Source organism: Hyaena hyaena, unplaced genomic scaffold (genome assembly GCF_003009895.1).
Source record: "Hyaena hyaena isolate Hyena2069 unplaced genomic scaffold, ASM300989v1 scaffold_153, whole genome shotgun sequence".
NCBI classification, from domain to species: domain Eukaryota; kingdom Metazoa; phylum Chordata; class Mammalia; order Carnivora; family Hyaenidae; genus Hyaena; species Hyaena hyaena.
The window spans coordinates 2,455,876-2,600,054 of NW_024080785.1; the positions used below are offsets into that span (position 1 = coordinate 2,455,876).

Sequence of the window (144,179 nt, forward strand, 5' to 3'; positions counted from 1 at the left end):
ATTACTGGTTCTCTCTAAAGAAGGATAGCTTTCCTGGTCCCTCTTATGTTGGTGACCAGGACATAGGATCTTTTTCATTCCTTACCCAGGATCCCTACTATGAGCCTTTCCAGTGATTGCTGGATGAACTCTGCATTTTTCATCGTGTTTTCAATTTCAACATCTTTTTCCTAAAATAATGGTAGGAAAATAACACTTGACACACGAGTTTAAATTTAATCTACCACTTAGAAGCAAAGTGACCTTAGACAAGTGCCTTAATTTTCTGAGTTACATTTTTCTGCAGTTTAGTAAGATTATACTTGTCCCAAGTGAAGTCATAGAGTACTTGAAATGAACTCACTAAACCTTAAACCCAATCAATAATTTCCAAGTACAGCATCTACCTTGGCCACACATATTTGCCAAAAGGCCATTTTTCATTTTACTCATTCAGTTCCTTCTCTGGTGCCTATAACAATCTTGCATGCATGTGGGATTTGTATATTAAGTGTATGCATTTGATGCGAAGGGTGTGTGTGTGTCTGTGTGTCTGTGTGTAAAAGGGAGTTTATTTGTGAGCAATGGTGAAACAGGACAGAGTTGTCCAGGAAACATCATGCATTGCTGCTGAAGTCCCTGTCCACTACCACATTGCCTCGCCATTGCCACACACCCAAGATTTTTCTCTGGTGCTGGTCGCACACTCTCCTTGGCTGTGGATACTCAAACACTTTGAACCACACATGCTAAATAAAGCCTTGGCAGGTGGGCAGCCACCTCCAAGACAAAGCTTCTCATTTCAAACCTGAAAATGTAATGTGTTGCAGTGTTAACAGTAGAAGCAGGCGACTTTCTAACTGAATTTTAAAATTCAGGCCAAAGCAGGTCTAGCAAGTGTTTCATCTCAAGTGTTTAGCAGGGAAAATGTTTCGGTGTGATCACAGGCAGCCCAGCAATGCTGCAGACTTGCCAGAGACCACAGTTTAAAGGTCTGGCGGATGTGCTTCTTTTTTTTTTTTTTTTTTTAAATGTTTTTTATTTATTTCTAGGAGAGAGGGAGACAGCGTGAACAGGGGAGGGTCAGAGAGAGAGGGAGTCACAGACCGAAACAGGCTCCAGGCTCAGAGCTGGCAGTCAGCACAGAGCCCGACGCGGGGCTCGAACCCACGAACCGCGAGATCATGACCCAAGCGAAAGTCGGACGCCCAACCGACTAAGCCACCCAGGCGCCCCTGGCGGATGTGCTTCTTGACTGAACGACCACTGAGGAGGTCCTGTGACCACACTCTTTTCCTTTAGGGCACTTGCCTTGATTTGTACTTATACATTCATTAGTGTGACTTCATCTGTCTTCCTTCTATACTACAAGCCCCAAGAGGATGGAGACTGTGTCTAGCACAGTGCCCGGCACACACAGACATTCTGCTGTAGAAAGGAAGAAAATGGACATTTGCTCAGTACACATTTCCAGTTAGTGTCAACTGAACACTAAATAGACAAGAAATAAATCATTATTGAATGACAGTGAGAAGAATCAAATGGAAAGAACATTAATATTTGCGTAATTTAAATTTGTAAATTTCATATCATGCCCTAATGAACCGTTCTCCCTTTATTTGGACTTTGAGTTTGTTTGCCCTGTTGCTCCTACAGTCTTGCGTGCATATGAGATGTGTATATCATATGAGAGAACGGGGCTGTGGATTTCAGTATTTTTCAAGACACTGAGGAGAAGCTGCCCTTTTAAAATAAACATATTTAATTATTTTGAAATATCTATTTTCTCAACTGTAGCACAATTAAAGAGTGTTATTTTTATGTAGAAGGAAATGAAAATAAATGAAATATGGGTGTAAGCATGAACTGACCAGGAACCACCCAGAAATCAGAAATCTTCACGTAGGGAACAAAGGATATGATTTGGGAAAGAAAAATCTCTTGAATCCATTGAATCCATGCTGAACTAGAAATCGAATAATGACATGAATAAAACCTCATTGACAAAACATAAGAGCTATTGAGATAGATGGAAAAGGCAGGGTATAAAATCAGATACAATTCACTTGTGGCAATGTTTCATACTGTGGTTAATATAAAATAAGTCATTATTTGAAAAGAAAAAAGAAAAAAGAAAGCTCACCTTATTGCATCACATCAATAATGCATTTTCTAGAAACTCATCATGATTCTTTCTATAAAGGCCAAATGATTCAGAAAAATCATCTTTCATGTCTGCTTCTGCATTCCTGCCTAGGAGGGTTCATTTCATTATTCTGTTTTGGTTCAACCTATAAAAATTCTCAAGAGGTTTCAATGCAGATGAATCCAGGGGCTCTATGTAGCCATCTAAAATAATTCAGGACCAAAAGAAAAAGGAAAAATAAACAATTTATTCCCATTTCTACTCTCAATCTCATCCTTATAACAAGGTGCTTTTCATTTTAGTTATCCAGATAATAAGCTCATAAACTAACTAAATAAATAAAACTAAATTCTTCATTTAGTTTTACCTTTAGAGAAATTACCATAGACTATGCATGTTCTTTTATTCTGTAATTATTAGCATATACTACATGCTGGGGGCTGCTGAGGGCGATCCAAATTCCTAAATTCTTTGGACTTTGATCCCTTTATCTGGAAAAAGGACATGATCATACCTACCTCATGAAATCTTGGTTAGAATTCAGTGAGAGAAAAATAAATGAGATGTGCCTGGCAGCATCTGCTACATGGAGGCTGGTTCCTTTCATTCTCTTATTTCAGTACCTCTTTTGACAGCAATAATTGACCACTCATTAAGGCCTTCCTTATAGGAACTTAGAGGACCTAAGTGAGTGAGGAAAGACAAGAACACAGAAAATGACATGCGATTAATGCAATGATGTAGTTATGCATGAAGCACCAGACCCACCAAGCAGCATGCAAAGGGTGAGGGAGGTTTTTCAGTAAAGGGCTTCTGAGAAGTTTTCAGAAGGGGTATGAGGGCAGGAGAAAATGCCCAGAGGAGAAAGTGAGCTTTTCTGTTTGTAGGGAACTGAAAGTCGTTCTGTCCAGCCTTAGACTGCAGCAGAAGATGTAGTAAGGAAGCTGTCCTGTGGTAAGCAAGGGACAAATCATGAAGAAAATTATACAGCTTTGTAGTACTTTGGATTTGTATTATGAGGGCAACAGAGAGCATCTCAGTGTTCCTTTTTTTTTTTTTTAAATAGTATTTGTTTTTTTCCCCAGATTGCATAAGTTATTCCTGTCCATTAAAGAAACATACAGAAAGGCTTATAAATGAAAATATAAATGAAAGGCCCCCACAGTCCTCTGATTTTAACTACTGTTAATATTTTGGTGTAATATTATTCACAACTGAGATAATACATTTTCTTTCTTTTTGTTGTTGTTACAAACATTGCATATTGATTGTAAAAAAAATTCAGATAAGTAAAAATATAAATAAAACACACCTCAAATCCCTTCCCATAGTTACATTTTACAGCTTAGTGTGCATTCATCTGAGTTGTCTCTGAGTCTCTCCATCTTGTTCTTAGTCTCTGTTTCTCAATTTCTGTTTCATGTATCTTAATCTGTATGTTCTTTTTATTATACCAGAAGAGTATTTGCATACCAAAAAATTTTATTCATAGCATAATTAATAACAATAGAAGAAATTATTTTTGTACAATTTATTTGTTTAACCAAATTTCTATTGTGAACATAAATTTATGCTTGTCCAAATTTTCACTCAAATTACAATACTATGATAAAATTTTCATAGATAAACCTTTCACTAAAAGCTTTAGATTTTCTTCAAAAAATTTTTTAAACATTTATTTATTTTTGAGAGACAGAGAGAGACAAAGCACAAGCATGGAGGGGTAGAGAGAGAGGGATATAAAGAATCTGAAGCAGGCTCCAGGCTCTGAGCTAGCTGTCAGCACAGAGCCCGACGCGGGGCTCAAACCCACGAACCTTGAGATCATGACCTGAGCCAAAACTGGACGCTTAACCAGCTGAGCCACCCAGGCACTCCCAAAACATTAGATCTTATATCCTAAAAATTCCCATGGAATAAAACATTCCCAGAGGCATTTTTGGTATTTAAAGATATTGGGATATATGTTGCTAAACTTCTCACTTTAGAACAATTCCAGGCTTTTTGCTAGTGGGCATTATGTGTCTGTGCCCTATATCACCTCAAACACTGGGGATCATTCAGATTTTTAAACAATTGACAGTTTTATAGGTAAAACAGAGTAACTCACTGTCAATTTGTATTCCTTTGCTTAATAATGAACTTAAGCATATTTTCATGTGTCAATTGATTAATTTTCTCTTTTCTTCCAAATTATATGTTAAAAACTCCTTGGCGTGTATTGTATTCTTTTCTTATCTGATCTCATATCAAAAATATTTACCCTTTGTAGTTTACATTGAAAATATTTTTTGTTTGTTGGTAAATTATATTCATGGGCATTTCGCTGTGTAGAAGCTACAGCAAAAAAGTTTTCCAACATTTTGATAACTGAATCTATCGATCTTTTCCTTGATGGGTTCTGCTTCTGGCACTGGGCTTAGAAAGGCAATCCCAATGCATGATTATATGAATATTACATGATTTATGCTGGAAGTTACATTTTTTTATCCACATGGAATTCATATTTACGTAATATATGAAGTGGAGCTCTAATTGTTTCCTTTCCCCCCAAACACTTAGCCAAATTTCTCAACTCCACTTGCTTTTTTTCTTGTATTGCATTTCTTTAGATAGCTTGATATTCTTTTTGTCAGATTCATGTTGTTTCTCTAGCTATCCAAGTCTTCATTTATGTCCTTCATCGGAGTTGAATCACTTGTTCAAATAAGTCCAAGATAATTTTACTCTTTCTCTATTTAATTTGTATATTTTGTGGTCATTGAATGTGAGGTGTTTTTCCATCTATTTCCTAATAGTTTATTTTTGTTAATATACTTTTTATTCTTTCTTTGCCCATTACCTTATTGAGCATTTTCATGATTTTATAACACTTAGTGGTTGACTTTTTTGTTATTTTCCTGATAACCGGTCGTTATAAACTAATACTATATATTCTTTTCCTTTTTGTATTTGCTTCTGTTACTTCTTTTCTTTCACCAGTACTCTTGTTAGAATTTCCAAGCATTCTTAAATATGTAAATGTGCTTATTTCCTTTTTTTTTCTTTTTTGTCATTTGCTGTTTTAACATCTATCAAAATGATCACCTGGCTTTCCCCCTTTCATCGACTGACATTGTTCAACATCTCTCAACCTGGGCCATAAATCACATTAATTCTAGTATTAAAAAAGGCTTTATGGGGGCACCTGGCTGGCTCAGTCAGTGGAGCATGCAGTTCTAACTTGGGGTTGTGAGTTCAAGCCCCTGTTGGGTGTAAAGATTGCTTAAAAGATAAAAACCTAAAAGAAAGAAAAAAATAAAAAGGTTTTATGTTGAACTAAGTCTGGAAAGAGTGAAAACAATTTCTCCTTCTTGTATATTTAAAAATTTAAGGCTGTGAGGAGACTTCTGGCGAGGAAATTTCTTTGACTTTGTTTAATTCAGCTATACCCTTTTTTATTATTCCATCAGACATTTGAGATATGTTCAACAAATTGAGGGAATTACTAGAAATTCCAATATTAATCATTGAATTTCTGAAATTTATAGTGCTGAATTAAATTTTCTATTTTATCTAGGATTTGTGAATTACCATTTACAAATGAGCATGCAATGCGTTTTGGTTTTTCCCTCTGTGTGTTATTTCTATTAGATTTAGGTATCAGGATTATTCTAGTTTTCTAATATTAATAAGGAAGCTTTATATCTGTTTATAAGATCAAAAGGAATGTAAATAGCAAAGAAATAATCTTTTCTTTAAGATCTGAACAAACATGTCTGAGAAACAGCTCCCTTGAGACCAGCAGCTCTTATGTTTTGACAGCTTCATCTTTTCTTCCATGATTATTGTTCAGTTTGGAATTTTTTCCTCATCTTGCTTTAATTTGGTTTCTTATTTTTCCTAAAAGGTCATCAATACTCAGTTTCTCTGCAAAATACTTATTTCTTGAGTTCAGAAATATGATCAATCACAAGCATGACCAGCTTAAAAAATTTTTTGATGTTTATTTATTTTTGAGAGAGAGACAGACAGAGTGTGAGTGGGGGAGGAGCAGTGAGAGAGGGAGACAGAGTCTGAAGCAGGCTCCATGCTCTGAGCTATCAGCACAGAGCCCAATGCCGGGCTTGAACTCATGAACAGTGAAACCATGACCTGAGCTGAAGTTGGATGCTTAACTAACTAAGTCACCCAGGTGCCCCAAGCATCACCAGCTTTATATCAGCCTCTCAGGAAAAAAAAAAAATCCTATTAAATTAACTCAGAAACTAATTTACTAATTAACAGTGGCATACATTTAAATATACAATTGCAAAGTACTTTCTTTAGAGTCTCAAAGTTTAGTCTGTGCTTCTTTTTTTCTCATTACCAGTCAAAAGGTTCTAATGAAAAATTTTGCCTATGAGCAACTGATTATGTAATATACCATGAACATAATATTCTGTTTTTACAATGCAAGTGCTTGAATTTGAATAATGTATCACATTTAAGTTTAACAGTAAAATTTAAGTAATATCAAATAAAATTAACATTTTTATCTCTACTTCTTGTTTGATTAAAGGATTTGTTTTGCTTTTTTCCTTTAATTGGATAATGTCTAGTGGTTAGTTAAACAGCTTCTACTGAAAGTTAAGTAACTTTTGACAAATAGAAGTTTATTTCCTAAATAAGTAGCCTCTGTGCATGAACAGGTCACTCTAACATATTTGAGTATTGAAATATGGCTGATACATTTGGAGATACCCAATGACCAAAACAAAGATAAAAGAATACATTAATAAATAATATCATAAACCCAAAACTTAGGTTTTCAAAGACTACCAATATTGACAAACCTTTGTCAAGGGTGATAAAGACAAGAAAGAGAGAAGGCGCTCATTCCTAACATCGAGAAAGATAAAAGACCTAAAGGTACTGACAAGGTGATAATACAAAATAATGAACAACTTTACATTAATAAATTTGACCACTTAGATGAAGTGGAAAAACTCCTTGAAAAATAAAACCAAAAGATTTATCTAAAATAGCACAATATTAAGCATAAAAGGTGAATAGTTCCATCTCTCACACAAAAATTAAAAGCCTTTTTTCAGAGAAATATCCAGGTCCTACTGCTTTCAGTGATAAATATTTTAAAAGGAAATAAAACTAATATTATCTAAGCGCTTTCAGAAAACATAGGATGAGGGAACATATCAAAACCTGTTTTACGAGGCCAACATAACCCTGATAATAAAACAGCAGGCATTAAAAGAAAGGAAAACAGTAAAGAAAAACTGGAAAAATGGCAAGAAAAAAAAAGGAAAGGAAAATCCTAGACCAATATCTATTATGTACACAGAAAAATTCTTTTTGATTAAAATGTTTTTAATGTTTATTTATTTTTGAGAGACAGAGAGACAGAGCATGATCAGGGGAAGGGCAGAGAAAGGGGGAGACACAGAATCCGAAGCAAGTTCCAGGCTCTGAGCCGTCAGTACAGAGTCCGATGCGGGGCTCGAACTCATGAACCGTGAGTTCATGACCTGAGCCGAAGTCGGCCGCTTAACTGACTGAGCCACCCAGGTGCTCCCACAGATAGAAAAATTCTTAACAAAATAGTAGGGAATCAAATCAAGAAATATATAAAAAGAATAATACATTATGACCAAATGAGCTTTATCCCAAGAATGCAAAGTTTGTTTAACATTTGAAAATCAATCAATGTAATTCATCATCTTAATAAAGAAAAAAACCATACAATCATCTCAATACATTAAACATCCATTTATGACAATACCTCTCAGCAAATTAGAAACAGAAGGAAGCTTTTTAAACTGATCAAGGATATTTACAAAAAAATTGACACCTAACGTACTTGTGAGAGACTGAATGCTTTTCTCCCTAAATTTAGAAATAAGGCAAAGTTGCCCACTCTCACTCCTTCTGTTTAACATTGTAACAGGAGTCCTCACTAGTACAATAAGGCATAAAGATAAAACAAAAGGCATACAGAGAAAAGGAATAATTAGAATTATTTTTATTCGTAGACAATGTGATTATATATGTAGGAAACTCTAAATGAATCTGTAAGAACTGCCGGAACTAATAAGGGAATATAGCAAGTACACAGGATACATATACAAGTCAATATACAAAATTAATTGTATTTCTATGTATTAGCAACAAACAACTGAATAATCAAATTTAAAAACCAGTACCATTGGAGTGTCTGGGGTGACTCAGTCAGTTAAGTGTCTGACTTCGGCTCAGGTCACGATCTCACAGTTCATGAGTTTGAGCCCCATGTCGAGCTCTGTGCTGATAGCTCAGAGCCTGGAGCCTGCTTCACATTCTGTGTCTCCCTCTCTCTCTGACCCTCCCCTGCTCACACTCTGTCTCTCTCTCTTAAAAACAAATAAATATAAAAAAATTAAAAGAAACTAATACTGTTTGCGAGAGAATAAAAAATTGAATATATTTAGAAACAACATATAAGACCTTTATACTAAAAACAGCAAACTGTTGCAAAGAAAAACTCAACATAACTTGTACCATGGACATATTTCTATTCCTATGTCAATAGCATGCTTTAACATAACAATTTTACAATAAGATTTAGTATCATATAATTAAAGATTTCTAACTTTTTTTTCTTCAATTGTCTTTCAAGATTGGACTATTCTAGGTCCTTTGTATTTTCTTAAAAAAAAATTTTTTTAATGTTTTACTTATTTCTGAGAGAGAGAGAGAGAGCATGAGCAGGGGAGCGTCAGAGAGAGAGGGAGACACAGAATCCAAAACAGGCTCCAGGCTCTGAGCTAGCTGTCAGCACAGGGCCCAACTCGGGGCTTGAACCCACGAAGCGTGAGATCATGACCTGAGCCAAAGTCAGACGCTTAACCGACGGAGCCACCCAGGCGCCCCCCTTTGTATTTTCTTATAAAGATTAAAAATAAATTTGTTAATTCTTACCAAAATGTTGGAATTTCAAATGGGACTGTACTGAATCTATTAGTCACTTTGGGAAAGATTCACATTTAAACAATAATGAATTCTGCAATACAGAATTAGGTTAGGTTCTGATACCTAACATGGGGTCATCATCACCTAAAACACACACACACACACACACACACACACACACACACACACACACACCCTCCAGACCCTACCTGGACGCTGATGACCTGTGTAGGTCCTTGCATCTCTAAGCCTTCCTCTCCTACTCAGTCTTAGCCCTTGCCACACTGTCTTCACACAGGGACACTCCACTAAATGGCTTTAGTAGCTAATTGTTCTGGAAATGGAGGAAAAGGAAGAGAAGAGAAAGGACAAGATGGACTTTTTAATAAATCTATCTATTGGGGTAATTAGACAGCCATTTAGAAAAGGACAACATTGATATATCCTTCAATTGTGTACTAGCATAAATTCTAAGTTAATTAGAAATTTACATTTGAAAAGTGAGATTACATATACATTAGGAGAAAACATGAATGAATTCCTCTATAGACTAGGAGTGTGGAATATGTTCCTATTTATGACTCAAAATCCAGAAGCCACTTTCACATATGTAAAGTAAAAAAAGACAAAGGGTCAACTGGGAAAAAAAAAAATACCACTGCTCCTATTACCTCATGTATAAAGAGCTTCTATAAATAGAGAAGAAAACTACCAGTAAAACTTTGCAGAAATGGCTGATTCCAGGTCTGTGGCAGGAAACCTACAACATAAACCTTGACACCTCAGTCTTGAAAGTCAGGAAGTTACTGACAATCATTGGGGTCATATCAAAAGGACTCTAGAGCTGACTTTAATTGGCTTCCACTCGTCTCAAAAATGGGATAACTGAACCACTGATAAGGATAATAACTGCAATGAATTGAATCCTATCAAACATGCTTAACTTCATGAGTTCATAGTGCTATTCTGAAAAGGAAACCAAACTCGTGATCACCATTAGAAAATGCATTTGACCCCATTCAACCTAAAAACTGGCAAACAAAGAAAAAGTATTTATCCAGCATTTGTGTACAGACTGTTAAGAATATATATGTATACACACATATTAATATTCCATTGATGAAAGAATGTTCTTTATATAAGAGAATTCTAGGTGACAAATGCAGAAGGAATGATAGAATTAGGAGTATCAACATTTCAGAACCCCTGATGAAAACTAGATCCAGGCAAAGAGCATCAAAGACTATGAAAATCATTTCGTGAAAAGCTAACAAAAAAATTCATAATGGACAGCTCAGGTTGACCACACTTGAATCTATTTTAACATAGCAAAAGAGAGGCAATAAGATATTATGTACCTCATGATATGATGTGAAAGGAAATACAAAATGCCAGCTATGAGATATTCTTGCCAAACATTGAACTTGAACCTATCCAGCCTCTCAGTACAACTGTATAGGAAACACAAGGGACAGAAAAGCATGTTAAACACTACCCTGTTAACATATCAGTGAGGTCCAGTGAGTGGAAGACTCTACAGAACAAATGACCCACTTTCTTCAAAAGATAAATTGCAAATAAAAATACAAAGGAGGATTAAGGTTTGACACAGGGGATATATCAACGAATGCACAATGGGGACCCTGTTTGGATTTTGATCCCCAATATCCAACTATGAGAATAAACCAAACAAAAAACAACCAACCAACAAACAATAAAAGCATCTATGTGACATACTAGGAGATCTGAGCACTGATTGATTAAGATACTAAAGTAAGATACTAAGGAATTATTCATCATTCTTTTTTTTTTTTCAGGTATAACAATGGTATTACAATTATATTAAAAGGAAGAATCCTTATCTTTTAGGATTAATACATTCATAGATGAAAAGTTATAATACCAGTGATTTGTTTCAAAGTACTCCTAGTATTTGGGAGAGAAATGGTAGAGGTACAGATGAGAGAAGATTTTCCAGGTATTCAAAATGATTGAAGTTTGAGCCAAAAACATCTTGAGGGCTTGCTTATGTTGAGGCCAAACAGATACCTTAGGGGATATATTTTGGGGTAGGTGCCACATAACCAGCATCCTGTATTCATACCTATTAAAGTTTGGCTATCTTAGCCTTTCACAGTTAGCTAAGAATCTCTCTTAAGTGATTAACACACATTCTTTTTTTAAAAAAACAAAAAACAAATCCCAAAGTTTATTTTTAGAGAGAGGGAGAAAAAGTGCATGTGTGAGTAGGGGGAAGGACCAGGAGGGGTCGGGGGGAGAGAGAGAGAGAGAGAGAGAGAGAGAGAGAGAGAGAGAGAATCCTATGCAGTCTTCGGACTGTCAGCACAGAGCCCAACTCGGTGCTCAATCCTATGAACTGTGAGATCATGACCTGAGCTGAAACCAAGAGTCAGACACTCAACCAACTGAGCCACCCAGGAGCCTTAATAACACACACAATCTTTTTTTTTCTTTTATTTTTTTTACATTAATTTATTTGTGAGAAACAGAGAGAGGCAGAGCATAAGTGGGGGAGGGGGCAGAGAGAATGAGACACAGAATTCGAAGCAGGCTCCAGGCTCTGAGCTGTCAGCACAGAGCCCGACGCAGGCTCGAACCCACGAATTGTGAGATCATGACCTGAGTCAAAGTCAGATCCTTAACTGACTGAACCACCCAGGCGCCCCAATAACACACACTCTTAATTGCCTTTATGTCAACACTTTCTACTATAGCACTAAGCAAACACATTTTTTTTTTTAATTTTCAGAATTTTATCCCAGCTACGGTTCTCTTTCCCAAATCACAGAAGTTAAAAACATGTCCTCATGAGACACAATTGTTTTAGTTTGTCTACAGTTGCCTACACATCATAGGGTCTCTCTTTTCATCACTGAAATTTCTTTGACAAGCATTACTAAATACAATGCCTGCTACATGCCCAAGAATCACAGAGGTGCCTTAGGGAATGTGGAATAAACAGAATTACAGTCCTTCCCTTCTGAAATGGTGTAGGCGAAGTTCTTGGCACATCACAGGAGAACGACAGGGGTTGATGCCCTTCCCTTTCTGAGTGCCTGTTGTTGTTCAGAAGGGCAGGGTACACAGTCGTGGAACATAGAGAGCAGCTCATTTTCTCCTAGGTTTTGTATACATGCTGCCACCATACACAGTATGTGAAGTAAGGATCAACCATGACATACCTGAAAAGCATCCTTGATTTTTCCCAAGACTCTGGCTGTTCTACTCAGTGTTTCAGTGAATATCACTTCTAAGGGGACATTTCAGCATCATCCTAGGTGGAGCTGAGGCTTTGGAATATTCATGCGGTCATTTCCAACACTGTATTCATTCAACAAACACATGTGTGCCTACCATGTGCCCAGCACTGTACTTGGTACAGTGATATAACAGAGATAAAACCAACACCATCTTCACTGTTCTATCGCTTATGGTACTGTGGTCAAGACAGATGTTTGTCAGATAACCACATACACACACATGTATAATCACAACCTACAACAACTGCTTTGAAATGTAAGTTTCATTTTATTTTGTTTCTAGAATGTATAATAAAAGAATCCAGTTTTCCTAAGCAGCTGGCTGGGTTCTGAAGGCTTCACAAGACTTAAAGAGGTGGAATTGCACGGGGGGCTGTGGGGTCCCTGGGGGTTGCTGGTGGTGTTGCAGGGCTGGGACTGAAGAACCTGAGACAGAAAGGATAGTCTGTGTGAAGACACTGAGGCAGAGAACAAGGAGGAGATGGACTGGAGACGCTATTTCATGCATTAAAACAGGAAATAAACTCTGCCCCTAGCACAAAGAATAACCAACTCAGCTCAGCTATTAAATATCCACGGGGATGAGGGAATGTCATGGGCTGATGAGCACATAAGGTTGCAGCAGAACAAGAGTTTTAAGAGAGCAGCACATATTCAGGGAAATGCTTTTTCACTTCTGTATTTTCCCTTTCGTGTCTGTGACTCAAAAGGCAAGGTACCCAACCTCTGAAACCCTCCGATTTCAGCTGTTTATTGTTTTGAGGAGAAGCCAGTTGCTGAGAGCTGACAGAAACATCTAAGTCATAAATCTTATAGGAGAAGAGAGGAGATGATGCTTTCTTTAAACCACAAAAATAAATTTTAAATTCAGAGCGAAATAGAAAAAGGGATTTCAGAGCTATCCCAAGCATCTGTACCAAAATCAGATTGAGGTAGGGGAAGAGGGAAGAACAAAAAGAACTCAGGAAACCAGTACTTATTGTGTGTTTGAATGGATGAATGGATCAGTCAGTGCATGAATACTGTGCTAAGTATGTTCTATGTATATAGTATATTATATACATTTCTATGTATCTTACATTACATACGTATATACCACACACACACACATACACACACACAGAATTTGTTCAGAATTTCCCAACAACCTATCCTGTAAGGTGGTCATTGTAGTTGCTATTATTTTTATAATCATTTTACTGACCATGAAAGGTAACTGCTCAGGTTATCTGATGAAGTATGTGCTATTTTCACTAAACCTCATAGGAACAAAGACAGTGTAAGCTTCCTCAGCTGTTTCATCTTTGTCAGTACTGGCCATTTGGCTCAGTAAAAGGGGCTGGCCCTGCTTTGCCCCTGTAACAGCTAACAGTGCACAATACCCAGTTTCATGGTAATAAGAAACGTTCTTCTCTGCCAAGGCCACTTGGGAAGCAGGTCTTTGCGTTCTCACAGTAGATATACTTCTCCAGAGTGCAGAAGAGACTGCATTGTCTGTAGATCCTGCCTTGCAAAGCATTTTGGTTCTCCCCGTGGGAAATGTGTGTGCAGGCCAGGCCCTGCTTATGAGTCTGCTTTAACATCTTTGGAGAGTGTTTAGATTACAAGGTGAAAAACTGATTTTTTAAAGCTGAAGTTAAGCCAGCATATTATCCCCTCAAAGGTGTCTTTTATTAGAAACAAAACACACACACACACACACACACACACACACACACTATACATAGAGGGAAAAAAAACCCACCCTGCTAAGACCCATCATGGTCTTGCTGTATATTAGAAGACAGGCACTATTTCTAACAGGCAGTAGCCTCCTGGTCTCCTTGGAGACCACCAACAGGAGACAAGCAATGTGAAAGTCAGGAAGCTTGATGGGCAGTAGAATAACAAAGCCTGACTATAGCCTCTTCAGGTGTGGAGCATTTCAGAGAAACAGCATGATTCAGATCCAGGAGCTATAATTTTGACTTTACCACTGACCAGCTAAGGGGAACTTGCAAGTCCCTGAATCTTTTGTGGTTCAGTTGCCTCATCTAATAGTTGAGGGGGGGAAAGATATTGCTCCTTGATTCCTATGCATTTATTATTAAAATTTTTAGAGTAAAGATGTCCTATTTTCAAAGTGATTGAATTTGGAAGGTCACCAAAGGAGACCAAGAATTTGGTGGTCATAAAACTATTTAATATTTGGCTTTTCTGAGCCTCATATGTGAAATAATACCTAACTCAGATGAGATCATGTATTTGGACACAACATATAATCAAAGAGTAAACACATTGGCACCCAGTAAACATCTCCTATCTAGTTGTTAATATAATAAGACAGAGAATAATTTAATGATTTTTAAAAAGCACATGATTGGGAAACAGACAAGCCTGGGTTGGATTTCTACCCTGCCTCCAATTAACATTGATACAATAATAAACCTTGCTGTTTGCACGCTTTTACATGGGGAAAATAGTTCTATTGTGAGGAGTAATTATGCAAAGCATTTGATACCATGTATGATTCATGGGAAGTACTCAAGAAGGAGAGGCTCTGTCTAGATATCCACTCACCCGCCCATCATGTGTCTGTACTTACAATGTAGCTTATCATGTTCTGAAATACCTGTTTCTCTGAGACCAAATCACATTAGAAATATTGACCCAGTGAATTTATAGGGTTGCATCCAAAGCTTACCCCTTTTCTAAAGAGGACTAGTAAGATGAGAGCATGCAACAAAAATACCTCCTCTCCCCTTTGAAATACTACCAGATTGGAAAAGTAAGTGCTCTGTGCATACACTATGCTATGGGGTGCACAAAGAAGGATTTGTGATAACTGTGAGTACTTATTAACATTTATCATAACTGCTTGACACTACTATCTCAGGTTTTTACTATAATTCTGGATGCATTGTTTTTTTATTTGTGAGAATTTGGCCTGGTATTTTTGGAGTTAACTGTGCTGCTATTATTAATTACAGACAGTATCACTGAGAGAAAACATGTTGGAGTTTTTGGTGTCCTAAATATCTGAAATCAGTTTATGAAGCCAGGACCAAGCCCCATAATCAGCACATAGTATCTGCTAATGTTCTCTCTCCCCTCTAACTTAATTTGGTTGTCAAGGAAAGATATGTGCTATGATTTAAGCCAAAGGACGGTTATCCAAACAGGTGGAGCCTCATCGCAGCCAGTATAATGGTCTGTCACACTTGCTTGGTTATATCTGGAGTCTGCGTAAATGGATATATATTGCTATATAAAATGTACTTGACTTAAAAACATTTCCACAGAGGGTTTCCTGTAAGAACCTTCTCCCTACTTTCCTTAGCTTTATTAATCAAATCTTTTCCTGATTTTTACTTACTGAGAATTAAATTAAATTAAACTAAATTAACTCTTGGAACAAAAATGTTATGTGTTACTAAAGATGACTCATTTTCAGATCCTGAAATTTCTTTCACCATGTCACATGGTTTTACATTTAATACCGTTACAGCAGAAAGGTTAATTATAAAGATACATTACTTTTGATATCAGTATTGAATTCAGCACCTATTTGGCAGAACTATGCATACAAGACAAAATGACGAAGTTCCTTCTAATAACAAAATTAAAACATGAGCTTTGATCTCAGTGAATATAAAATCCTAGAATAAACATAGCTAAAAATTCTAATAATCCATGTCAGCTGTATCTGGTAGTATAGAATTTTTTAAATAATATTTTTATTACTGGCTCAGCAAAGCATTTTCCCTCTAGACTATCTAATTCTGAAAGCACACACAAAGTCAAGTGTTAAAATGATATTTGATAAAATGAGCTTCAAATGAGATCATCGCAAGTACAGAAATAGGGCTAAATAAATTGTAGAAAGAATCAATAGTTAGAATGAAATCCATAAACTAAAAGGACAGATTTTGCTATTGGCACTAAAGCTTAAACCTGAAGTATAGAATCTGAAACTAAAAGTAAAACATACCATTACTTAGTTCAGCGATTAAATAGACAGCAGTAGGTTTAATTCCTTTGATTTAGCAACCGGAAAATGAACTCATGTTTACAAGGAAACCACTACTTAACCTATTTGCCTTTCTCGCTCTCTGTGATAGTATCTTAAAGATGGGAGACAGTATCACTGTATTACATAATTGAAATCTGCTAAGAAAGTAGTCCAATGTTCTTTGGCCCACCCCAATAAGATAAATATGTGAGGTGATGGATGTGTTAATTAACTTGGGGAGAATCCTTTCACAATGTAAACATATATCAAATCACCATGATGCACACTCTAAATGGTTTGCAATTTTATATGTCAATTATAGCTCAATAAAACTGAAATCAGAAACTGAGCTGGGACCCCCATTTACTAAACAGTCAAGTCAATAATGTAATAGCTTTAAATATTTATTCTGAATAAATGACTTTGTATTTTTTATTAGAATTTCTGATCACCTGTGATGTTTTATCTCCCCATTCTCTGCTAAAGACTTTACTTTGGGAAGGAGGTTTCAGAAGATAACAGCAAGACTTACTGTTCCACAATAAAACAATTATACAACAACTTCTGAGAAGTTGCCAAGAACAATCATGAAAGATGCTACTTTTTATGCAGAACACTCACTGAAGAATAGCTCTGCATCTTAGTCAATGAGCAGATTCTCATTATTTATTTAGATTTATCTGGCAGTGATTCTCTAAAGGGCTCATTAGAGTAAATTATTCCAATATCATGTTCATTTACAGACTCATTTTATTTATCCCTAGGTTTATTTTCACATTTTTGCAGATTTTACACACTAAATATATCGTGAATCTAGTCACATGTCTCCATCCCCAGCACCACAAGCATAGCCCAGCCTATCACTTTTCACTTAGATGAATTGAATTGCCTGTAAAGTGGGCTTTCCACCTCCACTCTTGCCTCCTCCCCCATCCTCTACTCCACAGCCTCCACATGAGGTCTTTTCTGCAAAGAAGCCAGCTGAGATTTTGATAAAGATTACATTGAATTGGTAGATCAGTTTGGGGAATATTGTTATCTTAAAAATATCAAGTCTCTGATCCATGAATGTGGATGTCTTTCCATTTGTTTGAGTCTTTTCTAATTTCTTTCACCACATCTTACAGTTTTACCACCACAAGTTTTGTGGTTCATCTATTGATTTGACTCCTCAATATGTTATTCTTTTTGATGCTGTTGTAAGTGGGATTGTTTTCTTAATTTCATTATCAGATTACTTATTGCGGATGAATACAAATACAATCGGTTTTTATAGATTGATCATACTATAATCTTTCTTAACTCAATGTGGATTCCTTAGGATTTTCTATAGAAAATATATTTCTTTGGGTTTTCTATATAAAAGATAGAGTCACTTGAAACTAGACATAGTTTTAGTTCTTTCTTTGTAATCTGGATGTCCTTTACTTCTCTATCTTATCTAATTACTCTGCCTAGAACTTCCAGTGCAATGTTGAATAGAGATGGTGAGAATGGTCACCCTTGTCTTGTTCTTTATCTTAAGGGGTGAAGTCTTCAGCATTTCACCATTAAGTTATGATATTCACTGTGAGATTTCTCCTTTGAGAGAGATACCTTTAATTAGATGTAGGAAATTCCCTTTTATTTCTGGTTTGTTGATTTTTTTTTCCCACGAGAGTGTGTCAAATATTGTCAGATCCTTTTTTCTCTGTCTATTGAGACTGTCATGTAGTTCTTGTCTTTTCCCCTCTACATTTTTCAGGTTACATATACTCTTGATCTCCCTCAGGCATATGCACAGTCTCTTTGGCCTCTTTCCTTGGGGACAGTACAGTTTTAGCCAATTCTCTTTAACTGATCATTAAGCTTCAGGCTGATTATCACACCTAGCTGTTAGCCTCCAAGAAATTGATTGCTAGTTGATTTCTCCATTGTTTTTGACAACACCTTTGGTCATACATTGCTCCACAGTCTGATCCAATTAAAGCTGGGTTTCTTTGCTGGGGTAGCCTTTGAGGCTTGAATTACCTCAGGAGGGCTCTTCTTAGTTATCTTGTCCTCTGGTTTCCTCTGTTGTACTTCTAGCTGCTCAATCATCTTTCTTATTGTTATCAAGGACACTCTTCTTAATTGCTCACCTCATGAGAACTCTACTGCTTTCATCAGTTCACTATCAAGTTCACCTCCTGAGAACTCTACTGCTTCCCCACACTCTGTTACAAATGAAGGGGTGCTTTTCCTGATTTCTTTCTTTAGGCTGACATCACTGTTACTTTCTATTCATTTGCTTGCTTTATTTTTCTTCTCAGCCCTTACACTGACCTCATGTGACATTACATATGTGTTTATTTTATTGTCTATCTCCCCCATTTGAATGTAAGCTCCCTGACAGTAGGTTAATGCCATATGCTTAGTTCCTAGAAGAATCCTTAGCATACAAGAGACATTATAAATAATGGGTGAATATGGGATACAGTGAATAGTGAAGGAATAAATGTCAACAAATACCACTATCTGTCAAAAGGGAAAGGGAAAATTCACAGTGGGAGTCTAGCATTTGTATACAGCTGACTATTCAGAAAACTTTTAAAGCCTATGATAACACAACAGCGTTGAGAAAATGAAAAGTAGAGTGGGATAAGCAGAAATGAAAATGAACTAAAAAATAATAATGATTATAATGCTAATTCCGGTAATAATACAGCTAACACAAACGAATGTGTAACGTGGACCAAACCCTATGCTGTGTTTGGGTCCTTGATTTTATTTAATATTCACAATGACACTTGAGGGAGGTACTATTTTGCAGATGTGCATAGTGAACACAGTAAGGTTAAGGAGTAAGCACGGGGCACAACTAGCAAACGGCAACATTTTGTGCCCAGAATGGGCAATTAGATTTCAGAGCCTATTTTATTAAGTAAGCTGTATTACTGTGCCTAAACATACATGATATTAGGAATGGGGAAAATGACTGAAAGTAAACGAAATAAAATCAGAATCTTCAGAGACTCTAACAGTTGCAGCTAAAGGTGAGGTCATGTTAACATAAATTCTCAAATTATTTTGGCTCATTACATTTTTTGATGGAATATGACTTCAATCTCCTATGAAGTCCACTTTCTGCAGCCCCCCACAAAAGTTGTGAGGGATCCCCCTGATGTATGTCATTTGTCTCACAATAATTCCAAATTTGTCTCAAATAATTCCTGCTTTTCTATACAGGTATCCAGTGGGCTTGTCCCACCTCCTTCTGAGCTTCCTGGTCTTCATGGAGGTCCCATGGCTACTCTGTGATCTCCATCATCAATGCACTAATTCACAGGGCTAGAATCATAATGGTTAATAGGTCTGGAGCAGAAATGAAGACCATGTTCATGACACTCACTCTGTGTTGCATTTTATCTGCAGTCAGGGAAGCCAAGCAATGCTGGTCATGTCCAGTTCTGAGAGTGTTCCTTGTAAACAGATCTTTTGCCCTCCATAGGATTTACAACCCGGACCATGGACTCAATCTTGGCAAGATACCTGAAGTTGCATCGCATCGGCCCATTTTCAGACTTTATGTATCCATATAAACCTGCATGCGCATCCTCCTTTCTCCTCTTAAACCAAAGCAAAATCACTAGCACAGGTGTATCTATGGGAACAGATGTTCGTTAAGTGCTGTTTACTAATCATGATCAGTGTTGGATTTCAACACTGTTGCAGCCTCAGCTTAAACCAAATGCCCCTCTTATCTCCAAAGCTGCTGCTCCTAACATTACATTCTATTTTCACATCTTGTTAATTTTTCATACTTGTATATTATCTTAAGTTTGTGGCACCAGGGAAGCAACTAGAAATTGCAAAATGGACACACGCTGCTTGTCCTCTCTAGGGTTCTAGTTTCTAAACCTCACTGCTGGAGTCTCCTGTTCAGAATTGTTACTGACTATGTGAATGATCACTTGGGAAAATGCCTCAGGCTAGAGAAAGAGATTGCATGAGAATGCAGTTTCCTTACATTGCATAAGGAGAGAGTAGTGTGTTAACTGAAGAATTAGAACAATTGTTTAGCTCTGATGATAGAGTGTGGTAAAAACAATGTAAATTCTGAAATTAGACACACTGGTTTTAGAATCCTGGTTCTTTCATGTCAACTGAATTCAGCAAAGATGCGTTGAGTGCCTACTGTATATGCCAGCTACGACTAGGCACAACTGAGAGGTAAATTAACCATTATCCGAAGTGATAGAGTTCAAAGCCTAGTGGAGGCAAATCACTATAAAATAGAGAAAAATAGACAAAAGGATGTACTAGGTCAAGTGTGGTACAAATTTCCTACTTATTTGAAATTAGATCAAGTTAATTATTTAATTGAAAGTTCTTAAGCCTTCAGTGAATTTCTTCATCCATAAAATTGATGACCATAATATTTTAAAAGATTATTTTAAGGCTTGGAAAAATGTATGTATATATATATGTGTGTGTGTGTATACATATGCATGCATATACACACAGAGGCAGAAGGAGACAGAGAGAGAGTGAGAAAGAGAGAGAGATAAGCAAACCCATATATCTTTACCAAGATTTGCTTTTTGTTAACAAGGTTAAATAACCTCTTGGAACTTCTGTTTTAAGTTGAAGGATGCAGCATTTGCGTCTATCTCCTCTTCTGTTTCAAGTTTCATTGACAGATGTGAAAAATGTATTTTAAAAGAAATAATTCCTAACAATGATGGAAAAATATGAAACTCTGCTATCAGTGAAGCATTGCAATTATAAAGGAATCAGAGCTAAACGAATAATGCAAAATACAGGTTAGAGACAAATGTCTCAGATGGAATCCCTTCCTCCCCGAAGAGAAATTTTAAAGTCAGAGTCTCCGAATGCAGATAAGACAACCAGCAGAGTAGTTCATTAAAGGTCTTCCTTCAAAATAGCTGGGCTGAGTCAGAGTGGCTAAAATGAGCAAATCAGAGAACTCTAGATGCTGGCGAGGATGTGGAGAAACGGGCACCCTCCTACACTGTTGGTGGGAATGTAAACTGGTGCAGCCCCTCTGGAAAACAGTGTGGAGGTTCCTCAGGAAACTAACAATAGAACTCCCTTATGACCCAGCAATAGCACTGCTAGGAATTTACCCAAGGGATACAGAAATGCTGAGGCATAGGAGCACATGTACCCCAATGTTCATAGCAGCACTCTCCACAATAGCTAAAACATGGAAAGAGCCTAAGTGTCCATCAACAGATGAATGGATCAAGAAGATGTGGTTTATCTATACCATGGAATACTACATGGCAATGAGAAACAATGAAATCTGGCCATGTGTAGCAACATGGATGGACCTTGAGGGTGTTATGCTGAGCGAAATAAGTCAGGCAGAGAAGGACAAATATCATATGTTTGCACGTATAGGAGGATTAGGAGGAACTTGACGGAGGACCAAGGGGGAGAAGAAGGGCGGAAAAGGTGGGGGAAAGGGAGAGAGGCAAACCATGAGAGACTCTTGAATGCTGACAAAAACTGAGGACTGATGGATGTGGGAGGGAAGGGGGGATGGGCATGAAGGAGGGCACTTTGGGGATGAGCACTGAGTGTTATGTAGAAACTAATTTGACAATAAACTATTTGTAAAAAAAAAAAAAAAAAAAAATAGCTGGGCTGGTTGGGGCCTGCTGCTTCTCTGCTCACACTGCCCACTGGGGAGAGTCCTGGGGAGACAGTGGGCTGGATCAAGAGGCAGAGCAGAGGTAGAGATAAGGCTGCACCTTTGGGTAACAGCCAGGAATTAAAAATGGAAAAGGAGCCGTAGACACCAGGCTTTACCCATAGATAACAGCCAAGGCATGGGTTTCCGCAGAGACAGTTTTCATACAGAGATCCTCAGAGAAGCATTTGGTTGAAGGAGAAATGAGGAACCCTACTCTACTCCTTTAGCCTTCTGCACACTTTGCCCAGACTCATTCCCAGACATGCCTCTAAACCCACTAGTCCCATAGCCAGGACTTCGAGTTGCAGCAGGGACACAAGAATTCTCCTTTGGAAATGAAAATACATTCCTAATCAGCAGAGCTTTAGGTCTAAATCCTCAACTCAAAATAGGAACATAAAATTTTAAATCTTCAAAAATTTCAAGAAAACTAATAACATGAAACGGAGGCACCGAAATGAAAACACAAGAAATACGCAAGAAAGCAGAGTTAATGGGGGGGAAACAACAAAAAACATTAACAAAAGAAGATTCATTGCTGTTATAAACCAAGACAGAGTTCTTGGAAATTAAAAAGAAAACAGTAGATGAATTAAACTGTGAAGCTGATATGAGTGAAACAAACACTAATTAGTGGTCTAAGAGACGGAAAGAGGAGTCTCCCAGAATTCACTGCAGAGAAGCGTAGGCTGACATGGTTTGCAGAGGACAGCTCTGACCTTATGCAAAAAAAATTGTTATGTGGGACATTGCTACCGTCAGCAAAGCTAGTGTTCACTTTGTGTTTGGGAGGGTGGAGGCCAAGGAGGGGTTTGAGACTCCAGTCAAGGTGGGTTTTAGTACTAATAGGGTTGGCTGTGTATTTAATAGGAATTCATTTTATTTCATGTTGTTTCCTTCTATGTGTTAAGCTTTCATGTCTAAGAGAATGCGAGTATGAATCTGTTTGCCAATGTTAAGGGACCATCAACCTCCACCATTCACTGCTCAAAATGCTTTTCTAAGATCAGTGAGGCAATGCGTGGGATGGATGTGAAAGACCTCCTGATATTAGTCGAGTTATTTCTAAGTATCTTCTGGTGAATGGCTGTAAATATAATCTATATGATCTGGAACCCAGAATAGCCTTCCTGTACCTGGTACCTATTGAGGAAGGGGAGCCAAACTCAACATCTCTGCTGCAGCTGATAACTCACAGTGGATAAAAATTGCAAATGTTGTGTTTTACTAGAGAAATTGTTAATTTTATGATAGCAACTCTGGACTGTTTATACCATGAAAAACTCAGAGTAGTTTGCCACAATTTCATACCTTAGTGATGCCTCTGCAGATGTTATGGGAGCGTTATGTAAGATCATTGAAGCAGAGCTGTTTGGAGTGTGTGTCCCTAGTGAGCTACCTGTCAAAACAGCCAAGTTAGAGACTTGTCTGAACCTATGTCCCCAAGATAGGTCTTCTCTGAAAGAACTTTCTCTGATGTGATAAATATGTGCTTTTTCCCTAGACTTTGCTTATGTAAATAAAGGTGATTTTTTTTATTATGGCAAAGTTTTCTAAAATGACTATGGCACAGACAGTTTCAAAATAGATTTACTATTCAGAGGATCTGTGGGTAGCCAAAATAGGGGTCACTTTATTTGGGGACAATTTGAGGGAAAAGATGGGAAATTGATCAGGCAATAGGTTTTAAAAATCTTTAAAAGTATAAGTTTTTATGAGACCATTTTCCTTCTAATAATTCAGTTAAGGTGGGAATTGTTGACTGGCTTAACGAGATCCTAAACTTTAAAATGAGTGAGGATGAGCTTAAAATTCATTTCAGAACAAAATGTCCTTCAAGATTATAACTGGCTACAGGCACTCATACTTCCAGGCAATCTGCAGTCACTCAGGCAAATTCCTGAGGAGTGTGGGAGATTTTTATGCACTATGGCTGGCAAGAGAACAATCATGAAGCCCACTATGTACCACTTGAATAGATGAGAGTCTGAGTTAAAGAGAAATTTGAGGTGCCTGGGTGGCTCAGTTGGTTGAGCATCAGACTCTTGGTTTCAGCTCAGGTCACATCTCATGGTCCTGGAATCCAGCCCCAAATTGCCTCTATTCCCCATACCTGCACTGGGTGTGGAGCTTGCTTGGGATTCTCTCTCTCTCTCTCTCTCTCTCTCTCTCTCTGACCAGCAAATAAATGAGATATCTATTCTGGAAAAAATTTTAAATTAGAGGCTCTATCCAGTTTATATACTCAAAGACAGTGCAGTGAAAAAAATTTTTTTTTCTCAATCTGGTGAATTTCAGAATATCTGTGCCTATTGTCCCACAAGCTTCCTTGGCAAGACCTAAGAATGTCAGTGCTTTACTGAAATGTCTGAGGCTGCCTAAAGAGTTTAAAAACCGGATCAAAATTCCAAGGATTTGAAATCTTTAGCAGTCTGAACATGGATAAAACTGGATGGTATATTACACTGTCCAGAACTACTTCAACACTTGTTTGCTCTAGAACTCTGTGGCTAACTACAATTGTTGTTAATATCATAAGTTCACAAACTACAGCCCATGGGCCAAATCTGGCTTGCTGCCTGTTTTTATAAATAAAGTATTATTGGAACACAGTCATCGGTATATTTTCTATGACTGCTAACAGCTAATTGAGTAGTGTGGCAGAGCTCATATAGCTTGCAAAAGCCTAAAATATGTACTATGTGTCCATTTACAGAAAAAGTTTGCTGACCCCTACCTAAGCATTCCATAACAGGACACAAGCTTCCTGAAGATGCTCATTCAAACTAGGGGACAAGAGTGCTGAATGACAATGTGCTACAAAATATGCATGAGTGCATCACTGTGGACAAAACTCAAACTAAAGTAGACTCCGTGGTGAGCCTATCCAGGAAAGATCCTAATGCCAGCTGGCATCACTAGTGTATGACCACCATAGACACTGGCCATCTTATGGGGTGTACCCACAGACAGCCCGGTCCATTGGCACCATAGCTACCAGAGGTTTAATTCTTTGTATGTCTCCATGGCTGTGATGCACATTGACTGGTTGCAGACCAGTCTGTGCCACTGAGGAGGTGCCGCCTGGGCTGTGGGAGGCACCGTGATGTAATGGGCATCATTTTTCACCATTCCTACCCAAGCTGAAGAGTGGCCGCCCTTTCAGCAGCATTACCATCAGGATAGAGGCTGAGAAGGACCAAGATATATCACTTAGATTTATATTTTCAAAGAAAGTAGAATATGTAATAAATAGAAAAGAAATGTGATTTATCTACAAAGGACAGAGTTGTCGATTGACAGGTTGTCAATGGAGCTCTAGTTTTGTGTGGAGCTGGTATCAGATCCTAGAGGCTTGTTTTGAAGGGACATGCAGAGTGACTCAACATCCCGGCTTGCTGAATCCTGAGGAGTTTTCTGGAATGTGGGATTTCTATGCTAAACTAGGAAAGTTCTCGACAAAATTAGTTATCCTAGGTCCCTTGCTCTTTAAATTTTTAAATGTTTATTTATTTTTGAGAGGGGGAGGGAGGGGAAGATAGAAGGAGACATAGAATACAAAGCAGGCTCCAGGGTCTGAGCTATCAATGCAGAGCCCAATGTGGGGCTCAAACCCACAGGACGTGAGATCATTACCTGAGCCAAAGTCTAGCGCAACTGAGACACCCAGGCGCCCTAAGGGCCATTGCTCTTTAAAGGAACGTTTTGGAAGAGAGTGAGGTCTTTACCATGGCAGTGTGGGTCATTTCTTTCTTCCCTCCCCTTTGACTTACAACTACCTGGACATCCAGAACCAAACAAAAGTGCCTCTGCACAGTACACCAGTACACCTGAGAGATCCACCCACATGCACATCTCAAGTGGGTGGACAGGACCTCAGATGATGCTGTGTGTCCAAGGAAGTCATGAGTGTGGCCCACCCCCACCTGCTGCTATCCAAGAAAAAGAAACCTGGAGATTACACAACTGGGCACTCATGGGAAATAGAGATTTATGGAGGACCAACCTATCTGATGGGAGAACTTGGCAAGCTTTTGGAGCTAGATACAGACAATTTTGGAGACAGAGAAAAGGGAGGAATGGGTGAGGCAGCCGCAGTCCCAAGAGCTCACACTGCCAGGCACTTGGAATGGGCTGGTGGCAGCGTGGCAGCTGGCAGTGGCCACCATTCCCAGCAGAGGAGGTGGAAAGTGAAAGTGTGTGGTGTGGTCAGCACAAGAGAAACCAAAAACTTGTGCTACAGCACCACCTTCTGGAAATGAAAAGAAAGGAGTTTCCTACTTTACATGTGATAGCACAGGCACATTTCATCCAACACGATGACATATCACAGAAATATGGTATCACAAAAGGAAAGTGACAATTCTCCAGTAATTGAACTCAAGACACGGAATACTGCAATCAAACTGATAAAGAACTCAAAATAGCTGTTATAGAGAAAAAAGACTCTATTAGGAGAGTCAAAAAAAAAAATAAAGCTGTTGCTAGAGGAGAGGGGGGTGGAGATGGGCAAACCAGGTGAAGAGGAATGCAAGATACAGGCTTCTAGTTATGGAATGAATAGGCACAGCACAGGGAATATAGTCAATGGTACTGTAATAGTGTTGTATGGTGACAGAGGGTAGCTACACTTGTAAGCCTAGCACAACTTACAGAGTTGTTGAATCACTGTGTTGTACATTTGAAACTAACATAGTATGTCAACTATACTCAAATAAAAACATTTTAAAGCAAAAAAAAACCCCAAAAAACAAAAATTCCCAAATAGCTGTTCTGAAGAAATTCAATGAACTATAGAGAACTCAGGCAATTCAATAAACCCAGGAATAAAATTAATGAACAGAAGTACTACTTTACCAAAGAGATTGAAATTATAAAGAAAAAGACACACACACACACACACACACACACACACACACACACACACACACCAGAAATTCTGGAGCTTGAGAACTCAACGAATAAGATGAAGAATGCATTAGAAAGCTTTGGTAACTGGGCAGATCAGATGAGTAAAGAGAATAAACCACTGGAGGATAGGGATTCAGCAATTTTTCAGCTGGAAAGGAAGAGAGAACTAAGATTTTTAAAATGTGAAGAAACCCTAACAAGAGCTATCAGACTCTATTAGGAGAGTCAATATAAGAATAAAGAATGATTATACTTGATAATACTGTTTTGCATGTTTGAAAGTTGCTAAAAGAGTAAATTTTTAAAATCCTTATCACAAGAAAAAAAATTTGGAACTGTGTTTGGGGAAGGATGTTAACGACACCTATTGTAGTCATCATTTCACAACACATACAAATACCAAATCATTATGTTAGACACCTGAAACTAATATAATGTTATGTGTCAATTATACCTCAATACAAAATTTAGAAATAAAAAATAAGTAATATTAGGAATAATGATATTAGATGAACCCAATTGATAGTTGGGTTCTTTTATAAAAACACCCCATTAAGCTGGCTATTTAATTACCTGAGTGACATGTAAGAGAAAACAAATATACACAGTTATATATTTATATTCATATATTTAATATATATGTTGAATATCATCAAAGCATATCAAACCTTTGCGGTCCTATGCTAACATCTATCATTAACAGGAGATACATTTAGGCTAATCTAGTTATGACAACTTAGCTATTTGGATCACTGTCTTTCTAGTAATGAGGAACTGGAGGAGCAACTGTAGATATTTACTGATTTTATTTATGTTGGGTAACACTGTTTTCAGGAAAGCAGAAGCAGAGGTTCTTTCTATGCTCCACTTCCTCAGTTAGTCATGGAGAGAGAAGTGTGAGTAAGTGAAAAGATAGCATTTCACACTTCTCCTTTACTTTTATTTTTTTGAGAGAAAGAGAGACTGTGTGTATGAGCGGGGGAAAGGGACAGAGGAAGAAGGAGAGAATCTTAAGCAGGCTCCATGTACAGTGCAGAGCTGGACACGGGGCCTGATCTCAAGACTGTGAGACCATGACTTGAGCTGACATCAGGAGCTGGATACTTACCTAACTGAGCCATCCAGGTGCCCCTTACACGTCTCATTTAAACTGTCATGCACATACAGGACACTTTTGGGTGTGACACTAAAGACTAAATACAATGGACCTAATAGTGTCCCTATCTTACAGGGTTGCCTGAGATTATATAACTTAATGTGAGGAAAATACTTATTGAAGGCATAAGTGTTCAATAGATGCTAGCTAATAGGTTTATTAATCATAATCATTAATGCAACTCTAACAGAATACCAAGTAGTAACAGTATTTTTTTTAACAATACCCTTGGGAAAGCTACCATAGTATTTCTGAGTTTTCTTTCCCATCTATAAAATGAGACTAATGATTCCTCCCCTCGCTGAGGGGATAATATTTAAGAAATTATAAAATTTATATTTATTTCTTTAATTGAGATACAACTGACATATACCGTTATGTTAATTTCAGGTCTACAATATAATGATTTAATATTTGCATATATAGTAAAATTATCACCACACTAATCCTAATTAATATCCATCAAACACATAGTTACAAGGGTTTTTTTCTTATGACAACTTCTAAGATTTTCTCGTCTAGCAACTTTCAAATATACAGTACACTATTAACTATTTTCCTCATGCTGTACAATACATCTCCAGGACTTCTTTATTTTATAAGAAATTCTTTAAAAATTTTTTAAGTTTATTTTTTTCTTGAGAGAGAGAGAGAGAGAGGGAGGAAGGGAGGGAGAGAGTGCAGGATTGAGGCAGAGAGAGAGGTGAAAGGAATCCCAAGCAAGCTCCTCACTGTCAGTGCAGAGCATGATGCAAGACTCGAACTCATGAACCATGAGATCATGACCTGAGCTGAGATTAGAAGTAGGACACTTAACTGAATGAGCCACCCAGGTGCCCCTATTAAAAATTCTTAACATTAGCCTGGTACATACTAAGCATCCACCCATACATCTATCCATCAACCCAACCATCCATCCATCTACCTGCTAAGCAAACATTTATTGAGCATAGCAATGTGTTTTGTGCTATTGGGCTAAGTGTTGGTCAGTCATTGTAGATAAATCATAGTCCCTACTTTCATAGATTTCATCTTCTGTTGAACTATAAACAAAATATGGATATTGGCTTAAATATATGGTTTTATTATAGTAGATAAATTAAGGTTTTTATTTACAAGTTGGGAATGTTAGCAAGTGAGAGACAGTTTGTGAATGGGAAGACTTGTGTACCAAGGCAGAGGAATTCAAAGACAAAGAGATACCATCTAGTAGAGTGCTGGCCAGTGTGATGAGATCTGCGGTGTTGCACAAGCAGTGGACAAGTTCCCCAGCAAAGGTGGAATCAAACCAACAGACAGTTTCTGGAGCTATGATGCTAAGTACATAGTACAATGGTACAATAGGTGATTGCTGAATAAATTAATAAATTCATCCTGCAAGAATAAATGCACCGTAGAGATACACCAAAATAGAGGACTGAAACACAAGTGTTGAATAAACAGGAAAACATGGAATGAATTTTGTTTAACGACAATGAAAATTTGGGGGCAGCTAAAGTGTCCACTATAACTGTCTCTTAAGTTTCTCTGGCAAGAGCTAGCCATTCTCAGGAGAGCTCTCTGTACCTCTCACTTGTGGAGTAAGTGTTAAGTAACCAAGGAAACCATCACTGATGATGAGTTCCGGGCCAGGGCTCAATCAGGTGGGTAGGCTACCTGGAACTAAGAAGTCATAACCACCCTCAACTACAAATAGCAAGCACAAAGTCCAAAACAAAACAGTCAAGAGCTAGGTAAATGTAGAAATGGAAGGTATGCAAGGCATCTTGGTAGTTTGGTCAGTTAAGCGTCTGACTTTGGCTCAGGTCATGATTTTGTGGTTCGTGAGTTTGAGCCCTGAATTGAGCTCTGTGCTGACAGCTCAGTGACTGGAGCCTGCTTCAGATTCTGTGTCTCCCTCTCTCTCTGCCCCTCCCCTGTTCACACTCTGTATCTCTCTTTCTCAAAAATAAATATACATTAAAAAATAGTTTAAAAAGAAATGGAAGATAAGCAAAGAAATTAAGGTTTAGATGAAGAGAAAATGTCTAAGACTATTTCTGTGAACAGGATTGGGATGTTTGAAGGTTATAATTGGGTGCTAGCCTGGCTTAACCTGGAATAAATGTTTTTGTCTGATGATTCAGTTATTAGATATATTTTGTGTGTGTGTGTGTGTAAATTATTGGTCAATAAATACATTGGAAATTGGAATTCTTCCCCCATGTTGTAATACTTCCTAAGTAATAATACCATTAGATATCTTCTCTATGGGAGGGCAGTCTCCCAATGTGGAGGGGCTCCTACTCTGCTTCTAGAGAAACAAGTTCTGCTTTAAAAATCGTACTGTAGGGGCACCTGGGTGGCTCAGTCAGTTAAACATCTGGCTTCAGCTCAGGTCATGATCTCCCTGCATTGGGCTCTGCACTGACAGTGCAGAACCTGCTTGGGGTTTTCTCTCTCTGTCTGCCCATCCATGGCTTTTGCTTTCTCTCTCTCTCTCTCTCTCTCAAATTAAATAAACTTAAGAAAAAAAATAAAGTTAGTACTGTAAAACCTATTTCCTGAGAATTTCATTGGCCTTGAATCTAGTCTTTTGTTGAGAAGAAGTACAGATTTGTGGCGCATTCATATTCACCCCATAAAATTCATTTGTCAACACTAGCAACTACCTAAAATACCTTATAATATCTTGACATGCATATAAATAGGACACCTCATGCTCCTAATGATAGGAGGAAGCGAACTGAGTGACATCAGTTATTCTAGCAACAGAATCATTAGGGTGTGGACTTCAGGGTGTCCGGGGTAAAGCCCCCATTTTTATATCAGCACATCATCATCATCATTATCATCATATCGTCATAGTTGTCATCATCATCGTCATCCATGGTAATGACATTTCTTTAAAGGGGACATTTTTTGTAAATGTCTAAGTACAGTGTCTGGATGCATTAAATGGTGAAAACCTTGGGCCTCTTCACTGATGAGGATGCTTGATGGTCTCTGTTTCAGAACACTCTAAATATGGAGTTTGAAATTCATGGAATACCTTAAAGAGAATGTACTGGTTTAGACAAAGGTCACACAAATCATAAAACAAGCAAAATTTTAAAAATTCTGCAGTAGAGGCATAGGCATTATCCTGTTGTCTTAGTAAAATAAGGCTCAGTGAGTCTGTGTGGTCTAAGGATACTTAGTTTACTAGATAAAAGAGAGGAACTTGAATGCAGATGAACTTCCAAATCTTTGCATTCTACTGTGCAGAGTCCACATTCTAATTCATGTGGCTGGAAAGTGAAGTTGTGACAGTTACATCCTGCACAGGTTACCAGAAGGAAAATGAACAATATTCATTAGATAGAGGTATGTGGTTTTTTCATCCAGGCATTTTGCAAGGTCGCTTTTGGCAATATTGACATTCTGGAAACATAAGCTTTATGATTTGGAGAATAACTTCTTTTGAAGGACACTTGTGAATAGACTGGCGCTCCAAAAGACATTTCTGGATGGGTAGAGACCTTGAACTTCAGTTCTGTTCTGTTGGACATCTTGAATAAAGATGTAGTAGTCAGGTTTAGAATCTAAAATGTTCCTAAAAACCCTGGAGCAAAATAAAATTTAGTAAAGATCAAGGAAAAGGTCTTCTCTTACTTCAAAAGCACAGGATGGTAGGAGATGTGGAGGCAGTTCTGAAAAAAAAAGTAGCACATAAAGAGATATCCTCTCACAGGTCTGAGAACACTGAAGGCATTCAGTGCAGTTCTGGATGAACCCCTAAGAAAGCAGTTAAATTAACTGATGGGGATTGAAAGCAGAGAGGCCAGGAAGGTGGAGAAACTCAAAACCATACCACATGAGTATTCTGTTAACAGATCACAGCCCCAGGCATGGAGAAGAGGAGATTCAACCTGGACAAAGCAAATGTCACCTGGTACTTGCAGGGCTATTGTGTAGAAAAGGGTGAAGCTTTTTCATAGTGGCTATAAAGGGGGAACTGAAGATGTGGGTAGATAGTATGGTAAGACATTTCAACTTGTAAGCAATGAATCACTTTAAATGTCAGCACTGTCACAAGATGAGCAGGCAGAGACTGGATGATTACTTGGGAGGGTGTTTCCAGTAACAGTGTGTATCTTCAAACACTGAGATTCTGAGCTTCACAGATCCCTCCCCTGCTCTTTAAATATTTGACATGCTATCATCTCCAGCCTCATTTTTATATAGGGTCCCAATATTGGAAATCGTTCCTTATATGTACATAAGATGATTCTGAAGATCTACAGCAGAGTTCAAACAGAGTTTACTTTGCATATTGATTTAATAGGTAAGAACAGGAAGCTTACAAATGCCATATGCAAATTTGTTCCAAATGAGCTCTAAAAACAGATTTGGAGCAGCTAATTGTTCAGGCACTCATTTCACTGGGGATGAAGCACTGGCCAAACATTTCAAAATGAGGAAGCGGATATATTACCATCACACCTAGGAAAAGGAGCAGTAGCATGCAAGTGATTTGGGAAAGGAGAATATTCCATCTGAAGCCTTGGGGAGAAAAGAGAATGTTGGCTGAAGTCTTATTTGGAAACAATAGGATTGTGAAAATAATTAGTGTTAAATAACTTATAGTACTGCATTTCCAGTATGGGTCATTTTTAAAAATAAACTTTTATTGTTTCAGCATAATCTATAGACAGAAAAGTGCACAAATTATAAGAGTAAAACCAGATAAATTACCACAAAGCAAGCACATTTGAGTAACTACTGCCCAGATCCAGAGATAGCCAGAAGTCCTTCCAGTAATCACTTCTACTTATGACTTACCCTACATCAGTTTTGCCAGTATTTAAATTTTATATAAATGTAATCACTCAATGCCTTCTTTTGTGGCTGGCTTCTTTATATTAATACAATGTTTGCAAAATCCATCCAAGTTTTTGCGTATAGCATTACTTCATTCATTTTCATGGTGAGAGCAATTCTACCCATTCCACACTTTCATTTTTATAACATATTTTATTTTTTATTGACATCTGGGATGTTCCAGATTGGGACTGTCATACATACTGCTGTTATGAACATTCCTGTAGCTTTTTCGGTACACACACGTATGCATTTTCTGTTGGTTATATATCTAGGAATGCAATTGCTAGTTCATGGACATTTGGATGTTCAGTTGTAAGAATACAGCTTTAGTGTGCCACTTTTCCACTCCCTCTAGCAGTGTATGAAAATTCTACTTATTCCATATCCTCTGCAACACTTGATATTCTGAGGCATTAAACTCTATTCAAATTTAAAATTTTAAATGTGAGGTATTAAATTCTATTTAAATACACCAGCTATCTGGTGTATAGTTAGTGGTATTTCAATGCAGTTTTTATTTGCAGTTTCCAAATCACTAATATGTGTTTATTGGTAAATCTTCTGCAAATTGTCTATTTGTGTATTTTGTATATACTAACTTCATTGTGTTATCTTGTTAAAAAATATTTTTAATGTTTATTTTTGAGAGAGAGAGAAAGAGAGAGCATGAGCCAGGGAGGGGCCGAGAGAGAGGGAGACACAGAATCTGAAGCAGGATCCAGGTTCTGAGCTGTCAGCACAGGAGCCCAATGCAGGGTTTGAACACATGAGAGCTGTGAAATCATGCCCTGAGCTGAAGTCAGAGGCTTAACCGACTAAGCCACACAGGCACCCCATGTATTATCTTGTTCTTACTGACCCATAGTTGATGTGAGTCCTTTGTCAGTTTATGAACTACAATAATCTGTTTCCACTCTACTATTTGTCCTTTTACTCTCTTGATGATGTCTTTGCTGGGCATAAAAATCTTATTTAAGTATAGTTCAGCTTATCAGTATCTCTTTAGTGATTGGTGTCTTTCATATTCTAAAAAAAAAATAATTCTTTCTAATCCCAAAGTCATAAAGATACTTTTCTTTGTTATCTTCAGAAATCTTACTTTCTTACCTTTCACATTTAGATCAACTTTCTCTCTGGAACTGATTTTTATCTATAGTGTGAGGTAAGGAGTCAAGGTTCACTTTTTCTTTCATTTGAATGTCCAACTGACCCAGCCCCATTTATTGAAAAGACCATTATTTCCCTCTGTTCTATATTGCCGCCTTTTTTGTAAATTAAGTGTCCCCATATGTGTGGATTAGTTTGTGGACTCTATACTATTCCATTAATTATTTGTGTATTATTGTGCTAATACTATATTGTGCAAATTATTTTAGATTAAAACAAATCTCAATACCCAGTAATTTAAGTTATTATATTTAATGTTTATTTATTTTTGAGAGAGAGACACTCTGCACATGAGGGGAGGGGTAGAGAGAGGGAAAAAAAAAAAATCCCAAGCAGACTCTAGGCTATTAATGCAGAGCCTGATGCAGGCTCTCTGTCTGGGGCTTGATCTTAACTAATCGTGAGACCATGACCTGAGCTGAAATCAAGACACAGATGCTTAACCCGCTGAACCACGCAGGTGCCCCTCTAGATACTTGGTATTTTAAATCTTTCAAATATGTCCCTTTTTTATCACTGTTTTTGACATTTTAGACCCTTTACATTATCATATAAATATTCAAATCAGCTTGTCAATTTCCACAGAAAGCACTTGTTCAAATTTTGATTAGATATGTATCAAATAGAGACAAACCAAAAACATTATCTTAACTGTAGGAAACAGCTACCAGGAGGGAAGTGGGTGGGGGATAGGGATAAAATTGGTGAAGGGGATTAAGAGTATACTTACTTTGATGAGCACTGAACAATATATGGAACTACTGAATCACTAAATGGTATACCTAAAACTAATATAATATTGTATGCTAATTACACTGGAATTAAAATTTTAAAAAAAGAATGAAATGCATTGAATATAGGTAGTTTGGAGAACGGACATCCACACAATACTGAATCTTTTTATCTGAAAGTAATATATACTCTTCCATTCATTTGAGGTCTTTTTAAAATTTCTCTCAATGTTATACAGTGTCCTACATAGAAGATTTGCTGATATTCTGTTAGATTTATTTTAATATTCTTTGATGCTAATTTAAATGGTATTATTTTAGAGGAGCCTGAGTAGCTCAGTCAACTGAGTATACAACTCTTGATATCAGCTCAGGTCATTATCCCAGGGTCATGGGATTGAGCCCTGCATCAGGCTCTGTGCCAAGCATGGAGCCTGCTTAAAATTCTCTCTCTCTCTTTCTCTCTCCCTCTGTCCCTCTCCCATGGTTGCATACTCTCTCTCTCTCTCTCTCTAGAAAAAAGGAAAGAAAGGAAGGAAGAAAGAAAGAAAGAATAAATGGTATTATTTTAAAAACTGTATTCTCTGCTTGTGTGTTGCAAGTGTGACATATAATTGATTTTTTGCAAATTAATATGTAACCATTTGCCTTGCTAAATTAATTATTCTATTAGCCTGTTTGTACTCTTTGGAATTTTTATATATAAAATCATTCCACTGGCAAATAAAGACAAATTTCTTTCTTTATAATATTTATATCAATGTTTTTAGATTATATTCTTTTTAAAGTAGTCTCTATACTCAGCTTGGGGCTTGAATTTACAACCGCAAGATCAAGAGTCACACAATCAACATACTGAACTGAACCAGCCAGGCACCCCTCCAATATTTATACCTTTATTTGATTGTCTTGCCTCATCACACTGGATTAGGGTACCATGTTGAATTGAAGTAGACAGAAGGTGTCTTTTACTTACACCTAATATCAAGAGGACAGCTTTCAATGTTTCCCAATGAAACATGATGTTTGCTATAGGATTTTGTAAATATCCTACAATTCTTAGTTTGTTAGTTTCCTTTTTAAATCACGGATTGATGTTGAATTTTATTGAAAGATGTGCTTTGGTCTCTATTTGAGATGATCATATGATTGTTCTCCTTTATTTGGCTTATGTGGTAAACTGCATTCATTGATTTTCATGTTAATACTACCTTGCCTTCCTGTAATAATTCTCATCTGGTCATAATATATTATCATTTTTAAAATATCACTGGATTTGCTTTGCTAATGTTTTTTATAGGTTTTGTGTCTGTATTAATCAGAGAGTTGATGTCTCTTAGGTCCTTTATTGTAATGTTCTTACCTGTATTTGCTATCAAAGTTATGATGATCTCAACAAATCACTTTGAAAATTTTTCCTCTTTTTCTGAGCTATGGAATATTATATGTAAGGTCGATTTTATTTCTAAGTATTTGGAGGAATTGACTAGTAAAATTGCCAGGCATGGAAATTTCTTTTGAAGGATTTTAGTTACAGATTCAATTTATTTAGTAATTTATTTTTTATTTATTTATAATCTATTTATTTAGTAATTCAATTTATTTAGATATTAAATAAATTATTTGCATTTCATATTTCTTCGCGTGTCATTTTAACCATTTTGGTAAATTATGGCTTTTTAAAAAAATTTTTAATTATATCTAAGAGAGAGAAAGAGACAGAGTGTAAGTGGGGGAGGGGCAGAGAAAGACTAAGAATCTGAAGCAGGCTCCAGGCTCTGAGCTGTCAGCACAGAACCCAACACAGGTCTTCAACCCACCAACGTGAGATCATGACCTAAGTCAAAGTTGGATGCTTAACTAATTGAGCCACCCAGGCACCCCTAAATTATGGCCTTTTAAATCATTTCTCCATTTCATTGAAATTATTACCTCAAAACTGATATGATACCTTTTTGTTTTTATGTCCTTAACAATGGGGTCTATAGTTAAGATTCTTCATTATAAAAAAAAAATCATTCTCCATATTGGTATTTTGTGTACTTTGTTTTTTTCTTGATCTGTCTTTCCAGGCATTTATGAAATTTATTACTCTTTTAAAATCTAAAAAAATAAAATCTATTAGATTTACTTTCTCTAGCACATTTGTTTTATGTTTTACTGATAACATTTTTAATTTTATTATTTCTTTCTTCTTGCTCTTCCTCCACCTAATTTTTTAACTAGTGGAAATGACTGGTTGATTTATTTTCAGCTTTTTTTTTTTCTTTTTCTGACAGGAAGTAGGATTTATTGGTGGGCAGGAATAGGAGCGGGCAGTGCTGAGGTTCTCATGAGTTCAGAGCCTGCCGTTTGTCCAAGGGGCCACAATTAGGGATGTATTTGATCCCATAGCCATAGCCATAGCCATCTGGGATAAGTCACTTTTCAGCCATCATGTCTTCAAATTCATCCACATTAAACTTAGTAAAGCCTCACTTCTTGGAAATGTGGGTCTTCTGGCAGCCAGGGAACTTGAACTTGGCCATGCATAAGGTCTCAATCATATTCTTCTTGTTCTGTACCTTGGTACTGGTGGACATGATGACTTGACCAGTGTGACCCTGGCTACTGTGCCCTGGGGCTTTCCAAAGGCACCCCCATACCTATCTGGAGCCTGTCAGCTCCAGCACAGTACATCTTGTTGATAAGGATGACGTGGAAGGGATGGAGCCGCACTTGGATGTGAAAACCATCTTTGCCACAGCTTTTCACCATGTACATGTTGGCACATATATGGGCAGCCTCCAGGGCTTCAGAGGAGAGCTGCTCATACTCATCTGGCACCGTGCGGCCACACAGTGGGAATTCCTCCACTGTTGCCTTCTCTCTATGTATATATTTACTGAAACTTGAACAATACATACAAAAATTTTCAGAGTTAATTTACGGGTTTAGATAGTGTTATCATTCTCTAGAATGTTTTTTTTTCTTTTTTGCTCCAGAAATTACTTTTTTTTTAAAGTGTTTTTTATTTATTTATAGAGGGAGAAAGAGAGAATGTGAGCAGGGGAGAGGCAGAGAGGTCAGAGAGAGGGAGAGAAGGAACCCACAGGTTCCATGCTGCCAGTGCAGAACATGATGCAGACTTGAACTCATGAACTGTGAGATCATGACCTGAGATGAAATCAAGAGTGGGAGGCTTAACCGACGGAGACCCCAGGTGTCCCTTCAGAGATTACTTATGCTCGTGGTAAGAGGGAGGCTGTTATGATGATGTGAATCCCTTAATCTATTAACTAATCATCTGTTTACCTAACTAATTTAGTAGATTAGAAATTGGGTTCTCATCTTGTGATGACATAGCATTTCTAGTTCTTGCCTTCTCCAAAGGTGAAGTCCTGCAAAGGTTCTATTTGAAAGCTCGAGTACAAGGGCGGCACCTTGTTGATGGTCCCTGGACTCTATTTTGCCCCTAAACCAGGTGCCCTTCACTTCTGAGCTTCTAGCTACCCCTTTCTGCTCAATTTCTCTGACTCTCAGTGGTCACTTACAAATCAGAAATACCTTGAGTGAAAACTAGAATTAAAAATCTGATTCACTCTTTGTACTTCCCTTTCCTTGGGGATTTTGTTTCTTCAGGTTCTCATTGCCTAGCCAGTTTTCTACAGCCTTCAAACCAATAGGTTTTATATTCTACCAATTTTTTAATTTTAGTTGTTCTTAGAAGGTGGCTGTTTCTGGAATAGTCTTCTCTACCATTAATAAAAACTAAAATTCCTCCAGGATGAGTTATTTTGAAATATATAACATTTTCACTCCTATAACACAAAACGGGTATACCTGTTGTAGCTGAAGACTTTCCAGACAAAAAGGCCTTCCCTTGAAACTAAAAAAACAACAGTGTGGTGCACTAATAATATTATGCTTGCAACGAAAAATGTGAACAATAGGAAACAGGAATTATAAAACACTTGCCTAGAATATTCTGCAGCACGGACAAGAGACCAGAAATCATCAGAAACTACCAAAATCATAATTCTAATTAGGGCCTTTAAAGGAGAGAGAACCCACGAATGATGTGTTTGATGCTCGCTGTTTTTTTTTTAATGCAGGAATGTCATATGAGAGCTAAAAACTGGAGTATATTTAAAATGCTGATGTTTAATAAATTAGCATTTTTAACTCACAGATTTCTATACAACATCATGTAATTTACACAACAGTTATAGTATTTCTAGAATATTACAGTGCTGTATAACAAGATAGGCAAAATAGAACAGTTTGAGGAACTTATTTTTCTTTCAATACTTGCCATTTATTTCTATAACTGTGTGCTTATCTTCTTTTGGAGATAATGTTAAGAGTCTAAAAAGTGACGCTGTGGACAATTGTACTCCCTTATTCTGCCACTCTAATAGTCTCTGCTTGAACTATCCTCTCTCTTCACTCTAATTAAATGAGCCAATTAAAGTGTCTTATCATAGTCAATATTATTTATCAATGACAGAGCTAATCACCAAAATGCATTATAAGATTATAAGATTATAGTAGTTCTAGTTCCCAGTGGGCTATAGAAAAACTCCGTTAATTTTTGAAGGGAAATATTATATATATAATATTTCATTCCAAACATAACATACAGTTCATCTTCCCTTTTTGTTTTAGATAATATCATTTTTTTCCCCTTAATGGATTCTTACAGTAGTCCTAAATCCTTACTATGTCTTGATAGTTGGCCTTGCTGTCATTTTGCAACCTGGACTACTGTTCATCTTTTTAAGAGCCTGGTTTTTCAATGTTAGTGTGTTTGAAACAGTTTTGAGGTTTTGTGGTTCCTGTTGACGCTCGACGGAACTTAGAACACATCGTTTCCTTTTGCTTTAGTGAACTGGCTGCGCCTTTTGAATGCATGCAGTCCATGGAAGTGCCCAAGCAGATTTATTATTAGAAAAGAAACCCATTTGGAATCAAGACAAGTGCCTCATCTCTGTACCTCCCCTGAGAAGTCTGGCTTTTTCAGGTAAGTGCAGAAGACCTGGGGTGGAGGGCTCATGAATGAAGGTTATGCATGAAGAGAACATAGTGAACTTACCAATGAAGTTCTATTTTGGAATCTTCAGTCTTGCTATAAAAAGCAAGCTTATTTACTCTTGACCACAATTCCTCCTTTAGAAAACGAATTGTGCAGTTATTTCCATGTAGTACACACTGCTCTGAAGGTGACACCGTTTTCATAAGTGGTCAAAAATGAACAGAAGTGGTTTCAGAATCTGTCAAAAGAAAAAAGAAAAAAAAAAGAGTCTTGCTAAAACCACCAAAGAGGCCTCTGGGCATTTGATATTGCATTTTACATATTAAAAAGTTTATAGTTTAAGTGTTTTTTTATCATGAAAATCTTTAAGCTCTATTATTGGTAATATTCTCACATATGATTTAAAACTATTCTGGCAGCCTTAATCAATAGAAGAAAACAATCAACAGCAATCAGGTACTTCAAAATTTCTAAAAGAAGTATATTCAAAATAATATGTGTATAATGGTTATTATAATTCTTTTCATCCTACTTTTGCAGTACTACATGACAGGAGGAATCTGAAAACAATTTTAAAATCACGCAATTACAAGAAGTATTACACTTCAAATATGTGAAATAGAATATAATGTAAATTTTAAAAAAGTAAGTCAGTAATGCACAATTTGAGTTTGAGAGTTTAATCTCGCTTCTTTAACAAATTTGTAATATAATTTTAGATGGATCACTTAATTCCTGGATTTCAACTTCCTACACACCTGCATAATTATTAATCTAATAAATTTTATTAACGACTCCACATTTTCAACTCTTTGTTGTTTTTTGTATTGGGTTTAAACCAATCAATCAGTCAATATTTTAACTGATCAAAAGAAGTAATGAGAAGACCAGTAGATGAGGAATCAAATGGTATGAATTCTAGTCTTTTGTTTTCTAGTAATTGGTTGAGTGATTTAGAAAATATTTTCTAACCATTTTAGGCCAGTGCTTGCGAATTTTTTTCTGTAAATCACAGGATAGTAAATAGTTTAGGTTTTGCAGGCCAAGAGGCAAATTTGAAGATAATATGAAACTATTTAATAATGTAAAAACCATCTTTAGCTCATAGGTGATACAAAAATGGGAGATGAGCTATATTTGGCCTCAGGGCCATAATTTTTCAACTCCTGTTGTAAATAATGATTTTCAATAATTATAAGGTGGATGATGTAGGGGTTTGTTGATGATACATAGGGTGATCCACCAATCCCCTAAACTTGTATACAAGAGTCTGAGTACAAGTAAATATGTTATTTTTAAATTGGGGACAAAAGGCCAACATATTTCATCAGATTTTCAAAGGGTCCAAAACCCAATTAAGGTCACAGACTACAGGACTAGCTGATTCCTAAAGATGCTTTCCAAATCTAAAATTCAGTTCAATGCTTATTGGATGTCTACTATGTCTTAAGCCACTGTGCTAATACAATAGATGTTAGCACGTCATAACCAAAATAACACATCAAAAATATATTAAATAATATTGTAATATGCACAAATCAGTGATATCCTTGAAAATAATAGCTTTGAGAAAAATTCTATAATTAGTCAGACATTTTTGAGATATTACTTTGCAAAGTGTCTTCAAATGGTATGAATTATGTCAAAATATTAATCAAATATTCCTATTGTCACATCTTATTTTTGATGACAATGGTGTTTGTCAAGACAACCATAATCAAACTTAACCTAAGCAGAGTTTCTTTCCTAAAAATATGATTTCCACAAGAGGAGGAACTGTGCATTTTTCATCCTTGTATTTGGGAACAATGTTTGTCACATACTAAGTGCTCAACATCTCTGGAATGGATATTTGAATGAATGAATGAATGAATGAATGAAAAGACAATCCAATTATGGCACATAATCATGAACACATTGAAGGGCTAGCACCCAAAATGTTCTAAAAATAATAATCGTTGCTAAGGCCAAATATTGCTTCTCTTTTCAACTTTGGACATAACTGTGATTTCAAAATACTTGGTCAAGTAAAGATTGCAGTTCCTGGGGATTAAGTCATCTTTTTTTTTTTAACAAGAGTGGAGTTTGTGAATTTAATGCACATGTTACAGATGTTCCAGTAACCTAGCTGTGGGAGGGAGGGATGGGAGAGTGTTTTATTAAGGAACAGCAGCATGCTCAGCCCTTCTGGCTAATACCAGGTGGGAGGTTGTACGAGCTGGAGCATTACACATAAATAGGCAATCCAAAACTCAGAGCTCATAGAATTTAGGGTAACACCCTATTCTCTGATAAAGAAGTTCAGCCTGGTTTCCATTGCCTGGCCAATTGATGATGCCAAAATCTGAGCACCATTCACTTGGGATTCCCCACAGCCATACAGGGTAGAGAATGGCTTGCAATCAAAATGTACCTCTCTTCTGTATCTAGGAATAATTTCATTTTCTGAAAGGGAAATTCAATCTACCATAGCTGGCTAGTGATCCATTCACTACTCTAGGAAAATTTAAATCTTAGGATTTAAAAAATTCAAGAAATGTTAATGAAAGCCTACAACTGTCCTGTGTATAGCTGGAGTTACGCCTGAAATGTCTTTATTCAAAAAAGTGCATCCCACCACCTTCCCTGCCTTCACTCCCCCATCACCTCAAACGCTGTTAGGAAAATAGCAACATACTATTCATTTGGGGTTGTAATTATAGAACACGCCTGTGCAGTGTCATTCTGCATTAAGTAACACCATTTGTTCAACTGTTTAGAGGTTGTGCTAAAGTTATATTCCTGGATCTCCTTAGGGATTAAGATTAGTCCTACACATAGTCCAAAATTACAAACCTTTATACATGGGATCTCAAATATATAACCCAATTATATTTAAGGTCCAAGGTTTTGCTTAAGTTATAACAGGAAGCTCAGTCCTCTCCTGAAGGATTTCTGAGACATTCCAGACTGTGCTTCCATGTTCTATAAGCCCAAAGCAGCGGGTGCCTCTCATCTGACTGCTGCTTTGGGCTTATAGAACACAGAAGGACAAATAAACAAAATAAATAATGTTTATTTATTTATTTTGAGAGTGAGCAAGCAGGGGAGGGGCAGAGAAAGAGGGAAAGAGAGAGTCCCAAGCAGGTGCTATGCTGTCAGCATAGTGACCAATGTGGGGCTCGATTTCATGAATCATGAGCTCATGACCTGAGCCAAGAGTTGGATGCTTAACTGACTAGAGCCACCCAGGGTCCCCACCTCTGCACCTTTCTGGCTGGCTTCATTCTAGAAAGTGAACAAGGGACCTCTGGCTCCATCTCAAACACAACTAACTTGAATCTGTAACAAATTTTTCTGTAGACTTTCTCTTGAAGGACTAGATAATAAATATCTTAGTTTCATAGACCATAGACTCTCGTCACAACTTCTCAACTCTTTAAGTGTCAGTGCAAAAGCAGCCACAGATAATAAGTAAACAAGTATTTGTGATGAGAAAAACTTTAGTCCTAAAAATAGGTGGCTGGCCCACAGGCTGTGGTGTGCTGGCCTGTGAACTATATTGAAGGCTTGATGATAACTTAAAAGTTGCAATTTTGTAGAGGGAAATGAAAGCCTTAAAGTTAGGATCATCTGATTTGGGCATCACTACTTCTCTGTGGAGGTATTGAACAGCTATCTCTCATTAACCCTGGGGTATGGCCATGCTATTGAGGCCTACTCATGATTCTGGGGCAGAATGCTCCTCTCCTTACCTTCACATCCACAAATTCAGGTTTATCCCTTCCTATGTAAAGCTCCACTTCGAGTGTATCAGAAATAAGTTTGTCCCATCATCATCTCTAAAGAACAAGGCCCATTGAACAGAAATGTGGTCTATCCACATCTTAAGCATCTTCAATACCTTCTATTTGTACTATAAGAAAGCTCACCAAAAATATCCTTTCTTGACTAAAGCGAGTGTCTGCCCTAAAGACAAGTTATTTCCTGTTTCTTATTTTTGTTTTGCTAAACAATACACAAAATTTGCCATTGTAACCATGTTTAAGTGTACTGTTCAGTAGTATTAAATATATCTACATCATGATGCAACCGTTACCACTATCCATCTCCAGAACTTCTGCATTGCCCCAAACTGAATCTCTGTACCCCTTAAACACTAACTCCCTACTCTCTGTTCACTCCCTGGTAACCACCATTCTACTTTTTGTCTCTTTCTTGTTGACTATTCAAAATCATTCAGATAAATGGAATTATAGTATTTGCTCTTTTCTGTAAAGACAAATTCTTGCTTCTACTGTTAGAATCACATGAAAAAATAAATCACCCATCTATTCTGGTTCCCAGCAATCTCTGGTTTCAAAATATTGGGGTCTAGTTTGAGAACGCCTGACATGAATTATCTCCCACTATTCTCCAACCTGTTCCCCCTGTGTCAATTATTAGAATGGCGGATCTTTCCCCAAATGCATATTATACATTATCTTCTTTGTAAAACTGTGATCCATACCTAGAACACCGCTGCTTCATCTTCTCCCTGGGGACTCCTAGTCATCAGAACCAGCACAGCCACCACGTCTTAGGGCATTTACTTCTACTGACAGATGAAATTGTTCTCTTCTTTCTGTGTCACCTGGTGTATTAGGAAAACCACCTAGTCTTTCCCTTAACTACTTTACTTCCCTTTACTACTAACAGAAAATACCTTAATTCTTACACTTCTGGTTAACAAATGTACAGAGGCTTCTCTTCCCACATCAAATATTTCTCCACAACACCAGTTGGTGGTCTATAATTTAACTCGATCTGACACTGTCTACCTGGAGATAGAGTCCGACCCCACAGGTTGAAGATCCAGTCCCACAAAACTGCTCCCAGCCTGCTTCAGATACCAGTCACAAGTAGTAGGTCCTCATGGTACACATCACTCTGTCAGATTTGGCTGCAAATGATAGTTTTCCACTACTTCCTCCTCAGATTTGATTAGTTTGTAGACTATCATACAGAACTCAGAGAAACACTTAACTTACATTTACCAGTTTATTAAAGGATAATAAAGGGGCAGAGACAAATGTATGTGTTTCTTATTATTTCACACCTATACAATGGCACTCATGTAATTTATTACACAGTGTCTAAGATTACTTTAGTACAAGTCTTATCTTTTCTCTAGGTTGTAATCTCTTTGTACAACAGTGACCATATAGCACAGACTTTATTGCATCCAGGGGCCCAACTTAGAAAAGCTTTAGTTGGGATTTGCACATGATATGCAAGAATTAAATTTAAAAATTTCATCAATTCACTCCCCCCTCAGTCTCTCTCTCTCCATACACCATATTATTTACAATATATCCTAAAAACATCTCTACCAAGAGCAAAATTGTTAAATTGGCCTGTTTCAGATCTTTCTATGAAGCAAATGTCAAATAAAACTTTTTCTTAATTGTTTTCAGAAAAAAAAATTTAATAGTAAAATAGGGATTACTATCTACTTTGCTCTTTGTTGATATAGGTAGAGACATGTAGAAATATTCAAAGCTGTTTATGACCCCTTCTGTCTAGGAGACAATAATATATTTGGAAAGCTACAATTTATAGATATAAAACAACAAATGCAAAGATCATGTCATCATGGGGATCTGTATTTGTCAAAATTTTTATGACTTATAAGCAGGAGAGAGGTATAATAGTCTTTATTTTACTATTAAATTTTAAAAGAAAATTTAATTAAAAGAACTTGAAAGTTTAATGTCAGATTATGTTTACAGAAAAAAACCTAAAACAGGTCAATTCTAAGATGTTGCTCTTGGCAGAGACTTTAACAGAAAAAAAAAGTGGTTAGATATTTTTATTAGATTGCATAAAAAGAGAAATAATGTTGAGTAAAAATCATTAGCCAAATGATGGATAGGTACCTGGTATAGGTAGCTAGTTTTCTATACCAGGTCTTAACACCATTAAGGCTTATTAGAAAAAATTGAAAGCATTTTATCAGGAATGCTAATTGCTTCCCAGAAGAACATAGTGAGTGGATTACACATAAAACTCTGTTCCAGGTGAGGTTTAGATAATTTTTCCTTTACACTGCTAATGACAAAATCAAAGATTAAGGTCACCTGGATACTACTGCAGGTCAGGAAAGTGAATTTTGTTTGAGTTTTCTCCAGCAGCCTTTGTACTCGGGCACAAGTTGCATGATGTGGACTCTCAGAGCTGGGGTAATTTCATGAGTAGGAAGGTCAGTGAAGACAGAGAGGTCAGAAGGGTGGGACTCTCAATGGAGTCTTGATGTATGAAATTTGAAGGATTGACAAGAAATGTGACAGTCCATTACATTAAGGCAGTGATTCTCTAGGTGGGTCTGTCTCAGAAGCACCTGAACAACTTGTTAAGTGCACCAATTTCTAAGTCTCCCCATGGATTCTGATCCAGTGGCCTAGGATGGGGCATCAGTGGTTTGAATGAGCTCCTTGAGTGATTAGGTGGCTGGTTCATTCTCATCCCATATTCCCAACCTTCTATTTTAAGTGCTAATCACATGGACACAACTAACGGCTGCTCTAAGAGCTTATGTCTACAAGGAGGAATATTCAGAGACGATTTGTGCATCCTGGCCCCAGTCCCTGTACTCTGCCATACATACAGGAGAGGCTATCACAGGGAGAGATACAGGCTTTATTCCTTTTAGCTAGGCTTTCTCTAAAAAAAAAAAATCTCAGCCTTGTATACTTCTAATTGACAAACACCTCTGCCATGCCTCAGTCCTTGGTCAACTCCAATAAGCCTCAGCTTTTGTGTCAATAAAAGAGAGATCACATCTAACTCAAATGAGAAGTGTAAGGATCCAAAGTATTGACATATGCAAAATTCCCAGGACACAGTATTATTCAATAATTATCATCCTTCTTCCCCCCTATAGCCACTGTAGAGTTTATAGTTCCTGTAATAAATCTGAAACTATTCTCAGCTTGCTGTCCCATCTGTCAATGACATTCAGTCAAAGACCACAGGGACACCTGTAGTTGAAAAACTCTGGTTTATTACTCACTGCAGAGAGGGAGGACACACACCATGGGGCACCACGGGCTAACTCAATAAGATGGTGTTAGAAACAATCTATCATAGAATTTGGGTTTGGTGGAGTGATTTAGGAGAGGGTCTAAGGCAGTAGGGGTTTGCCCCATACTGGATGTTGCCAGCAAGCAGAGGCAATTTTCTGTTTCAGTGAATAAGTTCCAGTCACTAATTTTAACTAAGAAAGGGGATGTCTGGTACTTCACGTGTGGCCCAGTGACCTTGTTTTTTGTCTGTGCTTCAACAAAATTACACGCAGGCCTTTTATTGTCTCATTTTATCAGAATGACTGTACCTGACTGCTTCCCTTTGCTCTTTTTCACTTCTGAAATGAAACAGAGTATAGGGGAAAAGCTCATATTTATTTTAATATTTGTTTAAATAAAGAGATTGAACATTTATTGACACTTCCTATCTCTGACATCATGCTAAGCTTTAATCCTCTCAATCTCACAGTATGTATTCTATATAAGGTGGGGTTAGAAGCCAGATCTGGCTGATTTCTGACTATAAAAGCTTCCAGTCTTCTATGCTGTCATCTTGTTGGCACCATTGGAACCCATGAATGAATTTCTGCCCATCTAAATAAATTGATTTCAGAGGGCCTGGCTGGCTCAGTCGGTGGAGTGTGTGACTCCTGATCTTAAGGCTGTAGGTTTGAGCCTCACGCTGGGTGTAGAGATTACTTAAAAATATAAAATCTTGGGGCTCCTGGGTGGCTCAGTCAGTTAAGTGTCTGACTCTTGAGTTTGACTCAGGTCATGATCTCAAGGTTTGTGAGATGGAGTCCTGTGTTGGGATTCTCTCTCTCTCCTCTTTCTTTCTGCTGCTCCCCCCATCACCTGCTCACCCGTGCACATGCACTCTTTCCCTCAAATAAATAAACTTTAAAAAAATAATTAATAAAATCTTTATAAATAAATAAATAGCTTTCAACTTTATTTAAAACAGAAAAATAAATCCTTTAATCTATAACCAGATACTAGAGAAAACATTTTCTTTACAGAGGGCTTATCTGTGCTTCCTTTCCTTGCTCTTTGAAGGACAACTAACTCTTGGTAGCTAAACTGAAGCTCAGAGAGGTTGGATACTAGTCCTCAGTTATCCAGATGCCGGTAGAGCTGCTGTTAAGCCTTATTTGTTTCATTCTACCTTATGCCTCAATTGTAGTAAGTTATTGAATTGGTGGCTTAGAGGCATAAAAACATCTTTAAGTTACATTCTGAATCATCAAAGAAAGAGTATATGATCAGAATAAACATAGGGCAGAGGGCATTTTGTTACAGTTTGACCTTTTGAAAAGTTAGGGTTTGGGAGTAAATGTAGAAACTGGAACTCAGTACCAAAGCACTGGAAGAACATAGTATGTCCAGACTCAGCACCCAGTTTCCTTTTTTATAGATTCCTCTCTTAGAGGAAGGCATAATGTTGCAAGGCATAACATTATGTCAGAGCTGAAAGCAAAATCACCTATTACCACTGTATATCAGGTTGTCTCCATCTGCGACTTGAAGATAGAAAGATGGGGTGGGGCATCTTGTGTGAGATGTTTCCACTCTGAACCTCTCCAACTACATGCTATGCCACTGCTCTTGGTTAATTTCAATTAGAAATCTCCCATTCCCCTAATGTGCAGAAAAACAATACAAGTGTGTATGGATAATTGGCACATGAGTATTTGTATGAATTTATGTTTAAAATAGAATATCACACAATTATAATTTTCATGCAAATTAACAGTCATAAAACTTTTACATGAATTTATACCCAGCTCCTACATATTTCTATGGATATAGCTCACTAGATAATATTCTTTTAGAAGAGCCCAGCCTATGTTCTTCCTCTCCCACAAGCTCAGTTTAAAACCCCCCCTTAAATAACAATTAAGAAAATGGTAGGCCATAAACATTTTTTCATACATTTAAATGTGTTCTGGGGCATCTGGGTGGCTCAGTCAGTTGAGTGTCTGACTTCGGCTCAGGTCATGATCTCACGGTTCATGGGTTCGGGCTCTATGCTGACAGCTCAGAGCATGGAGCCTGTTTCGGATTCTGTGTCTCCCTCTCTGTCTGCCCCTCATTACTCACGTGCTCGCTCTCTCTCTCTCTCTGAAATAAATTTAAAAAAACATTTAAAAAAAATGTGTTGTCACTGGAGGAAAGGAGGTGAGTGTTGCTTTGGGACACCTTTGCTAAGCACCCTCAGATCTCAACTCACCTCTGTCTTCCCTTTTATCTTATCTCTTCTTAGAGTTGCCAGATTTAAAAAAACAAAAATAGAGGACTCCTAGTCCTCTGAATTCTGAATTCCAGAATAATGGTAAATAATTTTTTTAGTATAAGTATGTCCCAGATATTGCATAGGAGACTTGTACAAAAATAATTATTTGTTGTCTGTCTGGATTTCAAATCTAACTGGTTATCTTATATTTTATCTGGTAATTTTACATACAAATACTTAAGGCTCAGTTTTCATATGGTGGGTTGTCTGGTTTGACAGAATTGAATTCAATGTCCTGCTCAGCCACAGAGGAGCCCTAGGCAACCTAGTTAACCTGAGTTAACTCTCTTCATGTTGTAGGGAGTTGTCAGAAGGATTCCAAGGAGAGAATGCAAATGAATCGCTCAGGTCAGGGCCAGGAATAGGCAGCTGCTCAAGAAACAATGACCAAATGTTTATTTCCTTTTTTCCTTCATATTCTTTCAACTCTTCCCCTAACCTCTCTGAGAAGAGGTTTTTTTCCCCTTTTCCCTCACAACAGACTGTAACTATTTCTATTACAGCATTCATTATAGAGAACTGCAGGCCTGTTTTGTAGTTGTGATGATATAGACATATCAATTCCTTCCTTCCCTTTTTTTGTTTTGTTTTGTTTTGTTTTGTTTTGTTTTGTTTTGTTTTGTTACTGTTACTCTGATCTAGCTTTTTACTACGTTTTTCTTCCAAACTTTCTAGGTTCTTTTATTTAAGGTGTGTCTGAATAATGGGCTTCTAATGGATTTTTAGACATAAAGTCTGATAATTGTTTTTAACTATAGACTTTGTCTACTTAAATAAATCATTACTGAAATGTGCATCTATTCCTACCCTTCAGTGTTGTTGTTATTTGTGTACCTTTTTGTAGGCTTCATTTTTCTCCTCCTTCCCTCTTTCCTTCCTTCCTTCCTTGTTTTTTTTTTTTTTTTTTTTTTTTTTTTTGAATCAACTAAACTTGCCTCTTCTTCATTTCATTTTTCCTACTTACTGGTTTGGAAGATACACATTCTGTTTTTATACTTTTAGCGCTTTCAAAGAAACATGAACTTCTATATTATTTTCAGAGCCCTAAGTTAAACAATATCTTACTTTCCTCTCAAACACAGATCCTAGAACACATTGACAGAAAACCCCCTCCCAGGTTATATCTTTGCCCAGTGTTTTAGTTTTGTCTTATATTTCACACCAATAAATTAGATATTATTAGTATTGTTTTATACAAAACCTGGTTAGATTTACCCATATATTTACAGTTTCTTTGATGAGCAGTTTTTTTCTCTGTAACTTAGACTGTCTTTCTTGTATAAGTTTCCTTCTTCCTTAAATATACCTTCTACATTTCCTAGTGTAAAGAACTAGGTGTTACACTCTGTCAATTTTTATTAGTATAGACGTCTTTATTTTGTCCACATTCTTGAAAGAATTTTGCAGGGTATACTTTGTGCATCAATAACTATTTTTACTCATTGTTTTTAAGATAATATCCTACTGTGTTCTGTCTTCCACTGCTGCTTATAAGAGGCAACTTGTCTGTGTAAAGGATTTTCTTTTTAGGTGATCTGTCTTCTCTAATGGGCTGCCTTTAACATCAATGGCTCCTTTTCTTTAGTATTCTGCAGTCTCACATTGCTGTGTCTAAGTATGGGTTTATCTTTTTTTTTTTTTTGGTCATTCTTTTTTGAACTTACTGAACCTGATGATAGTTATTTTTCATCAATTCTGGAAAAGTCTCAGACATTGTCTATCAAAAAAAAAACCTGCTTTTACTTTGCTCTGTCTTCTAGAACAAATTTGGCCTCCACATCAACTTCTTTTTTTTAATTTCGATTTTCCTGATGATAACATATCATAGTTGCTGAGTAGCAAAACTGAAGCCAGGCTCTCTGGATCAAATACAATGGCTCTATCTCTTCTTGGGTATAGAAATTTATGCAAGTTATGTAACCTCCCTAAGTCTCAATTTCCTCATCTCTAAGGCAAGGAAGGAATAGTATTTACTTTATGGAATTATTGTGAGGATTATAAGAGAAAGTATATGTAAAGTGCTAAAAAAAGATACAGTGCATTCTTCTTACTATTTTCCTTTCTGTGCTGTCTGCTGAGGAATTTTTTCATATTTAATATACAGGTCCCCAATTTTTACTTTCTTTGTCTAATATGTCCTTTGGGATGCTGGTTCTACTGGCATATTTTTCATTTTCAAAAGTACAATTTTGGTTATTTTTCTAACTGCCTGGTAAATCTTTTTAATAATTCACTTTTAAAATTTACTCTTATTTCTTTACATATTTATATTTGCACTGACATTTGCTTCTCCCACGTTTCTTCTGTGAAGCACCAAGAAACCCTAGGCCACTTTGAAAACTGCTTCTATTGGCCTCATCTCAGTGTGTTAGGAGAACATCTTGAGGGAAGGGATAGAGCGAGTTCTCTCACTTGATAGAGCGGATTTGAAATGACTAAGAAATGTGAGTCTGACAAAAAAGGAAGCCAAAAGCTGAGGTCAGGTGTTCAATTCGAGATTGAGACAGCGGTTTTTATCTCTGGATGCCCAGGAGAAATACTGGGAAAGCATTTTAAAAATATAGGTGCTGAAGCCCCTCTCCAGAAGTGGGAGTGATGTGTCAGGGTTTTTCCAAAGCTTTCCAGGCAATTCTATGGTGCAGTTGGCACAACCAGAGTACCATGAAAAAATACCCTGAAACCATTCCAGGTGTTCCAAACAGGGAAAGACTTCATGTGGAGGGTCAGATGCCACAACACCGGTGGGATGGCTGGGAGAGTAAAGATTAGGGGCAGCTGCTGGTTTTTGTTTTGTTCTGTTTTGTTTTCTGAAAACCTCAGGAAAGATCAGCAGCCTAGGAATAGGAATCTCAGAAAACTGCCATTGAAAACTACAGCTGCTTTTGCTCCAAGGAGGGTGATTCAGGGAAGCCTAAGACCCTCTTCCAGAAGCCCTGGAGCCTGAATGCTGTTTACAAAAAGGAAAGGTGATGGCTTCTCTTTAGTTTCACCTTCAAATTGTCAAGGGGACAACCTTTCTTACTAGTAGCATCTAAGACTAAACTATGGCCAGGGAGTCTAGGAGATATGGGGGGCGGAGGGTGGGGGAGATGGTGAAAATCTGTCACCAGATTGAGAATCACTGGACTGTGATGAGTAAACTTCCAAAACTCAGAGTACAGAGGTGCTTAGGCCTATTAGTAACTCTGGACATCAATATGCTTCCAAAGCATTTTTTCCAGATTCAAGAAGAAGGCTCTACATTAAACTCTCCCAGTGGAGAGAACTTTTCTTGATCCTCCAGATTCCTGTAAGTACCAAGAGGAAGTAGGAATATCCTTTCCCCCTACAATGCCTTAACTTTTCTGGCAGAGCTAAAGATTTCACCAGTGAAGGGCAAAAAAAGGAATCTAAACAACGAATTAAAGGCAACACTTCTAATCTACTATTCAGATCAAGGGCTTAATGATGAGTACCGTGAAAATGCAACTATATTTTAAAAAGGAGAATGCATCTGATACCGAAGCTAATTTTCATTTTTCTTCATGCCATTGCCTTTTTTCTAAGTAAGTGATGGTGTGAATTTTGTAGGGTTCTTTTTTTCTTACTATTTTTCACATGAAGCATGATTGAGCATAGATGCTTGCAAAGAAACTGGGAATGGATGAAGGAAAATAAGAGAGGGCCCTTCTCATGTTGGTGGCTCTCCTCCTGTTCCCTCCATCTGAGAGCGACCACCCACCTGGTGTGCTCCCTACTTCTCTCTCCCTCCTACAGGCTCTCCCTCTTCCTCTTTCTCTCCTATGCTTCCCCAAGCTTCTTCTCATCTTCTTCCTTTTGTCTTCTTCCTGTTAAAGTGTCTGGCAGTAGAGCTGGCAGAAATGCGGTTAAGATATGCGTGGAGTTTCTCAGGGGTGGGGTGACAACAGCTTCTGTGCTCAGGGCAAAAATATCACTTTAGAGGCAGACAGCTGCACCCTGAACCTCTCAGACCTTCTCCTGTCATAATATTGAATGTTAACTGTTTGCCAAGGTGATTGTACTGTGTTTAAATTTTTTTTCTTTAATTTTTTTTTTTTTTTATTTCTGAGAGAGAGAGAGAGAGATAGTGTGAGCAGGGGAGGGTCAGAGAGAGAGGGAGACACAGAATCTGAAGACAGGTTCCAGGCTCTGAGCTAGCTGTCAGCAAAGAGCCCAATACTCGAACCCACCAACCGGGAGATCATGATCTGAGCCGAAGTTGGATGCTTAACTGACTGGGCCACCCAGGTGCCTCCATACTGTGTTTAAATATGGTGCTTAAAACCATGATTTACACATATTTAGTACTTCAGTGCAGTATCATCCCTAAATTTTCACAACACACTTGGCAAAGCATATAATCTTATCATGCCCATTTTATAGATAAGGAAATAAAAGCTTAGAGGAATAAACTAAGTCGCTTGGTTTCAAGTAGCTAACATCCAGATTAAGTGGTACACATCCCACCTAATTCTCAGTTTCCCTGATTACAGCAAGCTTTTTCCTCCAAGCCTGGCATTATAATTTAAGAAGGACTCTGATAGATTAGAGGGTCTCAGTAGTCTGGCCATATGAGGAAGGAAACCATATCATCTTTATCACCCTCATTAATGATGAACATTTGTAGAGTGCCATCTCTATACCTAGTCCTACTGTGTGATTTATGTAGATTATCTACATGCAAGTAAAAACAGTACAACTTTATGAAATATGCCACACTGTAATAATACAATTCATGGATGAGGAAAATGAAGTATGGAGGTATTAATCATGTAACTTGCCCAAGACTGCCCACCTAGTAAATGATAAAGGTACGACTCCAGTGGCAAAGCTTGTAATTCTACATAATGCTGGACACCTTACTTCCTTGCCTGAAGTAAGTACAGAAGGGTACAGAGGTTGACAAGAAAGAGAGAAGATAGGAATATTTCAGTTGATGAAGGAATATTTAGAAAGGAAAAAAAAATTACATTGTGAAGCTCCCAAGAATAGAACTAGAACTATGCTGGGGTTGTTATAGGGAGGTAGACTTTTGTAAAATATAATAAAGAATTTCCCAGCAATTACTTTTGCCCAATAATGCTACAGACTGCCCCACCAAATAAGAGTATGGATTCTCTGGCAGTGGAAGGGTGTGAATGGGAAAGAAATTTCTTAAATTGAAAAGAACACTGGAGAGTATATTACCTCTTAGATAATATGTAACCTCGATGCTTTGGATATAGGAGGCAGATTATTTAAACCATCAGAGCAGCCTAACAGATTTAAGGATGTAATTTTATAAGGGGCCATATTTAAACATGATAAGGAAAAATGGTTGAATCTGAATCTAGTCTCTGATTCTGTCAGCACTTCCTTCAAACTGTCTCCTGACAAATTACCTGGCAAAAAAGCCAGCCAAAAGCAGCCCGTGTTCCAATTAAGCAGGACTTGTTCTTTTAGAATTTATTTTTGTATTAGGAAAACACATTTATTCCTCCACAGTTTAATGGGAGTACTAATGGTGGTGAGAAAAGGAAGTGCCATTTTCAGGGAGTAGTGAAAGCTAACCCTGACCTCATAAGACATGGGAAAATGAGTAGTAATGTCATGTGTGAGAGGAACACTGTGTGTGTGGAAAGTTATGTGTCTCTCACAGCAAAAGGCAGATTACTTGATGAAAATGGTGAGGAGGAAGAAGGAGGCAACTGTAGGGTACTAAACCCATGCAAATGGGGTCCCTTTCCTTGCATAATCATTGGTGTCATTATGCAAGAAGGTTAGAGTAGGAACAAGATGGCAAAGCCCAAAGCCTTTGTTAAAGTACATTTGAATAAGTAATAAAAATGGCTACCATTCTCACAACGTTTCATAGGTTACAATGCATGTTCAAATATAGTACCTCACCTCAGCCTTCCCAACATTTTACATACAAAGGAAACTGAATCTAAAGGCTTATAAGGATTCTTTCTATATAGCATCTCGTTTATCATCCAAGTGACCTTCAGATGGGGTTTTTATCACACTGTATTTTTAACTAAGCCAAGGAAAACTATATTCAATGCACAAGTGATAGCACCTGTTCTGAGTGTATCTATGGCTGTTGTTTTGTTTCTTTTGTCAGTTATTAACATCAGGCAATTAAGAAATATAGGAGGGTGCCTGGGGGCTCAGTCAGTTAAGCATCCAACTTCAGCTCAGGTCATGATCTCACAGTTTGTGAGTTCGAGCTCTGCATCCGGCTCTGTGCTGACAGCTCAGAGCCTGGAGCCTGCTTTGGGTTCTGTGTCTCCCTCTCTCTGCCCTTCCCCTGCTCATGCTCTGTCTCTATATATATCAAAAATTTTAAAAATTAAAAACAAAATTTAAAAAAAATATAAAGAAATTTTTGTGGTGAAGAGATATTAGCACTAATATTTAAAAATTTTTATGATTATGAAAATAGTATCATTACAAAGAATGTTTACAAAAAACACTGAAAAAGTGTACAGAAATAAAATCATCTGTGATACAACTGTTCAATGCAACTACTCTTAAATATTTGATATAGTCATTTTCAATAAATATATATATATTCAGATTATGCAGATATCACTGTATAAACAGTTTTGTCTTCATTAAAGGCACAGATGAAAGATGTATCTGTAAAGGGCAATCTTAAACTAGATGTTTCTTGTCAAAGGTGAAGATCAGATCACAAGTAGCTGCCAGTGGGCACGGTAAATAGCTCAGGGCTAAAGGAGAAGGAGACTTGGGTATTGAACATGAGGACAGGGAGCACAGCAGCAGGGACTCAAGTATATCTGTTGTCTGTCAGTTAGCCTCTCATTCTTCTGCTGGAAGTATTTCTTAGTGAGTGAGCAGTTGTTGAGTGCCTGTGGTATACCGATAAAGCCAGCACTAACACTCTCTGGGCATTTGTTTCATAGCACGGGTCCTCTGCTCACAAAGCCCTCTCTGCAAGGGGTAGAACAAGATTGGCTCCAAATAGACAAAGTGAGGGCACTTGTGGATCTGGAGGGACTCCCCTCCCCACCCACTGGCAATGCTTTCTCTGGAAGCAATGTATTTAACAATTAACCACATTCACTCTTCATAATAGAAAATGGAAGTATATATATCTTTCATGGTTTACACTTTGGAGGAGAAAATGTTTTGTACCCTCATTCTTTTCAGATTACTGATTATAGAAAAATTGAAATACACAGAACAGGAGGGAGCAATGAACCTCCATGCACCCATTACTCAGCGACATCCAGCTACGACTTGGCTCACAACTGCTATGCTTTGATTTCTTCCTCTCCCCAACCCCTACAACTCTATCAATTTGAAGAAAACTCCAGATGTAATATTTTATCCATAAATACTTTGATATATGTCTCTAAAGGATAAGAATTCCTTTTAAAAAATAACTATAATGCCATTATCTTGCTCCAAATAATCCTCTTAGTAATATCAAACAGCCAGTTATTGTTCCCAAATTTTCCTGATCACCTCATACTTTTTCAGTTGGTTTCTTGAGTTGGGCTCCAAACAAGGCCTATACATTGGCTTTGTTGATTTGTTTATTACATCTTTTAAAAATCTAGAATTCTCTCCTCTCCCTCACTTTTCTCCAACAGGCAGCTCTGGCTTCTTCTAGAGGGAAATTATATTTAAAGCCCACAATTTGGGTGACAGAGATCCTTATTGTTATTGTGATGGTCATTATTTCTAGACAGAGCTAGGAAGTAATAAGAAGGTATTTTTGTTTTGCTTACATACTTTTTAAAATTTTTTTAAATGTTTCTTATTTTTGAGAGAGAGAGAGAGACAGAGCACAAGCAGGGAAGGGTCAGAGAGAAAGGAAGACACAGAATCTGAAGCAGGTTTCAGGCTCTGAGCTGTCAGCATAGAGCCTGGTGCAGGGCTCGACCTACAAACTGTGAGGTCGTGACCCGATCTGAAGTTGGACGCTCAACTGACTAAGCCACCTTGGCGCCCCTTACTCAATTTTTAATTGCTATTTACTTATGTATATAACAGGATAACTTTTTTCCTCCTGAGTATCAGAATTCCGTATGTACTTCATCAAATATTCCACATGTTTATTATAACTAGTGGTGTTCTAGTTTCTTTAGGATGAGTGAAGATAGTTTACCACATGATCTCACTCTCAAAATCTTCCTTTGTACTCTGTAACAGCTATGCATCAAAAGGGGGAAAAAAAAGCAGGGGAGAGAAAAACAGAATGACAGAGCTCCAAAGGCTCTAATGACATCCATGTTGACTTCTTCATTTTGTGGACAGATACCTCAAGGACAGAGAGGTAACTTGCTCAAGGTGAATTAAGTCAATAGTTCTCAAATATTAATATGATCTCCAGAGAATCCTCTGGAGAACTTGTTTAAAAATTGATCTCTGAGCCTCAGCCCAGAGATTCTGATTGTCAATCTGGGTAGGGCCCTAGTGAATTTGATGCTATCACTGCACAGACTAACCTTGAGTGGCACCAATCTAGAGGTTTCCTGACAAATGACCAAACTGAGCATCTTCTTGGCCACAGCTCTGTTAAAAGTACAGATGAACTCACCTTGGGCTACATGGAAGAGGACTGTGAGCACATGCTGGAAAAATCAAGTCACAGGGTCCAGAGCAGTAAATTGTGAGTTGGCGAGGTGCCTCCCCAGATCTATTGGGTATCTTCAATTTTTCATCAGAGATTAATTCCTCCTTTAAAACTCTACCTCTGCTGGCAAACTTAAGCCACTGATTTGAGTTTAAGCCTATTTGAAACACCACCAGGAAATTTTATATGAGTCTCCTAACTGTAGGAAATCTTTCTCTTTAAATCTCACAACTTCTGCCTGTATCCCTTTTTGGCTCTGAATACTTTCTGCAGGATATGTTCAGATATTCTTGAATGAGGAATGATCTAGCAAAATAGGTACCCTAGACATGCAAATTTCCAACTCTAGATAAAAGATAAAATTATTTACCTGAATAATAGCCTCAAGGTTTGATTAAATACTGTTGTGAGAGGTCTGGAAATCTAAGTCCTCTGTGTATGGTAAAAAATAGATGATAGAGGGGCACCTGGGTGGCTCAGTAGGTTAAGCATCTGACTCTTGATTTCAGCTCAGGTCATAATCTCACTGGGTTGATCAGTGGGTTAAAAATGCAGCTCTTGATTTTGGCTTAGGTCTTGATCTCTTGGTTTGTGAGACTGAGCCCCGAGTGGATCTCTGCGTTGACAGCACAGAGCCTGCTTAAGATTTTCTCTCTGCTCCTCCCCAGTTCACCACACATGTGTGTGTGTGCATGTGTGCATATGTGCATACACTCTGTCAAAATAAATAAATAAACATTTTTAAAACAATAGATGACAGATACCCCAAAGGCAGGATAAATACCATTACTTCATAACAACTCAGCAATCTTGGAATAACTACCTCATTCTTTAATAAGGCTATCTTTCAAGATTCTGGAGGCTTTGTATCACAAGTTTCCACAGGTTGTGGGAAAGAAGAGAGGAGTGACTGAGTTCCTGCCTGTGGTCCCCTTGGTAACAGTGACTTATTTATCCCCAATTTCCTAGGCTTGCCTAAATAGGTGTATATTGTATGGAGGAGAAGGACCCAAGGGTTAATACTGGTGATGAAGAGAGTCAGAGTACTCACATGTTTACCACTGGGGAGTCAATAAGAGAGGTATCAAAAGTTTAGAAGAAACAAAAACAAAAAGGGTAATATGGTGATTGAGTTTCCATACTTAATATTACTTTTGTTTGGACCATAAAAACTAGACAGCCATTCACTCTTCATACCACCTTTCTCTTGCTTCGCTAGATAATGTATAAGGTCATGAATCAAAGGACTTTTTTTTTTTAAAGCATACAGTGGTTGCCTTTCTGATGCCAATGAATAAGCAGATAGGGACAATACTTTAAAAAACAAGATGCCTTTTAAGAAGAGTGTACTCAGTTAGCTATTGTCAGCAAAATGCTTGCAGTAAGTCATCCTAGGACTCAATAGCATAAAGAAGCAATCGTTTATTTTTATGGACCTATGTATTGGCTAAGGGTCAGACAATTGATCTAGGCTTAGCAGGGTGGCTCTGCAGATCTCATTTCAGCTTGCACACACATCTGGTGTCTGCTGACTGAAGTTGGGCTCTATCGGATGCTTTACTTCCATTCCATGTGTCTTTCATCCTCCTCCTGGGACCAGGGGTGGACCTTGCATGCTCTTCTCATGCTAACAGCAGAAGCACAGGGAATAAGCACAGGAAGAAGCAGAGATATTGCTTCTTAAGGTCTAAGCTCAAGACTGGCACACTCACTTTTACTTTAGCCTGTTTGCCAAAGCAAGTCACCTGGCCAAACATAAAGTCATAGGGGCTAGAAATACAAGCTGGTCCTATAGTGGGAGAGACTGCAAAGTCATGTCAGAGAGTGTGCACATGGGGTGGGAGAGTGAGGAGTTGGGCAAATAATGCCCCTGCCATCTACGTGTGTGTGTGTGTGTATGTGTGAGATCAATTAAGTTAAACATTATTACATTTTTAAAAATTCAAATAAATACCATTGGAATCTCGGAGCACCTGGGTGGCTCAGTCGGTTAAGCATCCGACTTCGGCTCAGCTCATGATCTCATGGTTGGTGGGTTTGGGCCCCGCATCAGGCTCTGTGCTGACAGCCAGCTCGAGCCTGGAGCCTGCTTCGGATTCTGTGTCACCCTATCTCTCTGACCCTCCCCTGCTCATGCTGTCTCTGTCTCTGTCTCAAAAAAAAAAAAAAAAAAAAAACAAGCAAACAAAAAAAACAAACAAAAGAAACACACACACATTAAAAAAATACCATTGGGATCTGATAATAATCTATAAAACTTTTTTTATTGGTAAAATGTTAAAAAACACTTTAGTCAATATATCCAACGAGTATCTGTTAAATCTCTTGTTTAGATTTCTTTTCCTCTTTTGCTGCCTAGATTGTTTTCTTTTCCTGTATTCCTCATGGTGCCAATATTACATTTGTCTGTGTTGAGACTTAGGAGTTAATGAAAGTTCCCAACTCTACAGCTTCAACTGCTCCATCACTTTAAGTATATGCTATCTCCAATATATGCTGTTTTGCTGCTAAAGAACCTCTGATTCATGGCTCAAAGTCCCCATTAGTTATATATTTTCATTACTGAATACTCTGTGTAATTTCAGCTATAATTTGTTAACAAATTCTTAAAGATAGACTCTGGAGTAAGCCTTTTATATCTCTTTGTTGTCTCATTTAATACTTTTGCAATACTGATAGTATAATATTCCATTATATAAATGGTGGAACTGAACCCAGGGAGATTAAATAAATTGCTTAAGATCAAATTAGTAATAGTATCAGAATTCAAATATGGTTGTGTTCAGCTGCAAAGCTAATGATTTTCCTTTTCTTTTCCTTTTTTTAAAGTTTATTTATTTATTTTGAGACAGACAGAGACAGTGCAAGTGGGAGAGGAGCAGAGAGAAGGAGAGGGAAGAGAATCCTAAGCAGGCTCCAGGCTTCCAGCCCAGAGCCTGATATGGGGCTTGAACTTACGCACAGTGAGATCATGACCTGAGTTGAAACCAAGAGTCGGACGCTTAACCAACTGAGCCAACCAGGCATCCTATTTTCTTTTTCTTTTTTTAAGTTTATTTTTATTTATTTTGAGAGAGAGAGAGACAGAGAGAGAGCAAGCAGGGGAGGGATAGAGAGTGAAGGACACAGAATCCCAGGCAAGCTCTGTACTGACAGAACAGAACCTGTTCTGATGCAGGAGTCGAACTCATGAACCATGAGATCATGATCTGACTGAAATTAAGAGTTGAGAACTTAACTGACTGAGCCACCCAGGAGCCCCTTTCCTACTATTTTCTGAATGACTTTTGTTTCATTCCCCCTCCCCCTGCCACCTACCCCCAAACCTGGGTTTCTAGGTACAGCAAAAGTTAGGTTTTATGCCAGGTATTTTGGTAGCAAATATTGTTGGGAATCCTTTTTATTTTCTTGAGAGCCCATGGGTTTCGCAGGGCATGCATTATTATTATTATCCTCTATAAAGCTGAGAAATTTATACAGTTAATAAGTAAAGAGATTTATACAGTTAATAATTCACAGAGCTGGGATCTAGGCTCAGACTGTTTTTCTCTATACACCTAAATGACTACATTTAATCATGCTAATAGAACTAGCCAAGTAACTTGACTCCATAGGACTGTATTTTCCTATAAGGCTCTAGAAGAATTTGGGAATAATAATAGAGTGAGAACTCCTTCCATTGTAATAAAACAATTACAAATATCTTGGTAGAAGACAGTTACTCTGCAGTCTTATCGTCTACTGGGTTCTAGAGTGTTAGACTTATAACAAGATTTTTTAATAACTTGGAACTCTTGGGAACTAATTACTGTCTACATAACTTCTTGAACAATTCAAGTTAAAAAAATAATCCAAAAAGAAACCAAACTTGAATTTATCCAAATAACCATATATAAATCAAACTGAAGTTTCTTTCTTTACATTATTCTCATTTTCCAGTGAACATTTTTTAATGTAAAGATCTGGAATCAAGGAATCAAGAGTTTACTTTTCTTTGTGTTTTGATCTGCTATTTTTGTAGCAAGCATTATTGCACCATGGTTTGTTGCTCTGATGTGTAGAAACAGGATGTAAGCTGTTACCTTATTTGCAATGACAAAGTTTCACAAAACCATATGAGTCCTGATTTGGTTAGTCTTCTTGTAAAAGCTGGAAGATGAAGTTTCTTTCCTGAGGATTATCTAGTTTTTATCTTGAGTTCTTCAAAACATGTTATTACAAGAATTTTTCATTATTGATATATTTCAGTTTTTTGGGTTTGTTTGTTTGTTTTTAAATAATTCTAGATGGGGAGGAAGAGAAAGGGAAATTATTGAGATTTACAGAGTAGCTGTTCAGGGTTTAGCTCCATGCTGGGTGCTTTATATAATTGATCTCATTATTGGTCCCATATTACAGGTGAGGAAATAATGACATTTTTAGTAATACAAACTGAGGAGAACTCTAATTTGACTTTTTCTTTTTGTTATCTGACTTTGGTGGGCTCAAATTTGGGATTTTCCCTCCTGTTCTCTTATCTATTAGAACATCTTTCCTATACCAGATACCTAAGCTTGTCTCGTGCCAAGCAGTATCAGCAACATGAGCTTACTGTATGGTGACTTCTGTTACACCAGTAAAATGACCACAGCACTTCTAAGTCTCAAATATACATACTCTACTCTCTACATACAAACAAGAGAATTTGCCTTTGCCCAGCATTTTCAGAAAGAGTCCTGAAATCTTTCCAACTGGACCATCTTAGGTCATATCCTCATCTTGAATCAATAATTATGATTACGTGTGAGTTGGAGGATGAAATGTTCTGCTCAGTTTACCTTAGCCTAAGGTTAGAGTCCCATGTTTGGAGTTGAGACATGGAGTCAATGTCTTCAGGATGACACAGACCCTGAAATGAAAATGATGAGTTTTTAGTAAGGCAGAACTGGAGTCTGAGGAGGCAGAAAAACAACCATCCACAACATCATCCATTCTTTCAGTGAACCATGCAGACAATAGTCTTGCTAAGAACTTCAGGGGAAACTGAAAAAAAAAAATTAAACATAGTTCCTTCTCTGGGTATCTGTATATTTATTATATAGAGGGAAGAGCTAAGTCAAAAGTGATACTTGCAATGATGTGAATCAAAAGTAGAACTATTAGAGTGGGAAAGATCATTACATTTCTGGAGGAATAATAGAAAATTCTTGAAGGAATTGAAAGAGGGGCGCCTGGATGGCTTAGTCGGTTAAGCGTCTGACTTCGGTTCAGGTCATGATCTCCTGGTTTGTGGGTTCAAGCCCTGCGTTGGGATCTGTGCTGACAACTAACTCAGAGCCTGGAATCTGTTTCAGATTCTGTGTCTCCCTCTCTCTCTGATCTTCCCCTGTTCATGGTGTCTCTCTTTCTCTCTCTCTCAGAAATAAATAAAACATTAAAAAAAAAAAAAGAAAGAATTGAAAGATAACTTAGGACATAAAGGACTAGTTAGGAATTTTTTGGGCCATGTGTGTGATATATTGCTGGGAGAAATCAGGACACAGGAAAAAATCAGCTTGTTAGGGAATGGGATGGACAGAGAAATTAGAAGAATAAGTAATAGCCAGGGCTTTAGTAGTAATGTAGCACCCTAAAGAACAAAAATTACCCTATTTCACTGTTTTATTTGGGATTAATGTTTTTAATAAAGATGGTAAAAAAAAAAAAAGGCATGTGGAGGAAAGTATGATTTCTTGTAGGCCTAAAGTGGTAACTTCTATATTCTTTAGTGAGATAGTTCTTTTGCTCAGAAAGCCAGTACAAATTATTTTTCTTTGTTTAAATGGTTCCTTTCTTAAGAATTCCTCTTTTTTTAAGGTTTATTTATTTATTTTGTGTGTGTGTGTGTGAGAGAGAGAAAGAGAGAGAGGGAGACAGTGTGTGTGTGTGTGTGTGTGTGTGTGTGTGCGCGCGTATGCGTGCATGCATGTGTGGGGGAGAGGCAGAGAGAGAGAGGAGAGAGGAGAGAGGAGAGAGGAGAGAGAGAGAGAGAGAGAGAGAGAGAAAGAGAGAGAGAGAGGATCCCAAATGGGTTTTGCGCTATCGCTATCAGTGTGGAACTTGATGCAGGGCTTGATCTCATGAACCATGAGACCATGAATCAAGAGTCAGATGCTTAACAAAACCGAGCCACCTAGGTGCTCCTTCCCTTCTTAAGAATTTCTATTTAAGGGGTGCCTAGGTGGCTCAGATGGTTAAGCTTCTGACTTTGGCTCAGGTCATGATCTCACAGTTGGTAGGTTCGGGCCCCGCATCAGGCTCTGCTGGCAGCTAGCTCAGAGCCTGAAGCCTGCTTCAGATTCTGTGTCTCCCTCTCTCTCTGCCCCTCCCCCATTTTTCTCTGTCTCTCAGTAATAAATAAAATATTTTAAAAATTTAAAAAAAGAAAGAAAATGTAGAGTACACCAGAAAGCCCAAAAAAATGCCTTTGGCTACTTGGTAACCAGGACCATTACAATGTAGTTCCGTTGTTTGAACTAGAGGTGGAAATCTGGGGGAGCTAAGAGATGGGAGTAAGTCATGACTGCAAAAGGCAGGTCTTTGTTAAATCCCAGGATCTTAAGATTGGCTATCATATTTAACCGTCAGATGCAGTGGTGAGTTTTTACAACAATCTACCAAGAAGCTTTCTGGTCCATATTTAGATATCTGGTGGCTCTTACTTTATCCATCATTAATAACTTCTCTGTTCAAAAATGGATTTTACCTTCTGTTTATTAATAGACAAACTGGCCTTCATCTTCCTGTATAAAGGACCAAAATGATCCTAGCGACGTAGTTCCTCTCCTCAAAAATGTTAAAACTTGGGGTGCCTGGGTGGCTCAGTGGGTTAAGCATCTGACTCTTGATCTTGGCTCAGGTCATGATCTCACAGTTCATGACATTGATTGAGCCCAGCATTTGGCTCTGCACTGGCAGTACAAAACATGCTTGGGATTCTCTCTCTGCCCTTCTCTTTCTCTCTCTCTCAAAATAAATAAATTAAAAAAATCTTTTAAAAAATATTGAAATTTACCCCTTCCCACACATATTTGAGAGTCATGAGTCACTGTTGTAAGAAGGGTCTAAATTGTCTAATCTTAGAGTTCACCTTGGCCATGGTTAGAATGTGCAGTTCAGGGGCAGCTGGGTAGCAAAACAGGAACAAAGAAACTGAGAATTAAATGTGAAACTGAGGAAATTAGTGGCATCTCCTACTCTGGGGATTTCAGCAGGATACTATTTCAGCCCCTGTGGGATAGAAAGTGGTAAGGAAGTAAGAGCATAAGGCAAACCTTGACTCCTTCCTGGGATTCTATTAGAAATAAGTTGAGGATGAAGAGAAGCAGGAACAGTTCTTGGAAACAGGGGCCAGCAGAAATAGAGGAAGTAGGCCCTAAAGAACTTTATAGTCAGGTTGAACCAAGATCCGAAGAGCTGGCTTGTCCGGGGAGTGTCACTGATCTGAAAGCTACAACTAAATTAATGGGGAGAGATGGAGTGAAAGAAAGGAGTGCCATAACATGGAGAAATGGATGAGGCTCAGGGAGGCTCAAGATCTAGGGAGACTGGGAAGTTAATCAGGAACCACTTTCAGATACTAGCTCCTTGTGCCCATCGATGGTTACACAGGGACTTCCCTGGGCTAGATCTGTCTGGGGTTGAGCAGTTTGTCAAGGCCCACCATAACAATCTCTCAGTATGATTTTCAATCTCAAAATGGGTGGGGTGATTAAGGATATAATTCAAACAGTAAAAAGGAATTAAGAACAAGGTTTAGGAGTCTATCTTTAGGACAAACTAAATTTTGGTAACTAAATCTTAATGTACTTTTTTCTATTATATTGCAATCTGATGAACTGCTTCTCAAATATTTATTGACTTTAGAGAATGTTGAGTGGACCTATTTTAATTACTTCTCCAAGTCTTTTGCTAGTATTCGAATTAATTACCCTTAAATACCCCAGTCACAAGACATAAACAAGTGCAGTGGGGAAACAAGGATCAACTGTCTAGAAGATTCCCCAGAGGAGAGCAGGGATGCAGCAGAGATGGAAGGCCCACTTATTTGTCCAGGACTCTGTACTGCTACAACCCAGTGAAGTCACTACATTCAGCATTTGGGCTCTAGTGCTGCCACTTGTTAGCTTAGTGACCTTGGGAAAGTTGCTTAACTTTCTTGAGTCTCAACTTGTGATTTGATACTTGGGATAGAAAATACCCAGACCCTAGACTTCTCCAGAGTATTATAAATAATGTATGTGAAATTTCCAACATGGTGTCAGATGGAGGCAGGGCAGGTGTCATTACAAATACACTTTGTTGAACAGACACACCCATTGTTGATAAGAAAGCATAAATTCAGAGGCACCTGGGACTAAAGAAGGGAGGAGGGTGAACTTTGGCTAATTTCTGGCTAAACTGTATGGCTAATTTCTCAGCAGCTTTGACTTGGGGAAAGTTTTTCTGCTCTGAGTAAGCTTATATTTCTCATTCACCTCGAAACTATGGTGCCTTCCTACCACAGATGTTGGTTAATTCCCAAATGAAATGCCATCTTTCCCTTAATGAAGAGGTGCAACATTCTCTTGGCAATTTTCCTTTCCTGGTCCTCCTAGGTGTTCTGTTGGCCGTTGTATCTTGAGTTGTTGGCAGATTATATTGGGCTGAGATCAAGGATTTCCCAGAGCTCTATTTAGATATGAAGGGAAGCCATGGTTTGAACAGAGGAATACCTCTAGAACTTCTGACAGTTTTCTTTCATTGTTAGCTTTGCTCATTGAGGGCTGAGAGTATAGCGTAGGATCAGAATTCATAGCATATTTTAATACCTATAGACCTATAGATATGTACAAAGCTCTCCCCAGGAATGAAAAGACCTCACAGATTTCTCCTTATTGGGGAGAGCATAGGTGGTAATTAGTGTGCTAAGGTAGCTTATGAAGCAGTGTAACGCTATGTACAAAGCCTCTGAGTTTCAACCTCATGGGGTTCTGACATCAGCTTTCACTTCCCTTATGGGTAACCAGAAGTTGTGAAGTCAGGAACAATGTTTAACAACTCAATTAACTGGAGAAATAATAGCTCTAACCCAGAATGTTATTGTTGGTTGGAATTGATTTTTTTAATTAGTGAGACTACAGATCTAACTTTATTTGACACTGCCTAAGGAAGCATTTCTTTACAATTTTGGTTGAAGAGCCAGAAGACTCCTTTCAAATTTCAGAAATAGAATAGTTAAAGGAGGAGGACTGTGAGAGAAGGCAAACAAACAAAGAAATGCAGGGGGATTTTTCTGTATATTACTTAGGCATACAATTCTCTCAAGTGGATTTCTGTAGACTTGACATTTGTTTTGTTGTTTTCCACACTGCCTCTGGCATTTTCAAACAAAAATTTTCTTAGCTACCCTGAGGTTATCCTTAATGTGGAGCTCTCTTTCCAGAGTCTTTTCTCAAAATATTTTGGATAAAATGCTGCTTGATTTTCCCAGAGCGATTTAAAAAAGAATTTAATGTCCATTTATTTTTGGGGGAGAGAGCGAGCGAGCGAGCAAGCGAGCACGAGTAGGGGAGGAGCAGAGGGAGAGAGACACAGAATCCAAAGCAGGCTCTAGGCTCCAAGCTGCCAGCACAGAGCCCAATGTGGGGCTCGAACTCATGAACTAAGATCTTGACCTGAGCCGAAGTCGGACACCCAATAGACTGAGCCACCCAGGCGCCCCATTCCCAGAGTGATTGAAGTGAATGCTCCTATTTTTTTTTTTTCAATGAAAATACCAAATGTAATTTCTTCCAAGGATATCTCATAGTCAGGGAAGCTGTCTGTCCACCAACAACCTTTTCTCTTCTACCTGGGCAGAACATTCATCCTGGATCCTAAGTGATGTCCTTGAAAAGCAATCCTTGGGGGAGGGCTTCAATCATGGCTCTGCCACTCAGAAGCTGCCTTTCATGTCTCTGGGCCCCTGGAGTCTTTCCATAGTGGTCATGTGTCATGAAAACAGTTCTGGACTAGAACAGGAGACCTGAGGTCAAAATAGTGACTACTTTGTTAGATTAACGAAAGTCCCTGTGTGGGCTGCAGTGTCTTTCTCAGTTTAAAAGTATGTTACACACAGTGATCTTGAGATTTCGTTCTGATGCTAAGATTTTGTGATGTTGTCTTCTAATCCTTGGCACAAGTGTCCCTCTGGCCCTGGGGACACAGTGGTAAATCACACATCTTTTGTGGATACTTCATTTCTGGGGGCAAGGATGGGTATGAAACATGATGAGGAAAAAGTGAGATAATGGTGACAAGTGCTCTGGAGAACATGACTGGAGTAGGGCTTGTTCTCTCATATTGAATAGATCTGCCCACAGGCCCATCTGTTCAGAGTATGGTAGGAGGAAGTGAATCCGGGGACGGAGTGGGAAGCAAGAGGAATGAAGTGTAAGGTCAAAGGGACCTGGGCTATCTGTCTAACCAGGACTCTAAGTTATACTTCTCTTCTCTGATTCCAACAAGAAGGCAATGAGTTGCTTAGCACCATTGATTCTATCATAATTCTTTCTCTTGTCAATGATTCTCACTCTCCTTCTCATTACCAGAGGTTCAGTTCACGTAGTTTCTCTTTCTAAATAATGGCTTTATTGAGATATGATCCGTATACCATAAAATGCACTATTTTAAAGTGTACAATTCAAGGGCACCTGGATCCCTCAGTTGGTTGAGCATCTGACTCTTGGTTTTGGCTCAGGTCACGATTTCACAGTAGTGGGGTAAGCCCCATGTCTGGCTCTGTGCTGAGTGTGGAGCCTGGTTAAAATCACCACCCCCTCAAAATAAATAAAATAAACGTTAAAAAAAAAAAGGTGTACAATTCAGTGGGTTTTAGTATATTCACAGAAATGCATACAATTCTTTTTAGTAAGTAGAGGAAGGAACAATATAGTGATTTCAGATGTGTCTGGACTAATTATCTCCTTTTTAAATTTGTCTACCTACCATGTTTTCTTGTTTTCTGTTTTATTTTTTCCCCTCCTTTCCTTTGCTTGGATTTATTCGCTTCACTGTATTTCATTTTTCCTTCTTATAATTTGTAAGGCATACCAACTTCTACTCACCAAGTGATCATTCTTAAATTTCATCAAAAGTTTAAACTCATAGTTTTGGTTTCTCTGCAGTTAAATACTACCTTTAATCCCCTCCCAAATAAAACAAAAATCTTAACATATAACTTTTCCCTTTTATTTTCACCATCCCCACCATGCTGAAACCATTATTTTAGTATTGTGTGGTCAGTAACATTGTAGATTTCACTGTGTTTCACTTGTATTTTGGCTCACTACTCTATTTTTGGTATCCCATACATTCTTTTTCATTTTTCTGGAATATACATTAAGAACTCAGGAAAGATCTGAGAGGCAAACTTTCTGAGTGTTCCTGTATCAGGAAATGCTTTCCTCTTCTCTCCTGAATGCAGGTTTGTTTGCAAGGAGAATTCTAAATTCAAAATCATCGTTCAAAACTATTCAAATTTTTCCCCCAGCATTTAATATGTCAAAAGTCTAATGCTGGTTCGTTTCTAATTCTTTTATAGATTATCTGTTTTCTTTTCTCTATGGGAACTTTTAGGATGTTTGGTTCCATTCATTCAATAATTATTTATTAATAATCTATTATTATATGCAAAGCACCTGTTCCAGATGCTAGTAAAAAAGTGAACAAAACAGAATTCTTTGTCCTCAAGGACACTGCATTCTAGTGGAGGCAATAAGAAGACAAATAAACAAACAAGCAAAACATATGGTGCATCAGTGATAAATGCTGTGGAGAATAATAAAGTTGAAAAAGGAGATGAGGTGTGCTATGTGAAAGTGGAGTGCTGACATACTAAATATGAAAGTGAGGAAGTGAATTACTGAGATGACCTTTGGCGAGAGACATGAAGGGGGCAAAGGAGAGATCAAGTTGTGCAGATATCTGGGAAAAACACTCCTGAAGAGGAAACTTCGTGTGCAAAGGCCCTGAGGTGAGAACATTCCAGGGAAGTTTGAGAAAAAGCAAGGAGTTATTATGCTTAGTTAGAATATACCAATGAAAGTGATCGTTGTAGGACATAATATCAAAAAGAGTGTGGGGGAGGTGGGCTTAAATTCTGTAGGGACTAATAGTCCATTTTCCAAATTTTGATTTGACTCTGAGTAAAATAAGAAGCCATTAGAAAATTGTGATAAGAATGACATTGAAAGAGCATGCTGTTTGGTGAGTTGAGAATAGACAATAGGGGAGACAAGAGTCAAAGAAGGGAGAATTCGTGGGTTTGTCTAATATTCCTAGGGAAGGGTGATGGCAACTTGAATCACAGTTGTAGCAGTGTAAGTGGTGAAGAGTAGACTTATCTGAGATTTTACTCTTCATAATTTTAACTTAGAAATAATTTTTTTTAGGATTTTATTTTTAAGTAATCTCTATACATAACATGGGTCTTGAACTCACAACTTCCAAGATCAAGAGTTGCATGCTCCACCAACTGAGCCAGCCAGGTGTCCCTAACTTAGAAATAATTTTATTTATAGCTATAAAAGCCTAAGAATGGTACAAAGGATTCCAATATACCCTGCACACAGGTTCCCCAATTGTAATATTTATCACATTTGTTTTTCCACTTTATATATATCTATCTATGCGTGCATGTGTGTATGTATATTTACAAATACATATATATTATTATGATTTTTCGATCTATTTGAGAGTAAGTTGAAGATATGATGCCTTTATGATATACAGTGTATATTTCCTAAGAACATGACATTCTCTTATATAATGACATAGAATAATCAAAGTCGGGACAAAACATTAATGCAATGCCATTATTTAATCTATACACTATTCATGTTTTGCCAATTGTGTCAGTAATGTCCTTTATAGAAAAACATCTGGTCCAGTAGATTATTTTTAAGGAGGAAGGACTAGGGTTGGTTAAGGAGTGTAGGTAAATTTGGGGAGAAAAAGAAGAATCAAGAATGACTCTCAGGTTTTTTACTCAAGCAACTAGAGAATGTAGTTGGTATTACCTGAGCCTGGGAGGGTATTGGGAAGAACACTGTATGTGTGTTTGGGAGATGGGGAGGAAGAGCACAGGAGTTCAGCTTTAGATATATTAAATTTGAGATATTTGTTAGACATCCAAGTGGATATGTTAGTTTGTCTTCGGTGATTTGAAATTCCATCCTGATGTGTCTAAATATGAGTCTTCTTTCTATTAATTCAGCTCAGCACTGGGTAGATCTTCAACATAACGATACCATCTCTTTCACAAGTGAGGAATGTTCTTCAACTATTTACCTGAACATTTCATTCCATTCTGCTATTTCCAGATGATGTTGGAACTTCTAGATTTGCCCTAGGTGTTTCTTAGTTTCTTTTCTTTCTTTTTTCTTTTTCTTTTTTAAGAGAGAGAGAGAGAGAGAGAGAGAGAATGAGTGGAGGAGGGACAGGAGAGAGAGGGAGGGAGGGAGGGAGGGAGGGAGAGAGAAAGAGAGAGAAAGAGAGAGAGAGAGAGATTGAGAGAGAGAGAAGCTGACATAGGCTCTACACACAGCACGGAGCCCAACATGAGGCTAAACATCCGGCCCTGGGATCACAACTCCAGCTGAAATCAAGACTTGGATGCTCAACTGACTGAGCCACCCAGGTACCCCTCTTAGAGTTTCTTTTAAATCTCTTATCTCTTGGCCTTTTTGTTGTTGTTACAGCTGTGGAAATCCTTCTGAACATTCTTAAAAGCTCACTAATTGTGTTGGTTCACTACATCTTTTATTCAATAGCAACTATAATTGAATTTCATATCATTCTCTTCTCTCTGACAGTATCAATTTCATTTAAAGTTACTTTTTGCTCTTTTCTCTTTCAGAAAACTAACTAGACTCTCAGTTCTTTTGCCTGAGGGGCTTAATGTCTTCTTAATGCAGCATTTGTTCTCTTAAAATATTCAGTGACTATTCCTGTCTTTTTATCATTGATTTGATGAAGATGTCACTATTTGCTAGTGGACGTATATGAAGCACACACAGTTTTCTCCAACCCCAGTCTTCAATTCTGTGTGGTTTGGGTGCAAAATAATTCCCCTAGGCAGTAGCAACTTGCACCAATCTTTATGATATTTAAACTTGATCAGCATATTAGGCTGCTAATGGTATCACTCTTTTTGTCTTGCCTCCTCCAATCTTTTCTCCATTCTGTTGCCAAAAACTAGCTTTTGGAATTCAAATAGTAAACCGTTTTATACTTTAAAATTTACATCTCTCATAATTTTCAGGTTAAAAAAGGAAATCCTCAGAGGTGGCAACATGAGGGCAACATGATGGAGCCACATCTACAGACATTTACCTGTATCCTACTGATTCGCCTAAGGTTCTAGGCACATCAAACTATAGGCAACTCTCTGAACATGCATCCATGCTTCTCTCAGACTCTTGTCTACTCCTGGGGTCCTCTACCTCTTCCTCTCTGCATCTAGAACTTCAAGACATCCTTCAAGATGGATCATCTGTTTTACATCTGTGCCCAAGAATTACTCTACTGCCACTGCACTCTGATGCTTTCAGTTTCCACTGGGTTAATTACTCTCCTTTCTGAATTCTTGTGGCATTTAAAAACATACCTAGAGGTGTTATAAATAATTTATGTACCTCTTTCTCCCCTATCAGATAAAAAGAGATTTAAATGCAGAGATGTGTTTTATTTACCACAGAATATTCACTATGTACTATACATAAGATAACATCGATGCAATGCTATTACTTAATCTGTAGACTATGGCAGGGAGCCCTTAAATGAAATGGAAAATCTCAAGTTGATTATAGCTGCCTTTTTCTTTAGAAAGACAAAGATCTTGGACCTGAGGTCTATGTACTCATGAGGATGTGGACTAATTAATGCCATTTTATAGGACTCTAACAATTTTTTTAGGACTCTCACTTTGTAGATTGGTCTCTGATGTTGGCCCTACCATGGATTCCTTATAAAACAGCCATAGAAGCCACTTCTGTGTCTCACTTTTGATATTAAAGTAGTCCCTGGGCCACAGGTAATGACCAATGAGGCCCAAGCAAGTTTGTGGGAAGGGAAATGCCAAGTCACAAGGAAACAGTCTCCAGCCAAACCACAGGGTAAGCCTAGGAGTTCTGCTGTGAGTAGGTTGAGGCCAGAACAGAACAATGAGGAAATCAATCAGGCAGTGCAGGGGAATCTTGGTACTCTAGTGGCAGAGAAGTGAGATACAGAACAATAATAGGCCAGTGGCAGGGATCTAGCATGGCATGCTAAGAAGTTTATATACCTTCCAGAGACAATGAGAGGCCAGGGGAAGTTTTTTAAAAAGTGATATAAAACCATTTATCCTACAATCTAGACTTCAGTTTCAGTGTCCAGCTGTACATTTGAGGTCTGTGGAGAGAAGAAATGACCTAGAGGTTTAAAAGAGAACATTCTAAGAATGGCATGAAGGTCTGTAAGTCCAGGGCACAGGATGAGGAAACGGGGGTAGGGAGAGGGTCACAATAGGAGGTACACCTTGAAACATAAGATTGCAAAAGGCTTATCTGGCATGGTAGGTATCAGACTTCATTCTTTTCACTAAAAGGAATGAAAGAAGAATTTTAAAGAGGGGAATGGAAGAGAGCAGAGGGAGAATGGGTTTGGTGCTAGGATTCTTGCTGAGCATCAGGGGTCAGTCACAGAAAAAGAAGAGACTCCTGCCAAAGCAAGGTGGTTCACGGAGAAACAGGGAGACAATCGTGCTCCCTTAGGAGAGTTTGCTCTGGATTTACTTCTGGGATCTTGACATTTGTTCCTGGATTAGATCCAAATGGTACCATAGGAAGAGTATGTTTAATAAAGTCAAAGCAGTTTTTTACCAATATTTCATTCATTCAATTAACAATCCATGCCTACTATTAAAAAGAATAATGTTACCTTTGAAAGAAATCCAGTGTCAAAAATAGGTACACAAATGACTAAGATAAAGAATTAAAGTAGGAATTAATAAAGCAGTGAAGAAAGGAATGAGGCACCTAAGTAAAGCATTTTGAGAAAGTAGCTGAGAATGTTTAAGGGGCAGGAAGGAGACCTGAAGGTAATGGAATCTGAGTTTAGATCTCAAGGATACACAAAGGGGACTGAATAGGATGGAATATTTTGAGAAGAGGAAAAACAATGAAAATATATGGATGAGATCTGTAAATAGCATCAGCAAAAAAATGTTGTAGATGTTTCCTGACTCCTTGTACTAGTAATGGATTATCTCCACGGAAGTGCCAACTATACCCCTTACCATCTTTCAGGTTTGTTTGTTTGTTTGTTTGTTTTTGGGAGAGAGGGAGAGAATGGTCAGGGCAGGGTAGGGGCAATGAGAGAGGGAAATAGAGAGTCTGAAGCAGGCTCTGCACTGTCAGCACAAAGCCTGATGTGGGGCTTGAACCCATGAATCATGAGATCATGACTTGAAACCAACAGATTGAACCACCCAAATGCTCCATCTTCTTTGTGGCCTTAAAGAGATCAGCTGTACTCATTAGCAACAGTTCATATTATATTAAACAATCAACAGGGTAAGTATAGACATTTAGACATTTGTATAATTTCTAGGTATAAAGACTTTGACACCAGGAAAATAGACATACTCTCTGATCCATTAAATCCACACCTAAGTAAATTTCCAACAGAATAAATACTTATTTTTACAAAAAATATTTATAAGAATGTTCAGAGTAACATTTTTTAGAATAGCCTTATAACTGGAAATAATACTATTATCCACAATATAGCTGTGATATGTTCATGTAACAATCTATCACAAAAAGAATGAACTAAAACTATATACATGAATGAACCTCAAAGCATAATGTTGAGTGAATGAAGCTAGATACACACAAAGGACATTAAACTCATATAAAATTCAAAGTTTATAGACCTAGTCTATGGCATTAGTTGTGAGGAGAGAGATTATCTTTGGTGAGGCTATGTTTACTCTGTTAAAATTCATTGAGCTATATACTTATAGCTGAGTATTCTACTATATCTGCATATTAGTTTTCAATAACAATATTCACATTCATTTTAAAAATTCATTAGTTTCTGTAGATAAAAGGAAAACATGATTCTTCTATGGTTAGTTTTGTTTGGAGGCAGGGAACTGAAAATTATGCCCTATGTCATAAATGCCATAATAGAAGTAAGCATGGTGTATTCTCCATGGGGCCAAAGAGGAATGGCACACAACCTGAATTGAGAATGGAGATTATAAAAGGCTTCCTGAAGGAAACTTTGCTTTAGTGGATTCTTTTTTTTTGTTTGTTTTTAATTTTTAAAAATGTTTTATCTTCTTTTTTTGAAAGACAGAGCATGAGCAGGGGAGGGGCAGAGAGAGAGGAAGACATAGAATCCAAAGCAGGCTCCAGGCTCTGAGCTGTAAGCACAGAGCCCAATGTGAGGCTCGAACCCACGAATGTGAGTGAGACCATGACCTGAGCCAAAGTCTGAAGCTCAACTGCTCAATTAACTGAGCCACTCAGGTGCCCCCTTGCTTCAGTGGATTCTTAAAGGAGAAATAGGAATTAACCAAGTTTGTCAGAGTTGTTAACCGTAGACAACGAAACCCACTTTAGCTGGTGCAAACAAGTGTCTAGGGGCACCTGGGTGGCTCAGTCAGTTAAGCGAATGACTTCAGCTTAGGTCATGATCTCGTAGTTTGTGAGTTTGAGCCCCACATCGGGCACTGTGCTGACAGCTCAGAGCCTGGAGCCTGCTTCAGATTCTGTGTCTCCTTCTCTCTCTGCCCCTCCCCCACTCATGGTCTTTCTCTTTCTCAAAAATAAATGAACATCAAGGGGAAAAAAAAAAGAACAGGTATCTATTCTGTAATACTTTATAAAGTATCTTGTAATGTCTGGGAAGTAGAGAACAGAGATCATAGCAGTTTGTAAATAAGAAAGAAGGAATATTTGAGAGAGATGATATATGACTGATTATACTTTCTTCTTTCAGAAATCAGTCTAGATTCTAGTTCAATAGCTGAAGAAAATGATGGACAGAACTTATGGTGACACATTCACCATGAATTCAGATACAAACAATATTATTAAATGTTTACTTGAAGGAACTACTTTTCAAAGGGAAGAATAAAAGGGAAATACAGAGGTTCCACAGCACATAGAACACATATAACATGAAGCAACCTTTTAAGTGGGTCGCATGGAAATTCTATTCCATGACCACAAAAGCAGAGGTTTCCTGGGGTCAAGTTATTACTATTATTTTCAAAAACTAGCTTTATTGAGGTATAAGTTATATGCCAGGAAATTCATCAACTTTAAGGGTGCAATTTGCTGAGCTTTGGCAAATAACTGGAATTGTAACCAACGTGATATAAAACATTCCATCCCTCCATAAATTCTCCCAGACTTCCTTGAAGTCAATCCTTCCCCTGCTACCTACACGTTGGGCTACACTGACCTTCTGTCTCATTGATTTTGATTTTCTAGGAAAAAATATTATAAAATATGTAGTCTTTTGTGGCTGTCATCTTTAATTTAGTACAGTGTTTAATTTTTAAAATTATCTCCCCATTAAAGAACTTTTTCAGCCATTTGTCCCCTAATTGTTTTTCCCTCTTTATGAAATTTTCATACCATAGATATATTCTTATCTGTGTACATATGGATATTTGTGTTTTATACACAGATTTTTTTCACACCTCAAGAACAGACTTCTGAGAATATATGATTTACATGTACACCAGTAAAATGCTTTTGTAATTCATCAGTGGTTCATTTTAATTGCTGGGTAATTTTGATTGTATGAATAGACATCCGTGAAATGAATAAGAATAACTGCAAATGTGTTACAAAAGTCAGTTACTAAGAGTATAACTCAACTACTGCTCTTTCTCAAATTTGATCCTCAGCCTCCCTGGTGTCAGTAAACAGATTTCTAATCACACAATTGTTCAAGTTAGGAATCTGGGAGTGACTGAGATACCTTTTCCCCTTCATTTCCTCATACACAACCCATTAAATTCTGTCAATGTCACCCTCTAGATTATTTCTTGAATCTGGTCTCAAGGGATCAGATTTTGACATGATCCAGACCATTATATACTTGGAAGTATTTTTTAAAAATATTTATTTATTCTGAGAGAGAGAGGGGAAGGGAGAGGGAGAGAGAGAGAGAGAATGCATGCACAAGCAGAGGGGGTGGTGGCAGAGAAAGAGGGGGAGAATCCCAAGAAGGCTCTACACTGTCAGCACAGAGCCTGATGCAGGGCTCAATCCCATTGCCCTGGGATCATAACCTGAGCCAAAATCAAGAGTTGGTTGCTCAGCTGACTGAGCCATCCAGGAGCCCCAGGATTTTTTTATTCTTAAAGTGGGAAGTCACTGAATGAATTTAAGTAAGAAAATGAAATTACTTGATTAGTGTAACTAATGTTAGTGTAGCTATTAACTCTTTCATTTAATAAATAAGGAATTAGAATATGGATAATGAGTTAGAAGGGACTATTTAGGGAAAGGAACTTTTGAGAGGAAAGATAGTGGTTCTTTACGAATTTGAAGGTGTGGGAATGGGAGAATTGGGAGATATGCTGCATTTTCAGTGGGACCCATGAGAATTTAGCCAAGGCCTCACTGCTAGATTACAACATAACTGTGGTGACAAAAATTACATATACACTCCTATTGCTTACTGCTGCTTTGATGTAGTTAATTTTCCTTAGCCAAACTATTAAGGATCCTAAATGAATTATGAATATTCTTGAATCATTTGTTGATGAGTCGGAAGGAACTAGAAAATTAGAATCATACTTAAAGGAAAAATATTTGTGCACTTAATACATCTACTCAACTTTCTTTCCGTGCTATGATCTTCCCCGACTGGCTGCTGCAGTACCTGTATTCATGTATCACCTTCAGATGGTGTGCAGTCCACTTTTATGCAAATCGTTTTGACTATGTACATACATACATGTCTCTGGGCGCTTGCTTCTCAGTGAGGTCTTTAACCTATTTAGGCTTAAAGAATCAATGACTTAAGTATGTTTTCAGGCTCAAGTATACAGATATGCATATGACATAGTCTCATTCCTAAGGTACATAAAGTTTACATCATCTACACAGATAAATGACAAAGTCATATTGCCAAAGCTAGGAAGGAGATATGAACAAAGCTCTGGAAGTTTTGTCAGTTATACTGGTGTTCTGTCTCTTCTAGGCGACTTCTGAAATATGGCTGACCACAACATTTCTTCCTGCAGTCCTATACTGACACCCCATCTAACCAGCCTCTACTCTATAGTGCTCATTGGAGGACTGGTGGGAGTCATCTCTATTTTGTTCCTGCTGGTGAAAATGAACACGCGGTCTGTGACTACCACAGCAGTCGTTAACCTGGTGGTGGTCCACAGTGTTTTTCTGGTGACAGTGCCTTTTCGCTTGACATATCTCATCAAGCACATCTGGACATTTGGGTTGCCCTTCTGCAAATTTGTGAGTGCCATGCTACACATCCACATGTACCTCACATTCCTGTTCTACGTGGTGATCCTGGTCATCAGGTACCTCATCTTCTTCAAGCACAAGGACAAAGTGGAATTCTACAGAAAACTGCATGCTGTGGCTGCTAGTACCGGCATGTGGCTGCTGGTGATTGTCATTGTGGTACCCCTGGTTGTTTCTCAGTATGGAAATAATGAGATGTATGATGAGAGACACTGTTTTAAATTCCACAAAGAACTTGCTCGTGGCCATGTGCAAGTTATCAACTATATGATAGTCACTATTGTCATAGCCATTGCAGTGATTCTCTTGGTCTTCCAGATCTTCATCATCATGTCAATGGTGCGAAAGCTGCGTCACTCCTTACTGTCCCACCAGGAGTTCTGGGCCCAGCTGAAAAACCTTTTTTTTATAGGAGTCATCCTTGTTTGCTTCCTTCCCTACCAGTTCTTTAGGATCTATTACTTGTATGTGGTGGCACAGTCAAGTGACTGTAATGACACTGTTGCATTTTATAATGAAATCTTCTTGAGTGTAACAGCAATTAGCTGCTTTGATTTGCTGCTCTTTGTTCTTGGGGGAAGCCACTGTAGGCAAAAGATAATTGACCTATGGAATTGCCTTTTGTGCCGCTAGCCACCAACTACAGTATTCAGAATTCCTTTATATTGAGAGTAAAAATGGGCACAGAGAGGCAGGAAGGGTTATTTCATTACCTGATTAAACCATGCCTTGATGCAGCCAAACAAAAAGACTATAAAATGTCAGAGCATTCATTCCAGTTCTTATTTAATCCCTGCCGTCTCTAAATGATGTCTATAGAAATACTAGTGATGTTCAGTTCACTTGGAGCTGCAAAACAGCATTATTTTCCAGTATAAAATGTCTACTTAGCCCATGGAGGCACCATGGATTTAATGGTTTCTGAGTTTCACCAGCTTATTTTGGTTTCATCAGTTTGAAACAAGGTCTTTTTCAGGCTTTGGACAGGATTCAGCCCTCTAGTTCTTTTCATTCCAGTTAACCTTAGGTAAATTAATCCTGGCATGAATCAGCTCCAAAGACACAAACTCTACTTGGCTAATCAGGTAAGATGCCCATTCAACTCCCACCCTGACAAATAACACATAAGGGGGGAAGCGGGGGAGAACAGTAAGACACCTCTCTAGATTCCATAACTTTGGTGGGAAGTCACTTATCTAGCAATCAAGAGAAACACAACTCCTTGAGGTCATCAGCTGTAACAAGGCTATTTAGTTTGTCCTTTGAAAAGTCAAGTTTAAGAACATGGGATCAATTTTCTCAATAAATCCAAAAATCATTTAAAAGCTTACTAAACATATATAAATGAAGATGAAACTATAAGTTAAATAATATTCCTCACCAATATGCTGGTAAACTTTAAATGAGTTCCCAAGAAAGTGATTAAATTTTTCCCTTTCTGTTTTTTGAAAAAAACTCTAGGTGTCTTGGGCCACAGTTAATTTAGATTTTTCTTGGAAACAGATGTTAAACTTTTTAGAGTGTCTTTCTACCCTTAAAGTTACAAGTCTTTAAACAAAAACAATATTCTTAAAAAATAACTTTTGGGAAATCTAAAGAAAAATTAATTCAGGGGGCACCTGGGTGGCTCAGAAGGTTAGGTCAGACACTTCTCTGACTCTTGACTTTGGCTCAGGTCATGATGTCATGGCTCCTGAGTTCAAGTCCAACATCACACTCCATGATCACAGCATAGAACTTACTTGGGATCTTCTCTCTCTCTCTCTCTCTCTCTCTCTCCCTCCCTCCCTCCCTCCCTCCCTCTCCCCAGGTCACACTCTCTCAAAATAAATAAATAAACTTAAAAAAAAAAGGAAAATTAATTTAGACTATAAGATTAGGCTGCTAACTTGATACATAGATTTGTGGGTTTTTTTCCCCTTCTTGCTCACATTTCTACTATTTCCCTCAAAGTTTCATAATTTTGGAACTGATCCAGTTTCATTTCTAATGCTTCAGAAAACTTAAAGTGATTTATGCTAGGAATAGAAGAATAGAATGAATTCAAAAAAGAATAGAAAATTTTTCCCCAGCAAAATAAATGTTCAGAATTTAAAGATTTCCCTTAATTTGTTATACTCTGTGGATCCACAAATTTATCAGATGAATAAGAAATATCCCTGTGAGTTTCTATGATCACTAAAATTACTAAGTCATAGAAAATAATTTTGAGGAAGACACAGCAGCAACATGCTGTATAGATGACTTGTTACCAAAATATTCCTGTTTTAAAATTTCTTTTATCTCTCCTTTTTGTTTAAGGTTATATTTCCTTTATTTCTTATTACCTTCTTCTACCGTTTTTTTCTTAGGTTTTTTTCCTACTAATTTTGACTCATAACAGTTGTAAGAAAATTTCTAAGATCCATAAAAGTTTTAAGGATATCTGTTATACCCATAAAATTTGTAAGAAAATAATTAGTAAAATATAACAAAAATAAACAGCATAGAATACAAATAGTAAAATATTAAAATTCCCAAACAATATTTATGGAAATTACATCAAATTTCTTTTCTTATATATCTTTGTCTTACTATCATAATATCTGTTAGCCTGTAAAATGTATTATAACTTCTTCCAGATTTTTAATATGTTTAAGCTCAGGCATTACACTTTTCCCTATATTGTTATATATTATAACAAAGGCCTAGTTCTGTGGTCCTATATGAAATATTACCCAAAATACAGAAATGCAATATTCCATAATATAAAATAATTTATTCATCAATATTTAGAAAATAAGTGGACATTTTCAATTTGTCTGTTTGTTGTCTATAATTACTATGAAAATGAATCACATACAGGAGTGGGGGCATTACTGGCCTCTCTGGCCATTTCTGAATATCCAAATTATAAGACTGTGCATTTTGTGGCTGGGGTCAGAGACATCTTGCCTTGCACATAACTGCATAATAAATAGTTATCAGGTCTTGCTGTGTATTTGAATGTTCTTTCAGACATTTATGAAGTGAAACATATGCTCATAATAATTAGAATAGTTAGGTTTTATTGCATTTTCATAAACACATAGTATTTTGGTGTTGTTTTAATTTTCTGAATTTTCCAGAAATGTAGCTACCATTATCTGTGAATTTTGCTTTAAAATCATAAAAGTGTTACCAAAAATTTGCAATAAAAAGTAAAGTTTGAGGTCTGCAAGCATTGAGACCAACTGAGCCAGCAGAGAGTCAATTTAAAAGGGAGATTTACCAAACATGGCATTATAAACAGAAAAAATATTCCTGTATTTTGAGAATACTGAAACCTTAGCTTGATTCAATTCTAAATTCTTTCTTCCATTTCTGTAGTGATTAAAAGAGTAAACGTAACTTTTAAGAAAATACACATATGTATTTTTTTGATAAGACAAAGGCATTTCCCTAAGCCTCACAACTCTCAAACTTATAATGGTCAATATCTACCAGATTTTAAACCCAGAGATAATGATAATTTTTGAGGCACAGACAGAAAGATTGTTTCTGGCACCCATTAAAAAGCACTCTACACAGCCTTTGTTTATTTCCTAATTGTTCTCTGAAAGGGTTTTTGATTCCCTTTCCTCTTTAACCTGACATAGATTAGGTAGAAATAAACTATTTTACTTTTAGGCTTTGTGTGGAATGATTCAAGAAGAGGTGAAAATATGTAAATCCTCCTCTAATCCTCCTGAATGGAGCTGCCAGTAACACTGCTTTCCTAAGTTAATAAAGCAGTTGTGAAGGAGGGCAGTGCGCCAAGACATGTTCAGTCATCAACTCTTGAGTAGGTCAGTGAGGTGAAACTGTGAAGTTGCCATTTGTTAAATTACACAGATTTTACCCATTTACCCTCTAATAAGACAAGGCATAGACCAAGGACTCTCACACCTTTTGGGGTTGATAGAAACAAGGAAACTCTCTTTGTAATAGGGGCTGTTTACAGCACTTTGGAAATAGTTGGTAACAAAAGCCCTATGGTAAAGGGGCACAGTGATAGCAGATTTGCTTGGATAATGCCAAAAAAGGAAAACCCTAAAGACCCCCCCAAAAAAACTGTTATAATAAAGGAAATCAGTAAAGTTACAAAATACAAAATCAGTGGTGAAAAATCACTTGCATTTCTATTTGCTATCCACAAGCTATCAGAAAGAGAAATTAAGAAAACAATCACATTTACAATTACATGAAAAAGAATAAAATACTCAGAAATAAATTTAACCAAGAGGTAGAAGAGCTATTCAAAGAAAACTCTAAGATGCATGGAAAGATATTCCATGCTCATGGATTGGAAGAATTATTATTGTTAAAATGTCCATACCACCAAAAGCAATCTACTGATTCAAAGCAAAATCAAAATTCCAGTGGCATTTGTCACAGAAATAGAAAAAAGAAAAACAACCCTAAAATTTGTATGAAACTACAAGAGATTCCCCAAAAGCCAAAGCAATATTTAGAAAGAAGAATCAAGCTGGAGGCATCAATCTTCCTGATTTCAAACTACATTATAAAGCTATAGTAATCAAAACAGTATAATACTGGCTTAAAAATAGATTCATAGATCAGTGGAAAGAATAGAGAGCCCAGAAATAAAACAACGCATATATAATCAGTTACTTTATGGCAAAGGAGCCAAGAATATACAATGGGGAATGGATAGTCTCCAATAAATGGTTGGGAAAACTGGACCACCACATGCAACATAATGAAATGGGACACTTGTCTTATGCCATGTGCAAAAATCAGCTTAAAATGGATTAGACTTAAATTTAAGATATGAAACCAGAAAACTCCAGGAAGAAAACATAGGAAGTAAGCTCCTTCACACTGGTCTTGGCAATGATTTTTTTGGATTTGAATCCAAAAATGCAAAATGCATTTATAATTTTAATATAAATTTATATAAATTTATATTTATATAAATGCAAAAATAAAAAAGTGGGACTATATCAAACCAAAAGGCATCTATACTGTGAAGGAAACCATCAACAAAATGAAACGGTAACCTACCAAATGAAAGAAAATATTTGCAATCAAATAGCCAATAAAGTACTAATATCCAAACTATATAAAGAACATACAACTCAATAGCAAAAAATCCCCCAAAACAATCTGATTAAAAATAGGCAAAGGAATTGAATAGACATTTTTGTAGGTATGACTTACAAGTGGCCAACTGGTACATGAAAAGATGCTCAATGTTACCAATCAGGGAAATGCAAAGCAGAGCCACAAAATGAGATATTACTTCACACTGTCAGAATTGCTGTCACCAAAAACACAAGAGATAACAAATGTTGGTAAGAATGTGGAGAAAAGATAACCTATGTACACTGTTGGTAGAATGTAAATTGGTACAGCCACTATGGAAAATAGTACAAAGTTCCTCAAAAAATTAAAAATAGAACCATCATATGTTCCAGCACCCCAATTTCTGGGTATATATCCAAAGAAATTGAAAACAAGATCTCAAAGAGATATCTGTACTCCCATGTTCACTGCAGCATTATTCACAATAGCCAAGGTATGGAAACAACATAAGTGTCCATCAACAGATAAATGGATAAAGAAGATATATACAGTTGACCCTTGAACAACATGAGTTTGAGCTGGGTATGTCCACTTATGCACGGATTTTTTTCAATAAATACAGTACAGTTTCATAAATGTATTTTCTTCTCCTTATGATTTTCTTAACATTTTTTTCTCTAGCTTACTTTTTTCGGAATAGATAAAACATGTAACATACAAAATATGTTAATCAAATTTTTGTTATTGATGAGGGTTTTATAGTGATGGGGGTCCAGAGCTGATGGCCAAGAAAGAATTCTTGAGATGTCTTTGTACAAAAAAGGTGATTTTATTAAAGTATGAGGACAGGGCCTATGGGCAGGAGCTGTACTGCAGTTGTGAAGAGTACTGGTTATATACTATGGAGTTGGGGGTGATAAAGTCAAGAGGAAGTTTCTTAAAGGGATTTCCATATGCTAAAGAAGATTCTTGTATTACTAGATTACTATTGTCAAGCTAAGGCTGTTTTTCCCTCTAGCAACGCATTATCATTAAGAAAGTAGGGAGTTCCTGGAGACTAGGCTATTGATAAGATTGCCTTTTTCTTATAATTTACTAAGATATTTGTAAACTGATGAAGACTCCTGTCCTGCATGACTGTGATCTCTATCAGTTAACCATTTGTTTTCCCTTTTCCTCTGGCATCCAGGAGTACCTGAGGAATGTCACAAATATCCTACCTGAGGGAAGGTGATTTGGGGAGTGTCAGCCTGTCTTATGCCACTTCATCAGCTTCCAAGTCAACAGTAGACTATTAGTATTTATGTTTTGGGGGAGTCAGAAATTCTATATGCATTTTCGACTTTGCAAGGGGTTAATGCACCAACTCCTGTATCGTTCAGGGTCAGATGTGTGTTCTTGCCTCTGTGATTGTTTGTGTATGTATAATACCATATACAGTATGTAGAATCAAAAAAAGGTCAAAACTATATAAGTAGAGAGTAGAATAGTGGTTACTAGAGTCTGGGATGGTGGGGAAATGGGGAGATGTTGGGTCAAAAAGTACAAATTTGTATTTATGCAGGATGAGCAAGTTTAGAGATTTAATGTAAAGGCATGATGACTATATTTAATTTTGTTTTGAACACTGGAAATATGTTAAGAGTAGATTTTAAGTGTAATCCTCACAAATATGGTAACTATGTGAGGAAATATATTAAACTGTAGTAAATCTTGCAATACGTATACGTGTATCAAATCAGCATGTTATATACTTCAAATACATTTAATTTTTATTTAAAAAAATTTTATTCTGGGGGACCTGGGTGGCTCAACTTAGAAGTTGGGCATCAACTTCAGGCTCAGGTCATGATTTCACAATTCATGAGTTTGAGCCCTGCATTGGGCTCTGTGCTGATAGCTTGGAACGTGAAGCCTGCTTTGGATTCTGTGTCTTTCTGTCTTTCTCTGTCTCTTTGGGTTCTGTGTCTCTCTGTCTCTCTCTGTCTCCTCACCCCCACACCCCTGTGCTCTGTCTGTGTCTCTCTCTCTGCCTTTCAAAAATGAACAAACATTAAAACAAGTTAAAAAACTTTTTTGGAGTCTCCCTCTATGCCCCTCACCCCCTTCTCTCAAAATTAAATAAACCTTAAAAAATTAAAAAGAGAAAAAGAGAGGGGAGTGCCTGGGTGACTCAGTTGGTTAAGCATCCAACTTGGGCTCAGGTCATGGTCAGGTCATGATCAGTTCAAGCCCCACATCCACCTCTGTGCTGACAGCTCAGAGCCTGGATCCTGTTTCAGATTCTGTGTCTCCCTTCTCTGCCCCTCCCCTGCTCACACTCTTTCTCTTTCTCAAATATAAATAAACATTAAAAACATTTTAAAAAATACGTTAAGGATAGTATTAGCTTTCATCTTCTGTCATGAAGCCACTGTCAGTACTTAAGTTTACTAAAGGCAAAAAGGCAAATGTTTTCTTTATTTTAACACTAGATGGCAGCCTGAAGTAACAAATTGTATCTGCTTTTCAAAGCTTGTTTACTTGAGTTTTGAGCTTAGCTTACTTAAAAAAAAAAAAAAAAAAGGAGGTTGGGGAGAAGAGAAAATGAAGTAAAAATAAACTTTTAGAATTTTCAGAACTCTGCATTACATTCTCAGATTTGGCTTTTTTCTTAAAAAAAAAAAACCAACTGTTTTTTTGTAGCAATTTGGTTGAAAAGATACTGTTAAAATATATCTCTAGCTATAAAAGCAACAATAATTCTGAAAGCAAATATTTTTTTACTTACTTCATATTTAGAGATTTTTGTACTTTATTTTAATAATGGTTTGTTGAAGCTAATGTATTGATCCCAAATTAAGTTAACTCTTAGAAATAATGTGTAGAGTACAAACAAAGCACTATTGTTTTTGTAGAGGATTGGGATTTTGGTAATCTGTGTTTTGTTTTGCTTTGTTTTGTTTTGAATGCTTGCCAATTAGCAAAACATTTGAATGCTTTTAAGACAGGGTTTCAGGGGGTGCCTGGGTGGCTCAGTCCTTTAAGTATCTGTGCTGACAGCTCAGAGCCTGGAGCCTACTTTAGATTCTGTGTCTCCTGCTCTCTGCCCCTCCTCTGCTCACGCTCTGTCTCTCAAAAATAATAAAACATTAAAATAATGATGATAATGATGATGATGATAATAATAATAAAAGACAGGGTAATAATAATAATAATAAAAGACAGGTTTTCAGGAAACTTCCTTACATTTGAAATCCTGAAAAGGCTAGAGTTTATGAGGAGCAAGCCAGTACCTTACTTTTAAGTCTTTCTCTCCAATGATAGACTTTGACTAGCTCTCAGAAACTTTATTTTTCTGACTTGTAGATAGTGTGGTGAGATATTTCTCTAACAACTTTGATACAATTTATCACTGCTGAAACCTATATCAGAAAATAAAAAATCCAGGGAAGAGAAAGCAAGTTAAGATTTATCCTCTCTGCCACAAGAATAAATATATGGTGTCCACTGGATGCCTAGTAGAGAAGTATTCATGAGGAACATGTATTGGGATTTTTAGTGTGAAAATATTGGTTCTTGTTTTAATAACCTCAAGCTTTAAGAAAAATTACAAATAAAATAAAAATAACTTTTTTCCTGAACCATTTCAGGACAAGTTACTGACCTGTTGCCCCATCACTTTCTAACATCTTAGTGAGAATTTCTCGTCAACAAGGACTGTTTCTCCTACAAATCATTAAACAAGCTTAAAAATCAGGAAGTTAACATTGATTCATGACTACCATCTAATCCACAGACCCCATTTAACTGTCATGTTGCTTCTGTCTCCTTCACTCTGAAATAGTTCTTTGGTTATTCCTTATTTTCCATGACCTTGATACGAACTATTTTTTGGTAGTTTGTCTCTTAGTTTGGGTTTGCCTCATGATTAGATTCAGATTATGTATCTTTGGTAGTAATATCATAGAAGTGATGCTGCTTTCTTTCTTTTTTTCCTTAAAGTTAACTTATTTATTTTGAGAGAGTGTGTACACATACTAGAGAGGGACAGAGAGAGAGAGGGAGAGAGAGATTCCTAAGCTGACAGTGAGGAGCCCTACACCAGGCTTGATCTCACAAACCTGAACCCATGAGATCAAGACCTGAGCTGAAACCAAGAGTTGGACACTTAGCTTAACTGACTGATCCATCCAGGTACCACATTTTATTATATTTCATTACCATGAGGTGGTCTACAATTTTGACTTGTCCCATTGATACAGGAAACAAAGGCAAATGAAAAATTAAATTTCCCTACTGCCTACGGCCCATTGACAAGTTCTTGAAACAGGCAGAGCAACCTTCCTCTGGGACCTTAGCTGCCGTGATGTTGACACTTTGCTAAGGACAAAAGGCAATCTTAGCCCAATCCTCAGGACCCTTTGAGTCTTTGATAGATGAGAGTCCTTTTAAAAATTTCCCCTTATCTTTACTTCCTCAAACTCCCAAGTATATAATCAGTCACTCCTCATAACTCTAGTGCAGCTCTTTCTGCCCAAAGGTCCTGTTCCTCTTGCTTTAATAAAAGCACCATTTTGCACCAAATATGTCTCAAGAATTCACTCTTGGCTGTTAGCTCCTAACCCCAACACTTCAAACCACATCACCATTACTGATGACATTCACTTTGGTCACTTAATTAAGATAGTGTTTGCCAGATTTCTCCACTGGAAAGTTCCTTTTTCCTCTTTGTAATTACATATTTTGTGGGAGCTATTTTGAATCTATGTGTAATCATATTCCTCATCAAACAATGGCCAACTATCATGAAAAGATGCTCAATATCACTAGCAAAGAAAAGCAAATAACATTTTTATCAGAAGATTTTAAGTTTGATAATATCTCTTCATGGTGAGAATAAAAGTCACTGTTGTTGGAAGGGCATATTAGTATTGCTTTTTGGGAGAGCAAGCTGGAAATACTTATAGGAGTTTTAAAGGTACTTATCTCTGGGTATAGTAATTCTACTTCTATAAATATGTCCTCAAGAAATCCACACATGCACAAAGATATAGGATGTATAATGCAAGGGTATACTGCAGCATTATTTATTTTAGCAAAAAGTCAGAAAGAAACTAAATGTCTTCAAGTGGGATGGTTAACTAATAAGCCATGTATATTCATGTTTTAGAATTGTATGCATTAACTGAAAACAGAAGTCTATGTTTTGACTTGGAAGAAAACTTTTTTATTATTAAGGGTAAAACAGCAAGTTGTATCCCTTCTCCATATCTCAGGTTGTATGCACACAACCAATCTGGAACACACCAATTTCTGTAAACTTGCAGGAAGTGAATCAGGACAATAACTAACCCTCCTCACTCTCTTCTTGTCCTCAAGTTTCTGCCAGTGTCCCCCACTGCTGAATCAAACCAGCCTTCTAGGTTACAAAACACCATGGTGAAGGATGGAAAGTGAATCTGGAGGACAGTAAGTGAATCTGGAGAAGCAAACAGAAAACACACCTTAATCCAAGGCACCGTCTTTTGCCATAGCCTCCTAAAAGTTCTTAATTGCTCTCAGGGCTGTCTCATTTGCCACTCTGTTGTCATTTATGCAACAGTTAAAGAACTTTTTAACAGCTTATTACACAGTAAAATCCAAAGTTACTGGCCATTTTTCCAGCATCATGGCGATCATTCCCTATGTCACTTCACTCCAACCTCACAGGTCTTGCAATTCCTTGAATTTGCCAATCAAGTTCCAGCCTCAGGTTTTTTACACCTGTTGTTCCTGCCTGAAACACTCTCTCCCCAGATATTCCCATGGTTTTCCCCTTTATTTCATTTACATTTTGTCTAAGGAGTCACCTCAGGGCACCTGGCTGACTCAGTAGAGCATGTGACTCTTGATCTCAGGGTTTGAGTTTCACATTGGGTATAGAGCTTATTTCCAAACAAAACAAAACAAAACACACAACTATCTAAAAAACGAAGTGTCCCCTCTTCAGAAAGACCTTCACTGATCATCTCATCAAAAATGTACTCCTATTACACTCTATTCCATACCTTGCTTTATTTTTCTTCACACTATTTCTTATTCTCCGGCATTATATAATTGATTTATTTGAAATTTTAAATCAATTTTTTCTCTTCAGGAAGCAAATCCTCTATTACAGATTCATTGATTCACAAAGATTTGTTTTTTTAAAATTATAGTTTATTGTCAAGTTGGTTTCCATGACACCCACTGCTCATTCCAACAAGTGTCCTCCTCGATGCGCATCACCCATTTTCCCCTCTCCCCCACCCCCATCAGACCTGTTTCAGTATTTAAGAGTCTCTTATTGTTTGCTTCTCTCCTTCTCCTTAACTATTTTATCCCCTTCTTCTCCCCCATGGTCCTCTGTAAGTTTCTCCTGTTCTACATATGAGTGGAAACATGGTATCTGTCCTTCTCTGTCTATTTTGCTCAGCATAACACCCTCGAGTTCCATCCACATTGCTACAAAGGGCCAGATTTCATTCTTTCTCATTGCCTTGTAGAATTCCATTGTATATATAAACTGCATCTTCTTGATCCACTCATCAGTTGATGTTTATTTAGGCTCTTTCCATGATTTGGTTATTGTTGAAAGTGGTGCTATGAACATTGGGGTACATGTGCCCCTATGCATCAGCACTCCTGTATCCCTTGGGTAAATTCCTAGTAGTGCTATTACTGGGTCCTAGGGGAGTTCTATTGTTAATTTTTTGAGGAACCTCCACACTGTTTCCCAGAGGGGCTGCACCAGTTTACATTCCCACCAACAGTGTAGGAGGGTGCCCGTTTCTCCACATCCTCGCCAGCATCTAGAGTCTCCTGATTTGTTCATTTTAGCCACTCTGATTGGCATGAAGTGATACTCAGAAATTTGTTTCAAAGCATTCTGAAATCCAAGCTAGCCCAGTATGTTTACCAGCCAAAACCTAAAAACTCAAGCACTGCATTACAACTCAAATATATCCTTATACATGAAGATGTTTTTATTTTCTCTTCAAGATGACAACCAATAATCAGAAAGTCTTGTTCATTACAGTAACTTAAACATAAAAACAAGTTTAAAAAAAAATATTTAGAGAGAGCAAGTGCGCATGTGTACATGTGCATGCAGGGGAAGGGCAGAGAGAGAATTCCAAGCAGGTTCCATGCTGTCAGTGCAGAGCTCCATGTGAAGCTTGATCTCATGAACTGGGAGACAGTAACCTGAGCTGAAATCAAGAGTTGGACACTTAACCAACTGAGCATGGAGCCTGATGCAGCTCAAACCCAATAACCTTGAGATCAAGACTTGAGTCAAAATTAAGAGTCTGAAACTCAAGTGGCTGAGTCACCCAGGTGCCCCTAAAAACAAGTCTTTACTGGCTAAAGACCAGAAATACTTAATAATACTAAACTAACTGTATTGGCAAGAACTTTTATAAATTTTAGAAACTGTATTCCCATCTTAGCACTGTGGAAGAGAAGAAAGTTGCCTAGGTATACCACTTAGTGCAGTAGATTTGATGGTATTTTCCTGATTTCTCTCAACTAATGAAGAATATCACATATGTCTTTATAAAGCTAGATGTTAAAGATGTTTGCCACCATTTACATAACATTGTTCTGGTTATCCTCTGTGTGACAATCCTAAGACTTAGTGGTTTAAAACAATAACCACTTTATTACATTTCAAAATTTCATTCATCAGGCATTCAGGTATGGCTTGGTTTCTTCTGTTCCATATGCCATTGATTGTGGCCACTCAGTGCCATTCAGCTGGCAGATGTGCTGGCCTGGAGGGTTCAAGGTGGATTCACTTACATGTCTGGTGCGTTGGTGGGTATGGTCAGAACTCTAAGCTCAGACATTAACTGAAGCACCTTCACATGGCTTCTAGAATGTGGTGAGCTCAGGATAGTCTCACATCCTATGCTGTAACTGGTTTCCCCAAGACAGAGTGTTCTAAGAGGCCCAAGCAGAAGCTGCAAGGCTTTTTTATGCCCTAGCTATGCAAGTCCCAGAACACTGCGTCTGTCACATTTTATTCATTAAGCAAGTCACTAAGGCCATTCCAGATTCAAAGGAAAGTAAGAAAAAGGCTCTATTTCTTTTTAAAATATTTTTTTAACTTTTATTTATTTTTGAGCGACAGAGAGTGATAGAGCATGAATGGGAGAGGAGCAGAGAGAGAGGGAGACAGAGAATCCAAAGCAGGCTCCAGGCTGAGCTGTCAGCATAGACCACAATGCAGGGCTCGAACCCACGAACTGCGAGATCATGACCTGAGCCGAAGTCAGACGTTTAACCGACTAAGCCACCGAGGTTCCCCATATCTGCTATTTCTTGATGGGAGTATGACATGCTTATACAGAGAGGGAAAAAATTGATGATAGCCGTCTATCATCATGATAGTACTAGAGCATGACTACAGATCAATACCAAGTAGTCCATCACCAAAGAAAAATTATCTTTAAAATACTGCAATTTAATGTAACTGCTATCTTTAGTTTTTCAATTCTAGGTCTGAAATACTTCCAAGTACTTTTGATAGCTATACTAAATTGTTCTAGCCAATGATTATCCACTTATATGACATGAATTTTCCTTCATATTTTCATCCCAGTTATAGTTTTGACTGCTTGTCAAATAAAATTTTGTGAGATATTTCAGGTAAACATACATACAGAAAAACACAGTACACTGCAAATCAGAGGTTAATAACAAATCATGCCATCTTGAGCCAACACGTTATACTAGTCACCAATGAGGCCTCATTTTTTTTTAATGTTTTATTTATTTCTGAGAGAGAGAGCATGAGCAGGGTAGGGTCAGAGAGAGAGGGAGACACAGAATCTGAAACAGGCTCCAGGCTCTGAGCTAGCTGTCAGCACAGAGCCTGACACAGGGTTCAAACCCACAAACTATGAGATCATGACTTGAACCAAAGTCGGAGGCTTAACCGAATAAGCCACACAGGCACCCCATCATTTTCCCAAATGTGAAGGGGGTTAAAGATGATACTTAACACAGGAGTCAGTCAATAGCAGGAATAAAGAAAGGGTTAGATATCATTACAAATCCTACAGACATCAAAAAGATAATAAAAGGGTATGAACCCATGAATGTCAATACATTTGACAACTTAAATGAAATGGACAAAATCTTTGAAAAACATCTTTCCAAAACAAACACAAAATCAAAAAGAAAATATGAATAGCCTCATTTCTATTTTAAAAAATGAGGGTATGGGTCGCCTGGGTGGCTTAGTCGGTTAAGCGTCCGACTTTCGCTTAGGTCATGATCTCACGGTTCGTGGGTTCGGGCCCCGCATCGGGCTCTGTGCTGACTGCCAGCTCAGAGGCTGGAGCCTGTTTCAGTCTGTGACTCCCTCTCTCTCTGACCCTCCCCTGCTCACGCTGTCTCTCTCTCTCTCCTAGAAATAAATTAAAAAAAAAAAAAAATTGAGGGGTTGGTTGAGTGGCTCGCTGGTTAAGTGTCCGACTTCGGCTCAGGTCATGATTTCACGATTCGGGAGTTCAAGCCCTGCGTCAGGCTCTGTGCTGACAACTCAGAGCCTGGCCTGCTCTGGATTCTGTCTTCATCTCTCTCTGTCCCTCTCTCACTCATGCTTTGTCTCTCTCTCTCAAATAAATCAACATTTTAAAAAAATTGAATTTGTTCTCAAAAACCTCTTAAAAAACAAAAAAACAAAAAACAAAAACAAAACAAAACAAATCAAAATAAAACCTTTAGGTCCAGGAGATTTTGCAACCAAATATTAAAGTGAGAAACCTGAGGTAATGGTGAGGAAATGCAGTAAAACAAGTTTAGGAGGAAGAGATAATCAAACTTGCTAGATACATGTCTGAGGAAAGAAAATTCCAAATTATATTTTGTTTCATTTTGCCTTATTCAGGGAAATGTAACTTGCCATAGTTTATGTGGACTCTGATGTTATATTTGAAAAAAAAAAAATAGACACACTTCTAACAATGACAAAACAGTTCAATTACTCCAGAAAATGAACTTACATAAGATTTAAGATCAGTAAATGAAGGAAACATTATTCAGGTTAAAATGAGCATTCACAAAATCCATATTCTATTATAGTGTACTGAAAGTGACTTTTCACATCTAAATAGGTAAGTGTGGTTACCAGAACAATCATAAACAGTGATTATGTGTCACTTTAAGAGAGTTGGTAGCAAACATTCCATGGCAATAAGACAAAATGGCAGGTTCTCTATAAAGATCAAAGTATACTTAATATGCTCTCAGTTCAGTTGTGAAAATCATGACTGAATGAAATAAACACTTCTAGAAATAATATATATTTGAAGTTATAGAATATAGGTGAAGTTTAAACTTTATAAAATAAAATCTAAATCAAGAGATAAATTACTTAAGATGAAGATAATTCGTAAAGAATTAAAGGCTTGACTGAAAAATTTTCAATTTAGAATTCAGGTAAATCCAACATAAGAAAGATTTAGTAATCACCAATAAGTTATCTTTAGTACTACTGGATTTTTAGATTTGTGAGTTTTATTTATTTTTAAATCATTCTACATATCACAATTGAAAACAGAAATCTTGGAGTAAATATTTTGTGACTTTCTAGATGGGGCCTCAAATTGAAAAGAGTCATATCCATATTTTAACTATTTTAAATTTCTATTTGCAGTTAACAGGTAAATCTGAGATACACATTAGGGCAAAAGAGACAGCACTGAATTAGAATAGGCTTTGAAACTGAGCAATTTAAAATTCTTATAAAGTTAGTGTTCTATAGCATTTAAAAGTAATTAGATATAAGCATAATGCTGTATACTTTATCCACTACGCAATATTCAACTACAGCCACAAGAGACAGCATATTATTGTGTTTTTCCAAAACTAATTGAGGGCCTACTAGGTGCTAAAAGGGTTAAGAGTATGTCATCCCAAAACATACCACTTTGATATATGGACTGTTTTCAGTTGAAGACAACTGAGAAGAAGCAGACACACACACACAAAAGAACCTTCTGGTTCTCTCCTATATATACTAGGAAGAGCAGGATAATTCTTAATCACTGGAGACAACTCTAGGCTTATCAGCATCACAGTAAGCTATGTAAAAAAAACTTACTAAAACAACCCTTATCTTCCCTTAGTTTCCTCCATATATTTACCTAGCCATAGCTTGCCATTCCTAGGGACATAAACCCCTTAACTTTTGTCTTATCACTGCTCTGGTTTTTTTGTTTTATCTGAGAAAGAGAGACAGAGAGAGAGAGAGAGAGAGAGAGAGAGAGAGAGAAATGAGTGCGGGAGAGTGGCAGAGGGAGAGAATCCTAAGCAGGCTCTGTGACAATGCAAGGCTCAATTCCATGACCCTAGGATCATGATCTGAGCCAAAATCAAGGGTCAGATGCTCAACCAACTGAGCCACCCAGGTGCCCCTCACTTCTCTTTGTTAAGATGCTATATAAGCCCCAAGTTCTGACCACCCCTTTGAGTTACCCATTGCTGAGTTACCCACAAGCATGTGCCATGCACGTGTTAATATGCTAATGAACTGTTTGTTGTTCTCTGGTTAATCAAACTTTTGTCAGTTTGTTTCATAGGCCCACAAACTCAAAGAAGGCAGAGAATTTTTTTCCTCCCCTATAGTGCCAAAGATGAGTAAGTATTGATCTTCACTTCTTTGTAACTTACAGTGTAATCAGAGACTGATACTTAAGGTGGTAATTACAACAAAGAATTATCTAGCTATAATGATAAAGAGTTTGTGAAGACAGAGGAGAGAAAAACTAATTGATGTGTGTGTGTGTGACCACACTGAAAAGGGGACATTGAAAATTGTTCTTCAGTGATACACAGGACCTACCACCCACGAAGTTGTTTCAATTCTGCCCAGATTAACAAAAGAAAGAGACAGAAAGGGGAGATTTGTGGGAATACATGATCTAAGTTTGGAAGCAATTTCTCCTATGCCAAACGTTACTTGTTAAAACCAAGTGCTCCATTCTCTATTCTTAGTAGTGGTGTCTCCTCATCTCCTCAGTACTTTGCTGTTGCTAAAGAAGGAGCAGCTTACCTCAGTGTGACTTGGACTGGTTTTTGCAGTCTTTCTTATTAAAAGGCTTTGTTTATAGTATTTTTCTTCAGAAATGCATTTCTCTGATGATACCAAGTAATGTGCTTCTGCCTGACAAAGGAGACTCGATTATACCACTGAGGCAAGACAGATTTTTCAGCCTTCTTAGTCTCAGCTCTATGCCCCTCCTATATTCTACCCCATATTTTCCCTTCATATTTTCTCATTTCCCAAGTTAATAAAATTAAACTTGCATCTGGACTGTAAGTTGATATGCCAAAACATGTTTCAGACCTCCAAAGCACCAAATTTTAACATAGCAAATTCTCTCAACATATTACTTAATGTTCCAAAGAGGAATAAATGAATGCTTTCTTATTTAATGACTGAGGATCGTCTGGAAAATCTGGATGAGGCCCTTTGCTCTCCTATCTCATTCTTCCAAAACTCCTTCTCATATTTTAATTCCCCATCATTGAACTGATTGACTTCTTTTTCATCCATGGTTTAGATATGTTCTAATCTCACGTCAGCAAATTCATTTTCACCTAGACTAAGCACATTAGCAAGTTCAATAAAATTAACCTCATCTCACATTTATGATATTCTAGTCTGTTGTGCATATTAAAACACTATGCATTTTTATTAATAGAAAACCTGAACCATGCACTGAGAAAAATAAAGATCAGGCTCGCTCTGAAATTGGCTCCTGTTCCATTGCTTCTTATTTTGAATTATATTTCAATAATCAAGAAACAAGTGTACTTACATAGTATTTTCCAAAAATCAAAACAGTACTTACATAATCTCTGAATTTATTTTTCTGATAGTCTATATACTAATTTGAACATCAAAGTCTGTTTTTCAGAAAATATGAAATAACATTGGTCTGAAACTCTTAAAAATTGTGTAGAATTTACCCAGCCCACTTTCGGATATGCGCCGATTTCCTTTCAATCCCAGTTCTATTCCACATAGCTAAATTGGTGGTTTTCTTATGTATTCAAATCTAGAGGTTTTCCCATGTTTTTGTTGCAGAGTGCTAAGAGGGAAAAAAAGTATGTAAAGAGCTTTATGATTTATAGCACAATGTAAAATGTAAGGTATTATTGCATTGTCTAAATTTTTTGGAGTCATTTATCCCTTTCCTAATAGAAATATGGTTTCTTTTTCCAGAAAAATGTCTATATACATAAGGTATTGCATGAAATTTTAGGGGATCCAGTGATCCTCCTGGAGACTTCCTAAAGTCCAGACTCCCATGTTAAACAACTTTAGTCTGGAAGAAATGGTACTTCACATTTACAAGGTCTGTTTATAGCCTGCCAATGAAAGATTTAAAGTTGCATTACATATGTCAAAGCTATGTTCTCAAGCTTTTTTGAGATTTATAGAACATCTGTGTGGATTGTAAGCTGCAGGCCACTGGATGCTGTAATGTCTCCAAATATAGAAAATAATTTAAAAATAAAGTAGTATTATTTTAATTATAATTCAAGGTAGTAATTTAACAGAGCCTGCTTGAATAATGGGGCAATAATGCATCATGGAGTTGCAAATTGGTTAATTTATCTAGTGATTGTCTCAGTGTGGAGACAGTTAGGCCCAACGAAATAGTTCTTGAAATATGGTTTAGTAGGTGCAAGTTGCTTACTTGACAAATATTTATGGAGCTCCTACTCTGGACAAGAAATTGTGTTACACAATGAACCATCTATTAAAAGCTTGTAAAAAAAACTTACACTTTGAAGTATGAAAATTTATATTGGGAATATGAAAACAAGTAAAGAAGCAATAATGATACTGGAAGATAGGTATTAGGATAGGGGCAAGTAAAGGTAGCTTAAGAGACTACAAAGTCCATCTGGAAAGGCGAATGAAGGGTTTTGAGATAAAATAATGAATAGGTCAGTCCTAAAGGATGAATAGAAATAAGCCCATTACCCTTAAATGTGCTTTAAAAGTCAGCATCCTATAAGCCTTGTTACAAAAAACTGCAGCCCTCCTCCATTTCTTACTCCTGTCCAGTTTCCAACGACATATGCAGATTCTTTATGTATTTCCCTATTTAACTCAAAATAACATGCTTAATTTGCTATATTTCCAGTTCTTGCATTTAGGCATTCTGTTTTGATATCCCACTATGGTTGATGAGGATTTTGCTTCAATTACACCATCCCACTCCTTGCTGCTGGCCCCAGGACAATCATATGCACGCGAGTGGATGTGCGCAGCACACATCCCCCTCCCCGTGCCACACCTTATCTTCCTAATATATCAGTGCTTATACTGTATTTATACTATGCAAATGCAGTATTACTAAAATATAATGGCCTGACCATACTACACATATTGTATATTCTGATTTGTTTGTATAGTTTTTTCTGTATTTACTATTAATTCAACCCTAAATTCTACCCCAGATATATGAGATTCATCTGCAGGTGTTAACATGTCAGTTATTCTATCAATTTTCATATTCTTGAAGAACTTTGAGCCTTCTGACCTACTCTAATTTGGACTGGTGGCTCTGTAGGCCTGTGGTCAAGCTGTTAAGTTGGGACCTCCTTTAATTACCAACTTGAGATTCCCTCTCCTTCTTTACTTAATTTCCTTTTTCCTATTTCTAATCTCAGGATCGACTGAATAAAATAACATCGAGGGTATAATTTTGTAAGATAAGCCATTCTTCTGATTTTCTTTTACAGCTTTATTTCCCTAGGATGTATTTTCCAATGGCTGTCTTAGAAAGGGCAGAGAGGATGCAAGATTTTGAGATTTTGGATATAGAATTTGATCTTAGAAATCTTTTCCTCAGAATTTTCAAATCATTGATATCTTGTCTTGCTTCCAGTATAGCCATTCAAAAGTTTGAAGCTGTCCTATTCTTGACCCTTTGTGGGGTTTTTTGTTTTGTTTTTTTGCCTGTAAGTCTGTAAGATCCTCTTTTTGTGTCTAAAGTTTTGATTTTTAAAAACAATGTGTCTTGGCATGTCCCTAATATCACATTTTAAATTACGAGGGCTCTTTTTAATACTTTAAAAAAAATGTATTATTTTTGTTTTCAGGGATACAATATACATCTCTTTTTGGTAAGAATATTACGTACAGTTTGATTCTTTCCCCTAACTTTTCTTCTAGTTAAGTTTTTCTCTACATTGCTGTTTTGTGCTTATTTTAGTTGCTATCTTTAATACAATTGACTGTTGACTGTCAGTTAGCAGGACACTGATGAGAAACTCTTTACCCAGAGATGAGTTGTGTCCATAAGCTTTACTGTAGACCAATGATTCTCAACTTTTGCTTATAGGAGAATCACCTGGGAAAAATTTTAAACCATAGGTACTCAGGTTTTATACCTGACCAATTGAATCAGATTGAGTAATGAAATATTTTAAAACTTCTTCAGTGATTTTGATGCAGTATGGGTTAAGAATCACTGCTGAGGAGTGACTTAGCTGGACCCAGTTGGAACTCCCAATTGAAATCTTCCTGTTTTCTAATGAGTTCGTCAAATTCCCAAGAGAAAACTAAAGGGTAGAAGTTTGGTTGCCACAGTTCTGGGAACTGAATATATGATAGAGGCTAGTTTGGAGCTCACTATTCAGCTTATAAAGTCTCTTTTCAGTATGGTATAAGCATACCCATTATCTTTTTTTAAGAATTTCTGTTCTGTTCTCTCTGGAGAATAAACTTCCAACTTTTGACATTTTAGGAAAGGGACACCTGCCAAGCTGTGTGAGTACTGCTTGTTAATATCAATTGTATTTAAAAAAACAAACAATGTCTTGACACCCCTTCCTCCAATTTCAGAGATATCTGTTGACTCCAATTACTGTCTTCTGGATTCTGTGATAGAAATGGAGTTGCTTGTTGGCTTCTTCACTAATATGTCTGATGTTGCATTTCTTAGAGCCTCTCCATGTGGCTTTGGCTTTTCCAGCATGCTATCAGGGTAATCACACATTTTATAGGGCATCTAGCATTCTAAGAGATACTGTTCCAAAGAGGAAGTAAAAGCTGCCAAGCCAAGTAGCGGCTAAGTTTGGAGCTGGCTGCATCACTGTATTCTGTTGGTCAAAGCATTCACATAGCCCACCAGATTAAAAACAGGTAGAGAAATAAATTTCACCTCTTGATAAGAAAGTGGTAGGGTCACACTATAAAAACAGAGTGAGATATATACTATAGCCATATTTGGACTTACTTCCTTTTTATTTATATAGGATAGAAAGCAGAAAATATTTTGGAGTGGGGATAGCTTACCACAAAAAAATATCAATTCATAGATGGCATAGCAGATAACTAGTAAACTGTAGTGTCCACTGGAGACATGGAATATTTTAACGATTATGTAAAAATATGTCTTTCTCTAAACATTCTAAGGTATCAAGGACCCATTCTGTTAAGAAGGTTCTTGATTTTAAGTGACAAGAATCAAGTAGGCCAATTCAAAATGTTCAGCCAAACATGTATTGAGCGAATATTACATTGTCAAAGATAAGTGATTAATGAAAACTCGGCTTTATAAAGCTTGCAATCTGGTCAAAGAAACAGTCATAGATACGACATAAAAAAGTATAAGATAAATGCTCTTACAGTGTTAGAAAACAAAGCTGTGTAGGAGCAAAGAGAATACAATTTTGACTGGAGGAAAAAAAAAAAAAGATGAAATTCAATCAAAGTTGCAAATTTTGACTGGCTGAATTTTGGGAATAAAATAGTAAGCATGAAGAAAGTCACCTCTATGACATGTTTGGCAAAAGCTAAATAAGTAGTGTGGCTAGAACACATGATAAAGCCAATCACAGAGGATCATATATAGTAACAAGTTCGGTTTTATTCTGTAGGTATTCAAGAGTAATTTCATATCTCTGAGCTGGGAAAGTTAAGTAGTAGGTGAATGCTATGGTTAAATCTATAGTTGAAGTAAAAAGCTGACAGAATCCACAACGATATGGAAGCAAGGGATCGAAAATATAAGCAAGATTAGCTAAGAGATTGCAGTAATAATCCAAATAAGAAACAAAATTCATCAGAATCCCCAAATATATTTAGAAGTTAATAGGTTGGAAACATCCTGAACTGAATATAGGCAGGCCAAGAAAATATCTTAAATACATATAATTTATTACATTTAAAGAAATACAACCAGTTTAAATTATTCCTGAGTAAACTACAATTTCAAACAAATAGAAAAAAACTACAATATACATAGTTAAAAGCAGAGTTAAACATTATTTTATAATGACTTATCAAGATTACTTTCATCTATACTATTTTTACTAAAGTATTATAAAATGAAATATAATACTAAATAATAACATTAATTCTACCAATTATCTGCACACAACTTATGCAAAAACAAAGTTTTTTTCTCCCATGGTCTCCATAAGGACATTTCTAAATTAATTCTTTGTATTTAGCTGACACATATTTATATAATACCAAGTAATTTTATGAGCTTGAAAAAACTAAAATAGGGCCAAAAACAATCACCATCATTTTACAAAACAATTGGCATACTCTCTGCTGTGCAGTCAACTAATATTTATTGAGCACCTCTTATTTTCCAGGACCAAAAATATATTACCTCACAGAATTCTCAAAGTCCTCCTCAACAGTATTTTTTATTTAAAAAGATGAAAAAAAACCCTAGGAGTCAGTCTGATCAGAACTTGCTCAATACCACCATCAGTAACATCTTATATGAACTGACAATTTTAGATCTTTTTTCCCCACGTTTTTATTGTTCCCAGTAAGTCTTTGCTTTCACATTTTTAAAAACTCATACGGATATAAGCAGTATTTTTATTTATATCACCATTTCTTTCCTACTTGCCTAAGAACATCACCACATATCTATAATTTCTTATGTATTTTAATAAAATATACATAAGTGGGCATGTATAATATTAAGTGCTACTCTATCATTCTGGAATTGTAAAATGACAAAAGGACACATTTTAAAAAGCTACACATTAAACAGATGAAAGGCATGATTTCTAAAATAAAGTAATTTTATATAGATTTTTAAAAATTAACCTCATTAAAACTTTTGGTTTATAAATTATAACCTTAAGATTAAGTGACTCTGTATTACGATGGTCAGCTACACATAAGGTACTGTAATACACGTTTTTGTTTTTTTTTTAGTTTAAGGGAGTTACTTCTCCTATGAACTGGCTACAGGATGGCTATTTTAGTTCAACTGGAATAAAATTATAAAAGGAATACTTTCCTTTATTATTATGGATTACTATATAGTCAAAAAGCCACACACCACAGAATTTAATTTTGAGGATAATTCCATAGTTAATAACATCAAATACCAGCCAGTATTTTAGTATGACGTAAGTATGTATTACTTTATAGAAAAGTTGTTCTAGTAGAAGTACTTGAATAGTAAGGAAAGGAACTATAAACAGACTAGATTTAGGAAGTGTCCTTATTTTACAGATTACAGACTGAGGCTCAATTGTAACTTGCCCAATCCGTATGCTAATGGCAGAACCAGAACTGAAACTAGAGTCTGATTTCTCTTCTGGATTCCTTTCACCATATCTGAGACGTTCTCATTTTATGAATCATTATCATGTTATTTACTCACTCTATCTTAACTTTAACTTGGAAGATTACCAAGTAGAGAAACTTTTTCTCTACAGCCCAACAAATCTCTAGTTTTTCTCAAAAATGAACATTATAAGAACAGGATGTAGTTCAGAACATTAGAACACTTAGCTTCATTAAGATGAGGAAAAAAATACAGGAAAAAGTTCACTTTACATATAATTTGGTTTGGCTGCAAAAAGCTTATACAAAAGTCATAGCTTTAAAACCTCTTAACACTCTATATCATGGTAACTTCGTATGTTGTGAAATGGTTTTCTATAATCTTGACATTTTCTTCAGATAGCCAGTTTTCTTGTTTTAGCTGCCGTATAAGAGCTTCCAAAGACTTCAATCTTCCAAGAGTTTGTTGTTCTTGTAGCTCAAGAAGAGTTATCTTTGAATGTAGTTTAGAGACTTTCTGCCAGAGATGTTCCTTATTTAGATCTTGTCTGCAGTAAGAATGTTCAATTTGTAAAACTTCTGTCTCATAGTCTACATCCTTATATAAGGAGTCTTCAACGTCTAGATCTTCCATTTCCACAGTTTCTTTTTGAGCAGGTACAAAAGAATTAATTGTAGGTTTGGAATTTTCTGTGGGTACAAAAATGGCAATAACAGATTCTTTATTTGTATTTAATTCTTCAACTGTTTGAGTAATTGTGCTGAGTAAGAATGGACTTTCCTGTGCTGACTTAATTTCCATGGAATTATTTGTAAAGTTTGGATTAGCAAGATGATTTGTCGTTATTTCAAGCACTTCTTGGGTTTCCAAAGATGGCTGAATATCTTCTGAATTTGAAGTTGTCAAAGTAATAGTTGTAGAATTGAGATTCTCAAAAGATGTGTGAAAACCACCTATACCTATGTCTTGGGTAACTGATGTTTCCAAGGTAGATGCCGGTTTTCCAATATCTTGTTTAATCAGATTAAGAGTTAATACGTTATTCTGTATACCTTCTGTTTTTGCAGCTGGTGGCTTCCCCAATGTAGGTGAATTAAGTAATCCTGTGTGTTCAGGGAGAATATCTGGATTAACTGTATTTTTCTTTAGCTCATTCGATGCAAATGATTCTTGTGACTCGGCTTTTAAGCATACTTCTTTCTCATCATCTAATTTTTTCTTCTGAGATTTTTTTTTAGAAGGGTCTTTTTCCTAGAAAATAATATTTTCAAATTCTAAAGATGTCCTCACTAACCTTATTCTCTTGTTACTCAGTGCTGAATATTTAATTATAAATTGGCCAAGTGAATTTATGCAATTAAAAAAATGTTCTAAGCATGTAACAACTCAAATATACTTCAAAATGTTTTTTAAAAAGTATTAAGCATATTTAATATATGATGGAAATATTTCAGATCATTCAAAGAATAACAAAATCTTAGATCAGTATCTTATGTTAATAACTTAATGATTTATTCATGTGTTATCTTTGGTTCTTAAGGTACACTTCACAATGGTTTAATTTTTTTTTAAATTATCATACTTTTAGTAAAAGCATAAATTAGTCTTCCTTTTTCTCAAATATCTGTTTCCGCAGTAGTTATCTTTCCCTCTCCCTCCCTTAACCTCATTACCAACCTACCCCCTCTCCCATATGTTCTGTCTCCAATACCTGATTGTCTTCAGGCAAAGAAAATACTGTTGGAATTCAGCTTGTTTCAAATATCGAATACCCCATCTGATGTCAAGAGAGTCAGGAGTAAAATGGTCAATACACAGGAACTGGTATTTACTGGGAACCCATGAATCTCGTTTCATATTCTTTAACCATTTTTCAAGTCTCTCTTTGTCATGTAGAGGAAACCTGAAATTAAAAAAGGAAAACTTTGCTATATTTTTACAATTTTGCCAAGTTCCAGGACCGAATACATAGGTAACCTATGCACTGAGTGCTGCAAAAGCAAGGCAACCATTTCTACCATATAAGAGCATCTTAGTGACAATAACTACATCACCTCTCTAGGAAAGATGAGTAAGCTGTAAGCTGTGTAGCCAAAGCTTTTGAGAAGAATGGCTGGTTAAACAACTCAGAGTCTCTTCAAGTAAAATATGTGCGTTCCAACAAAGAATAAAATCTAGTCATATTTTCTGTGTATTGTATTTTTATTTTGTTGTTTATTTTGCCTAGAACTAGGAAAGAGCTCTGCATAAACTACAAAGTCTTATTCAAATGTATTCTATATCTATACTAATAAGTCAAATGGTGTCTTCTCTATATTTCAAGAAGTATTAAACTTTAAGCCCTTATTGATATTAACGTTTTTAAAAAGTTAGTTCAAATAAGTGATTTCGTTGACAACGAATACTAAATTCTATAAAATTACTAATATTCCATTCTCTTTACCAGAATCAACTTTAAATCTATCCTAGTCTAATATTTCTAAATTTATATGACTAATTAACTGAGAACCCTAAATTTCAAGTTGTGAAAGAAAACTGACCCAAAGAACTAAACATGTCATAAAGAACAGATTCATATTTTATAACATGAAATTGAAATCAAAGAGAAAAGACAGAGAAAGGTAAGACAGTTCCTTATGTGTTGTTCCTGGGCTGACAATAACCCCCTATTTAGAGTTGGTGCTAACATACTCTACACGTGTGTTATAGGCAAAAAGTAAGCTAATGACAGAATCTGAGAGAAAACTTTTTCCAACCAATCCAAATAGGTTTCAGTTAAACTGTACTAAACAAGAGTTAACAGTAATTTATATTTCAATAATTTTATGAGAAGTCTAATTTCCTATTTTTTTAAAATAATGACATAAGGTTTCTTATATAGATATCAATTATATGGGACGCCTGAATGGCTCAGTCGGTTAAGCATCCGACTCCAGCTCAGGTCACAATCTCACGATTTGCGGGTTCGAGCCCTGTGTCGGGCTCTGTGCTGACAGCTCAGAGCCTGGAGCCTGCTTCAGATTCTATGTCTCTCTCTCTCTCTCTGCCCCTCCCCTGCTCTTGCTCTCTGTCTCAAAAAGAAATAAACATTAAAAAAGAAAATAGGTAAAAAAAAAAAAAAAGTCAATTACACATTCCATCTCAATCTCAACCATTTAGTTTATGCTTTATAATAGCATGTCTGCCCCGCACCCCTGCAAAATTGATAACTTTATAAGATGCTAAGGAAACGGAGTCTGGATACTTTGTAGGAAATAATTTTTAACCCAGATATCCTTACATGGAATAATCAGATGATCTACCTTTGTAAGTTCTTACCATAACAATATTCATACATGGTTTGAGAAATTTTTAACCTTGCACATATCAGTAAATTAGGTTGTAAGTATAATATATATAACCAGAAAGGCATTTCAAGGCAAAAATAATTTTCTTTTCAGAAGATCTAAATTCTGTTAGCCATAGGTAACTTTGTACTTCTGCTTCATCTAAAAAGAGACTATGCCTTTTTCAACACTTTTAAGTGTCACTGTATGTATAAAGCAGGCTGTTTACAGATTATTTATATGGTATCTATACTAAGTTATGAAACTAAAAAAAAAAAAAATCACTTTGTGTATTTTCTCATTGGTAACTGGACTGCAATGCTTTCTTTCTCATCAAATAAATCTCTAAGAAATCTGGTATAGGTTTCCTGAACAACGTAGTATATTTACAGTGTGGTTCAATTTGTTCAGTAATTTTTACTATCTTATTAATTACCCCAAAAAGGCATAATCACAGCATAAACTGAGCATTATATACATACATAAGCTGCATTATCAAATGAGTATACAGTAGAGCTTACTACAGTGTTAGCATTAACAAATTCAATTCTTTAGGTTTGGTGCTATTAGGAGACTAAAACTAATTCAACTTTTATTTTGCAGACTCCATATGGAAATTAAAAAAACATAAAAAATCCACTTTTGGTACATTCTATTTTGAGGAAAAAAATCTTTATAATTACCTCCTCGGGCATTATTATTTTTCCCTCCTTAAAAACAGTAACTATGGAAAGATGAAAAGAATTTGGAGTCTGGCATTATTCCCCTCAAATCCAAAACCAAATAAATCTGGGAAATATGAGGCTAAGCCAAGTTTAACATGATTTTTTGCTACAAACCTTCTCAGAGCCAGAGCTATTGATAACTAACCTCCCCCTTGCCCCCCAAATCACTCTGCATCTTGTGGGCTTCAGGTGGGAAACAATCCTGGAAATACTGCCATATGTAGTTATTTTGCTATTAGTTTTTTCCCATTAGTTAAGATAATGGAAAGCAACTGTATCCACGAACAGAGAGTTTCTGGTTTAAAGTAAAAGAGGCTTCAAAAAAATAGCTGGTGAAAATCTCCAAGAGTAAAAGACGACCAGGTTAGAGCTAATTGAATTATTTTTACTAACAAGGAAACAGAATATTGTAAATATGTTGATTCTCACGAATATTAAGCACGTGCCAATTGTCAAATGCTGCTTTACCTACTTACAAAGTAAATTAAGGACTCGACGGGTGAGAGATCTCAGGCATGGAGAGTTTAAGTAACTTTGCAGAAGGCCATTCAGCTACAGAGTAGTGGAGCCTGGTTGGGAACCTACGAAGTCTGGCTTTGGAGCCTAGACTCTGAGTTATTACTGCTTCCCCGTTCTTCTGAATGAAAAGGAGCAGCACTGCTGTGGTTTCACGGAAATACCTCCTGGCAGCAGTAATTCGGAACAACACTTACCCTGTTGTACAGGGTACAAATACAGAGTGTGGAGAGTCCTGAGCAGGGCAGAATTGTAATTCGGGCTTTGTCACACAACTCTCAAGGTAACCTACTTTCTGAAAGGCCTTAGTTTCGTCGAGAGAAGATGGACTCAAGAACACCTATGCAACCTAACTTACAGAAGGTGTAAGTTAACTGAATGCACCTTCCCACTCGGCGGGTGTGATTTGTGCCTTAAGTAGTGGTTAACGTACAATAAAAGAGATGAGGTGAGGTGGGGAAACGCTCGAAAATCCACAGAGCACCGCCCAAACTTTACTGTTTTAGGGGGCGATTTAACACTCCAAAAGGCCCCTATATGGCTCGCCACCAGCCCAGTGTCCTAGTTTAGTTAGGGCATTTCTATGTAAACTCAACTCGAGCCTTCACATCCTCCTCCCGCGCAGTGAGAAGCCAAGTCCCGAAGGCCGAGGACAAATTTCCAGATAACCACAAACCCTGGCTACAAGGGCCACAGGGCCGTGGCCCAAAGACAAGGCATCTGACGCTTCTGCTCAAGGGTCAAATTACGGATAAAAACTCAGCTTCCGGTCCTTACTGTTTCGTCCCCGAAGGTTCTTACAGCAAATCGCTGCGCAATAGCGAGGCATCGCTCGGGTGCGGCCCAGGGGGCCCAGGCCGACGAGGGGCGCTGGAGGACCCTCCTTGCCAAGGTGGGGCTGCCAGCCCAGGCCGATCGAGGCCACCGCGCCTGCGCCGGAATAGGCCGAGAGGAAAGACGCTGCAATCGTCGACTCACTTCCGCTTCCTCAGGCTTCAGCACGGCCCTCTCAGGAGGTTGGGGCCGGAAGTGACGCGAGGGCTGAGCGGCAACAACAGTTTTCCACGTGCGCGTAGGGCGCCAGGGTCAGGTGGGGAGGCGGGAGCCAATAAGGAAGCGTTTCGTGTAGGTCTTCTGAGGTGGCGGCGCCAGCAGCGGCCGCCGGCCAGTGAGGACCGGGCTGAGAGGGGTCGCGGCGCCCGCGGCAGGAGGAGCGCTAGGTCGGTGTGCCACCGGCAGTGGGGCGCCCGCCGGCTACGGGAGGCCGCGGAGACCAGCGCGAAGAGCAGCTGTGTGGAGCCAGTCGTCAGTCTCCCGGCGCCTGTGCTCTGTTGAGGAGCAGCATTCGGAGGGTGAGGATGAGGGAAGAGGCCGGGAGGTCGCGGGAGGGGTGTTTAAAGCGTCGCCCGGGCCTCGGCGGGTCTTTGTAGAATGACCTGGTCTCGGTGGCCGCTACGGCCGTCGCAAGCGCTTCGGGCTGCCTGGTGTTCTTGAGGGATTGGGGAAAAGGAGATGACCGAACCATGGAATAGGGCGTTTTGTGTTTGGGGCTGGCCGCTGGCTTTTTCGGGTGTCGGACAGCTCCTCCCAGGGCTGGCCTCCGGGCCGCGGACAGCCGCGAGGGCGGCGCCTGGACGGATGGGACGCGTCTGGGTCGTCTCGGGGTGGAGGCTGGACAGTGCAGCCCAGTCGGCCACCGACTGGGGAGTAAGGCCCGGGCTGCTGTCCGGCGGGTCCCTCTCGGGAAGGAGAACTCAGTATAATACAAAAGTCGGCCTCCTAAAGAAGTGTCAGATGCTAAACTTGAACTGTGGAGTAACCGTCATTAAACCGGTAATGTCCCTCCCTGTCACTTTGAGACCCACCCTTAGACTAGGGAAGTACCTGCAGTCTCTGTGGCGTCCACAGTACTCGGTCTGTTTGCATTCTCTAAACGAGGGGGTCGTACTTGATCCTCGGTGCCCGTGACTATGAGTAACTCTCTGGAAAGGAGGAATCCATCTGCTAATTGCGCTCAGAAAAGGCCACAGGAGAGAAAGGCAGGCAGTTACCACGAACCGTAGTGTCTTTCGTCAGCCTCGTAATGTCATCATAGGTTATTCCGAACTCCTGTAGCACACAGTTCAAAAAACAGGATCACGTTCGTTTTGAATCCCAAGTCATTAAGTCTATAGTACCCAGAATTTTAAGTTGAATTCTAACGTAAAACTTCTTTAAGGTTAGAGAGAGATTTTAATAATCACTGAGAAGTTTGAAAATAACTAACTTATCCAAAGTACAGACTATGAAAATTCACTTTTCTGGCAGCCTTAGCAGAAATCTTAAATTCTATTAATTACAGGTTTTTAACAAATCCCATTTATCCAATTTTCTGTTAAGTATTTGGGAGGTTACAATTTTAAAAAATCATCACATGCTATTGTGTTGTCCACACTGCTATGATGAGATTCTCTGTTTGCAATCCTTGGCTCACCTTCCTGAAATGAAAGCTTAAGTTGGTGTATTCTCAGGGAGGGAAGATTACCAATTCAGACATACTGGGCTGTTTACCTTGGTAATGCTTTTTTCTTCTGAAGTTAAATACTTTTATTTTTAATCCTCTTAGAATATGAATTCTTGAAAGGAAAATTGACACCCTTTTAAAAATTATTTGGATTTTCCACCCTTTTTGCAATGCTTGCAAATGATGAATCTTCAGTATTAACTGGTAAAAATCAGTTATTGAGTATTTTTGTGTCTACTTGGTGTATGACCAGAGTATTAGTGGAAAGGTAAAGTGAAGGAAGTTTTTTTCCTCCCTCAATTTGGTTGAATTATATTTACTTTCAAGAAGATTACAACCAATGTAGGGGTAATAAAGCCTGTAAAAATGAAATAACATGGAAACAAGTACAAGATACTACATGCTTAACATTTTAATACTAAAGGTGTAGGCCTTTTATCCTAAAAGTTCACTGGGTTTCTTTTAAAAGAAAAAAATCTTAAGAATCGCTCCATGGATAAATCTTTTTTTCTTTTGCAGAGTATTAGAAATGGCTACTCCCCAGTCAGTTTTCATCTTTGCAATCTGCATTTTAATGATAACAGAATTAATTTTGGCCTCCAAAAGTTACTATGATATCTTAGGTGTGCCAAAATCTGCATCAGAGCGCCAAATCAAGAAAGCTTTTCACAAGTTGGCCATGAAGTACCATCCTGACAAAAATAAGAGTCCTGATGCTGAAGCAAAATTCAGAGAGATAGCAGAAGGTAAGTAAATGACCGTCTCTGAGGTCTCACAGATATTAACTAGTATAGGAGAATGATAGCTAAGAAATATATGTATTTGGATATACTGTGCAGGTCGGTGGCAGAGAGGGATCTACATTTAAATAAAGGGAGATTCTTGAGACTGTTTTCTTTTGACAAATACTTTGATTCCTGGATGGATGGATAAATGGTAGTGTATATTTCTGTTGGCATATAGATCTTAAAATATTGAAAATGTATTACTTTATTCTTTTATTGTTTATGAAATAGCTTATTGTTTACATGTTAAGAGGAATTTTAGGTACCCAAAACTTATAAGCTAACTTATGAAACATGGTTTTTTACTAAGTATGGAGATTAAACATAAAAGCATTAAGTATAAAAATTTTGAATAGATTTTGAAATGTGGAGTTTTTCTTCATCTGTATTTAAAAGCCATATTTGTCTTTAAAGAAAAAATATGAAACAAATAAGACTAGCCCTAAAACAAATTGCACCTCCTAAGCATACAATAATTAATGGTGGATGAAGGTAATTGAGTAGAGAGTTGGAGTTAAATATTTACTTCAACTAGTAAGGAAGTGAAAAATCTTAATTCTTCTTAATTGGTCATATCGAGTCATTAAATTATTTGATACAAGGCTAGTTTTACCCAAATTATATGAAAAATAACTAATTGTTACCTACATGCTTATTTGTAAGTAACGGTAGCATTCATTTAACAAATATTTATTGGATATTTATTGGGGGCAGGCATTATGCTAACAGCTGATACTGTGTAGTGAACCAGACAAAGGCCCTGCCTACTGTAACTTTCATTTTACCGTTTTCCCTATGTTTGTAATGGTTCCTATGTTTGGCTTTATTGGTGGTGTGAAATCGTTCCCTAAAATAGGGAATCGAATTCACTTATTTGAAGAGGTTGGGATATATGTAAATTTGATTACCTTTGGTTTCTAAAGTATTTTTATTTCCTTCAGCATATGAAACACTCTCAGATGCTAACAGGAGAAAAGAGTATGATACGCTTGGACACAGTGCTTTTACTAATGGAAAAGGACAAAGAGGTAACGGAAGTCCTTTTGAGCAATCATTTAACTTTAATTTTGACGACTTATTTAAAGACTTTGGGTTTTTTGGTCAAAACCAAAACACTCGGTCCAAGAAGCATTTTGAAAATCACTTCCAGACACGCCAGGATGGTTCCAGTAGACAAAGACATCATTTCCAGGAGTTTTCTTTTGGAGGTGGACTGTTTGATGACATGTTTGAAGATATGGAGAAAATGTTTTCTTTTAGTGGTTTTGACACCGACAATCGGCACACAGTACAGACTGAAAATAGATTCCACGGATCTAGCAAGCACTGCAGGACTGTCACTCAGCGAAGAGGAAATATGGTTACTACATACACTGACTGTTCAGGACAGTAGTTCACTGTTTTTCTGTTCTCACTAAATCCAACTAGTTGACTCTCCTTCAATATCTTTGATGCAAAAGCAATTTTCTGTGAACTATTTGGACAAGTGCATGATTTCAGTTAACTTGATATAGATATTAAATGTATTTAAATGTGTTTTTTTGACAAATTCAGTAACATTCAGTTAGCAGAAAAATAGATAATAATTAATTTTCCTGATTAGGAAACATTCTTGAAAAAAAACTATAGTTCTACCTGGTCTTTTTTTCCTCTACCTGCCCTTGGGCTTACTTGCGTGGCCAGTTTTATTACCAAGAAAAGATTGAGATCTCCTGATACATTTAAAAGTTAAACTTTAAAACTTAATGTAGATTTAAATTGTGTGGACTTGACTGGTTTTTGCAATGGGATCTTTGCTAATTTAAAATTGCATGCTCTGTAGCATCTCAGACTTGGGTTGCTAAATGTACATGAAACTGTAATTGAGTCATTCAGCAAAGGATAGTAGTATCTTTCCCCTGAAAGCTTCAGAAAGTTATGGTTTAATATGCACCACAGAAGCATACCTTTGTGTAGTAAAATTGGAGTAAGGGAAATAATCGTATTGCTTATAGCCATTTAGGCTGAAAGACAGTTGAAAAATTTTGAGATATTGCCAAGACATTGTTACACGTTTGGTCCCTGGCTAATGATTTTGTATTGTTGAAATCATAGCTAATTCATATCTTTTCACATTTCTTTCTTAGTCATTGGCGCTCTAGGTCTTCTGTGGATTTATGTATTTTTTTGTGTGTGGTTCCTCTTCTTTGCACTCATCTTTATCTAGAGATTGACTAATACCTCATTCTGTTTGTAAAAACAGCCAGTAATTTCTGTGCAACGTTATGTGCAATATTTTTAAATCCTAAGAAATGTGTGCTTTTGTTTTCATTTGACTTCTTTAGTTCTGCACTTTTTGCATTCTACTCCATATGAGTATTAATCCTATGGATACATTAAAACTAGTAAATGTCTCATACAGCGTTGTGTGTGAGTGAGAGAAATATAATATTTACAAGATGGTGTTCTAAGTTGTCATCTTATTGTTAAAAGTTTATTCTGTAGTTCCGGAGCTATGGGGGATAACATAAACAATGGGGCTGCTTATGCTGACCATAGACCATATTCCAGAAGTTATTTTTGACTAACCTGAAAACCCTGATATGGCCTTGTTTAGTTGCCATTTGGTAATTTCTCCTAGTTCTTATCATCCTCCTTCCCTCACAAATTTTTGTAGTTTAAAGATTTTGTTAATTATGATTTTGATGTATTTGCTTGCTAGGGGCAAGTATTCTTTCCTCTTCAGGTTGGATTAGGGAAAAAGAGACTTTACATAAAGCTATATTTGTTAATAATCATCTTTAATTTGAAAACTGTGAAGAAAATGAAATTACTAAGTTTATGAATCTTAATTATTTCCTGGAAGATATACCTACTACTTTTTTTTTTAATGTTTATTTACTTAGCTTTTGAGAGAGAGTGGGAAAGAGGCAGAGAAGGAGGGGGAAAGAACCCAGCATGAGGCTCCATGGGACTCAGTCTCATGAACCTCAGGAATCATGAGATCATGACCTGAGCTGAAATCCAGAATTGCTTAATTGACCAAGTTACACAAGTGGCCCCCGCCTGCTACTTTTGCTTGATAAGAAAATGGCCATATCTTGAATTTTGGTCTGTGAATTATCTGTAGCCTATCAAACAGAACAAATGAGGCAAAACAAAACAACTCAAACAGGATTAACTTTACATTGTTAGCACCTGTCCCCTTTTTCTTCAGGGCCTCATTATCCCTTGTTTTTCCCATTCTGAACATTTATATGAATGTCTTTTTTTTAACCTCCCTTTTGACTTTTTGCATTAATTTTTGCAAGGGAAAAACGGACCTTGAATCATACACACTTACGATACAACCTATCGAAAAGATACTTAGGTAATATACAGGTGTATACGTATATGTGTGTATAGTTTGATATATAAGCAACTAGAAGGTAGACTAGTAATCAACATAAAACTTTTCTCAATAACTTATGGTTTTTCTTCTGGTCTATACAGGTAAAAAATGAAAATTTTTATACTTAAGAAATGACCAATACAGTAGCTTAATCTGTACTCCCTATATAAATCAACACATGAAATCTGTCAGTCCTTTTTTTCTAACGCGACTTTTAGTCTTTTTCTTGAATGAATTTTTGTAATTCTTCAAATTTTCTGAATTGACTCTGTCTTGAAATGGATGCTATAGGGCATATAGTAGGCATGCGATTTTTTTTGGTGCTCCAGAATTGGCATAATTAACTCCTGATCTGATGGTTGATTTTAGGCAGTTGTTTGTGCCATGAGTTTCAGTTTCAATTCTGAGATTAGTTTTATGAGAATTCAGGTTTCCCAAGGACAATTAAAATTTTGTACATCCCTAGGGTAGTTATTTTAATTTTCTGAAGTGGAAATTTATTTAGCAATTAAAAGAACACACTAGGGGAAGAAGAAGATGTTGGTACCACCAGTAGGTCTCCAAACTTTTTATGTTCATGTTAATGCTGGTACCTTCAATTCCAGATGACAGGTTGAATATAATCAACCATGATTATTTTACTTTCTTTTGGTCTCAATGACAGAAAATATAAGAATGAAATCATAAAAGTTCTGGAAAATAGGAGGAGGTTTGAGACATTCCAGGAGGGGATAAAGCAGAAGTAATTGGATTGAGAGAAAAAAAGAATCACCATCCAGGTATCTTGGAGAAATTTTAAGGCTCAGATTTGGGTGGGGTTGGGGGAGCCAAAGGAACTGGCCAGTGTTCAATCATGCTAATTAATTGAAGAACTGCATTGGGAACCCTACCCTTCTTTCCTCCAGCTAAACTGTTAGTGACTGAGATAGCTTTTTTATAGTTTTTTTTAATGTTTATTTATTTTGAGAGAAACACAAAGCATGACCATGGGAGGGCAGAGAGAGAGGGAGACACAGAATCTGAAGCAGGCTCCAGGCTCTGAGCTGTCAGCACAGAGCCTGATACAGGGCTCGAACCTGTGAGCGAGATCATGACCTGAACTGAAGTCGGAGGCTCAAACGACTGAGCCACCCAGGGACCCCTGAGATAGCTTTTTCTTAGGGTAAAGCCTAAAAGAATAAATCTTCAAGGAAACAGATTATCCTATTCGTAAGGAAGACTCCCGAGTGAGGGTACTGGGGTCCTACAAAAAGTAGAGTAGAGGTAAAGTATATTTTCACTTGGGGATGGGGAAGATGACTAATGGCAGCATTCCATTCCCAAAGTAAAGCCTCCTTACTTGGGTACGTGTAGAAAACAACAGCTTCTGTAAGCTGTCCACCTACTCACCTGCAGGTGCCTGCTGGTTGAAATGCCCTGACAACTTATACAGAACCATAGCTTCTGTTCAAAATGGATGCCTAATTGCTGAGGAAACTTGCTTTTCACAGCTATCTGGAATTTGATGTTGTCTTTCATAAACACAGATGTCCAAGGAATATCAGACATTTAAGGAAAGCCCAACAGCAAGGAGGAACAACCCCAACATCCACTGCTGACAAATATAATTCAGGAAATAATTATGATACTAAGAGATAATTTAAAATTTTAGTATTACTAGAATTTTGATAAAATATTGCATCAATGAATCAGGCATAGGTCCTTGTTTTACTTAACCTGCTTCTCCAAGATTTCTTTCCATGTGATGATGGTGTCAGACAGGATAGATGGAACAATATGAATTTACATCAACTATAACCAAAGTCACTGGAAGATAACTGTAGATGTGTAGTACATATGTTCTCTATCATGCAGGACTTACTTGGACCCTTCTGCAAAATTCAGATCCTTTCTCTTCTCTCAACTTTGCTACTCAAACTCCTCCCCAGCTTTTCTGCAGACCTTGCTCTACAGGGAACTACCAAGTGAAGAGCAGAATTTGCCACCTCAAAATAAGCCTTTTAGGTATAAAAATTATTTTAGGCTGATTGCTTTTCAGAACAAAAACAAAAAACTATTGACATGGGAGAAGCTCTGAAAAACAAGAAAGAAGACTTTTGGCTTTTTGTAAAAGACATTTATTTATATTTGAAAGGAAAATCTCCATTTTTAAGGGTGTCTCCCCTTGTACTAGGAAGAGAAAGATAACTAAATCTCTAGAAACTCTGATGAACGAAGAGGGCATGGACTTAAACCTGTATGATAACCTTACTCTTTACTGTGCTTTACCTGAAAATCTTCCATAGCTGGCTCCCCCAACCCCAACACCTTTTGTCTTTCTCTGGAGATGGTGTTTAAAGAGATAGATTGGGGCATTTTGGAGAGTTTCACAGTTTTCCTGTGTCTAGCATGTATGCAGGAGGTATACATGGTATAAAACATCTGTTTGTTTTTCTTCTGTTAATCTGTTTTTCTATTACAAGATGAGGGGTGGAGAAAGAGGTATCTCAGTCAAGAACCTGGAGAGGAAGGAGGAAAATTATTTTTACTCCTCCATGGTAGATAATTTGTTGTACAGTCCTGTTTGTTATTTATTATAATAATAGGGTGCCAATGCTTACATTCTAGTGGAAGGAGACATGCAATAACCACAAGAAATAAGTAAATTACCATGTTAGGTGATAAACTACAGAAAAAATTTAGCACAGAGGAGGGCTATGGCATATTGGGAGGGCAGGCAGGTCAATCAGTTTTCAGGATGGTCAGTGCAGGCCTCACTAAGAAGGTCAATCTGCATAGGTTTGAGTTATTTGCATGGAAGATAGAAGCATGTGTGACAAGTTCTAGAAACAGCAAAGAAGTCAGTGTAGCTAGAGACCAGTAAACAAGAGAGAGAAGTTGGACATGAGTTCATAAATGTAGTGAGGATTTGGAGCATATTATATAGGGTTTTAGCTTTTATAAAGAAGTTGGCCTTCCAATGTGATGTGATAGTTGAGTGATGAACAAGTAAGTGACTTTATCTTCCATATATGTAAGATCATTCTAGCACCTGTGTTGATAATGGACTGTGGAGGAATAGGGACCTGAGTTAGGTTATTTTAGTATTCCTGAATGAGAAGTTGGTGCAGCTCATGCAGTGTGCCAGGATGATAGCAGTAGAGGTGGTGGAAAGAGGTTGGATTCCACATATAATCTGCAAGTAGAGCCAGCAAGATTTGCCTATGGTTTGGATATAGGCATGAAAGAGGAGAAGAGGATGATTCCAAGCTTTGTGTTTACAGAGAACCAGAAAGATAATTGCTATTAAATAAGAGCGGGAGGGCTAAAGGAGAAAGACATTTGAGAGGGAAGATCAGAAGTTCAATCTGGGCATATCAACTTTGAGAAAATATCTATGCCTGGAATTTGGGGAGAGAGCTGAACTTGAAATGTATATTTTGGAATTGTCAAAATATAATTTAACTGTCAAAATATAAATTAAAAATATTTTAAACCTTGAGATTAATGAAATCACCCAGGGAGTATTTATTCATATAAAAAGAAGCAATCTAAGAATTGAGCCCTCAGGGTACTTTAAAAGTGCAAGGAGAAAATGAGGAACGTACAAAGGTACATGAGAAGAAACAGCTAGTGCATTAAGAGTTTTGTGTCTTCGGAGAAAGTGGGGGGAAAAAAGTCTATCAAGAAGCAGAAACTGATCAACTTTGGTAAATGCTGCCACTAGGTGCAATAAAATAATCCCTGAGAACTGACCATTGTGGGGTTTTTTGTTTGTTTGTTTTTTTAGCATATGGAGGTCAGAAATGACTTTGACAAGACCAGTTCCAATCAGGTGGTGGGGGAGCCCTACCTGTTTGGAGCAGGTTTAAGAGAGAACTGCAGCCAAACTAAGTGCTTTTAAAGAAATTATTTGGAAAATAATTTATAGTGAATACATTTCTGGACAGAAGTTTTAACTTGAATATTTTAATTACGTTTCAGTTATGACTCCAACTGTGTAGCAAATAGCTTGTTCAGAATAGTGTTCTACAGGATGTTAATAATTATGTTGCAAAAAAAATCATGTGTAAATAATTTTGTGAAATTTAGATTAAGATTCAAACATTAAACATGTTTATAGGTAGCACAATATTATGAATTATAAGCAAGATGTGTTTGGTCATTTAGATGATCATAATATATTTCTCACATATCTTTGGTTTTTGTCCCCAGTTCTTAGCTCACAGGTCACAAACCCATTGGAATTCTTGTAGTGAGAGTGATAACTGTGTCTCTTGTTTTGTTAGTGAAGTGACTTTGGGACAATACCCAAGAAGGGGGCTGGTTGCCAGGAGAGTCAACCCTGTGTATGCGGGGTTGGGATATTCAGTCCCGCTCCCAGTCCTCCAGATAGGGCACAGGGCCTGGAGGTGGAATCCGTAGCCAATGGCAATGATTGAATCAATTGTGCCTAAGTAATGAAGTCTCCATAAAAACCCAAAAAGAGAAGGTTCAGAGGCCTTCCTTCCCAATTAGGGAACACTTGGAGATTTGGGGAGAGAGGTGCGTCTGGAGATGGCATGGAATGTCCCTGCCCTGTCCCCATATTTTGCCCTATATATCTTTTCCATCTGGCTGTTTCTGGGATATATCCTTTGTGATAACATGTAATCTGGGAAGTAAAATGTTTCTCTGAGTTCTGTGAGCTGCTCAACAAATTAATCAAACCTGAGGAGAGAGTGAGGGGAAACTCCAGTCATGTAGCCAGTTGGTCAGAAACACAAGTAATGTGTGGGCTTGCTTTTGGCATCTAAAGTGGGGACATTCGTACAGGACTGAGCCCTTAATGTATGGGATCTAATGCTGTCTACAGGTAGATGGTGTCAGAATTGAGTTGAATTGTAGGACACCCAGCTGGTGTCCAGAGCATTGCTTTGTGGTGTGGGGAGAAAACGTGCTCCCATGCATTCCAACTTTGGGAACACACCTTTTCAGTGGCTTCTCAGAGCTCTCAATATGCTAGTGTATGTCATGAATCTCTAGTAGATATACCAAGTATTGTTTGCCAAACTTATTGGATGATGGAACTATTTTTACCCAGTACCTTTAACTATATCCAAGTGTTCACCAACAAAGTTTGGTAAATACTGACCAAAATAAACCTGAGTAAAAAATCATAAATCATTTGAACACATTAAATAGTACGTGAAGTAGAACAAAAATTATATGCTGTGTTCCCATTCTCTCTCATCTATTTGAATTAACTATGACCTCAAAAAGATCCTATTAGACCCTTTAAGATTTTATTTAGTCTAGCCTACATTTCATCACCATGCTTTTCTTTTGATCACTGCTATACCTATCTAAATAACATTGTTTTTTCAGGACTATCTACCCTATAAAAGCCATCATCAAGCAAATATGACCATACAATTTAATTTTTTTTTAAATTCCTTTAATATTCTCCCAAGAAAATAAAAACTAGTCATTGTTACTAAATAGTATTTTTATAATAAGATAGTATTGGAGAACAGAAGAATCAAAATGAGATTATTAGGATAAAGAGCAAACAATTCTTACAGTCTCATCCTTTACTAACTGGACCAGGATTAGCAGCTAGTGGTATCAAACAGATTCTGACAGTTGAGTAGTGAATTTAGGTAGTATCTAGTCAGTGAGGAATAATCACACCCACTTCCACATATATATATACACACATACATACATACACACACACATACATTTTCTTGGTGAAATATCTTTTGGCTGCATCTGTAAAATAATGGGGTAAATGGAAACAGATCAAAATACTAATATAACTGAATAATTTATCAGTCTTTGGAGAATTAATTCCTTTTTCTCTACATATATGCATAAGTAAAAAAAATTACCAACCTTATTCCTACTGTCAGCTTTCCTAATAAAGTTTCTAGCAAGTGCTGGCAAGATGGCTTTATCTTGTGGGAGAATTTAAGGATTAGTTTCTCTCCCAACCCCAACCAGACCAAAAAAATATTACAAAATAGAAGGAAAGAAAAGATGGAAGACACCAAATCTAAAAAAGGAGTGTATTGTTTTCCTGGGAAGAGCTGCAGAGAAATGAGCAGTATTTGGTGGGAGAAGTGGGGTTAACAGAAGTTTCCCGATAGAGTAATAAGAACCAATTTAATAGACATCTGAAAAATAATACCAGGTGCTGAAGTGGAATGGAGCAATGTCTTCAAAGAGCTTAGGGAAAAATGCTTTTGAACTTAAAACTTTGTAACCAGATAAATTATTAACAGGAGACAAAAATGAAAGCATTTTAAAAATGCAAGAACTCAGGATGCCTGGGTGGCTCAGTTGGTTGGGCATCTGACTCTTGATTTCAGCTCAGGTCATGATCTCACCTCACAGTTTGTGGGGTCAAACCTCATGTTGGGTTCTGAGCTGATAGTGTGGAGCCTGCTTGGGATTTTCCTTCTCTTTCTGCCCCAAACTTGCTCATGCGCTCTCTCACTCACTCTCTCTCTCTCGCAAAATAAATAGACAAACTTTTAAAAAAATGCAAGAACTCAAAGATTATTACTAACATATCCTATATACTGATTTTTGTTTTAAATTACAATGTGGAAGAAAGGGTACAACATGGGAAATGAGACAGTGGCAGCTGTGTATATATCTTCATGAAAGAATAAGGAAAGCTAGAAAGAAATCAAGAGCATACATTAGAATTTGATATGGGAATTTCTCATTCAGAAAAAAAATGATTTTGTTTCTTTCATGGATCTAATAACTTACAATTAAGTTGTAATTTACAATTAAATTGTACACAGAAGAGTTATGTTTTTAGGAATTATGTAAAATGTGCCTCACATATTAGGGAATAGAAGGAGAAAGAAGAAGGCAAGATAGAAGAAAAGGTTAGTGTATTAATTATATCATCTTTCATTGTAGGTAATCACTTGATTGTGTTGAAAGTTAATAAATCAAAGACCAGTGATTTAAGCATATATCACTTGGAATTTTAATGATCAACACCAGAACAGCTACTGACTTGATAATTTCTGAGATGTGATACTGAGCTGGGAGGGAAGACTTATTTGCATTTTATAGGAACCTGTGATGTTAGTCTTTTTTTTTTTTTGAGATACAGAGTGCAAGTGGGGGAGGGGCAGAGAGGGAGGCACAGAATCTGAAGCAGGCTCCAGGCTCTAGGCGCTGAGCTGTCAGCACAGAGCTTGATGCAGGGCTTGAACCCATAAACTGTGAGAACATGACCTGAGCCAAAGTTAGACACTTAACCATCTGAGCCACCCAGGTGCTCCGAACCTATGATGTTTGAATTTCTATTTGTGAAAACATTTTTTTCCACATTAGCATATATTTAGAGAATAAACTTGGCCTATTAGTTAGGATACCTGTAGCTAATAGAAAACCCCTAAAATTAAATTTACCAAAGCAATAAAATTCTTATTCCCTTTCTAACAAAGAGGTCAGAGATCAGGCAGTACTAGGAGTTTGCCAGGGAACTGGCTTTGCTTCTTTGTAGTTGTCTTCCTCTGATCTTGGTGTTGGCTTCATTATGAGCAATGAAACCTTCTTTGGAAGACCTTCAAAAACAACTTTCCCTCCCATCTTATTGGACAGAAGTGTTCTATGCTGTTACCTGTCTACAGCTAGACTAGTCACTAGTCTTGTTAGTCACTAACAAGAGAAATATGACCACCATGATTGGCTTGAGATCAAAACCACCTGCTGGGGCTGGGGCTATTCTCCCCCCCAGAACGCCTGTCCTGGAAAACTACTGACACCTGGAGAAAAAAAGTGCTCTATTAGGAATTGGAAGGATGGAGGAGAGGGACGTATATACTATGAATAGTTGAATACTAAAAAACAAAGACTTTAGTAGTCTTGAACAGTTTTGCTTTATGATTTATTCTTTACTATGAGACAGATGTTTTTAACAGAGAATTGGGCTCTTCTCTTTGTATCCCCAAGTAGGGACTGAGTTTTTGTTTGAGTTAGGAGCCAACCTCACTTTAAATACTGTAGAATCTTGACATTGCTGGTTTAACATTTATGCTTTCAACTATTTGGAACAGACCTCAAAGTTCCATAATATAGGAATTTGTTATTTTTCTGAAGTACAAAATTGAATTCTATGCCTTTGTAGTCTACTACTATTCATGATATAGTCATTTAGGTAGAAAGTGGGCTTAGCCACCTAGTCAACATCTATATATCAAAAGATCTTCTGATAATTTGTATTTGTCATTATGTAGGAGTTTTAAGAGGGGAGTTATTTGCTAAATGGTGTACACTAAATTAGAGATTCAAGTCCCTTTCATCAAAGTCAAGGCTATTCTACTTTTTTCTTTTTTTCTTCCTTTATGAGTGTGTGTGTGTGTGTGTGTGTGTGTGTGTGTGTGTGAGAGAGAGAGAGAAGATGGTTGCTACCATGGTCCATTAACCTGATTAAATCTTTTGCCATCCACCCCTCTCTGTTCTGCTCCATCCTGCCTCAGTCAGCCTTCAATTTCCCTCATTTATTTGAATACTGGCTTTGAATTTTTATCTCCTGGCCTATAGAGAGTCAAATCTACATCTAGATTATTTCCCTTAATCTCGGCCCCGCCAACTCATTGTTTTCCTCTTTTCCCCCACCAACCTATGCTGCTGAGGCCCCAAAGATGTCTCACAGTAGAACCTTTTTTGGGATGTGACACATTATGTAATTATCACTCACTAAATTAGCAGTTTAAATCAGTATTGCAAACACTTTCAACTATTCATATTTTAAACTTAATTTCTTGTTATTTAAATATAATTTTTCATAGTAATAGTCACTTGAAGCATTACATGATTCATTACGTATATTAGGGAAAAGTCATTAAAATAAAATTATCTGCCAATATTTCACAATTGACTTCTAGTTACAACTAAATGTATTAATATGTAGATAATTAAAGGCGCTACAACATTTTCTTGTTTTAAATGAGTTTTACCTTAGCATTTTCTATATTATATATTTCATAACTAGAAATAGAACGAGCCAGAGTTTGCTAATGTACATTATTTGGCTATTTGTATTCATTCTTGTCATTTAGATAATACTGAAATTCCTTCCCTGACACATAGATCAGGAATACTATGTATAGGCCTACATAGATCTGGGATATAAGATATGGAAAAAAACATTTTTCTTTGTTTTTCAGGAAAGGTTATGATCCATTCCTCTCTGTTTCTTTTCCTTGTGTAGATAGAGGTGTTTGTTAGTTGGCATAGGCTAGTCTATGCTGCAATAACATATTGGTCACATCCATTTTCTTAAATATTACCAAAATAAAATATGTCTAATGATTTTATTAGGAACGTTATATTTCCACAAAGGAACAGCACTAAACTAGCTTTTTGTAAAGTGTGTAATATGTGTGTTTAATGAAAATAAGAACTCCATAGTCAACTATAGGAAACACTGGATTATGAAAGTCTTAGGACTTCTTGAAGTTATTAATATGCTGTTTTATATTAGATATCTCCATGAAGCAGATACAGTTTGAGGCATTTCTAAAATCTGTCATCAGTGAACCCTTTTGAAAGAGCAGCTTGCTAGACCAGTTAAGTATTAGGATTCTGTGTGATACTCTTTGGAAACTGTGGACTAGACATGTCTTTAATTAAAGAACAAACATTTGTAGAAGAGGCAAACTTCTAAAAACGTTATTCTAAAAGCTTTCCATGCACAAGTATTAGGACTAATGTCCCCAGAGAGGTACTGTGGTTAGTAGAAGGAAATTTATTAGAAGAATGATTTGAGGAGGATTATGATGTTAAAAGTGCAAAGTACACATATATGGTATTATCTCGCTTTTCTTTGTTATGAATATTAGGAAGTTCCAGATTAAAGTTGGATGTTGGTTATAAAGATAGACTGCCTGTGATGATGGCGATGCATCTCAAAAGGAGTAGGAGCTCAAAAGTCCTCCTTTTCTTATTCCCAGAGTGCTCTTTGATGTCTCTGTGTTTGTTTGCCACCTGGAAAATAACATAAAAATTATGAATATAGAGGGGCGCCTGGATGGCTTAGTTGGTTGGGTGTCCGACTTTCACTTGGGTCATGATCTTGCGGTTCGTGGGTTCGAGCCCCGCGTCGGGCTCTGTGCTGACTGCCAGCTCAGAGCCTGGAGCCCATTTCAGAGTCTGTGTCTCCCTCTCTCTCTGACCTTCCCCTGCTCATTCTGTCTCTCTCTCTCTCTCTCTCCTAGAAATAAATAAAAAATATTTAAAAAAAATTATGAATATAGAAAGCCAGCACTGGGGAAATTAGAAACTTCACCTGTATAGGAAAAACATGCAAAAGTAAATGTATCCATATTTATTCATCGCTGGAGATCTATCTTCATTGAAAAAACTGAAGCAATCTGAAAAGAACTTCCCAACTTTCCCACCATCATTTTATAGCACAAGCTCTACTTTCTCTGCCTTTGCATGACCCCTTACCATTGACAAACTCTTCATGTTCTCCACTTAAAGCCAAGCCCTCCACTGTGCCCTGGATCATGTCATTCAGAGAATTCAATACATTGCTCCAGAAATTCTTCCCTTTTATCAAGACTTTTCTTTCCATTCAATAATTCCCACCAGCAAACAAATCTATTGTAATTTCTTCCACATTGAAGACAAATTCTCTTCGGGGCACCTGGGTGGCTCAGTCAGTTGAGCGTCCGACTTCGGCTCAGGTCATGACATCATGTTCATGGGTTCAAGCCCCGCGTCAGGCTCTGTGCTGACAGCTCAGAGGCTGGAGCCTGTTTCAGATTCTGTGTCTCCCTCTCTCTCTGACCCTCCCCTGCTCACGCTGTCTCTATATCTTTCTCAAAAATAAATAAAACATTAAAAAAATTCTCTTTACTTTTCCAACCATTGCTGTCTTGTATGTTTACTTCTTTGAAGTAAAGTGAAAAACTTTTGCTACACCACTCCACCAACACTTTTTTTGGTCAGGGTTTTCTTGTTGAGCTCCACTGTACAAAATCAGTCTCAAATAATAAATAAGTTGATCATTTCTCAGGCCTCATCTTATATACAGTTCAACAGTCTCCTTAATATTCTTTCCTCACTTAGCTCACAGAACACAAACTTTCAGTCTTTCTTGTCATTCAATAGTTGTTCCTTGTCAGTCTCTCTTGTTGTATTCTCCCTGTCCTTTTCATCTTCTTAGTCCTGGTTCCTCCCTCCCTTCCACTTCTTTCTTTTCCTCTCTTTCCTCTTCTTCCTTTCCTTCCCCTTTCCTTTCTTCTATTCTCTTGTGATTAAACTCATTCCTTATGTGTCCTCTTTTCATGGTTTGAAAACTCAATTTACCTGCCATTTCCAAATTTCTATCTCCAGCCCAGATCTCTCCTAAACTCCATGTCCATATATTCAACTACATAAAGTAAAGCTCTACTCAACATGTCTAAAATACAATTTGTGATATTCTGATAGAAATTTGTTACATCTCAGATGATTGCAAATCCACCCTTCCAGTTGCTTAGGTTGAAACCTTGGAGTGATTCTTGATTCTTTTCGTGCTCTTGTACTCACACCCCATAGCCAGTCCTAATGGCTATACCTTTCAAAATATATCCAGAATCTTATTATCACCTCAATGCAAATATTATTATCATTTCATATGGATTATTGAGTAAAGGTAAATTTCTATCCTTTACCCCTTAGAGTCTGTTATCAAACCAGCAACTAGGAATATTCTTTTAAGGCAAATCAGAGTTATTATTTCTCTACCTAAAACTTTTCATTTTCTCCCTTCTTACAATAAAAGCTAAATCCTTTATAATAGTCTACAAAGTCATATATAATCATTCCACCCCTCCCCTTTAACTCACTAATTTTATCCTCTTGTTCACTCTGTTCCTGCCAGACTGCACTCTTTACTCCTCTAGGAACATGCCAGGCACGCTTCTTCTTTAGGGCTTTTGCACTAGTGTTTTTTCTCTTTGGGCCATTTTTCTATCATATGGCCAATCCTTTCACCTTCTTCCAGTCTTAGCTCAAGTGCTACTTTTTCAATGGACTTTTTGGGCCATTCTGTTTAATACCACACTGTGTCTGTCCACCTCTACACTCATCTCTTTCATCTCCATTTTTTCCAGTACTCATTTGCTTACTTATTATCTGTTTCCTCTTGAAAGACTATAAGTTCCATGAGGATAGGAATCTGTTTTGTTCACTGATGTGTCTTAAGCGGCTAGATTTATGACTGCTATACAGTGAATACTCAATAAATACTTACTGAATGATTGAAATAGACAATTTACACAATGCACATTATCTCAGCAATTTGATTTTCTGAAACATCACAGAATCCTACCACTCATGAAAGATTAATCTGAGTAAAGCTATTTCAGTTATACCAAATAAGTGACATCTGTACATGAAGACATTGAGAATCTGACATAGTCATCCAGCACTTTTTTTAAATACCAAGTAGCATATCTTTTGCTATTAATTTTTTATCATTTTTTTGTGAGACATTTTAGGGTTAGAAAATAATTTTCATATACCATGTCCAAACTGTCAGAGATACTATCTCAAGATATCATTCTTGAAAGGAGATAAATCAGTTTATATAAGGATACTGGTGGATCTTTAGATAGTCAGAAAATTGGGATACTAGAAAAACTTTTATTCAATTAAGAAATTAAAGTTGAGTATAAACTCTTTATTTTTTTTATTTTTATTTTTTTTACAAATAGTTTATTGTCAAATTAGTTTCCACATAACACTCAGTGCTCATCCCCATAAGTGTCCTCCTCTATGCCCATCCCCCCCCCCCCCCCCCTCCACCAGTCCTCAGTTTTTGTCAGCATTCAAGAGTCTCTCATGGTTTGCCTCTCTCCCTTTCCCCCACCATTTCCGCCCTTCTTCTCCCCCTGGTTCCTCCGTCAAGTTCCTCCTAATCCTCCTATAGGAACAAACATATGATATTTGACCTTCTCTGCCTGACTTATTTCGCTCAGCATAACACCCTCAAGGTCCATCCATGTTGCTACACATGGCCAGATTTCATGGTTTCTCATTGCCATGTAGTATTCCATGGTCTAGATAAACCACATCCTCTTGATCCATTCATCTGTTGATGGACACTTAGGCTCTTTCCATGTTTTAGCTATTGTGGAGAGTGCTGCTATGAACATTGGGGTACATGTGCTCCTATGCCTCAGCATTTCTGTATCCCTTGGGTAAATTCCTAGCAGTGCTATTGCTGGGTCCTAGGGGAGTTCTATTGTTAGTTTCCTGAGGAACCTCCACACTGTTTTCCAGAGGGGCTGTACCAGTTTGCATTCCCACCAACAGTGTAGGAGGGTGCCTGTTTCTCCACATCCTCGCCAGCATCTAGAGTTCTCTGATTTGCTCATTTTAGCCACTCTGACTGGTGTGAGGTGGTATCTCAGTGTGGTTTTGATGTGTATTTCCCTGATGAGGAGGGATGCTGAGCATCGTTTCATGTGTCTGTTGGCCATCTGGATGTCCTCTTTGGAGAAGTGTCTGTTCATATCTTCTGCCCATTTCTTCACTGGGTTGTTTGTTTTTCGGGCGTGGAGTTTGGTGAGTTCCTTATAGATTCTGGATATTAACCCTTTATCTGATATGTCATTTGCAACTATCTTTTCCCATTCCGTTGGTTGCCTATTAATTTTCTGGGTTGTTTCCTTGGCTGTGCAGAAGCTTTTAATCTTGATGAGGTCCCAATCATTTATTTTTGCTCTTGATTCCCTCGCTTTTGGGGATGTGTCAAGTAAGAAGTTGCTGCGGTGGAGGTCAAAGAGGCTGTTTCCTGCTTTCTCCTCTAGGGTTTTGATAGTTTCCTGTCTCACGTTCAGGTCCTTTATCCATTTTGAGTTTATTTTTGTGCATGGTGTGAGAAAATGATCTAGTTTCATTCTTCTGCAGGTTGCTGTCCAGTTCTCCCAACACCATCTGTTAAAAAGGCTGTCTTTTTTCCATTGGATATTCTTTCCTGCTTTGTCAAAGATCAGTTGGCTGTATACTTTTGGGTCCACTTCTGAGTTCTCAATTCTGTTCCATTGGTCTATGGGTCTGTTTTTGTGCCAATACCATACTGTCTTGATGATGACAGCTTTGTAGTAGAGGCTAAAGTCTGGGATGGTGATACCTCCCGTTTTGGTTTTATTTTTCAGTACTACTTTGGCTATTCGGGGTCTTTTATGGTTCCATACAAATTTTTGGATAGTTTGTTCTAGTTTTGAGAAGTATGCTGATGCAATTTTGATTGGAATTGCATTGAATGTGTAGAGTGCTTTGGGTAGTAATGACATCTTAACTATATTTATTCTCCTATCCATGAGCATGGAATGTTTTTCCATTTCTTTGTGTCTTCTTCAATTTCCTTCATAAGTTTTCTATAGTTTTCATCATACAGATCTCTTGTATCCTTGGTTAGAGTATAAACTCTTTTTAAATAGACATTCTTCCCTGATGGGGTTGTGTGAGCTTATCTTTTAAAAACATTTAAAAGAATCTTACTTCTCCCAAGCCCTTTGAGCGTTTGCATTGGCACACACACCTAAACATGTAATTAAAAATTCACTTTAACACCATAATAAATGGTATACTGATAATTTTCCCTATTTGGTAATTATAAACAAAAAAATTTTTTGTCTTTTCCCACAGTTCTAGAGTATTTTTCAACTTGATCATAAAGTAGATCAAGAGAAATCTCAATGAATTCATGTTTAGATTATAAAATATCTTTTGTCTTGGGACTGCCAATAGGAAGACTGACTTCAACCTGATTCTGCCAAGAGCTACTTCAAGGGAACTTAAAAAGAGCTTCCTTGGAGAATTTCAGGGCCATTTAGTTCTGGATCTAGCTATGCCTGAAGCCAGAACTCCCCTTGGACTCTTCCTTTATAGAAAACTAAAGATGTCTTCTTTTTCCTTAAGACAGTCTGAGTTGAATTCTAGCACTTGTCACCCAAATAAACCCTTCATGAAATGTCAGGGGCAGCAAGGTATCACACTGAGTTGCCCCCATAGAAGGAAGGGGTAAGACAGGAACACAAGGGAAGGTAATGTGTAGGTGGTAAGGTGAATATGTGTTGGCCTGGTGGAGAGAGTGATACCCTGAGAATGGGAGGAAGTAGAGTGTCAAGTCAATGGCAGAGCCTTCTTTCCCACTTATCTGCCCTGGAAGACTTCACAGAGACAGTATATACAGGTCTTTGAATGCCTCAGCCTTAACAGGAGTCGTGGTGTGAGCTGCTATGATCAATCCTGTGGTCAGTGTAGATGGCAAGGATTCCCCAAAACTTACACTGGGTCATGACTGGGTCATCCAGTTATTATAAAATTGCCTCAATATTCCATAAAATATTTTCATTTCCCTGTGTTCCCTGGTGGAAAAAGAGGGATATGGCTAGTATAAATAAGACCCCTAGGTTTTAGAAAGCACTAGAAGAGGATTGCCATATGGAGTTTCTGTCACAATGTCTGTAGTAGGTAGAATAAAGGCCCTCCGAATATGTCCATGTTAATCCCAGAGTCTGTGAATATGTTCAGGTACAGGACAAGAGGGAATTACATTTGCAGATGGAATTAAGATCACCACTCAGCTGACTTCAACATAATGAGATTGTCCTAGGCTATCCTGGTGAGCCTGACATAATCACAAGAGTCTTTAAATGCGAAAGAGAGTGCAGAAGAGTCAGATCTGAGAAATGAATATCCTGAGATAGACTTGACTTTGAAGATGGCAGGAATAAGGGCAGCCTTTAGAAGTTGGAATGGGGCAAGAAAAGGGTTTTCCTTGGAGTTTCCAGAAAGGAATACAGACCTATCAAAACTTGATTTTAACCCATAAGACCCATTTCAGATTTCTGACCTTTAGAACTGTAAGATAGTAAATTTGCATGGCTTTTAAGCCACTATGTTTGTGGTCATTTTTTAGCAATAGGAAGCTAATACACATCTCAGAGAGAGCAGAGGTTCAGTGCTTAATGGCAAAATCAGGCAGCAGAAGGTGGACGATAACAGATACAGACTAGAGACCAGGGCTGCCCTGTTTTGCTATCACTTGTTAGCCCAGGATTACTGTACGTTTCTCAGAAGGTGGCAGAGTTTTGGTTTTTTTTTTTTTTTTTTTTTTTAATTCTGCTGGTTGCAATTCGTTGAATGTTTTCCTTTTATTCCATTCTCTGACTTTGTTTTCTTCTAACTTTCCACTGAATTCTAAACACATTACTAAAAATACAGTAAAACCTTGGTTTGTGAGCATAATTCATTCTGGAAACATGCTTGTAATCCAAAGCACTTGTATATGAAAGCAAATTTCAAGAACCATTGGCTCAGTTGTGATCATGTGGCTTTTGGTGTCATGTACTACTCATGTTGCAAGACATCACACATTTATCAAGTTAAAATTTATTAGAAATGTTTACTCATCTTGTGAAACACTTGCAGGACAGGTTACTTGCAATCCAAGGTTTTAATCTATATGAAAATTAGTGTCTGTCTACCCAAGACACAGTCAACAAGTAAAATTAAAGGTCTGAGAGTGTGTTCTTCATCTTGCTATCACTACTCAGAGTAGTTGTGGGACAAAAGTGGTCTGGCAAAAGTGTAACCAATATAAGAGCTTATTAGTCCAATTACTGGTATGTTTCCACATGAAATGAAATTGAATGTAATTTTCCCATGTTTTTATTACACAGCAGAAACTGAATAAACTGTTTCAAGTCAACTCCCAATTAAAAACTTTGGGCAGTTGCTAGACATATGATTACAGTAAAACCTTGAATTACAAGGTTTGGATTACAAGCATGTTTCCAGAACGAATTATGCTCACAACCAAAGTTTTACTAGTATCTTGAAGAATTTTCCACATTAAACTACAACATAAAGAGTGACTTTCCAGTCTTGCCATTATTTCTTATTAAAAAAATCACTTAGTATATATTGGTTGAATTGTACTTTCAGATTATTGTTTATTTTAATTAGATGGATTAAAATATATATTGCCCAAAGGTGAAAAGAAGTTTTTTCAAAATGATCAGATTCTTCAATTTTCCATTATTACTGGTAAAGAAGAAAAAATTACCTTTATTCTGTTTAGCCTGCTCCCTGAGGGACAGATATTTTTCACTGAGTTTCACTGATGCATTAGCATCTGTGACACTGCAGAAGCTGGAACATTACAAATGTCTGTAATTGTTTGCATCGCTGTAGGGAATATAATGTTGTTAATATCTATTACTGGACTAAATGAATGAATTAAGTAGCCAGAAACAAATATGATTGTCAAGCATGATTTACTTGGCATATAGCTTTAGAACAGATGCCAAATTTAATATGGAGGGTGGAGGAGGTTTTCATAAATTTGCAACTAACATTTGCAATGTTGGACACCTCTGCTTCCCCACTAGATGGAGGCCTTGCTTTGCTTTAAAGCTATGGGCAGCCTGGGCATGCTGTAAAATGAACACCATTCTGCAGGGTTTTTCCTTTTCCTTCTGTGTTCCACTGCTTTTCTTTTGTTCACAACATCAATTGTGCATTGTGCATGTTCTTGTCCTTTGGAATAGGCCATAAAAGGAGGAGAGGATGAAGTCAGAAGTGGGGAAAGCAGGGAAATAGAGAGTAGAACTCGTACTACTACAAGCTCCTCTGTGAGGAAGGCTGAGGTTTTCTTTTACTTTCTCCATTTTCCCATCACATCACCCCCATCTGTCTCCTGCTCTTGGACACACAGGATACATGTATGGCATCCCTGATCTGTACGAAGACATACCTTTTCAATGTCCTGTTTCCTCATCTGGATTCATATGCATATTTGGTTCATCTAATTCTATGCTCATTGAACAGCTTTTATGCATTGAGCTTCCCCACTACAAGGTTTCTGGCCTCAGGAGGGTGTCCTGCAAAGGGAGGAAGGGGAAGGGGAGTAAAACTGGATGGAGAGTAAAGTTTTAGAATTAAATTTGGTCAGATATTCTGTTGCCCAAAATGCTTAAAGGACTTAAATGTTTTATTATGATAAAATACACATAATGGAACGTTTACCGTTTTAACCATTTTAAGTGTATAGTTCAGTGATATTTGGTGCATTCACACTGTCATGCAACTGTTACCACTCTCCAATTTCCAGAACTTTTTCTTCATCTAAACTGAAACTCTGTGCCCACTAGGCAAGAGTTTCCCCCCGCCCCTTGTAAACACTGTCTACTTTCTGACTGCAAATTTGACTATTCTAGGTATACTTTATAAGTGGAGTGATACAGTTTTTGTCATTTGGTGGCTGACTTATTTCACTTAGCATAACGTCTTCAAGGTTCATGCATTAGCATGTACCAGAATTTTCTTCCATTTTAAGGTTGAATAGTGTTCCATTGTATGTATATATATGTATGACATTTTGTTTATCCATTTAACTGCTAATGGACACTTGGGTGGCTTCTACCTTTTTGGCTGTCAGGAATAACACTGCCTGTGAAGAGGGGCCTATGAATATTTGAGTTCCTGTTTTTAATTCTGTGGGGTATATACCTAGGAGTGGAATTGCTAGATTATGTTGACTCTGTTTAACATTTTGTGTAACTGCCAAACTCTTTTTTCTTAGCAGCTGCACAATTTTACATTCCCACCAGCAAAGCACAGGGATTCCACTATCTCCACATCCTCACCAACACTTTGGAGGACTTTTTATTACCTTTATAGGCCTGAATACCTATAGACCTGTCCCAGATTTCCTTCAAGGGCACAGAAGAGCAAACTGTGAGAGCCAGTGTGAAGAGCTGAGGGGAGTCCAGATAGCTTCTTTCTGCTTGCACTCTGTGGCCTATGGGGTCCGGTTTGTCCAACAAACTAGAAGCAGACAGATGGCAGTGACTGTTAAGAAGTGGCTGAGGCTGGTCCAATTTTCTCAGTCAACAGTATCCTAAAGTAGCAGGTCTTTATTCTTAAGAACTAAGAGCAAGGAGAGCCCAGAGCGCTGGGTTGTATTCTACCCTTTTACCTTCCATGCTTATAGGTCGAAGACAAGGCCTGCAAATAGGTTTATTTTGTCCTTCCCATTCTTCTCAAAAATTAAGATTAAAAGATTTAGAAAGAGTTTGAGAGATAGACTTTCTCAATCAGGAATTATCAACCCTCTTTTTCAATTTAGAGCATTTTTTCCCACCCCACCCCACCCCCATTTTATCAAATGGCTGGTTTTGAGGTCAGAATGAAGACTACTAAAATCTGCAACTTAAATATTCATTGCTTATTTCCTTCTTTTTGTCCAGATTTGTCCTCCTTGGAATTTCTTGAGAATTCATGGTGGTATCTAAGTGCCATATGCTATTTCCCCAGCTTTCTCAGTGGTGGAAATTAGTTCTAATTTCATCCTTTTTATGAACTTACTAATTTGTTCATAAAATGTGTTCATAAACTTCTACAGTCATGGTCCACAGTTAAGCAATTAAACATGGACAAATGATCATTTTCTGGCTGATAATGACTAAATGAAATAGCTAAGGGCCTAAGGTGACACCAAGGCTCCGCCACCCAGGATTAACCAACAATATTACTTGATAATCCTCAACAGTTATCCTTAGCACTTTGTAAACATTAATTAAATCTCACGACACTCTTGTGAAGCAGATATTGTTATCTCTGTTTTTACAGATGAGGAAACTATCTTAAAAAGACTAAGAAACAAATTGCTGAAAGAGTAACTACCTAAGCCTTTGACTTTTCATGGTCATACAAGTGGGGAAAAATGGGGACAAATAGATCATTTTTCTCTCTCCACTTTTTTCTCTCAACTAAAGGCTGCTTGGAATTTCAAGGGCATTTTGAAACATTACTTTTATTTTATTTCTTCTCCCTTTTGCCTGGGTCTTTGAAGAATTGAGAAATCAAGGAAAATCTATTCCCGTAATTAAAATGTGAAGACAAAAGCTATTTGTCGCAGAAAAAACATCCCATTAATGTGATTTCCTTGTGGTGGATTGACAAGTTCAAAGCAGGAAAGTATGTTGCCATGGGCACCAGATTCTATTTGCTCTGCTGGTTCATTTTACTTAGCTGCTGAAGGAGGAGGGTAGCATTCTGCTAGGAATCACTGAGCATTGTTAGGATAGATTTGTAATTTTTATGTAATATCCTCTCTTCCTAGATCTATACAGAAAAACAGCAGCAAACTGTTTACAGTCATTTTAGGGGCAGAGTTTTCAGAATCTCTCAGGCATATAAGCTGTGGAAGGGGGTCTGGGGGAGTGCTTTCTCCCTTCTCAAACATCTCATCCATAACAGGCTGTAAATAAATATTTGTCAAAAAGATGGAGGAATGGATGTGTGGAGGACTCATTATCATGCACCAGCTGTCTGAGTTAGACTTTGGGTTTATGGGGAGGGAGGTTGGGAAGAAAGGGAAGGGGAAAAGGAGGAATGTCAGAAGAAGGAAGCAAGCCCACATTCTGGAGTGGTCTGTAATCACTCAGACACAGGAAGGCAGAATCAAAGCTGTCTTGCAGTGACAGTGGCAGAGAGAACAAAAGTTAGTGAGAGATTTGTGCTACTTTCCTAAGGCTACTGAAGTGAAATACACAAAAAGTAGTTAATTTTCATTAGCCTGATGATGTTCCCATTGTCGTCTCTCTTCTGTCACTACGCTTATAAGGGTCTAATAGCAAGTGTGAAATGGCGATGGGCTGAAACCCCCTCTCTAGAAGGACAGGAGTGGTTCCCTGGCACTGAACCAAAGAATGAAGTTTTGCTTCATTTGTTTCAAGTTATCAGGGCCAGGTGACTTTCATTTTGAATTATGCATTTTCCTTCCCTGACAAATGAAGCCTCCTGCCAATGCCTTTGAATCAGGAAAGGTTCCTGCTTCTCATACACAGCAGCAAGCATTTCACAATTTAGAATGATGATTCCAGAATTGCAATGGAAGTGGCGATATTTCATAGTGATGTTCCCCCTTCCTTCTCACTCTTACCCCATGTTCAGTGTTGTCTAAGCAAATTCTGGCGGTGTCTTTTGTATCTGCATGATGCCTAAGTAAGCAAAAGGCCGGATAAAGCAAATGTCTTCCAAATCTCCATCTATCATGAACACGGATTGTAGTTTCAGCTCTTCTGCTTGATGCACATAAGCTGACAGATGTATTTCAGCAGCAGCAAATCTGATGACAGAGAGCTGTCTGCTGCTGAATTTACATCTGTATTTTTTTCTTCTGGGAAGGGATAAAATTGTGGAATAAAATTATTTGGTGTTAATGGTCCCTGAACTCTCTGCTCCACTCTTCCTATTCAGCCCCCACGGCACACTGCCTCAGAGCTCTAGTCCTCTAACCCAAGAGCTCATGGGTTGGCTGCTCCCAGGGATCAGGGTATCCCTTCTCAGTTTGCTGTTAGTTCCAGACCATTCTTTCCCTCCTTGCATTTCCTCCTCAACGCTCCCAACCACCATAAGCCACCAGTTACATCCTCTTCTCACTCCTTGGGCCTTGTAGGTAATTGTTACAACATGATTTCTGATCATTTGATAAGCTAATTCACCACAACTATTAATGCCAGTAACACACCGGGCATAACTTCTCAAATGTTCCCACTAAAATCAAGGGGTTGAGGGGGAGGTAGGGTGGGAGGCAGAGTTATAAGGGTTGGGGAAGAGGAAGGCCAGGGGGAATCTGCTTCAACATCTATTTTAAATTGCTTACCATTTAGGTTGCTCAGTGGTGTAACCCATCTGAAATTCTCAGCAAAATTCACTCTTAAAATGGCTTGTTCACTCTGTGCTTTTCCAAACCTCCGGCACACTGTGGTACCCTTCTGAAGGCATGCAGAGGCCAAGTGCCGTTTCTGAATAAACCTCCATTATCATGTATCCCATCCTTTAAAAAATTGCATCAGTATAAATATATATTACAAAACTAATATTTGCTTTTGTAAACTCTTCAAATAATACAGGAGAGTGTGGGGGAAAAAAGTCCTTTCTTCCTAATTCCATTCTTTTTAGAGAATACCACTAATAATAATTTGCGGGGCATTCTTCAGGTTATTTTGGTAAATGTATGTGATTACATGCTCTATAATTTATTATAAATTACTTAAGTATGTGTGTTGGCTTTAGACAATACCTTAGAGCTGATTAGTTAATCTTTGACATATACTAATCAATCAGTTACTGTTGAAAGACTAATCAGAAGGCCACACTCTGGAAGAACTACCATAAGATCTCCAGTCATTTATTTTTTAGCATATAATGGATATTAGAAATAATTTTCCCTTTGTAAAATTATTAGTATTTCAGATGTGTGAATTGGCTAGAAATGTTATACAGGCACACCTGCACTTGATGAATAGGGAGCAAAACTTTATTAAGTCCGATCCTCTACCCTTTGCCTGGCATACGAGGTTGAGGATTCCATTCTGTTTTGTGTGCACTTTTAGTGGAGAGAAGTTAGCTTGCCTGTGTTTGTACCTGCCTGCTAGTAAATTTTTGTCTCCTGTGCAAAAGTCCATCTAAGACCTGCATTCATTGTACCAGATACCCCTTGATAAGGCAGCTGTGGGAAAAGAGACACTTGCTGTCACCTACTTCCAACAGCCTGCTGCTATTTATCAAAAAGAACTTAATGTCTGTGAACCAAGCCCCTAACACGTATATAATAATATAAATAAGGATAAATAAATATTAGGATATATATACTTACTAAAAAGACACAAAGAAATAGAATCATACAATATATGTATTTTTTGCTCAAAATATGTTGTGGAGTCAATTTCTAATTATAGAAATTTGAGGCACCTGCAGGAAACTGGCAGAAGAGATTTGGGTTAAGACAGACTTGTAAAAATCTTAAATTTAGTATCACATGAGGAAATGTTTGTCCTATGAGATGAATTATCTCTTCAGAGCAGGCTAAGCATTTACAAACGTTTATTTTTGATTTTCATAGTAAGATACATTAATCATGGAAAGATTGAAATAAGTCAAGAAGAAAATTAAATCATCCCTAATGCTCCTCCCATCTGGATATAACCATGTTATTGACACTTGGGAATATTTCCTTCCAGTGTGAGTATATGTGTGTGTGTGTGTAGACATCTGTGTATACACTCTCATAAATAAAATCACTCTGCAGGGATAGTTTTGTATTATCCTTTCACTTACATTATATAGTGAACGTTTCTCTGATCATCAAAATGACTTGAAAGCCTAATTCTGTGGTTATCTAATAATTTCACTCCATAGATATAACATCATTAAACCATTTCCCTGTCATTGGACATTTACATATCTGGATTTTTTGTTTTAGTATCATCATATTTTGACATATTTTAGTACTTAAAGCTTTGCTCACCTCTCTGATGCTGGAATCCTGCATATTGTTTGGAAAGCAAAATTTATATAAGACCTTCTTCAACCTTCCCTTTCATCTGTTATCTTCCAAAAATAAACAAACAGAAAACTCTCTGACCTCACGCTCTGTCATTTAAAAATATTTGAGAGGTGGGGCACCTGGGTAGCTTAGTCGGTTGGGAGTCCGACTTTCACTTGGGTCATGATCTCACGGTTCGTGGGTTCAATCCCCGCGTTGGGCTCTGTGCTGACTGCCAGTTCAGAGCCTGGAGCCTGTTTCAGAGTCTGTGACTCCCTCTCTCTCTGACCCTCCCCTGCTCATGCTCTCTCTCTCTCTCCTAGAAATAGGTAAAACATTAAAAAAAATTTTTTTTAAATATTTGAAAGGTTTTTAGAAAATTATTAGATTGCTGTAAGAGTATTGTTAGTGTTGTAAGTTATACTTTTGTTTTGAAGGAAAAAAAAGAAAAGAAAAAGCCTCCTTGTTCTCTTTCTGATGGCTAATTTTGGGAAACACAGGTTTAGGATTCCAGTCTGACTTAACTATCAGAATCTTTTTTATTCGTGTTCTGTTCCATCTCAGTTCTCTCCCAATGGATCTGGTCTCTCTTGCCATTACAGTGCCATCCACTGATGCACCATTCCTTCAGCCACTGAATTCAGATGATTCCTTCCTCTTTCATTCCTGTTTTCTTGAGGGGAATAAATACTTAAAGCTTTTGTTGCACCCAGCAGATGCCAGTGACTGCCATGGAGCATCCCAGCCCCAAGCTCTAAAGAGCAGGAGTGAGGTGGCAAGAGCCATCTTGTTTCACAGTGAAGCAGAGAGAATTCACAGCTGTTCTCTGCCAGCCCTCTCATCTCATGAGTCTGTGAAGTGACAGTTTCCATGGGCTCGAAGTAGATGTTAGGAAGCTTTTTAGAGTCCTCTGACCCTGGAAGCTGCTAATTAAAGTGCCATCAAGATGCTTCCATTGGCTCTGAGCTAGTTACATGTACATTTTAAAGAGCTGACCTTTCTACTTTCTGTCTCTTGTACCCCATCGTGAGTGCTGTGGGTGGTCAGCAAATAATAATAGATAATAACCCTCTCCTTTTCTTTCAAACCTCTACAGAAATGCAAATCACTGCCTTCAGAAGGAAGCACACAGGCATATGCATTTTATATCAGCAGGGATTACCAATGAGTCATGCTTGATTCTGTTGTAAAAAGTATTCAGGTGGGAAGCCTAGCCCTGCAATAAGAGAATACAATGGGGAGTGTCTTTCTCTCCTGAATGTGCAGTTATCAAAGAGCACACAACACAAACGCAACCACACACTTGTCCCAACCTACAAAAACAATTATATAAATATATGCTGAAATCTCCACAGGAAGGAAAGCTAAACTCTCCAAAATCAAATGATTCTTACAATGCAGAAGAGAATAAATCTGGAAGATGGTAAGCAGAGTTAATACCTGAGCGAGTGCCAGAACTCATGCAGATGTGTGTTATTTATGCCCTTAATTGTTATTTCTAGTAGGTGCCTGGCTGCCAGTGCACGTGAGTTAAGTACTGTAAAGTAACAGATGTCACATATCACAAGAACAACAGGGAGTCAACATAACCAGCAGCATAAATCCGATTACTTTAGATATGCGGGGAAAAAAGAGAAAGTACACAAAAACAGATGAGCCTGTGGCTGTAATTTATAAAACAAATGATCCCATTCAAATATGTCCTACACTAATTATGTATCTGTGCTAAGTACACTAAGGGAGAAAAGCCATCTTGGAATAACACAGCTTATTTGGGTAATAGTTTCCCTTCATTCTGAACAGGACAAAGAAGAGAGAATGAATGACAGAGAACAAAGGGAGAGAACTAGCCAGCTGGGGTCATTTTCTAGAGAAAGACATGTGGATGTAAGAAAAAGACTGAAAAAAGTCTTGGATGTAAATTTTAAAAGCATCATTAATGATCTAGCAGAGAGAAGACATGCAATGAAGCTTACAATATAGCACCAAATGACGGCGCTAACACCACAGACTGAGATCATTTACAAAGACTTAAGGGAGCTCAGAGATTTGAGCAAAAACATAACAAGATTCAACTGAGAAACGTGAACATAAACACACCTGGGGAAAATAATCTTAAATAAGGATACCCAGTTGGAGAAGAAAATGTGTAAAGCCTGGACCTGGAGTGAAAGCAGATAAGTAATTCTATCTGAATTGCAAGGTATTACAACAGCTCCTAAAGGGGAGAATTCCCTTTGGGGTTTTAAATTCAGAGGTGTCTCATTATGAGGCACTGACAAAGGAACTCATGTGCCTCTTTACTAACAGAATGAGGTCCTGTTCTGGATACACGAGCCTTGTTCATAATACAAAGTACATTCTGGGCCATGTAAAAATATGCACATATGGCTGAAACTATTCTATCACTTCTACCCAAACAATAGAAATTTGATTATACCAACCTATAATTTTCAGAGCTTAAGGAACTATTTAATTATAATAGCACTTACTATGTGCCAGGCACTGTTTTAAGCACTTGACATATTTAACTAAATCCTGTTAACAAACCCCAAAATAGGTGCAGTTGTTTCTCTTCCTCAACAGATGAGGAGCCAGGGTGTAGAGAACCAGGATATGGAGAGCTTAATGAAGCTTCCCAAAGGCATACATATAATAAATAGTGATTTGGACAACTTAACATCAAAAACCATCCCATTAAGAAGACAGGTAGAGGGGCGCCTGGGTGTCTCAGTTGGTTAAGCATCCAACTTCAGCTCAGGTCATGATCTCACAGTTTGTGGGTTCGAGCCCCACATCAGGCTCTGTGCTGATGGCTCAGCCTGTTTCAGATTCTGTCTCTCTCTCTCTCTCTCTGCCCCTTCCCCACTCATTCTCTGTCTCTCAAAACTGAATAAATGCTAAAAAAATTAAAAATAAATTAAAAAAGACAGGTAGAGGACCTGAATAGAAATTTTTCCAAAGACATACAGATGACCAACAAACAAATGAAAGGATGTTCAACATCACTATCATCGGGGACATGCAAGTCAAAACCACAGGTATTACCTTAAACTTGTCAAAATGGCTATAATAAAAAAGACAAGAAATAGCAAGTGTTGGCAAGGATGTGGAGAAAAAGAAACCCTCATGCACTGTTGATAGGAATGCAAATTGGTACAGCCACTGTGGGAGACAGTGTGGAGTTTCCTCAAAAAAAACTAAAAAGAAAAATGCCACATGATCCAATAATTGCACTACTGGTTATTTAGCAAAAGAAAACAAAAACACTAAGTTGAAAAGACATATGTATCCTATGTTTACAGCAGCCTTATTTACAATTCCCAAGATATACATATGGATTATTACACACTATAAAGGGTGACATCATGCCATTTGCAACCACATGGATGCACCTAGAGGTATTATGCTAGGTGAAATAAGTCAGACTGAAAAAAATAAATGCCATATGATTTCGCTCATATGTGGAATCTGAAAAAAAAAATGAATGAACAAAAACAGAATCAGACCCATAAATACAAAGAACAAACTGATGTTTGCCAGAGGGAAGGGGGCATGGAAGGTTGGATAAAATGGGTGAAGGGGAGTGGGAGATAGAAGCTTCCAGTTAGCATTCCATTATGGAATGACTAAGTCACAGGAATAAAAGGGGCAGCCTAGGGAATATAGTCAATGGTGTTATAATAGCATTATATGATGACAGATGGTAGCTACACTTGTGGTGAATGCAGCATAACATACAGATGTTGAATCACTATGTTGTACATCTGAAACTATGTACCATTGTGTGTCAACTCTACTCAAGTAAAATAATAATAATAATAATAATAATAATAAGGTCACTCTGGAATTCAAACTCAGACAATCTCCTAAATTCATGATCCTTTAGAACCAAATAAGACTTCCTAACTGTGGCAGACAAGGAGGCTTACTTGATAATTCCCTTCACTCTGTAGATACACTTTATCTCTGAATGTGACTAGAAGGTCTGACATATCTCCAGCCTGTACCTTTCATCCTGACATATGTCTTCTTGTCTCCTAACTCCCAAATATTTATTTCTCCTACAAAGGGGATTTAAGTCATCTATAGGACACAAAATCAAAGGTTAAATTTTGTGATTCCAGCACCTGGACATTCCTCATATCTGACCCATTGAGCTGTGATGGTCTTCATGCTGGAGACTATGAAGAGCCTATTTAGATCTACGATCTCTCATGAATTTGTTATTTAGTTGAGAAATTAGAACTGTGGTTAATTTTGGGAGGTTGTTTAAAATAACAGCAGTAGGTAATTTTTGAAAATTACTCAATGCAAAAGCATATACATGTATATTATTTATGAAATATTGATTTCTTTGGGGTACCTCTTTCTGTCCCCAGAATGTTGAAATGCAGATAGTTGCCCTGTGACTGTATTTTGAAAGAATCCCTAAGATTGTCACTACTGAAGAATGCATTTCCCACTGGGCTGTCATGGTACTATTCTTCCTCCCTCTCTTGAGTCTCTTACCATTAGAGTCACGACTTTTTCTTTTTTAAGTAGGCTCCATGCCCAGTGCAGAGTCCAACATGGGGTCAAACCCATGACCCTGAGATCAGAACCTGAGCTGAGATCAAGAGGTAGACACTCAACTGACCAAGCCACCCAGGCACCCCTAGAGTCATGACTTTTTAATTAGAGAACAACACTACACTGCCTCTGGAAGAAAGTCGTTTCAATCCATCTGCAAAGCATGATGAATGTCTTGTAACTAATCAAGGTCCTCTCTGTGCTAGCAGCTATAAGCCTCAGAGGCAGAGTTGGGGCCCAACCTTGATAAATGTCTCATTCATTATCCTCATCATTTTTCTTATTATCATTTGCCCAGTTTCTTGACTTACTTATCATTTTACTGTTATGGGCTGAATTGTGCTCCCCTAAAATTCATATGTTGAAGACCTAACACCCAGTACCTCAGAATGTAACTGTATTTGGAGACTGGGTCTTTAAAGAGATAATTAAGTAAGATGAAGTCATTAGGGTAAGCCCTCATCCAATATGATAAGTGTCTGTATAAGAAGCAGAAATTTTGGCACAAACCTGTACAGAAGTACAACCATGTGAAGTCACAGAAGATGGCCATTTGTAAGCCAAGTAGAGAGGCCTCAGAAGAAACCAATCTGAACTGCTAGAAAATAAGTTCCTTTTGTTTAAGCCTCTCAATCTGTGGGCCTTTGTTATGGCAGCCAGTTAAGGGCTGAATTGTATCTCTACCCCCAGCTCCCAAAGCCAGGAAGATAGGTCTTACCAGAAACTGACACTGCCAGCACCTTGATGTTGGACTTCTACCCTCAAGAGCAGGAAGAAAATAATTTTCTTATAATTATTAAACCCCTGTTTCTCTGAGTGGTGCTTAGGGGTAAGCAAGTCAATGAAAATGGAACTCTGATTTTGAGGAGTGGGTTAACCTGGAATGGATGGATCAGAAAATGGTCTGAGGTCCAACCCAACACTACTGTGTCAAAGGACATTTCTGCTATTCCCAGTGCAATAGACTGAATGTCTGCATTCCCCCAAATTCATGCGTTGAAATCCTAACCCTCAATGTGGTGGTACTAGGAGGTGGAGCCTTTAGGAGGTAATTAGGTCATAAGCTCTCATAAGTGGAATTAGTGCCTTATGAGATAGATGTCACAGAGCTCTCTTGCTCTTTTTCTGCTGTGTGAAAATACAATGAGAAGTTGGCAATTTGCATCCTGGAAGAGGGTTCTCATCAGAACCCAATTGTGCTGGCAATCTAGGTCTTCCAACCTCCAGAACTGTAAGAAGTAAATGTCTGTTGTTTATAAGACAGCCTATGTACTTTGTTAGAGCACCCAGGAACTAAAACACACAGGAAATGACAAGACTTGGTCTCTTCCTCTCTTGCATGGGGGCCTTAGTGGTGATCCAGTCCAGTGACAGTCCAAAAGGATTCATTTTAATGTGAATCGGCTGCCAGCCACATCCACCCTGAGGCAAAATGCCCCGATCACAAGAATCTTGTAATCTTCCTTGAGACTGAGAGAATCAGAGTATATGGACAAGAGGTTTGGCACCACTTATTGATTCCTTTATTTCATCCTAGAAATAACCTCTTTTCCTTTCTTTTTTTTAAATTTCTAAAAATATTTTATTTATTTCTGAAAGAGAGAGAGAGACAGTGTGAGCAGGGGAGGGTCAGAGAGAGGGAGACAAAGAATCTGAAGCAGGCTCCAGGCTCTGAGCCAGCTGTCCGCACAGAGCCCGACACAGGGCTCGAACCTACGAACTGTGAAATCATGACATTCGCCGAAGTTGGACGCTCAACCGACTGAACCACCAAGGTGTCCCTCTTTTCCCCTTTCAAGAGACTGAGATTGAATTCTCCATTCAATAGTTCCATGCAATGAGGTCAAGAGGATTATGTTCAACATTCTATTATGCTTCTGTTTTTTTGGCTCACTCAGAGATCATCCAGAATAAGAGGCTGGAAATATGTTGATAAGATTAAAATATAACACATGATGTACCCACAGAAAAATGAGCTTTATGGCAGAATTATGTGCTCGCTTACCTGATTTTGCTTACTATGGGCGTCTTCAGTCAGTCAGGCAAGATACCTGGTATAGGTGAATAATAACCAGGTTTATATATACTTATGTACATACATGTGTATGTATTACAATGCTTATTAGTCAGGTCTCCTTAGTTATAAGTAACCTAAACTAGTTCTTGCTAATTCTAGCAAAAAGAAAATTTATTGGAGGCATTCATCATAGAATGCATAGGCTTATGCATGCATTCATGACTTTCATACAATCACAAAATAAAAACAAAACCAGGGCAGTCCTGCCAGTCTCGGCAGTGGAAAGTATCTGCCCATCTTTTACAGGCTCTGCTCCAGAATAAATGTGCCCCAAACTTTACTTTTTTTAAAAAAATTTATTCTTCCTCGTATTCAATATTTGTAGCTCCCTTCTCAGTATATTCAGAACACAGGGAGTGAGTCCCATTCCATGACTTGGGGCCCAATCTCTGGTTTGGGTAAAGGTATAGCTCCACTCAGACTTAACAGAGAGGTGGAAAAGCAACTCCCCTAAAGGGAGTTAGGGTAACATTAGAAGGAAAGAAGAAATCTTGTTTGGCCCACCAGTAATAATAACGATGACAACAACAATGACAGCTGTCCACTTGACTCTAACTTCTTGCTTCAGATCTAGTAATCCATCCAAGGTGATTCCTCTCTGGTGTGTTTTAGGCTACTCTTAGCAACCTGTCTGCAAGAGCAGGTCTCCCTCTTGCTTTAGAATTTCTATTCCTGATCATAGAGAGTTGTTAGCCTTGAGTTAAGCTCTGGCTCAGAGCATGGTTTTGAAGAACTATCTTACCATATGCTGATTCTTAGGGAAAAGTGTCTTTTCAGTGTCTTCTGGAAAATGCTGGATGCTGGCTTTGCTAGTTTATGGAGGAAGCAGGACTGTGTGAAACTGCCCACTGCATATCACCCTGGGTCTGTGCGCTTTTAGCTGACTGCTTTCTTGTTGGATAACCAGGCTACTCTGCCCTAAGTCTGTGTGATAAAAGCTTTCAAACCTTCTTGGTGGGAATGGAATTTACTGTTTGGAAGTTAAGCTGAGGCTGGGTTTGGTTTAATTACAGCCTGCCATATCACATAAGCTAGCATATGTTACTTGGGAAGGAAGAAGA

General features: G+C 37.5%; 3 protein-coding genes and 1 pseudogene across 3 annotated transcripts; 2 read left to right on the forward strand and 2 right to left on the reverse strand.

The window, feature by feature from the left end:
* Window positions 1–37,231: 37,231 nt before the first annotated feature.
* LOC120236366 lies at window positions 37,232–40,028 on the reverse strand (annotated as a pseudogene).
* On the forward strand, window positions 39,683–79,864 carry GPR141 (G protein-coupled receptor 141). The gene is made up of 2 exons (XM_039239147.1): window positions 39,683–39,813; window positions 78,002–79,864. The coding sequence occupies exon 2, from the start codon at window positions 78,016–78,018 to the stop codon at window positions 78,919–78,921; it is 906 nt and encodes a 301-aa protein (XP_039095078.1). The 5' UTR covers window positions 39,683–39,813; window positions 78,002–78,015; the 3' UTR covers window positions 78,922–79,864.
* A 20,642-nt stretch (window positions 79,865–100,506) lies between these two features.
* LOC120236375 (THAP domain-containing protein 5-like) lies at window positions 100,507–107,412 on the reverse strand. Its single transcript, XM_039239146.1, is given in 4 exon segments — window positions 100,507–103,163; window positions 103,624–103,661; window positions 103,664–103,815; window positions 107,229–107,412. Coding segments are annotated over 4 exon segments (1,185 nt in total). The 5' UTR covers window positions 107,309–107,412; the 3' UTR covers window positions 100,507–102,248.
* A 190-nt stretch (window positions 107,413–107,602) lies between these two features.
* On the forward strand, window positions 107,603–112,211 carry DNAJB9 (DnaJ heat shock protein family (Hsp40) member B9). Its single transcript, XM_039239166.1, has 3 exons — window positions 107,603–107,831; window positions 109,502–109,728; window positions 110,709–112,211. The coding sequence occupies exons 2-3, from the start codon at window positions 109,512–109,514 to the stop codon at window positions 111,158–111,160; spliced, it is 669 nt and encodes a 222-aa protein (XP_039095097.1). The 5' UTR covers window positions 107,603–107,831; window positions 109,502–109,511; the 3' UTR covers window positions 111,161–112,211.
* Window positions 112,212–144,179: the final 31,968 nt, after the last annotated feature.

Bases quoted from the DNA above. Each gene is read 5' to 3' on its own strand.
- GPR141 (XM_039239147.1), top strand. From the start codon at position 78,016: ATGGCTGACCACAACATTTCTTCCTGCAGTCCTATACTGACACCCCAT.
- DNAJB9 (XM_039239166.1), top strand. From the start codon at position 109,512: ATGGCTACTCCCCAGTCAGTTTTCATCTTTGCAATCTGCATTTTAATG. The intron at 109,729-110,708 runs GTAAGTAAATGA...TATTTCCTTCAG, and splicing joins ATTCAGAGAGATAGCAGAAG to CATATGAAACACTCTCAGAT.